The 120,687-nt window shown below is 47.5% G+C and overlaps 4 protein-coding genes and 1 long non-coding RNA gene across 6 annotated transcripts; 4 read left to right on the top strand and 1 right to left on the bottom strand.

Moving 5' to 3' along the window:
• The first annotated feature begins 3,663 nt into the window (after positions 1–3,663).
• GABBR1 (gamma-aminobutyric acid type B receptor subunit 1) lies at positions 3,664–30,624 on the top strand. 2 transcript variants are annotated; one of them, XM_023253567.2, is made up of 23 exons: positions 3,665–3,900; positions 4,230–4,323; positions 4,912–5,115; positions 5,802–5,987; positions 7,252–7,272; positions 8,382–8,542; positions 11,607–11,741; positions 12,016–12,186; positions 13,121–13,222; positions 13,875–13,940; positions 14,361–14,552; positions 21,866–22,108; positions 22,697–22,760; positions 24,119–24,196; positions 25,705–25,855; positions 26,282–26,414; positions 27,487–27,603; positions 27,694–27,801; positions 28,133–28,226; positions 28,806–28,933; positions 29,364–29,492; positions 29,642–29,785; positions 29,986–30,624. In XM_023253567.2, exons 2-23 carry the CDS (start codon positions 4,230–4,232, stop codon positions 30,157–30,159), a joined length of 2,895 nt encoding a protein of 964 aa, XP_023109335.1. In that variant the 5' UTR covers positions 3,665–3,900; the 3' UTR covers positions 30,160–30,624. The 2 variants fall into 2 exon arrangements, with proteins under 2 accessions (XP_044912953.1, XP_023109335.1); XM_045057018.1 differs by lacking the exon at positions 27,487–27,603 and having other exon boundaries at positions 3,664–3,900.
• Positions 30,625–41,106: 10,482 nt separating this feature from the next.
• On the bottom strand, positions 41,107–45,234 carry LOC109500078 (olfactory receptor 2H1). Its single transcript, XM_023254636.2, is given in 6 exon segments — positions 41,107–41,302; positions 41,304–41,482; positions 41,484–41,602; positions 41,605–41,764; positions 41,940–42,115; positions 45,099–45,234. Coding segments are annotated over 6 exon segments (966 nt in total).
• An 11,339-nt stretch (positions 45,235–56,573) lies between these two features.
• On the top strand, positions 56,574–57,500 carry LOC109500121. The gene is made up of 2 exons (XR_002157753.2): positions 56,574–56,806; positions 57,084–57,500. It is a non-coding gene; the product is annotated as an uncharacterized LOC109500121 (long non-coding RNA).
• Positions 57,501–59,611: 2,111 nt separating this feature from the next.
• Positions 59,612–61,032, top strand: UBD (ubiquitin D). Its single transcript, XM_045058422.1, is given in 3 exon segments — positions 59,612–60,046; positions 60,048–60,140; positions 61,024–61,032. Coding segments are annotated over 3 exon segments (483 nt in total). The 5' UTR covers positions 59,612–59,665.
• A 46,953-nt stretch (positions 61,033–107,985) lies between these two features.
• LOC101100389 (olfactory receptor 11A1) lies at positions 107,986–113,288 on the top strand. Its single transcript, XM_045057028.1, has one exon. The coding sequence runs from the start codon at positions 111,305–111,307 to the stop codon at positions 112,250–112,252; it is 948 nt and encodes a 315-aa protein (XP_044912963.1). The 5' UTR covers positions 107,986–111,304; the 3' UTR covers positions 112,253–113,288.
• The last annotated feature ends 7,399 nt before the right edge of the window (positions 113,289–120,687 follow it).

The following is a 120,687-nucleotide window of genomic DNA, read 5'->3' on the forward strand; positions in this document are numbered from 1 at the left end:
TTCAAGCCGTCACTGAAACACCAGGGTGAAGCCTGGCAATGTAAATGTTTGAATTTTAAGCCTTTGCCCCATACGCTTTTCTAAATCACAAGAGCTGCGTAGGACAGAAGGGCTTCCCTGAGGCCAGGACTTTCACCCCAATGCAAGAGGAGGGGCAGGTGGACGTGAACACCCCCCTCGCATACCCACCACCCTCTGCTAATTCGGATGGGAAACAGATGCTCCCTGACGTCTGATAAGGAATGCCCTGCGGTGGACGTTGGCTAAGAGGAGGGCCTTGAAACCAAATCTCCTGACGCTGTGGAAAGAATTTGGAACCGCACTAAGTGTTTCCACTATTGGCTCTGTCAACTGCATAGCCGGTGACCTCTGATTCGTACTTACTGTCCTCAAATTGCAGCTTACTGGGTTCCAAAAGAAGGACGTTATACCTACTTTGCATGGCTGGGTGAGAATTAAGTTAGATGCCCACTGAGGGCACGTAGAGCCCAGCAGACCTTGAGTGAATTGGGTTACTTGGGCTAATATGTTTGTGGGGTGTGTGGGGTGTTAAGTTCTGGGCTCTATGCTCTCCATGCCAGGCAGAAATTGAGGCGGAAGACAGGAAAGGAGCTGGGAGCATGAGAAATAACATGAACAGGAAGACTGGCACCGTTCTCAGGAGTCAGAGACGGTCAGAAACTGTAAAAGGAGGACATGTCAGCAAGGGCGCAAAGCAGAGGGGACGGGATTGAGTGTGTCCTCCCTGGAGGAGTTTGGTGCTTGGTGGAAGGGAGAGGAGTGGATGGGCGTTGGGTACTGGTGGGGGGTGGACTTTGGTAAGTGTCCTGGGGAATCTGGGCAGTGACACCGGAGGCTGCAGTTGTAGGTGCTGGTGGAAAAAGGTGAGCAGTTTCAGAGTCCCGAGGGCAGTTAAAAAGAAAGCTTAAAAAAAGGATTATAAAGGTAACACTTGCAAAACATTGGAACTAAAATTTAATAACAAACGTCAAGAAAAAAAGGTGCCCAATTATTCATGGCCCCAGAGGCAATTACTGCTAACATTTTGATGTATTTTTTTAAAGTTTTATTTATTTAAGTCACCTCCACACCCAACGTGGAGCTCAAACTCATGACCCCAAGATCAAGAGTCACTTGCTTTTCTGACTGAGCCAGCCTGGTGCCCCTTGATGTATTTTCTTCCAGCTTTTAAACACATATATACCACAACTGTACAAATTTTGTATTCTGTCTCCCCGCCTCAAATTCTCATATTTTCCCAAGTTAATATCATTGGCTGCTGTTTTAAACATGGAATGAATACATTCCAATGTACTAAACCAATACTCTGTGATATGGACATTAAAGGTGTTTCCTTTTCTGATTTAGCACCAGCAGCGTGGCGATAAATAACACCAAAATAATGTTCAATTTCACGGAATCACAGACTGCTTTTTTCCAGGGGGGCACTCCACCCTTCTGTCCCCCTCAACTCAGACCAGCAAAGGGGTCAGGACTTCAGGGAAGCCAGAGAGAAGCCGCCAGAGTGAAGGTTTAGATGAGGGCTTTGAGAACTCCTTTGGGGGCTCCTGAGAGGGTGCCTATGCAGATTCACCCCTCCAGAGAGGCCATGCTGGGTCTGGGAGGGGTGTCCTCCTGGGCATCAGCTTTGCTAGGACCACACAGAAGCACAGAGAGAGGGTGCTCTGCTGGCCAGACAGCTGAGCTAGCCTTCAGACCAGGCAGACAGGAAACTCTTTTCAAAGCAGTCTAGGAAATTCCTCATCCACATGTTGTCCTGGGGTCAGTAACTTTATTTCAGTCGACACCCACATTTTTTGGTTCCACCCTGCTGAGAGGACATCAGGCCACGCTGAGCAGGGTGTCTATTGCTTTGAGTGGTTAGAAATGCTGCCCCACTCTCTTCCTCCCTTCTGCCCAACTTCTAGCTCAAAGGGTCTCAAACACTCCCTAGAGAACATCAAAAAACAATCTGTGGTGTTTTCTTCTGTGCTTACAGTGATGAGGGGCCATTGTTGGCAGTTATGAGCAGGGCAGGGAAATAAGATATTCTTCCAAACATAGCGGGCACAATAAATTGTCCCTCATCCAGATTCCCAAGTGTCCCCTAGGACATTCATGTAGGTGAAAACCTGTGTTTAATTATCTGAGCCTGGAAATTAATAGTGTTTAAAAAAATGGTATTAATATACAATGAACTTTCTAGGAACACAATTACAGTTCTGTGTAAATCTAGGGAAGGTTCACTTTGGTACCAAGAGTTGTCCAACATTTCCTTAAGTCACTTCATCGATGGCAACATGCTGGAGGTAGGTGAGTCACTGCCTCAGCACCTGCATCGGCGTGTGCTTGTGTGGACAGGTGTGGCCAGTGTGGTGGGGCCTCAACAGTCACACGTTAACATGTTTATGTTATTTTATCACAAATTATTCTTTGTCATTTCTCCTCTATGGTATGGACAGGGAAGCACGTTGATTTTTAAGTTCTGTGTGTAGGTAGGTTGTATCATCTATGAATTTCAATTCTGCACAGTAAAAGATTCCTTGGAAGATACCTGCTATAAAAAGGGCTGAAGGATGAGACCCTCAGGTCAGATCAGTTACATACTGTTTGCCTGTCCCCCATTAGGAATCCCGTCTCCTCCAGCAGCCCACACTCACTCCCACGCGCACACACGCACATGTGCACACATAAACACACGTGCAGGCACACGAACACACGCATACGAACACAACCACATGCGCACATGCGAGCGCACACACGAACACGCACATTCATACGACCATGAACACATGCTCACACACACACATGCACACACGTACACACACACACACACACACACACACACACACACACACACAGCCTTCACCACTGCACAAAGGCCACGGCCACGGGCTGGTCCCTAGGCCTGTGCCTCTCCATCATTCAGGAAACACTGGGCCTGGGGCCCCTCTGGAGTAGACAGGGTGCCGCTGAGCCCCGCTGGAGTAGACAGGGTGCCGCTGGGCCCCGCTGGAGTAGACAGGCCGCTGGGCCCGGCTCCGCTGGAGGCCCCCCTATATCCCTTGTTTGCTCCCGCCGCCTCAGCTTCTCTCAGGGTGCTCCTCTCCCCGGCTCTAGCTTCCAGCCCTTTCTCCGAGGGTCCTTCCCAGGACAGCCAGGCTAAGCTGCTGAGCCTCGGGGGCCGCTCAGGTCGCCCGGTCTTCACCCCCCCGCCCCCCTTCTCCTCCGCCCTTCCCGCTCTGACCTCAGCTCTCCTTCCCTCCCACCTGCCTGGCTCTCCTCCTCCCCTCGCGGCCCCCGCCTCCCTCCTCTCACCGCGATCCGGGGCCGCCTCCTCCACCTGCAACCCTGCATCCCTGCGTCCCCGCCTGCGGCTCGCGGCCCCTCGGCCCCCCACCCCCACCCCCCAGCCCGCTCCGGCGCCCCAAGGCCCGCCCGCCGGCCCCCCGCCCGGGGTGCGTGCGCGCCCAAACCCCCTACCCCCCGGCGCCGGGGGCGGTCCAGGGCGGGGCCGGGATCCGGGGCGGCTCCCGGGGCTCTGCTTGTGGGAGGCGCCCGCTCCTCGGGCTCCCCCGCCCTCCCCCCCCGCCCTGCCGGCTCCGCACCCTCCTTCTTCCCTCCGCCCGGAGCCTCCCCCGGTCCCCGGCGCCGCCTCCTTCGCTCCCGGCTCCCGCTCCCGCGGCCGCCGCCGCCCCGGGAAGCAGAGACCGGGGTGGGGTTTGGGGGAGCGCGAGGGCAGGGCGACCCGGGCCGGAGCGCGGATTCGCCGGGAGGAGGGCCGGGCGGAGGGGACGGTCGGGGAGACCGGAGGGGAGCGGGAGGAGCGGCCGGGCCTGGGGCCTGCAGGCCCGGGGAGCCGGGGAGCCGCGGAGCCGGGGAGCCCGGCCGGGCGCAGAGGTAAGAGCCGGGCCGGCAGCCGGGCTCCGCGAGGGGCGCGCGGGGGAGGGCCGGGCCGGGGCGCGGGGGCCGAGAGGTGGAGTCCCGGGAGGGTGGGGGGCCGAGGGAGGCAGGAGGAGGGTGGGGACCGGCGCTCTCTCCTCCCCCCCACCCCACCCCGCGCGGGGCTCCGCCCCCGCCTCCTCCGCCGGGCGCGCGTCTCGTCGGCGGGAGGAGCCGGGTCGGGGCCGGGTCCGGGCCCCGGGAGGCCGGGCGGGCGAGGCCGGGCGGGCCTCCCGGGTTGGGCCAGGCCGGCGGGGGTCCGGCCCTCACGGCCTCCTGTCACTCAGATGCTGCTGCTGCTGCTGCTGCTGCCGCTGGCGCCGCTCTTCCTCCGCCCCCCGGGCGCGGGCGGGGCGCAGACCCCCAACGCCACCTCCGAAGGTGCACCTTCGCCGGCGACCTCGGGCACCCCCATCCCCTTCCCCCTCTCCCTGCCCCTCCCCCTCCCTTTTTCTGGTCCCCATTCCTGTCCCGTCCGCCGGACCCACTGTGACATCCCTGACCTCCTTTCCATCACCCCCGCCTGTGACCCAGCGCCCCCTCTTGTCTGCCCCACACTGCTGCATAGGCCACCTTTCGGGGACCCTGCATGATGGGCCCAACCCCACCCCTCTTTCCTTGCCTACACTGCTGCCCAGGGAGTCTAAGCCCCCCCCCCCCCCCCCCCCCCGCCCTCTCAGCCTAATTCGCTCAAAAATCCTCCTCCAGTCTGTTTTACCAAGCTCGCCGGCACAGTGTACCCCTTCACCATTTCTTAATTCTGCCCATCACCCCCAACCTGCACCCTTCCTTCCTCACTGGCGAGCTCGCAGAGCTCTCTCTCCTTTCGTCCCGGGTTCTGTACCCGTCCTGACCCCCACCCTCTGGCACCGCAGCTGCTCCCCTGGGCCCGCCACCTGCCCGCTGACCACGCCCTCTGTCCCTCCCCTCCCCGCCATTCCTCTCTGACGCCTTCCACTCACCCCTCAGGGTGCCAGATCATACACCCGCCCTGGGAAGGGGGCATCAGGTACAGGGGCCTGACTCGGGACCAGGTGAAGGCGATCAACTTCCTGCCCGTGGACTATGAGATCGAGTACGTGTGCCGGGGGGAGCGCGAGGTGGTGGGGCCCAAGGTCCGCAAGTGCCTGGCCAACGGCTCCTGGACAGACATGGACACTCCCAGCCGCTGCGGTGAGTAGCATCCCCAAGCCCCTCTTCTCTTCTAGATCATTCCTTGGCCGCCTCACACTTAGCATTATTGCTTAGGTCAGCACTTTCAACCACTGTCACAATTCACAAGGACACTTACAGAGCTCACACCATGTAAGAGGGACTTCCCTACCGCACTTGGAGGCAGTAAAGTCAGCAGCCCACACATCACCTCATCTCATCCTCCCTGCATTAGGCCACTGACCACTTGACAAAATAGCTTGATTATTCATCTTGCTTGTGAGTTCTTCTGTTTGAGGACTAGTGGCAGATTGTGCAAAAACCCTCGTAAAATGGTTTCACTGCAGTCTTGAATACCTCTGTCTCCAACGCAGAGGCCATATACCCACGAAGGAAACCCAGTCTGACATTACTGTAAGCCGACTATAATAAGAAAGGTAAATCCAATTGTGCATCTAAAGTTACACATCCGCACTCTCAAAGCCAGGGAACCGCCCACTGCCGCTGACTTTGAAAAGAGTCCCTTCTGTGCACCTACAGCTCCACCTCAGGTTCCTACCATGGAAACGCCTTTTCCCTTTCCTTGGGTGGTGTGTGGATGCTTCCAGGGTTAAGGGAGGAGAGGACGCCAGATTTCCTGAAGAGTGGGGTGCTTGAGGCCCCCTTCCCCAACTTGCCTCTCTTTTCCTTTTCGTGTCTCTCCACAGTCCGAATCTGCTCCAAGTCATACTTGGCCCTGGAAAACGGGAAGGTTTTCCTGACGGGTGGGGACCTCCCCGCTCTGGACGGAGCCCGGGTGGATTTCCGGTGTGACCCTGACTTCCATCTGGTGGGCAGCTCCCGCAGCATCTGTAGTCAGGGCCAGTGGAGTGCTCCCAAGCCCCACTGCCAGGGTGAGGGGACCGGCTGCCTGCATGCAGCTGAGGACGCGTGCCAGAGGTTGGGAGCGGGGTGGAAGGGATGGCGGGAAGGGAAGGGGTGCCATGCAAAATGGGGGGGGCTTTGGGGAAGTGGAGGTGAAAACCCAACTCTTGCCCTCGCCTGCCTCTCTCCAGCCCCCTTCCTTCTGCAGCATCAGTGTCCACTTCGCCTACGCTGGGGCCCCCTTCCTCTACCTTCCTCTTTAGAGATCTCCTCCCTGCTCCCAGTTCTACATGTTCTCTTTTCCGTTATGAATCTCACCCTCCATCACCTTTCTTAAGGTTTAAATACTGCAGTTTCCCCTAGCCTATCTCTAAACTTAGAACTTTCTAGGCATAACCCTCTTCTACAATTGATTCCTTTCCATTTGTTATATAACTGGATTATTGTAAAGACTCAGAAATAAATCATATCATACTTAGAAAAAACATTAAGATTGGAAAGAATATCTGGGGTGGAGAGTTATCAGGGTGAAATTTAAAAAGACTTAAAATTGGGGGCAGAACTGTCAGAGCACTGAAGGATGACCCGGGGATGGGGGAGGGGAAAAGGAGGGTCTCGGACAACCTCCGTCCTTCCCCAGGGCACTCAGTCTTGTGTCCAACACCTATTCTGTCATTTCATTCAGCAGAATGCCTCCTGTCCGGGGCACCCAGATTCTGCCCCTGCACTCTTGTCCCCGGGATTCAGGCCGGCCTCATGCGTCCCCCGCTTCTGCAGACTCTCTGGAGGTCCTGGCCTGGCTTCGTCCCCTAATGTCATTGCTCTGCTTATACCTCACCACCCCATTCTGGAAACTGGGAGTCCCACCCAGGGTCTCTTCCTGTGCTCTAGTAATGTGTTCACACGGTCATAGCTTTTTGTAAAAAATGCAAAAGTAAGATTTTAACAGCAACAGTTTAAAATCAATTGTATTTGTAAGCTGCAGTTGTTTCTTCTTAAAGAGAGACCCCTGCATTTTATAATATGTAGGCTCCACAAAGCCAGAATCTGCCCATCTCCTGTCTCAAATTCTGTTGTCCTATGAACAATGAAAGAAGAAAACCAACAGGTCCTGACCCACAGCCCCACCTTGCTCTTATCCCCAGGCACCCTTCCCCCCACCCTCAGAGACGCAGGCTTCTGCTGCACGCGGGCCTCCCGGCATGGACAGGTGTGGGAGGGGGCTGGGCTCAGGCCGGGGAAGCCGGGCGCCGGTGGTAACTCTTCTCTGATCCCCGTCTTTCCTGCTGCCAGTGAATCGAACGCCGCACTCAGGTGAGATGACAGCCCTCCTCTCGCGCACTGCACCCCCGAGCCCCCACTCGCGCCCCTGCACCCCAGGCGGTGGGGGCCCGTCCTTCTCGCCCCCCGCCCCCGTCTGCGGCCGGCCCCTCCTTCCTACCTGGTTTCTGCCTCCAGTCCCGGTTTTCTGCGAGGCTGCGGTCCCTCCCGACTCCCCGCTCGGCGCCCCGCGCTCGGCTCCGCCTCCTCCCCACACCGCTCCTCCCGGAGGGCAGAGCCCGGCGGGGCCCCCCAATTCCTCCCCGCGGGGCTCCCCCCGACCTCCCCGGGCTTTCTCCAGGCGCCCCCGCCAGCCACGCTCACGCGTCTCAGGGCCAGGCCTTGCCCCCCTCCCCCCAGACCCCGCACCCCCGCCCCTGCCCTCCCCACCCCTCCTTCTCCCTCCTCGGATCCCGGGTCCTTCGCGTCCTGTCTCCCCCCCCCCCCCCCAGCCGCCCCCGCCCCATCCATCCGCCCGTCCGTCCACACCCCCGTTCTCTCCCCGGTTCTCCACCCCCCCCTCCCCCCTCCCGGCACGCCCCCTCCCCTCCCCTCCCCTCTACGCCCCTCCCCGGTGTCCCGCGGGGGTCGCGTCCGCCGCCCCTCCCCTCCCCGCCCCTCCCCCGGCGTTCCCACGCGCGCGCGCCTCCCTCCGCCCCTCCCCCAGCCGCCGCGCGCCGCCCGTGACGTCAGGGCCCCCTCCCAGCCGTCCGTCTCCTCCTCCCCTCGGTCGGTCGGTCAGTCCGCGAGGAGAGTCCGCGGTGGCCACGGCAGCGGCGGTGGCGGGAGCCGCGGGGGCCACGGGGAGCCAGCCCTCCGCGCGTCCTGGGGGCTCCGGCCCCCTGCGCCCTCCGAAACCCGGGATGGAGGCGCCGCCTCGACACCCCCTCAGCAGCCCTCCCCGGGAAAAGTGTCCCCCCTGAGCTCCTCCCCACCAAGCAGCACCCCCCCCCACGCCATGGGCCCGGGGGTCCCCTCTCCCCGGGCGGGGTGGCCGCTGCCGCTCCTGGTGGTGATGGCGGCGGGGGTGGCCCCGGCGTGGGCCTCCCACTCCCCTCACCTCCCGCGGCCTCACCCGCGGGTCCCCCCGCACCCCTCCTCAGAGCGGCGCGCAGTGTACATCGGGGCGCTGTTCCCCATGAGCGGGGGCTGGCCGGGGGGCCAGGCCTGCCAGCCCGCGGTGGAGATGGCGCTGGAGGACGTCAACAGCCGCAGGGACATCCTGCCGGACTACGAGCTCAAGCTCATCCACCACGACAGCAAGGTAGTCCTGGCGGGGGCGGGGAGGGGGCAGGGGCAGGGGTAGGGGGGGCAGGGGCAGGGGACACGGGGCAGGGGGACAGGGGACAGGGGGACAGGGGGCAGGGGGACAGGGGCAGGGGACACGAGGCAGGGGGCAGGGGGACAGGGATAGGGGGACAGGGGGCAAGGGGACAGCGGGGCAGGAGGCCAGCCGTGCGCCTTGGCCTGGGTGACCGCTGGGATGGCGAAGTGGACCCCTCCCACGTGTGACTGGAGGGAGGTGGGCTGGGGTGTGGGAGCCTGGGGAGAGTCAGAGGGGCTGGAGGTTCAAGATGAGGGTCAGGGGGTTAGGAGGTGGGTCGTGCTGGGAGCGTGACCCATCCGCTCCTCAGGACCCCTGGACGTGGGGGCGGGGGTGGGGGAACTGGGGATGGGTGTAGGGCACCGGCTGACCCTGACCCTCTGGGGAGTCCGTTACCTCCCGGGGTGGGTGGAGGGGTGGAGGAGGTGTCCGAGGCAGGAGCTGAGGCCGGCTCACGTTTTCCATGGTAACGAGGTAAATCTTGACAGCAGGTTGGAGCTGGGAGGAATGGGGACTGAATAAGGGAAATTTTGAGGGACTTGCGTGCTCTCGTGTATGTATCACAACCAAACAGCCAGGTAGTGGTGAGCTCCACCAGGTTTCTGCTCATTCTCCACCAGAACCGGGTTGAGGGTTCCTGGGTTGTGGGTTACACTGCGTGTTGTGCTTGGGGAGGGGCTAACGGTTGGGAGATGGGCAACGAACTGGGTTAGCGGTCTGCAGGGAGCCCGCACAAGAGCCTAGGGATAGAGGGAGTCTGGGAACCGGCAGAAGAGAGAACCAGCAAGAAGGGCAGTGGGGGAGGGGGCAAGCAGGAGGGCTGGGGTGAGGATCAGTCCTTGGGCTCCTGTGGAACTTGGGTCTGGAGTGGCTCCTCTGTTCAGCACTGTGGCCTCTAAGATGTGAGAAAGGACCAGCACGAAGGGTTAGGGAGGCGGGGACCAGAGGAAGGCCGAAGGTGAGAAAATCTGGGTCGGCCATGAGTTTCCTTCCCCACCCTATGTCCCATTTGAGTAATTGGGAACGTGGGGAAGGATGTGGCTTCCGGCCTCAGATTTATCCTGTCTGACGTGTGGCCCCGGAAACGCGAGGGACTGGGAGACCGTGGAGTGCAGAGGTGATGAAACGGTCATCTTACACCTGGCTGGACTCAGGGTTTATTGTCACTCTTTCCAACAGCCATCTGCACCTAGAAATGGTTTGTGTGGGAAGAGGGGGCAGGAATGGGGTTGAAGGTGGGGTGCATGGGGACTGTTAGCTTGGGGAGGGGACTCAGATCCCTCCTGACACTTGGGGAGGGGCTCTTAAACTTCTCCATGCTAGAGGAGTTTGTTTCAAACACATATTCTAACTGGTCCGGAAGGAGCACGAAATCCTGTCGTGCAGGAGGCCTAGGTAGATGACCCCAGGACGCCTGTGGAGGCACAGCGGGGAGCTGGAAAAGAATTAGGAGTTAGGGCAGAGGGTCAGGGCTGCTGGAGGCGGGAGTCTGGGGCGGGAGCCTGGGAGGGCTGGGTGCAGGTGTCATGACTGGGGTCACCAGGAGCTCTGGATGTGGGCTCAGACTCTTCCACCATGAGAGGTGACTCCCCAGAGGTGCTGGGAAGCAGGTGGGGGGAGCCCTGAGAGAAGGCACAAGGAAAGCAGACTAACAGGAATGTGTGCTTTCCTGTGGTTTCCTGCCTGCAAATCCGGATCCTTTGCAGAAGAGAGCGGAGGGGAGGCCGAGAGGAAGTCTATGGGGGAGGGGGTGGGCATCACACGGAGGGAATCTGCAGTGAGGAGCAGGGTGTGGAGGGAAAGGGTTTGAGAGGAGGTAGGGGAGGAAGGAGAAACGGAGGAAGAGATGTGGGGCAGGCTAGTGGCCCTGTGTGTATGCTCTGGTATGTCCGTGTTCCTGTCTACCCTTCCTTCAAGCCAGGAGGGGGGCACCCAGGGGCCTTGCGATGGGCTGGGGTAGGATCTGCAGTGGCCCCCTGGGACAGTTCAGGATGGTGGGGCCTGCCGGAGAAGCCCCTCCTAGCGGGGGTGGGGGGAAGTGTTGTTCTTCCTGCCCCACCTGGCTCCCTGCTCCAGCTTCCTACAGGGTCTCAAATGTCAGGCCTCAGTGGGAAGCGAGCAGCTCTAGGGGGCCTTCCTTATTTGCTCACTGCCGGCCCCCCCTTTTCCATCCCCCCCCCCCCCCAGTCCCCTGTGCCTCCTGTTTCTCCTCTGCCCTGGCTTCCCACTGGCTTCCATTTCTTCTCTGCTTCCTTTGGGGCTCCAGCGGCTTCTGAAATGTCAAACTTCAGCAGGAGGGGAACAGGCAGGGGGAGACCATGGGGCTCTTCCTCCCCACGTGCCATCCTCCCAGCACCCCTGCCCTCCCAGGCTCTCTGCCTCCCCTTCACGCACCCCTAAAAACACCCGGTTTGTTAAGAGTCCTTTTCTATTTATTCTCCCAGTTCTTTCCTCACCTGTTTCTCCCTCCACCGCCCGCCCCCCCCCCCACAGGCTTCTTTTTCTAATGGACCCGTCAAATGTCAGAGCCCAGCAGGAGGGGAGGGATCGCCCAGCAGGACCCCCTAGTGGTCCTGTTCCCTGTTCTCTCTTGTTTGTTTATCTCTAGCCTTGGAAAAAGGGAAGAGCCAGGGGAAAATGGACGGTGGGGAGAGGCGAGGGAGGAATTTTCACGCCATGTTTGAGGAGCCTGTCTGCGGACTTGGGGAGAGTTTATTCACATTCCTGCAGACTCACAGAGATTTGGAGCAGAGACACGGGAAAAGGGACAGGGGTGCTAGAGGAAGTGAGGCTGGGGCTGTCTGAGCAGGGGCTGAAGGGAGGGAAGATTGTGTCTGCATGAACACGGATGGAGGTGCGTGCAGGAGAGGGTAGACAGGAGAAAATGGTGAAAGCACACAAGGGTCCAGCGGTGGGATGGGTCCTCGAGGAGTGACTAGATTGTTGGAGATGCGGGGGGAGGGGGGGGCACCGGGAGAACCCACGCTTACCCCCTCCCATCCAGTGTGACCCAGGCCAAGCCACCAAGTACCTGTACGAGCTGCTCTACAATGACCCCATCAAGATCATCCTCATGCCTGGCTGCAGTTCTGTCTCCACACTTGTGGCCGAGGCTGCCAGGATGTGGAACCTCATTGTGGTAGGTGGGGGTGGGGGGGGTTTCAGAAGGTGGGGGCTGAACAGGGGTGGACAGCATGTAAGAGGGCTGTGGAGGGACCCAGGTGCAGGACTCCTGGTCCTTTGGGGCCTCCTGGCAGCAGGGGGCTGATAGCTGCAGCTGACTTAGCTTCTTATCAGACGGAAGTGAAGTCAGATCAGGGAACAGGCACCTGTGCCAGGCGGTGGGTCTGTGAGGGTCCCCTCTCCTGGGAGCCTGGAGCGTGAGCGTGCCCCGCGCTGTGTCTGTCCCTCAGCTTTCCTACGGCTCCAGCTCACCGGCCCTGTCCAACCGGCAGCGTTTCCCTACGTTCTTTCGAACTCATCCGTCGGCCACACTCCACAATCCCACCCGGGTGAAGCTCTTTGAGAAGTGGGGCTGGAGGAAGATCGCCACCATCCAGCAGACCACTGAGGTCTTCACCTCGGTGAGAGCGCATTTTCCACATGCCAGTGGAGACATGTGGCCAGGATCCCTTATTGGGGAGAAGATCCTGTTTCTTTATCAAAAGCAGATACATTCCGACTGGGTTAAGTGCATGTTCTTTCTGTAGCCAGAGGAATAAGCAGAGCTGAGTTTTCAAGATTCTTTCCAACTTCTTAGTTTTAGAACATTTTTCCCCTTTGATATTCTCTTCCCCAGACAGACCCAAATGACCCACTTCTAATAAAGTAGGTTCACTCCACAGTTCAGATGAGATGAGAGAGAGAATGTGAGAGAAGAACCCAGAAAGGCAGCAAATCCAGAGACACTCGGGGTGGCAAGTGTGAGTGGGAACGGAGAAGGAGGGACAGGAGAGGCAGAAGACGTCTCTGGAACAGCACGGGTGGAAAAGAGGAAGCTCAGGGCTCTGAACCTGACGGAGGCAGCCCCTCCTTTTATTCTGGTCTTTGGATCCTCCACCCGCCCTCATGTTCAGCAGCCCTTCAATCCTCCCCTGACTTTCTCTCAGTGACCAGGACATTCTTCTGTGATCCTTTTGTCTGCCCACTTGCCTCTTGAGGTTGAGACCATCGTGTGCACACCAGGCCCTGTCTCATCTTTCCCCGATTCCTCTGTTCTGCTCTCCCCCATGTTTGCTGCTTGGTAGGGATTGGCGGGGGGTGGGGGTGGGGGGATAGGGTGACCTCCCAGGACACAGATCCTTGCGAGGGGCTCATAAGTACCTTCCCACATAGGACCATCCCTGAGACCCCAGCTGCTTTCCTTTGAGCTCTTCCCACCCTGGGGCAGATCCCATTGAAGGAAGGGTCAGAACTGCGGTTCCTCCACTTCAGAGTGTACGATCCCCAGGTAGCATCTCCGGTCTTTATGCCACTGTGCACCTGTGCTTTCTCCATTTTTTCTTATTCCCACCCAAGACTCTGGACGACCTAGAGGAACGAGTGAAGGAGGCTGGAATCGAGATTACTTTCCGCCAGAGTTTCTTCTCAGATCCAGCTGTGCCTGTCAAAAACCTTAAGGTGGGGTGGTTGGGAGTGGTGGGCTCAGCCTACAGAGGGACCGGGTTGGGGGGACAGTGGTGGGCTGGAGAGGAGAACCAGACAGGCAGGTTGTTGGGATATAATTAGTGTATAACATTGTGTAAGCTTGCAGCCTGCAACGAGTTGATCTGATACATATATATATATATATGTAGCATGCAGTTATATATTGCATGTTACATATTATAGGTTGCATATAATTGATGTGTAATATTATATAAGCTATGATGATACATTGATGTGTTGCAATACGATTACAACCCATGCTAGCTAACGTCTCTTTTTTTTATGAATATAATTTATTGTCAAATTGGTTTCCATATAACACCCACTGCTCATCCCAACAAGTGCCCTCCTCAATGCCCATCACCCACTTTCCCCTCTCCTCTACCCCCAGCTAACATCTCTATCGCATCACAGAATTTTGATTCTGCGAGACAGTAGCATCTCCTGGGGAGGTTCGTTTCCATTGTCCAGTGACATTTCTATGCTACCCCTCCAGCAGAACCCTGCATTAAGCACTCTGGGGCAGGGGATGAATGCCGTGGCAGCAGCTGGCTGTTTCCAGGCCTCCCTCAGCAGCTGGCTGTTTCCAGGCCTCCCTCAGCAGCTGTTTCTGTCCACTCTGCAGCGCCAGGATGCCCGGATCATCGTGGGACTGTTCTATGAGACCGAAGCCCGGAAAGTTTTTTGTGAGGTAGAGTTGGAATCAGAGGAGGCGGGGGTCTGGGTGGGCTCTGTACGTTGGGTGTGTTGTGGGGTCTCCTGTTTGCATCTCTGATCAGGTTGATAGCAGATGCTGTGAGATGACGAGTAATATGATGCTCCTGTCTGTTGACTCTGCCTCCCATCTTGGCTTCTCACACACAGCACTTTCTCCAGATCTCAGTTTTGTACCCTCTGTGCTTCTGCAGGAGCCCGAGTCCCATCTTTCCTGACTAGCTGGGGAGGAGCTTAGAAGGAGGAGTTGCCGAGTCTTTCCCACTCCCTCCGAGACTTGTAGATTCCTCTTTTCAATTCTCTGCTCTTCTCTGATTCCCAAGAGGCTGGAGAGTGTCAAGGGAAATAAAAGAAAAAGGGAAAGAAGGGCCCAGCCTCCCTCCTCCTCTGCATTCAGGTGTACAAGGAGCGGCTTTTCGGGAAGAAGTACGTCTGGTTCCTCATCGGCTGGTATGCTGACAATTGGTTCAAGATCTACGACCCGTCCATCAACTGCACAGTGGACGAAATGACGGAGGCTGTGGAAGGCCACATCACCACTGAGATCGTCATGCTGAACCCGGCCAATACCCGCAGCATCTCCAACATGGTGAGAGTGGGGACCTAGAAGCCAGCCCCTGGGCAGGGGCGAGGACTGAGGGAGCCTGGCAGGGCAGGGGAGCGGGAAGCAGAGATGCGAGGGGCAAGTTCACTAGGCCCACCTGAGTGGAAGGGCTGTTACCATGGCAACAAGGAGCCGTTGGCAAGAAGTCAAGTGAAGGAGAGGCGTTAATGATAATATAGATGCTGTATACGCAGGCGCCTCGGCAGAGCTGTTCCTGAGCTGAAACGCCTTTTATTCTCTTAGTGACTTCCGGGCCCTTTGCACTTGCTTAATATTCACTCCTGATTGATACTCAGTTAGCTTGGTTTCTGATGTTGTTTCAATGATTCCCTTTTAGAATTTCAGATATAAAAGGGACTTTTGAAATCAGTTACTTCCGGATAACGGATAGTGGCGGACCTGGAGCTGGGAGGCGCATGCTCTGGTTGGGAAGGCTAGGGGGGCCCCGCGGGAGGGGCACCCACTCCTTTCCTCTCAGTGCTATACCCCGAGGACCATGGGCGTCTTGAGCCAGCTTACAGGGCAATCTGCATGCCTGCTTATTACTCCCAGGGGTAGCTCCAGGTCTGGGGTACCTGTTTTGGAAAGCATGCCAGGGGCAAATTCATGGTTGTAAAGTCCCAAATATCTCATCAAAACAAAGGTTCAGTGAAAATGCTTTTGTGTAGTAAACCAGGAGCTTAGGTACGTGATTTCAGTGATCCTCCCACCAATGCTCTGATAAGGGTTTTCATTCTGTTCTATCGACCAGGAAACTGATGCAAAGAGGTTAAGTGACTTGGCCTAGGGGCCCTGTCCCTTCTGAGCTGTGAGGCCAGATTTGGCCCCTGTTGGAGTCTGACCCCAGACCCCTCTGCCCCATCACCCTCCGGCCCTGTCCCTGCTGAGTCGTGAGGCCAGAGTTGGCCCCTGTTGGAGTCTGACCCCAGACCCTCTGTGCCATCACCCTCCATGGAAAACCATGAATTCTGACTAAAGACTCTGTGCCTTTATTGGCTAACACCTGAGCTGGTGAGAGTTTTGGAGCAGGGGAGGAAGAAGGTCCAGTCAGTCTGTTCTAGCAGAGGGTTGTGTTGTGTGGACTCCAGTTGTGGATTCTGTCTGGGGAAGTTCCCAGGGATCACTTTCCTGCAGAGCACCTGAGCAGTGAGCCATCCTGGGGAACCTGGAGAGAACCTGGGGAGTACTGGAGCTGGTGCCTAGAGCCCAGGCCCTGCCCGTCCCAGCTTCTGCCCCACAGCAGGCAACAGTAGAGTCCCTGGCAGAGAATAGGGACATCTGGGCTCTGGAACTCAATGAGCGAGAGGGTCCCTTTCTGGCTCTTGGTCTCTAGAGAGAGGTAGTGCCTGCCTTTGAGGCCATAGCCTTTGTTCTGGTGACGGGAGGTCTGCTTCATAGCTTGAAACACCAAGTGGACCAGCCGAGATTTTCCAGGGGTAGAAGCAGCCTGAACCACTGATGGGAAGACATGGTGGATGAATCAAGCAGGGACCAGGAGGGTGGACCAGAAGCACAGGCTGGACCCAGGGGCCAGAGCCATGCTGACTGAGAAAAGCAGAACTGCCTCTGGCCCATAAGGATGGCTGTCGCTTAAGGGCACTGGCTCTCAAGCTTCACCTTCCTGGAGGGTTATTAGGACACACATTACTGGGCTCTTCCTTTGGAAGTTCAGATTCAGCGGGTCTGAGGTGGACCTGGGAACCTACATCTCTAACCAGTGCCCTGGGGATGTTGGTGCTGTTGGTTGGAGACCACATCTTGAGGACTGTTGGCTCGAGCAGTAGTTTTCCAAAGGTTGCAATATCTAAGGATAAGTTTGGTTGTCATGACTGGCTTCTGATGGGTAAGCCAGGGATGCTTCTAAACATCCGATGAGGCACAGATCAGTCCCCACAGCAAAGAATTATCCTGATCCAAATGTCAATAGTGCAGAGATTGCGAAACCCTGGTTTATTTATTTTTATTTTTATTTTTCTTAATGCCAAGGGATTTTACTGTGAATGGATATCCTTTTTATTGAATCCTTTTTCTGCATATGTTGAGAAACATAGTTTAGGACAGTAGGTTGGAGTAGTTTTGGAGAAATATTGCAGTTCTGGGGCTAGAGGGGCAGTGGGGAGGGGGCTGTACCTGGGGATAAGATTCTGTCTCTTGGGGTAGAGGTCTCATCAGATCCTGGTACAATACAAAATCAAAAGCTGCCCCAGGACACACCCTTTAGGTCAGTGTGAAGTTCCAGAAAGGGCTGTAACAGAAGGGCTGGTGAAAATTAGGGTCATAAAGTTATACTTGATTATTAATTTCTATGGGTTGTAGAAGTTTTGCTGTTTGCCTCTCCTTGAGCTGCCTAGTAATGTTTCTACTTGAACATTTGCAACTGTATCTCTGTTGACCCAAGGGGAAACATTTTTTTTGGTAACTTTAGTCAGGGGGGGCCGATGCCCCCCGTGGTCAAGTGTGTTTGTCAAGTGACCTGGAGCTAGCAGAAATTGTGAAGATGTGGTCAGGGGGGACCCCATTCCTAGCAGATGAATCCCTTTCCATCTGGGTATTTTCCTGATCCAGTGTTTACCTTGAACTGGAGATTGGATAGACTTTGAGGCTGAGGATGACTCAGAAAGTCTCAGCTTAGCGGCTGTCTGCTGGGCAGGTGCTCTCGGAGGGGGCATGTCCACATGCAGAGTGATGCAAGGTGGTTAGGAGGACTATGGACTTTGTTTCTTTGTGTTTTTTTAAGATTTTATTTTTTAATGTTTATTTATTTTTGATAGAGGGAGATAGAGAGCAAGATGGGGAGGTGGGGAGGGGCAGAGAGAGAAGGAGACACAGAATCCAAATCAAGCTCCAGGCTCCAGGCTCCAAGCGTCAGCACAGAGACCGATGCGGGGCTTGAACTCACGAACCGTGAGATCATGACATGAGCCGAAGTCGGACGCTTAACCAACTGAGCCACCCAGGCGCCCCTAAATTATTTCTTTTAAACTAACATTGTATAATGTATCATGGTGGGTCTGGACACTCCCCACTGATGAACACTGAGATTGTTTCCAGGTTTGTTATCAGCTTTTCCCTACTTAAAAAATTTTTTTTTAATGTTTTGTTTTGAGAGAGAGACAGAGACAGAGTGTGAGCAGGGGAAGGGGCAGAGAGAGAGGGAGACACAGAGTCTGAAGCAGGCTCCAGACTCTGAGCTGTCAGCACAGAGAACGACGCGGGGCTCGAACTCACAAACTGTGAGATCGTGACCTGAGCCAAAGTCGGACGCTCAACCGACTGCGCCACCCAGGCGCCCCTCCATCACATTTGTTTTTTGTTTAAGTTTTTATTTATTTATTTTGAAAGAGAGAGAAAGAGAGAGAGAGCGGAGGAGGAGCAGAGACGGAGACACAGAATCCAAAGCAGGTGCCAGGCTCTGAGCTGACAGCACAGAGACCGATGCGAGGCTCGAACCCACGAACCGTGAGATCTTGACCTGAGCCAAAGTCGGACGCTTAACTGACTGAGCCACCCAGTCACCCCAAGAGTAAGGACTTTGATGCCAGCCTGCCTGGCCTTGAATCCCAGCCCTGCTGTGCGGTATAACTTCTGAAAGTTTAACTTTTCTGTGCCTGTTTCTTTATCTCTAAAATGGGCAATAAACCTCATTAGATTATTTGAGGATTAAATAAATTTATATATACACCTTAGAAATACCTTATAAATATGTTAAAAAATACCTAGTACATTGTAAGGAAATAGAAATGTTAGCTATTATTATTAACATTTTTCAGTGTAGGGACTGATGGTTATTATTTTTTTTTTTACATTTTTTTTAACGTTTATTTATCTTTGAGACAGAGAGAGACAGAGCATGAACGGGGGAGGGTCAGAGAGAGGGGGACACAGAATCTGAAACAGGCTCCAGGCTCTGAGCTGTCAGCACAGAGCCCGATGCGGGGTTCGAACTCATGGACTGCGAGATCATGACCCGAGCCGAAGTCGGCCACTTAACCGACTGAGCCACCCAGGCGCCCCTTTTTAATTTTTTTTAACGTTTTTTAATTTATTTTTGAGACAGAGAGAGACAGAGGATGAACAGGGGAGGGGCAGAGAGAGAGAGGGAGACACAGAATCTGAAACGGGCTCCAGGCTCTGAGCTATCAGCACAGAGCCCGACATGGGCCTCGAACTCACGGACCGCGAGATCGTGACCTGAGCCGAAGTCGGCCGCTTAACCGACTGAGCCACCCAGGTGCCCCATAGGGGCTGATGGTTATTAATGAAATATTTCAATAGAAGAATTGAGAGGACTTCATGATTTGAAAGAGCCCAAGGTGGTTGTAAAGCTTCAGTCTCATGTATTGGGAAGTGTTGGGAGTGAAGAAAAATTGAGCTTAGTCTTAGATATTTTTAATTTTGGATTACTGATCGTATAGTTACAAATGCCTCAGAGACAGTTGGGGATACAGGTCCTGAAATGCTGAGCCTGATTATAGATCTGAGTATCAGTGACAACAGTGAGATTAAGAGACAAGGAGATTCACAAAGAGAAACTGCAACTTACTTTATACCCTGTATTTTATATATATTGTTATTTTATATAACAATAACAACCCTTCGAGATAGTATTATGCCCATTTTAAAGTTGAATAACCAGGGGGCGCCTGTGTGGCTCAGTGGGTTAAGTGTTTAACTCTTGATCTCAGCTCAGGTCTTGATCATGAGGTCAAGTCCCATGTTGGGCTCTTCAGTGAGCTTGAAGATCACTTAAAAAAAGTTGAATAACCAACTAGTGGGGTTTAATAAGTCATTTCAGGTTACACAGCAGGTAGATGGGTCAGTTGGAATTGAGATCTATCTAATGGACATTTTTTTAAAAGTTTACTTATTTATTTATTTTGACAGACAAGAGAGAGGGTGTGAGCAGGGGAGGGGCAGAGAGAGAGAGAGGGAGGGAGGGAGAGAGAATCTCGACGTGGGGTTCAAACTCACAAACCCTGAGATCATGACCTGAGCTGAAACCAGAGTCGGATGCTTAACCGACTGAGCCACCCAGGTCCCCCACCAGTGGACATTTTTAGTTTTATTTTTTATTTTTTCAAGTTGTTTTTATTATTTTGTTTTCTTCCAAAATTGTACTTACATTCTAGTTAGTTAACATACAGTGAAATATTGGTTTCAGGAGGAGAACTCTGTGATTCATCACTTACATACAACACCTGGTGCTCATCCCAACAAGTGCCCTCCTTAATGCCCATCCCCCTAACCCTCCCTCCATCAACCTCAGTTTGTTCTCTGTCATTAGGAGTCTCTTGAGGTTTGTTTCCCTCTCTCGTCTTGTTCCCCCCACCATACATTTATCTGTTTTGTTTCTTATATCCCACATCTGAGTGAAATCATATGATATTTGCCTTTCTCAGACTTATTTCATTTATCATAATACTCTCTAGCTCCATCCACATTATGCAAATGGCAAGATTTCTTCTTTTAGATGGCTGAGTGATATTCCATTATATATATACCACATCTTCTTTATCCATTCATCCATCGATGGACATTTGGGCTCTTTCCATACTTTGGCTATTGTCAATAGGGCTGCTATAAACATTGGGGTGCATGTGTCCCTTCAAAACAACACACCTGTATCCCTTGGATAAATACCTAGTAGTGCAATTGCTGGGTCGTAGGGCAGTTCTATTTTTCATTTTTTGAGAAATCTCCACACTGTTTTCCAGAGTGGCTGCGCCAGTTTGCATTCCCACCAGCGGTGCAAGAGGGTTCCCCTTTCTCCACACCCTTGCCAACATCTGTTGTTGCCTGAGTTGTTAATGTTAGCCATTCTGACAGGTGTGAGGTGGTACCTCATTGTGTTTTGATTTGTATTTCCCTGATGATGAGTGATGTTGAGTATCTTTTCATGTGTCTGTTGGCCATCTGGATGTCTTCTTTGGAAAAGTGCCAATGGACATTTTTAAAAATACTTTATTTTTTTTAGAGTAATTCAAGTTCACAGCAGAATTGAGAAGAATATACTTCCTGAATCCATATGTGCACATCTTCCCCCGTTATCAACATTCCCACCAGAGTGCCTATAGTTGATGAATCTACATTGATACATTATCGCCCAAAGCCCATAGTTTACACAAGGGCTTGCTTTTGGGGTGTATATTCTGTGGGTTTGGGAAAATGTACAATGACATGTATCTCCCATTAGAATTACATGTGGGGTATTTTTTGCTGCCCTAATCCAGGATACATTTACTGCTTGTTCATGGTGTGCTGGGCACAGGGCTGGGTGCTGAGGGTGTGCAGACGGATGGAACTTGGTCCTGGCCTGTTTTTAGAGGCAGTTTCCCCTGTACCACACTGCCTGCCCCTTGCACCTCCCACTGCTGTATCTTCAGAAAGTTGAATAGAAAGAAAAGCGGCAGGGCATGGGAAACAGATTTTTATTTATACTTCATCATTCATTTCTTCCTTAGAGTCTGAGGATGTTAGTACATTCCAGATCTAACAGAGTTCTGAGGTGCCCTGTGTATTACTTGTGCTTTGCCAAGAGGTAGCCTCTGGGTATTTCCTCGTGTGGCCTCTGGGAGGTAACAGAGGACAGATGTGATTTTTCTCCATTACGTGGTAGACATTTCCAAAAACTTGAGCAACTGACCTATGGTTATTTAGCCAAATGAGGTCATTGCCAGGTACAGAAATTTAGGGCTTTTTATTCATCTCCTGACAGTTACAGGAGCTATCTCATTCTCTTTAGCTTCTGGAGGAAAGAGGTTGAGGGTGGGGAGGGTGTGGGTAGGGGCTGAGTATTGGACCTCAAACACATGAAGGTTGCTTCTGGGCTCTCAGTCTCTCGAACACCCTTCAGGGGGCTGTGAGCTGAAGGCCCGTGAGGACGGTAAGGCAGGTAGCACACTGAAGAGTCCCCTTCCTGCCTGGTGAGTCCAGTGAGGAGGGCTCTGCAGGAACCTCAACTAGGGTGTTTCCGAACTGGAGGAGGTGTCAGGTGCTGGGTCTGAGCACGAGAGAAGGTCGTCCACGTCTCCTTTCTCTTGCCATTCGTTCTGCAGAGTGACTGTTCCTTAGACGTTCTGTTCCCATTCTGAGCTAGTGGCTGGGCACGCTGAGCCCCTGGACCCAGCTCACCAGCTGATCTAAGAGATACAGGGCCATGGTTAGATTTCGAAGGGCCGTGCGCTCCATCTGTCATGAGCACAAACCATCCGTTCAACAGAAGTTCTGGAGCCAGAATAAGAAGCCGTGCCCCCCACCCCCTCCTGCGCCAACCCTTTCTCCCCTCCTTCCCTCCGCAGACATCCCAGGAGTTTGTGGAGAAGCTGACCAAGCGACTCAAGAGACACCCCGAGGAGACTGGTGGGTTCCAGGAGGCGCCGCTGGCCTATGACGCCATCTGGGCCTTGGCGCTGGCTCTGAACAAGACGTCTGGAGGGGGTGGCCGTTCGGGGGTGCGTCTGGAGGACTTCAACTATAACAACCAGACCATTACTGACCAAATCTACCGGGCGATGAACTCCTCGTCCTTCGAGGGCGTCTCTGTGAGTTACAGTGACCTCCTTCACACTCCCCATCCTCCCACAGACACAGTATCCTCCTCCTGGATGTGCACGTCAGTCTCTGCAATAACGGGTCTTGGGTTGGGGGGTAGGGACCCCCAAACCAGAAGAACCCATAAGAGACTAGAAGGAAAAGTGGTGTATTCCTTTTCTGTCCACCTCTCCCTCATTTCTTTCCAGTGTAGGAATTAATAGATGAGAATTGTAGAACGTTAGAGGAGGAAATAGTCGGATAAGTTGTCTCCTGTTCCTTTCAGAGTGGGGAAATTAGTGTCCAGAAGGATTTCGTGACTACCCAGGTCACACAGCCAGGGGCCGGGTCTCCGGTGCTCTACCTGGGGTTCTTTCTCACTCAAATCCCATGGGTGAAGCTTCTTTTCAACAGAATAATGTGTCTGAAATCTAGGGTATGGGCATCTGGGGTACGTCCTATATGCAGGCAAATGCCAGAAATAGACTTCATTCAGAGGCTCAGTTACATCAAAGCATAAGGATCCAGAGAGTCCCTGAGTCTCTTTTCGCTCCTGCTTTTATCACCTCTGTCTGCCTCCGCCTGTTTCCCTCCCTCAGGGCCATGTGGTCTTCGATGCCAGCGGCTCCCGGATGGCCTGGACTCTCATCGAGCAGCTGCAGGGTGAGCGCAGGGGGCAGGGGCCAGCTGTTCGGGGTCACCGCCTGGGGCAAGACTCAATGACCTAGGGGCCTCCCACCTCTGGCTGCTCTCCTCTCACTGCTCGTCAAGCTCTTATAGTATGAGAGCAGTGAAAAGCTGAGGGACGGTGGGTTTTCAGGAGTTGGAGAGGGGCAGGCAAAGTGAAAGCCCGTCTTTCCCCAGTGGCTTCCCATTTAATTTCAGGAATTTCCCTTGGCTGGCTTGCCAACGAGGGGCTAACGCCTTGTTGGTCACTTGCCCACAACTCAAGGAAAGCCACATCTGGCAGAGACCATTTGTAAAGGAACCAACCTGTTGAATTTCCCTGCTATATAAACAAGCATCCTAATTTTTGTGTGGTGTACATAGCTTGGTTTTTCTAGATTGCATTTTCTTATAATTTACCACATGTATGTGTGTATTTGCCAGGTTTCTGTGAGCTGAACTGTTCACACCCCAACCAGCTTCCTAGAGCCCCTGCAAGAGAGCCATTGTGTGGCCTTCGGAGGGAAGTTTCTTTCTCTCCTGCCCCCCCACCCCCCTCCTCCCATCTCCCACCCCCCTTTCCTCCTCCACACCCTATCCTCACCCCCCTCCTCCTCCCCGCGTCCCACCCCATCCCCCAAAACCCGCCTTTCCCCACCCCATCCCCCCCAAACACCCTCCATCCCCTTCTTCCCCTCCCCCCACCTCCCATCCTCCTCCTTCGCACCACCTCCCCCCCTCTACCTCCCATCCCCCATCCTCCTCCCCTCCCCCACTTTCCCTCCCCTCGCCCCATCCTCCTCCCCCTGTCCTCCCCCCTCCTCCCACCCCTGCTGGAGGGCGGTGCGCTGGCTTCTGAAGGAAGCTGTTCATAACCAGATGTGGAACAGGAATCTTAGGAGCTGCATGCTGCATTCCGTCTTGTCTTGTGGGTCTTTAAAGAGGCAGATGCAACTTTCCAAGGAATTAGAACCCAAGCCAACAGAAGAGAAATGTCTAAAATTAAAATGAAAGCCACTGGGAAAATAGATCCTGTGATTCTGTCTGTCATGAGAGGGAGAATGAGCAGGGATGTTGAAAGCTTTAGAAGCCAGAATCGACGTGCGAGACATCCGCAGTGAGAGGTGTGAGGCTGCCGCACGGCGGCGGACAATTTAGACGTAGAAGATGTTCTTCTGTATTTACTTGCGTTGGGGCCCATCCTGTGCTGCCTTTCAGTCAGATTTGCTGGTTCAGATGGCCCCCAGGTCCTCCCAGGTGCCCTTGAGGGGCTCAGGGTGAAGTAGAACCCTGGGAAGCTGGTGCCCGGGCTGGGCCCTCGACCCCCACCCCCCACTCCCCTTGTCCCCATCCAGGTGGAAGCTACAAGAAGATTGGCTACTATGACAGCACCAAGGATGACCTTTCCTGGTCCAAAACAGACAAGTGGATTGGTAAGCAGGGCCCTGCTGATGTTTTCCTTCAGTGCCTCTGAGCAGTTGAGGGAGAGCTTTGTGCATGTGAACGGGGGTGAGGGGGTGGCAGGTGCCTGAGGCTAGAACGCGGGGTACATGGTCTGGGGGCGGGGGCCCAGGTTAGGACACGGCTAGGGGAGCTGTGTATTTGGGGAGGGGCAGGTGGTTGGTAGCAATGCACTGGTATGGATAGGACATTGCTTAGGTTTGAGGGTTAGGGGTGGGGGTGCACAGGGGGCAGCCAGGAAACCCCATCTGGGTTTACCAGCTGTTCTGGTGCCTTGCTGTCTCTGAACCAGCTACTTGAGGCCGACAATGGCCTCTTCATCTCTGTCAGGAAAACTTAAACTATAGGAGAGGCTTTGAAACCTCATGTAATTCTCTTCCAATGAAACGTGCTTTTTAAAGGGAAAAAGGAAACAATTACTCTTTGTGTGCTTTGTGGGCTAAATGATCAGAAATAGGAAAGACACTCAAGGTGGACAAAAGGAGGGACCGAGGTGGGGACAGCTGCCCTACCCAGCTGGGATCTAGAGATTCCCAGCACTGCTGGTGAGCTGACATTTCTTCATAATTTGAATTTAGGACAGTGTTCTGTGCTGCTATAAATGCTGCACGGCCTAAATTACACTTTTCTTTTTAAAGCGAAACAAATTGAAATTGGTTTTTTTTTTCTTTTTCGTTTTTTCCCCTGTGAACTCGATGACACATTTGAGCTTCCCCTATTAATAACCAGAAAACACCTTTGGGTATATCACCCTATGAGGGGTAAAAATCACAGACCAATGTTTTCCTAAGGTGAGGAGACCAGCCTGGATACTTTGAAGTTTCTGGATTTATGATTCTACAGCTGTCTTTTGCAGCTTTTGATTTGAGTCATAAGAGACCTCGTGAGGTTTATCTCTGTCAACCCTTTCCCACCCACTTTCCTTTGCTGCAAAACAGACAGAAAAACACACGGAACAGACAATGACAGAAACAGACTAAGGCTTTGGTGATACATCTGGGTCTGCAGCTCCACCCCTCACTTCTGACTGCTTCCTGACCCCCTGTGGCAGGGAGTGGGCACCGGAGGGGCCCCGATCCAGGGCAGCGAGGGTCCCCATGTCCTCACGGCTAGGATGGTGTCACCTGCCCCATCTTCATTCCTTGTCCCCCGTGCCCCCCCCAGTGCCATGCAGGAGGGACCCCCACCTGACCAGACCCCCCATTTCCATGCAGGAGGGACCCCCCCCCCCGACCTGACCAGAACCCCCCAGTGCCATGCAGGAGGGGTCCTCAGCTGGCCAGACCCCTCCCCTAGTTCCATGCAGGAGGGACCAGACCCTTCTCACCCTTCATGCCATGCAGAAGGGGCCCCCCACCTGGCCAGAACCCCCCAGTTTCATGCAGGAGGGGTCCTCAGCTGACCAGATCCCCCCACCTGCAGTTCCATGCAGGAGGGACCCCTAGCTGACCAGACCCCTCTTACCACCCATGCCATGCAGGAGGGGCCCCCCCGGCTGACCAGACCCTGGTCATCAAGACATTTCGCTTCATGTCCCAGAAACTCTTCATCTCCGTCTCTGTTCTGTCCAGCCTGGGCATTGTCCTGGCTGTGGTCTGTCTGTCTTTTAACATCTACAACTCTCATGTCCGGTAAGTCTCTTTCCTGACACTTTCCTTGTTCTGTCTGCCCCTCCCAGACAGCGGGCATGCCCTCCCCTCCCGAGGAACCAAGGATAAGACCCTCTGGAGGCCTTGGGCGGTGGATGCTTTCATTCTAATGCATTCCCAGTAGCCACTGGGCTGGAAACCCCCCATCCCAGCCCCAAAGCAGCTGTCTGGACACCAAGAGCCTCTGGGGCCAGGGGACACAGTGTGTGCAGGTGGTGTCCTGGGCTGGGGAGCTCCCCGCAGCTCTGTGCCAGCCCCCGCCCCCGCGGCCTTGTCTCCCAGGCTGCACCATGCACCCTTGCCCGTGGCTGAGCTTGGGTCAGGCCCTGGCGGCACTGAGGAGCTGACCCCCCCAGGAGAAGAGGTTAATTCTACTCTCTCCCCCCCCCCCCCCGCCTCTGCCCCTAGCTACATCCAGAACTCCCAGCCCCACCTGAACAATCTGACTGCTGTGGGCTGTGCCCTGGCACTGGCTGCCGTCTTCCCCCTCGGGCTGGACGGCTACCACATTGGCAGAAGCCAGTTCCCCTTTGTCTGTCAGGTAAGGAGGATGTGGGGCGGACACCCTGCAGGAGGAAGCTGTCCTCCCCCCCCCCCCCCCCCCCCGCCCAGGAGCCCGGCCCGGAAGGCCGTGGTCCCTGCTGTTCCTCGACTGTCCCTGTCCCCCTAATGCCACCCCTGTGGTCCCTGCCTGGCCCCATTCCTTCTTTCTGTCCTCCAGACCTTCTCACTGTGTGGCTCTCTTGTCGGTTCCAAGGTTGCCATGGCCTCATGGACAAGAGGGGAGGTGTTGAGGGTGAAGGAGGGTCTGCGCAAAGAGCCCTTGAACAATGGCAGCTTGTGTGGGGCTGAGAGAAGGAACTGGGTTCCCAGGGTGGCCTTGGTTGTGGTTCGGAGACCTGAACTAACAGCAGGGAGTGGGGGCAGGGAGGACGTTCTTGGTATTCGGGGCATGGCAGGTCCTGGGCTGTGGGGAAAGCTGGCTTCTGTAGTTCTGTTATGCTGGTGGGAAATAGTCCTTCTTTCCCTGCCCTCCTCACGCCTCCTCACGCCTCCTTGTGTGCCTGTCCCGACCCTGCAGCTGTGCACGTGCACCCCGCCAGAGGCCGTATGTCCCCAGTAAAACCAGAAAGCAGTGGGAGAGGTAGACAGAGGGGGCTCTAGGAGGAGTGTCTGCACAGAGTGCTGTGGAAGCAGAGAGGAAGCAGCTCAGGACATGGCTGGACCCCAGCAGGGGTGGCATTTGAATATCGAAGGACACGTGGGCTTTATCAGCTGGAGAGATAAAGGTGGTCACTCACGTGGTTTGCAGGGTTAGAAGAGCCAGCATCTCAGGCGGGCACGTCAGTGTGGCTGGAGCAGGGGGAGCAAAGGCCCCGTAGATGGGCCTGCAGAGGTGGGTGGGGCTGTGTTGTGGAGGGTCTGGGGCTGTAACCTGCCCGATTGGCCAGTAACCCCAGGAGATTGTGGCCGGTCACCCTGCTGGATGGGAGGACGTTGCTGAAGGCAGGGACTCCCTTGCTGGCCCTCCACACCCTGATCCCCACCGGCTGTACCCCTGTTCCCTCCCGAGGCTCTGCCCCACACTGCCCTGCTCTCTCGTCCTGTGCCAGGCCCGCCTCTGGCTCCTGGGTCTGGGGTTCAGTCTGGGCTACGGCTCCATGTTCACTAAGATCTGGTGGGTGCATACGGTCTTCACGAAGAAGGAGGAGAAGAAGGAGTGGAGGAAGGTGAGCTGCTTGTTGTTCCTCGGCCCTCAGGTCCTTGGCTCCCGGGGCCTAGAGGGCTTCTTCCAACTGGCCTGTGCTCTGTTTGTGCAGACGCTGGAGCCCTGGAAGTTGTATGCCACGGTGGGCTTGCTGGTGGGCATGGATGTGGTCACTCTCGCCATCTGGCAGATTGTGGACCCCCTGCATCGAACCATTGAGGTACAGGTTGGGAGGAGGTACTGAGGCCTGGGCCGAGTGGGGCTTGCTGGTGTGTGGGCTGAGTACGGTCTGGAGGCGTGCAGCCCCTCGTGGGAGAGCGTTGTCCAGCATCATGCTCCGGTGCCCCGAGGTTCCTTGATGAAAGCGAGTAGTGGGGAGCCAGGAGGGATGTGTAGACCTTCCAGGCATGTGGAAAGCTGGGGTTCATGAAAACACCCTTGGGCCTAGCACGGGGCCTGGCATCAGTATCCAGGGTCTCCTAGAAAAGGGGGGGCAGGGGTGGGCGGGGAGGGTGACTGCCATCTTTCTGGTGGCCCAATTTCTCCACTAGACTTTTGCCAAGGAGGAGCCGAAGGAAGACATTGATGTGTCCATCCTGCCCCAGCTGGAGCACTGCAGCTCCAAGAAGATGAATACGTGGCTCGGTGTGTGAGCTGTGGGGGAGGGGGTGGGGCAGGGACAGCCGGCTGGTGGGGACAAGGGTCTTTGGAATAAGAGTGTCCTCCTCTGTGTCATTGCACTGACCCTTTCTGGGGATGGGGGAGAGTTGGACTGTTTCCAGGAGGAGCGGGGGCTAAAGCAGGGGTGTGGTGGAGGGACCAGGGGGGATGGCCTGACCCCTTCTCTCTGGTCTGCTCCCTATAGGAAGACCAGAGCTGTGAGGGCCTGGGGCAGGCCCCTTTTGGCCTCCTGAACATTGCTCTGGTCTTGTGGTTTTACCACAAAGGGTAAAACATACCCTCAGCCTGGAGGGTGAGGGGGTGAGACATTGTGTGGCCCCGGGGCTGGTGGATAGCTGCTGTCAGCAGTCATCCACTTGTGTCCCAGGAGGAGGTGGTCAGGTGGTCAGGTTGGGGGATGCACAGAGATGGCTGTGCTAGGTCAGAGGGGCCGACGGGAGGGGAGCCCTGTTTGCAGTAGGTGGGGGGTGTGGGCGGAGAGTGGACGCAGGGGTGGACGCTTGGAGGGCTTGTTGCCCATGTGACCGATTCCTGCCGTTCTAGGCATTTTCTATGGTTACAAGGGGCTGCTACTGCTGCTGGGCATCTTTCTTGCCTATGAGACTAAGAGCGTGTCCACCGAGAAGATCAACGACCACAGGGCCGTGGGCATGGCCATCTACAATGTGGCGGTGAGCCGCAGCACCTGGCCCTGACCCCAGGGGCTGCCTGGGGTCAGTGGGTGCAAGTCTTAAATAGTTTTTAATGCCCCAGGTTTGCCAAGCACTTTACAGTTGGTAAAGCACGCTGCAGACACTGTCTCATTAATCTTCCTGTGACTGCCCATGAGGCACATGGTACTGTCCCCACTACATGGGCGAGGAAGCAGAAACGTTAGATGGCTTGTGTGTGGTTCCCTGGCCAGGTCGGCTTGCCACCAGGTGTGGAACACTTGGGGACTGAATGTGTGTTCTGGTAGCAGGAGAGGCAGGGGCTGACCTAGAGCCCAAGAGGGTGGCCTCACGTTTGGGCCCCTATGGCAAGGCAGCTGTGCCAGCATGTGTCCTCATGGGCCGTCCTGGGGGAGGAGAGCCCGGAGGTCCCAAGCTCGTTTGCCCGCAGGTCCTGTGCCTCATCACCGCCCCCGTCACCATGATCTTGTCCAGCCAGCAGGACGCCGCCTTTGCCTTTGCGTCCCTCGCCATAGTGTTCTCCTCCTACATCACTCTGGTGGTACTGTTTGTGCCCAAGGTCAGGCTTCCCCCGGCCCCCGCCCCCCGCGGTCTGGCCCGAACCCGGCCTTCATCCTGGGCCTCTGCTCCCTGCCCCCCTGCCCCCCTCCTGGCCTCCCCCCCTCCGCCCTGCTCCAGCACCCCCCACCCCCCACACTGGCCTCCCAGGTGCGCCGGCTGGTCACCCGCGGCGAGTGGCAGTCAGAGGCTCAGGACACCATGAAGACGGGGTCCTCCACCAACAACAACGACGAGGAGAAGTCCCGGCTGCTGGAGAAGGAGAACCGGGAGCTGGAGAAGATCATTGCCGAGGTGCGCGGTGGGGGCGCACGGACCGTCCCTCCCGTCCCTGGTCCTCACTTCTCTGGTCCCTTCTCGTCCCCCACCCCCCTCACCCTTGTGCACTCTTTCCTGACTCTCCATTCCTCTGTCCACTGTTGCCTCTACGGCCCTGCCCACCCCCAACCCCGACTTCGCTCCTCACTTCCCCTTCTCCCGTCCTCTTCCCACAGAAGGAGGAGCGCGTCTCTGAGCTGCGCCACCAGCTCCGGTCCCGGCAGCAGCTCCGCCCGCGGCGCCACCCCCCGACGCCCCCAGACCCCTCTGGGGGCCTGCCCAGGGGGCCCCATGAGCCCCCTGACCGGCTCAGCTGTGACGGGAGCCGGGTTCATTTGCTGTACAAGTGAGGCTGGGAGGGGGGAGGGAAGGGGAGGGCCGGGACGAAGTCCCCCCTCTGTGAGGCCGGGTGGCCTCTCGGACTCTCCGACTCTGGGAACTGGCGGTGTCTCTTGTGTCCCCACCAAATTGCGTCCGCTGGACTCCGCTGTCCCCTCTGTGCCTCGCCGCTGCGCCCCCCACCCGGTCCACCCTGCCTGCCCGCCCACCTCCGCCCTGCCCCCGCCCACTTCTCCATGCTCCCTCCCCCTGCTCCCGCCCACCTCTGCCCTGCCCCCACCCACCTCTGCCTGGCCTGCCTGGGCCCACCTCCTGGTGCTCCCTCCCCTTCTCGCCTTCCTGCTCCCCCCCCCACCTCAGCCCTGTCCCCGCCCACCTCCTGATACTCTCTCCCTTCCGCCCCGCCCACCTCTGCACTCCTCTCCTGCCACACCCTCACCTACTACCACTCTCGCCTAATCTTACCCGGGTCCACCCCTCACCCCTCACCCCTCACCCCTCACCCCTCACCCCTCACCCCTCACCCCTCACACCAGGTTTGTCCTTCTTGAATTTTGCCTCCTCCTGGCGCTCATTCTTCCCTCCTCAACCTGCGCGTGCTCATGCTGGCCCACACCTGCTCCGCACAGGTGCTGTCTCCTCCCCCCTGGGGTCACGTGTCCTTGTACCCCCCCCCCCCCCCCCCAAGCTCTCCTGGCCCGTGTGCATGTGTAGCTGAGGCGGGTCTTTCCCATTGGGGCGCATCCGTGTGTATCCAGATGCATTCCCTGCGTGCTCGTGGTACCTGGGTACCTCCCCTCTGCACCTGGAAATCATGGCACCCTCCCAGCAGAGCTATAGGTGCCCACCCTGCACAAGGTGATGCCCTTGTCCCCAGTTCCCACTCACTTGGTTTCTGCCCGAACTTCCCCCCCATCCCCAGCTCATGTACACTCCTTTCCCCATCCCCCCTCATGTCTCCGCTTCTCTTTCCCACCCCCTGCTTATGTCCCCTCCTCCCTGTCCCCCTTCTACCCCTCTTCCCTCCCTTAACTCCCCCTCCCCCCGCCCCCCTGCTCATGTCCCCTCCTCTTCTGCCCCCCACCCCTCTCCTCCTCCCCTCAACTCTCCCCTCCCCTTGCCCCCCCATGTCCCCCCTCCCCTGCCCCCTCCTCCCCCCTCCTCCTTCCCTCAACTGCCCCCCTCATGTCCCCCCTCTCTTGTCCCCTCCTCCCCCCTCCTCCTTCCTTCAACTGCCCCCTCTCATGTCCCCCTCCTCTTCCCCTCAACTCCCCCCTCCCCCTGCCCCCCTCCCCCACTCATGTCTCCCCTCCTCCCCCATGCTCATGTCCCCCCTCCCCTGCCCTCCTGCTCATTTCCCCTCCTCTGCCCCCCTCCTTCCCCCTCCTCCTCCCCTCAACTCTCCCCCCCCACCCATTCATGTCCCCCCTTCCCTTCCCCCTCTGCTCATGTCACCCCTTCCCCTTGTCCCCCTGCTTATGTTCACCCTCCCCAGGCCTTACAGTCTTTCTTTCCAGAACTGCTCCCTCTGGTCGTGCGTTTTTCTGGGGGGATTTAAGGGAGAAGAAGTGAGGGCAGGTTGGGAGGCTGTGTCCTGTCGGTGATGGTTGAGAATCCCAACCAAAGGAAGGCTCCCCGGGTGGACAGACAGAACTCCGGGCAGGAGGTGACATCCCCTTCACACTGTGGTGTCTCTTGGGGAGGGATCTCCCCCAATCTCAATAAACCAGTGCACAGTGTGACTCATCAGCTCATCCCTTACTGAGAACACACTGGGCTTCAGTCCCAGGAGGGGAACTCGGGGGGCTCCATGCTGGTGAAAAGGCCCCACAGCAGAGGGGTGGGAGGAAGGTTTTGTTGGTCCACTGAGGGCCTCTCAAAGCAGAACAGGATTGGGCCGCGACCAGTCAGTGATACTTTAGCGCGTAACTGGGGGGGCTCTGGAGTCGCGGCAGAGCATCCGTTACCACCACTTGCGGAAAGGTGCCTGGAGCCCCTTGCCTTGTCCTGCTCACCATCATCGCTCGGCCCTTTGTCCAGTGGTGCCAGGACCGTGGCCTGGAGTGGTCCTTGGCCCGCGGAGGATGCTGGTGAGTGCCAGGCGCTGTCGCTGCTGTTCAAGGACGTGTGTGACAGTGCTGGGTGCTCACTGGAGCCTGGGGCACACGCCTGAAAAGACGCAAGGACCCTCCCTCCTAGGGATCAAGCACCACAGAAGAATGGCGGGTGCTGGTGACCTTGGGCCTAGCGGCCCCTGAGCACCCCCTGCCTTCAGTCTCTGAGAACCCTGAGCAGCTGGCAAGGAAACTGCGTCAGAGAACAGAAAGTACTGAGTGGTCCATTAGGGCAAGGAAACCTGGGGACTCCTGACTCCTCGAGTTCTCTGAGAGGAGGGAATGATTCCTCGAGTTCTCTGAGAGGAGTGGATAATTTCGCTCTGAGGTCTCTGAGATCTCTGAGAGCAGTGGATGATTTCTGGAGTTCTCTGAGAGGAGCGGGTGATTCCCTGAGTTCTCTGAGAGGAGCGGGTGATTTCTCGAGTTTTCTGAGAGGAGGGAATGATTCCCCGAGTTGTCTGAGTGAAGTGATTCTTTGCAGCTCAGCTTTTGTGTTTCCCTTTGGTACTGTTTGTTTAAAGCAATGCTCACATTTTTGTGGAAGATTGGAGGCCTGGTGGTCCTCTCACTTCATCGTCCTGTTCGGAAGGCCTTTCTGAAGTCCCAGGAGAGCTCCTGTGGGTTAAGTCCCAGAGCAATGGTTGAACACCAGTCCACTGTGATTATTCACTGCAGGCCATTTGCACGCACTGCAAGTTCCCCTGCTCCCACAGCGGCTCCTTCTCAGGGAAAGGCAAGAAGCCTGTGCAGTAGGCAAGCCTGTGGTGTGGAAAATGTGCTGTTCCAGCCCCAGGGTAGACCCTAAAAGACCATTATTGCTGCCTCAGATGTCTTTTGCACAGCTCTGCAGAGGTCGAGGGTGAGCTAAACGCTGTGGGAATCAGGAAACCAGCTGAGCAGATGCCCTGCTGGAAGGAAGTTGGAAGAGCCAGGTGCTTCCAGCCCTGCCTCTGTGGGGATGGATTCTCCCACAGGCGTGTGACCTTGGAGCTGAGCTTGGAGCGCCCTGGGCTTTGGACTGCCCACCTGGCTGCACTGTGCTTCCCGCCTGGGCACCCACTATCAGAGAATTTTGGGAGAGCTCTATGCCATGTTGATGGTGTTTCTACAAACAAGTTCTGACTGGGAACACGTGGGCAGGAGCTCCTCTGGGCGCAGCGAGCAACACAGGCTTCCTGGGTGCACGTTCTCTAATGAGTGAGGGTGTAGGTGGAGGCAGAAAGGAGGTAGGCATGTCTGTAGGTGACAGCTCTGAGGCTCAGGACAGACCGTAAGGAAGGCGTTGTGTTTTCGAGACCCTCATCTGGCGAGGACACTGCGGCTCGGGCAGAGTGTGGCCCTGGTCTGGGGTCTGGGGTCACTCTGTTAATGAGTAGAGCCAGCAGCCAGACTCTTCGTACTGGTGTTCGTTGCTGCACAACCTGTTGCCCTAAAACAGCAGCTTAAAATACGAGTAATTGTTGATCTCCGGGCATCTGTGGGTCAGGAGCTCACGCAGGGGAGAGTGGGGAGATACTGGAGACAGCTGAAGGCTGGGGGCTGAGGTCGTCAGAAGGGCCCAAAGATGGGTGATGTCCATCAGTGGAGACCTCAGCTGGGTGGTCCGGTGGAGCCCTAGGCGTGGCCTCTCCATGTGGCCTGGGATTGCTCATGACATGGTGGCTGGGCTCCAAAGGTGTGCATCCTGGGAAACGCGGGAGCAGACAGCCGGCCAGGTTGAAGCTGTCTTTTCTGGCACAGCCTTGAAAGTCACATGGTGTCACTTCTGCCGCGTCCCATTGGTCCAGGCCATCCCAAGGCCTTGCACGTTCAAGTGCCAGAAACACAGGCCCCACGTCCTGGAATGAATGTCACAATGTAAAAACGCTCATGGACAGGATAAATGTGCTGTTGAAGCTGCCTTTGGAAAGAGTGACCCATCACCTGCTGTGTGTGGTCCGCGTCCTCCAGAGACGGTTCATGGTACCTCCTCATACTGCTTGTCTGCACCCCAAGCTGATGGATCGTGCAGCCTCTTGTTAGACCTTGACTTCTGGATGCTTCAGGGCCAGCCGGAGTCCCTCACTGGCTCTTTCTGTCAATGCTGGTTGCCGCCATGGTCCTTGTGACCTCGGGCCCCTCTGGACTGGTGCCTTTTGGTTTGTTCACTCAGGCTTTTGGAGCAGGGAATTCTTTGCACTTCATGGTCCATTAACATAAGGGAAAATCAGAGAAAGGGTCCCCCCCCAACTCATCCCCAAACAGCTGTGATGTTCAAAACCCGTCACCAATATGGCAGCCTGCTGTATGGCCTGTGGAGTAAGATAGCAGACACTAGAGACTCTCCTGGAAGATAAATTCGGGCTCCGGTGGCGGCAGCTGCTGCTGTGAACGTGCTGAGGCTTTGAGGGTGGGCTGGTGGAATGTTCCCTCCCAGTGTGTGGACAGCGGTGGGGACAGGGGGAAGAAAAATCCTCTTTTTCCTCTACCCATCTCCAGGTCTCCAGCTAGTGGGAGACAGGCTTACAGAGAATGACAAACGTTTTGCAACAGTGACTGCGTCATGCTCATAGTGACCTAGGAGCTCGCTAGTGCCCATTCTAGGCTGCACTAAGGGCAAGGGGCTTGGGCTTCTGAGCCCGTTAGGGGAGGAAGTCAGGGAAGGCATGAAAGCAGACTGCACAGACAGGCTTGTTTTGCAGATTTAAGTCAATGACCTCATTGATCAAAGTTGTGGAGTCCCCTTGGAATCCAGGGAGGGAGGCATCCTCACAGATGCAAAGGGACCTGTGCCTACCTTTGCTTAACACTTTTCCTGCACCGCTGGTCCTCAACGGCCTTGGCTCGAAATAATCCATATGCCAAAGAGGCCTATTTTGGCTGTGGGTTCTGGTGCCCTTCAGGACTGAGGGATTGATTCTGCATGGGAGAAACGGGAAGCCTGGCTCTGCGATGCAGTGGGAGCTGGACCCCATGCATGGTTTTGGGGTGATGGTGGGATTGGGAGCTGATGGCCAACAAAGAATTCTTGAAGGTGTCTTTGGTGCAAAAAGGTGATTATAAAATAATAAAAGCACGAGGACAGGACCCATGCGCAGGAAGAGCTGCACTGGGGTTGTGAAGAGTGACGAGTTACATGCTACAGAGCTGGGGGAGGTAAAGTAAAGACGAATTTTCTTAAAGAGATTTCCATATGCTAAAGAAGACTCCTTACTGGAGGCCTGGCTGTCTTCAGGCTAAGGTTGTTTTCCGCCTAGCAAAGCATCAACATAAGACAGTGGGAGTTCCTGGAGATTAGGCTACTGATAAGATTGCCCTTTTCCCCTGATATCACTAAAATGTTTATAAACTGATGGAGATGATATCAGTTTAACTATTTGTTTTCTGTTCTTTTCTTCCTCCTTGGGCAGCAGGAGAACCTGAGGAATAGCACACACATCCCACCTGAAGGGGGGGCGGTGCAAGCTGAGGAATGTTGCACGTATTCCATCGGTGGGGGGTGCATGTATCCCATCGGTGTGCGGGGGGGGGGGGGGGAGGGTGCTAGCTTGTGCCTGGCCCTCAGCTTGCCCCACCCCTGCCATCGTTAGTGTCTTAACTACCCAGTGGGTGCCTCAGAAGGGAACCAGTGGCCAGACTTGAATTTGCAACTAAAACCCAGAGGTTCTTGAATGACACCTGTAAATACTTCTGGCTCAAGCATTGTACCAGGTGGATGGCTAAGTGCCTGTCCCTGTGGGACCTAAGTCTTACAGCCTTCAAGCATTTGTAAGGGTCCCACTTCCCAGTTTTTCCCAATTCAGTAGCTTCCATGCATTCCTAAAATAATGTCCACCTTCCTCCTTAATCATTCAGGTCCCTGATGTAACTCCTCCACATCTTCCCACCATCATGCACAACATGCGTTAGCTCTTTGCACACAGTAAATCAGTGAATATCTCCTATTAATTTTGCTCCCTCTGCCGTGGTTCAAACCTCTCAGAAGAATCCTCTGCTTCCCCAGGCACCCAAGCACTCATACACTTTGTTCTTTTATTCTGGGTTCCTTGGATCTCTTGTTTGCCTTTGAAAATTAGTAACGGAAATCTCACCACAATGGAGTCCAGAGGCCGGCAAGGGGCGCTTCAGGCCCAGCGCTGCTGGTCAAATGCAGACCTGATAGGAAGAGGGGGGCTTGACCTTGCAGGTGGAAACCATTCAGCTACTCCAGCAGGAGCCCTCCTCCCCCAACAGCTCAGGCGCAGAAGCCACCACACTCCCAAGTTCCCAGTTTACTCCAGTGCACTGTTAGCTCATAACAGCTTTCTCAATGTGATGTGGGGAACAAAGACAAAAGAAAATAATTTTCTTTGCAACTTGCAGCCCATTGACAAGTCCTTGAGACACGCACAGTGACCTTCTTCTGGGAGCTCAGCTACCTTGATGTCAAAACTTTAATGTAACACTATCTCAATCCCCAGGATCCTTTAACAATCCCTTTGGGAACTTCCTTGATCTCAACTGCCCCAAGGTATATGCCGGCAATCATCCTCCAAGCTTATAGCCCCTGATACACATCTGGAGGGTCTCATAACTGAGATTTTACTACTCTGTAGTCAATGACCTTTTCCTAACAGGAGCTATCCCTTCAAAGTCCTGGGAACCTTGCTCCCAAGTCCCTTACAGACTTACTTATCCCCACTAAGACCATATAATCAGTCCCTCCTTACAACCCTAGTGCAGCTCTTCCTGCCCATGGGTCCTGTTCCTGTGCTTTAATAAAACCATGTTTTTACACTGAAGATGCCTCAAGAATCCTGGGGGCGCCTGGGTGACTCGGTTAAGCATCTGACTTCAGCTCAGGTCATGATCTCATGGTGCATGGGTCCAAGCCCCGTGTCAGTCTCTGTGCTGACAGCTCCTTCAGGTTCTGTCTCCCTCTCTCTCTGCCCTTCCCCCACTCATGCTCTGTTTCTCTCTCAAAAATAAACGTTAAAAAAAGTAAAAAAGAAAAAAGCCAACTACATTAAGTTCTAGGGAAGTTGTGCTTTAAAAAGAAAAGAAGTCTTTCTTGACCATTCGCTCTGAACCAACATTTTCTCATCCACCTCATCCCTTTTGTCCTTAAAATGTGTGCTCTCTCCTCTGTCCCCTGGACTTGCCTACCTGTTTGTCCCAGATTTTAATTCTCTTTTTTCCTTGTGCTGGTAAAATGACTGGCAGTTTTTACTAAGGCCAAGAGCCTCGAAGTCACTTGTGTGGTGCTTAATCAGGCTAGAAATACGCCTCTGAGCATCTGTATCTTCTCCGGACACTGAGGATTGTGGTTGACTAATCTTAGTAGAGATTTTCTCCTGAAGTTTCTAGTAGATAACTTTACACATAGAATTAATTCAGAATGAGATGCTAGTTTTAAGCCTGTGTTAAAGCATTTATTCAACAAATCAGGTTTCATTAAAAGTTTCTTAGACTGCTTCATTTAATTCTCTGTCATATTTCCACACCAGGGCCTCCGTGTGAACAGAGCTGATAAAGGGGCAGAAAGACTGGAGGTTTCCAGATGCCAGTGAGAGGAAGAGGGCAGACGTGGTCATGGGAAAAAGAAATTACCTAAGCGATTTGAAAAGTGGAATTAAGGTCAACATTACTTGTGGGGATGAGATTAGGATATTAATATAAGATGGGGGGATCTACATTAAGATCAGGACATAGTCTAACATGAGGCGGAGGAGACAATAAAATTACTCTGGAAGGATGGCTGGAAAGAGGAGGATGGAGAGAGTTAACACAGCTGTTCTGTGCATGTTCAGCCAAAGCCACTTTGTGTTGGGACTAGAATAAACATAGGATTTTTCTTTTTCTTATCAGCATGTACCAAAGAGAACTTGGAATTGCCATTGCCATGGAAAAGCTAAGAGACCACATCTGTGGGATTAGGACCTTCCAGAAAGCTTTACACATTTTTTGGTAGATATTTATTTATTTAATCCTTTGCTCATTTATAGAATTAATTGGGTGCCAATTTTCTGCAACATTTCAGTCCTTGCCTTCTGAGAGCCTGAAATCCAGGGGTGGAGGTGTGTGTGAGCCAGGAACACAAACCATGAGCTGTAACAAAACTTCCAGCAGCTTTGAGGCATGTGATAAACTCTCACTCCCAGGAGGAAACCTCCTTCACGTGGAAAATCAGATTTCTAGATTGGGATGATTTCCTCAAAGTTTGCTGAAAGGCTGAGACTTCCTACCTGGGCTAAAGAGGCACTGTTTGTACCAAAACACAGGGTTAAGAACACAGACTTGACTCCACCCATCTGGGTACCAATCACTGACCTTCTTCAGCTGCTACTTAAACTGTGCCTTACTTTTTTTTTTTTTAAGGCTTATTTTTATTTATTTTGAGAGGGAGAGAGAGAGAGTGAGCAGAGAGAGGGAGAGAGTGAGCAGGGGAGGGGCAGAGAGAGAGGGAGAGAATGAGCAGGGAGGGGCAGAGAGTAAGCAGGGAGGGGCAGAGAGAGGGAGAGTGAGCAGGGGAGAGGCAGAGAGGGGGAGAGAGAGAAAGAGAGAGCAGGGGAGGGGCACAGAGAGAGGGAGAGAGAGAATTCCAATCAGATTCTGCATCATCAGCGAAGAGCCTGATGGTGGACTCTAATGAACCCTGAGGGATCTAATGAACCCTGAGATCATGACCTGAGTGGAAATCAAGAGTTGGATGCTCAAATGACTGAGCCATCCAGGCGCCCCAAAATATCTTTCTTAGTTTGTGCATCTGAAAAAGCTAGTATCTGCTTCGTGGTGTTGTGACAGGGATTGATGCGTTAATATGTGTAAATTACTTTAAATGGTACCTGAAATGTGTACGGGTATGTGTATTGTACACACCTTTCCTCAGGTAGGTAGGTCCCTCCCCCAACATCAGGCGCAGTGCCGAGTGCAGCCGGCAGAGGGCGCCAGAGCCCGCGTTGTACAAACGGTCCCGTGCCTCCGCGCGGCCAGGGCTCTGGGGGTTCTGCAGGTTGGCCTGCGGATCCGGGCAGGGCCCTTGGGCACTGGGAGTGGCGGGGGTGGGGGTGTGGGTGTGGGGTGGGGAATGCAGGTACCCAGGTGACCCGTGGCCCCGGGCGGGGGTGGGGAGGAGAAGGGGGGCGGGGGGAGAAATGCTGGTGCCCAGGTAACCCATGGGCATTGGGGGCGGGATGCAGGTGCCCAGGTGACCCCTGGATGCTTGGGAAGAAACGCTGGTGCCCAGGCGACCTGTGGACTCCGGGAGGGAGCGGGGAGAAATGCTGGTGCCCAGGTAACACATGGGCATTGGGAGCGGGGTGCAGGTGCCCAGGTGACCACCCCCGCTTGGCATATGGGCTTCATCTGGCCCCAGGCCTAAGGAGGCTGTGACATTTGAGTGCCTTTGAGAGGTTGCCGGGCCTGGGTCTTAGGTGTCAGCTGCGTGTTCCTGGGCTGGTTTCAGAGCTTGAGGCTCCCCTGTTCTGCTGTCATCTGAGAGGGTGAAATGGATGGAAAATATCAAACACACATAAAGAAGTGGAAACAACTTGAGGGAGAAGCAAAATGATGTGGCAGGGATCAGACGTGGGGGTGAAGCAGTGATGTGACCGGTGATCCAGGCACATGGTGTGGAGATGGGGACAGTTCGGGACGGAAGAAAGGAAAGAGGACGGATACATGATGGTTCCTATAGTCTCACCTCGCATGGATGTGTGTGCCTTCTGAGCAGGTTTTCCATCTCTACCTTACACACATGGTGCACAGACGGACACGACAGACATGCACACAGACAGACACATGCACACAGATGGACACACACACAGACGGACACATGGACGGACACACACACAGAGATGGAGATGCACACACACAGACGGACACACAGACACACAGATGGACATGCACACACAGATACATTTATGGACACAGACACGCACACACAGATGGACACACACACAGATGGAGATGCACAGACACACACAGACACACAGATGGACATGCACACACAGACACATAGATGGACAGACACAAGACAGACACATAGATGGACATGCACACGCACACGATTACAAGCACACACAGATGGACACGCACACAGATGGAGACGCACACACAGACGGAGATGCACAGACACACACAGACACACAGATTGACATGCACACACAGATACATTTATGGACAGACACAGACACACACACACAGATGGACACGCACACAGATGTAGACGCACATACAGACGGAGACGCACACACACAGACACACAGATGGACAGACACAGACAGACACAAAGATGGACACGCACACGCACACGATTACAAGCACACACAGATGGACACACATACACACACGGAGATGCACACACAGACACACAGATGGACATGCACACACATGTAGATGGACAGACACAGACGGACACGCACACACAGACAGACACACGCACACAGACGGAGACGCACACACAGACACCCGCACACAGACACACAGATGGACAGACACATAGATGGACATGCACACACATACATGCACACACAGATGGACACACACAGACGGAGATGCACACATAGACATAGACGCACACACAGATGGACACGTACACACAGACACGCACACAGAGAGATGGACACACACAGATGCACACGCACACAGATGGACATGCACACAAAGACAGACACACGCACACAGACACATGCACACGGACTGACACGCACACACAGACGGACACACGCAGGGCACACACACAGGCACGCGTGTGTGCACGCACACACACACACACTGCCCAGCCCTGTGGCGCCCTGGGTGAGGAGGGTGTGGTGTGGGGCACAAGGCATCCCCACAGAAGCAGGTTGATTCCCTGGGGACTGGAAAGCACCCAGGCAGCTCTCAGCACTCCCTTGGGTCCCTGTGCCTCCCAAGCAGCATCCCAAGTGTCCCCTTTACCCCTCTGTTCCTCAGGGTGTGAACAAGAGGGTTGTTAAGTGCTGGAGTGCCTGCCGCATAGCAGAGACTGGACAACTTGCCCCTTTGCTGAACGTCGGGATTTGGGGGCTGCAGATAGACAGTAATGACTGAGTCGTAAGAGGGTGACCACCGCGAGGTGGGAGGGGTGCATCCGGAACGCCTTCTTCCACCCTGTGGCAGACTTGACCTGAGCACTGCTCGGGCAGGGGCCGTGAGGGACCACGACAGCCACCTGCATCTCACCGTAAGTGGCGTTTCCGCGGGACAGTGCAATCAGAGCCGGGACCTCACACAAAAATATCACCCACCTGCCGGTGGGGACACAAGAGCAGACGGAGAGGGGGTGGTGTCAGGACCGCTGACTCCACCAGGCCAGTGGCCCAGGTGGTGGCTGCCAGCTGCTGGCTCAGGCAGGGGTAGCATGGTGCAGGGGCCAGCGGACGGCCACGTAGCGGTCAAAGGCCATCAGTGTGAGGACGACGCACTCTGTGGTCCCCAGGAATGGGCAGCCCAGGAGGCTGGTGGTATTCGCCCCAGGTGGGCCGCATCTGGGCGGTGCAGCTTGCGCTGAAGCATAGATCTAAGGGGAGGTTCAGGGCGTGCAGCCTGGGGGCCTGCACTGACAGCAGGATGATCCGGGTGCTGCCCCCCTGGGTCTGCACAGGGGGTTCCTTTGGGCCCTGGGTGTGCAGAGAAGTCCCCCGGGGAGCTCTTGCTGGCACTGCCGGTTCCTGTCCCGACTGGACGGAACTCACCTGGTCTGGCAGGTGCACCAGGTCGGTGGGGCGTCCTGGAGGAGGGGCGCGCGGAGGTGGGGGAGGGGGCATCCTGGAGGAGAGTGCACGGTGGTGAGGCATCTCGGAGGAGGGGCACAGGGAGGGGGCGTCCCGAAGGAGGGGTGGAACTTCGAATGGGGCCTGGGGCTGGCGGGCTGCGGGTGAAGGAGGCTAGTGGAAATTTCCAGCACTGCGTGCCCTTGCCGCCCCTGTGCTCTGAGTGCTGCTGGGGGAGCTGTGTCCTCCCTGCGCATTTGCCAGAAGAACCAGCAAAGTCATGTGTGTTTTGAGTGGATTTTCGGGTTATAAGCTATGTCTGTGGAGTGGATCATTTCTCTATTTGTCAGAGGAATTTTGTGGGGCTGCTTATAATCCGTGCGTCCTCCTTGCAGGGGTTGGGGGGGGAGAGGGGGCTCTTCAGGGACAGAGGTTGTATCTAGGAGAGAGGTCTTCCCTTTGCGGCTAACGACCCGGTTCACAGACAGGTCTGTCACTGCCCTGAGACGCTCACAGGCAGGACGCAAGCCACAAGCACATTTAAATCGTCATTAATATCACAGAAACATTATCAAAGACTCCAAGCTTTTTAAAAATTATAGTTTATTGTCAAATTGGCTAACATACAGTGTGTAAAGTGTGCTCTTGGTTTTTGGCATAGATTACCGTGGTTCATGGCTTCCATACAATACCCAGTGCTCATCCCAACAGGTGCCCTCCTCCCTGCCCATCACCCACTTTGCCCTCTCTTCCCTCTCCCCCACCCCCATGAACCCTCAGTTTGTTCTCTGTATCCAAGAGTCTCTTATGGTTTGTCTCCCTCCCTCTCTGTTTGTAACTATTTTGCCCCCTCCCCCATGGTCTTCTGTTAAGTTTCTCAAGATCCACATATGAGTGAAAACATATGATATCTTTCTCTCACTGACTTGTTTCACTCAGCATAATACACTCCAGGTCCATCCACGTTGCTGCAAATGGCAGGATTTCATTCTTTCTCGTTGCCAAGTAGTATTCCATTGTATTTATAAACCACAATTTCTTTATCCATTTATCAGTTGATGGACATTTAGGTTTCCATAATTTGGCTATGGTTGAAAGTGCTGCTATAAACATTGGGGTACAAGTGCCCCTATGCATCAGCACTCCTGTATCCCTTGGGTAAATTCCTAGCAGTGCTATTGCTGGGTTATAGGGTAGATCTATTGTTAATTTTTTGAGGAACCTCCACACTGTTTTCCAGAGCAGCTGCACCAGTTTGCATTCCCACCAGCAGTGCAAGAGGGTTCTTCTTTCTCCGCATCCTCACCAACATCTGTTGTTGCCTGAGTTGTTAATTTTAGCCATTCTGACAGGTGTGAGGTGGTATCTCATTGTGGTCTTGATTTGTATTTCCCTGATGAGGAGTGATGTTGAGCATTTTCTTCATGTATTGGTTGGCCATCTGGATGTCTTCTTTAGAGAAATGTCTATTCATGTCTTTTGCCCACTTCTTCACTGAATTATTTGTTTCTTGGGTGTTAAGTTTGATAAGTTCTTTATAGATTTTGGATACCAACCCTTTATCTGATACGTCATTTGCAAATATCTTCTCCCATTCTGTTGGTTGCTTTTTATTTTGTTGATTGTTTCCTTCACTGTGCAGAAGCTTTTTATCTTGATGAGACCCCAAGCTCTAAAGGTCAGTAATACCAGGGCACTTGGGATTCTCTGTCTCCCTCTCTCTCTGCCTCTCACTCCCACTCCTCCCCTTACAAAAATAAATGAATAAACATTTTGAAAAATATAAAGGTCAGTAATTCCAACATACTGAGTGAATGAGGGAATAGGGTTTGTAATAAGGTGAAAGACCACTTTGGGTGGATATATCAGGGAAAGCTTCCTAGAGGAGGTGACTGTTTCTTCTATAGAAAAGAGGAGTATTGGGGCATAGAAGGCTGACTCAGAGATGGGGCAGGAGGCTGTAGCTAGGGGCAGTTGAGAGACAAGTACTCAGGGGTTCCTGGCCTTAGGTGACCTCCACACTCAGGGAAGCGGAGGGCAGGGCAGCCTCCACATCTCCTCACACTGGTTCCCAGCCTGCTGTACATCTTCTGGATGTTTCTGTTTCTGTATCATACTTGGTTTTCTTCTTTTTCTGTCATCATTCTTATACGACATATTTTAATTTTTTTCCATATTTTTATATATTCAAGAAAGTGTGAGTAAGCACATGTCTACAGTTCAATGAGTAAGAAAGTCAACCAGCAACTAGGTTACAGAGCTGAGCAAATGTTCCAAGTGTGCCCACGCCCCAGATGGAAACACCACGCTGAATCTCTAATGAACCATTCCTTTGTTTTCTTCTGTGGAGATATATTTATACATTTGCCCATTTAAAGCGTGCAACTTCATGGTTTATAATATGTTCACCAGGTGTGCAACCAATGTCCTCAACTCCAGAGCATCTCCTGGCAGAGAAGAACTTGACAATGGGCAGTCACACCCTTTACTTCTTTGTGACTCACAAGTCCTGTACCCTGAATGGTAGCCCTGCCTCTGTTGTCCCCCACCAGCCATTGTCTTAATCAACTCATTTTCATTTCTGAACTCCTCATCCTCATCCTCATCCTCTTGGCCTCTCCATGCTCCCCTTTCTTCTTCCTGAATCTCTTTAGGTGGCCTCTCCCTTAGGGACCTTGTCTTTCCTCCCCCAATCTTTGTCTTCTCCACTATCTCTCATCTACCATTTTGTTCCTGGCTCTTCTCCCCTCACATTCATCCAATGGTTTTTGCATTTCCTCATTTCTTTGGCCCCACGAGTGTGAGCACTGTGCTGGGAGCCAGGGCCTGGGCTGGGGAGCCCACTGAGAGGAGTGAGTAAGAGCCCAGAGATTCCTACTTGCTACCATATCTGCTGTGTGCTCAGTCCTTCCTTTGTGTCTCAAGTGGCCCACCCACCCAGTTCTCACAGAAACCCTGCAAAGAAGATCCTCTTATTCCACTTCTACCAAGAAGTAAATTGTTTCAGAGGTTAAGAAACTTGGCTGAGGTCACTAGGCCACAGGTGCCAGCGCAGTGGGATCTGGACTCTGCTATTGAGGGCGTGTCCAAACTACCCTCTCCCAGTAGAGCACACTTCCCACTTACCCACTTCCCACTTACCCTCAGGAACTCCCCTCTGCTGCGGTGACGACAAACTCTTAACCGGTGTCTCCACGTGGACGCCAAGGGTACTGGACCTTCCGGCACGGTGGTCTCTGGTCTTCGCAGGGTTGCTACAGCTTTCCACCAGGCTCATGTCGCGTGCCAGCGCTGGACTGTGCAGTGCAGGGAATTTGGTAAGAAGGGTGGGCCAGCCACAGCAGGAATGTCTACACCACAGAAATTGGCCAGCCCTTCAAACGGAGGCTCTGTCTCCCCCAACCTAGCTGGTGGCCAGACCTTCACCAGCTTGCCTGTAATCACCCTCCTACCCTACGTGCCCCTCTCTTTAACAGGAGGAAACCGAAGCAGGGGAAGTTTACATCGTTTGCCTCAGACAATGCAGTTGGTGAGCACAAGAGCTGGCATCTGAACCCAAGTGGGCTGGCTGCAGGGGCCACGTGTCACACCCCTAGAGGGAGGTGAGGCCACACAGGTCAGAGCCCCTTCTTGCCACCAGCCTTTGCTCTGAGGCTTGGGGAAGGTCGGCTGTTTCTGCATCACGGGAGGGAGAAGGGTTGATATGGTGCTGGAGCGAGAGATTGCGTGACTCCCATCCCATGGAGAGAAAGAGCTTATTAATTACGTTAGGACCCTGGGTCCCACAGCCCACAGACCACTAACCAGTCCCTAATTACCATGGAGGGAGGGACAGGAATATTAATTCTGTTAGGACCCTGGGTCCACAGTCCAGAGGGGTTCAACCAGTAGATGGACTGCTCCAGAGTCAAAGACAGCTTTACTCACATGATTAGCCCCTTTGTTCAACAATTGTCTGGATCCTTCTGGATCCCATTCCATCCACCTGTTATCTTAGGACCTCTCCCATGGTTCCTCAGATATGGTTGTCAAACTTCTTACATGGTGACTTGGGGCAGTAAGAGACCAGGGCAGGACAGCTGGTTCTCTTAAAACAGACAAACCTAGATTTGAGAGTGGGGGAAACAGACCCCCTGCATGGGAGGATTGTCCTGGAGTTTGTAACCACCTTTAATCTGCCTTGGAGGGAGGTGTACCTTATGACAAATGGTGGAGTGAGAAAAGCTGACCTCAGTTCATGATGCAGCCACTCAGTGAAGAGAGCTGCTAACTACCAGTCAGACCATAGAAACGTAAACCATATCCTAAGAGCAGTAGAGGTCAAAGGAGTCTAGCCCTGAGTGTTTTTGGAGAGAACTACCATACTGACTCTGAATCTTCTACCTACAGGTTTTGATGTGGAGTGAAATATACTTCCATCTGTTTTAAAGCCACATATTTTTAGGTGTTTGCTAATGATAGCACAGCCGGATCCTAAGTCAAATCCCCAATGTACAGAAGAAAGTACAAAGCTTCAGGGTGTGTAGGTAACTGGCACAGGAAGTAGGAGGTCAGACTGGGTTCACTTCTGCATGGCCACCAGCCCAATCCCATCCTGCACCCACGAGTGTGTAGCTCATTGGCGTTCACACACTGCCGCAGACCCAGCTACCAACACTAAAACATGTCCCGGGCCAAACAACCCAAATACCTTTCTGTCATACAGAACTAGACAAGTGACTAGTAGAATATCACCAGCAATGAGCACGGGAGGATTACACAAGCAAGCAAGAATATGATCACGTGCCAGACACCTACTGGGTGAGGAAAACAAGACCCAGGGACTATAAAGCGTGATGCTCTCTGTAAGTCTTAAAGGCAAGCAGCCAAGGCAATTAAATGAGGACAAGAGAGTAGTTTTAAAAATTGTTGTGAGACAATCAGATATTAATACCACACAAACACACACACAGCAAGTATTTTGATCGGACCTCCTTACCTCAAACCACACAAAAATACTAACTCAAAAGGGATCACAGACCTAACTGCTAAACTATTAAAATTCTAGAAGAGAGGGGAGCCAAGATGGCAGAACAGCATGGAAATTTTTTGTGTGTCTAGCATCCATGAAATACAGCCAGACCAACACTAAACCATCCTGCACACCTAGAAAACTGATCTGAGGATTAACACAATTGCACAACCTGAACCACAGAACTCACCAGATATGCAGCGTGGAGAGGTAAACTGGGGGAGAGAGAAGCCTTGGATGGCAGGGAGCCACTTTTGCGTTGGGAGAGAGGTCAGAGATTGTGGGGGTGGGGGGAGAATATGGGAAAAGCACCCCTCCCCAAAAGCAGCTGGAGAGAAAGTGGAAAGTTGGAAACAGCCACAGGGACTAAACTAAGAAGGGAGAAAGGAGAAAGGAGAGGGATTAAATTCCATTAAGACTCTATAAACAGGGTGGGGCGCAGAGTCTGCAACTCCACAGCTTGATACCTGGAGGTGCTCTGGTGGGAAGGGCAAATCCCCACTGCTGGAAAGACATTTGGTAGAGGCTGTGAGGCAACCTGGGCCCAGCAGACCCCAGAGAACAGCCACATTCGCTGGTGCTGGAACAAGGTCGTTAAGGGTAAAGCCTGGTGCCAGATGTGTGTTGGGATTTTCCATAATCCCTGAAAGGCTGCTGCTACACTATCTCACAAACTTTTTCTGGGGTGGGCTGGCACCTGGCTGCAGTCTCAGGACACTGGCAGCAGCAGGGATCAGCAAACGTGCCTGGATGCAGCCGGCCATTGCTCAGTGAGACCCTTCTGCAGAAGCACGGAACGGGTCAAAGCCACAGTCCCTCAGAAGTAAGGAGCTGGGAAAAACAGCCGCATCTGAAACAAAATTTGGGAGAGAAGTACTGTCTGGGGCTTGGTCACTGACAGTGAAAAAGCAGGTAGTGGACAAAAGTGGATGACAAAGGATGGTGCACAATTGCTGATTGGGAAGAACAGAGTTCTGATACTAGAGACTGGGTAGCTGGGAGACGCCATTTTCACCGCTCCTGCGCATACGTAACCACGAGCACCACAACAATCCACCCCAGTAGGCTAGCAGTGCCATCTAGTGGAGAACAGAGCCATTACACTAAGCCCCGCCCAACTGGGCCAACCTCACTCTTCAGGGACACAAGTCTCACTGCCTGCTTAGTTTATGGGCTATAAAGCAGTTCACAGTCTGACTTCTGGCGGAAAAATAATTTCAGTCGTATTTCAATCTGTTAGCAGGTCCATCTATTCAATTTTCTTTGTTTTTCTTTTTTTCACTTCTTTTCTTTTTCTTGAATATAGAAAGAGAAAAAATTCATTTTATTTTTGATTTTTATTAAATATATTTTTCTTAACTTTTTTACTATATTTTTTACTTTTATGGAAATTTTTTCAAATTATATTTTACTTCCATCATTTTATTTTATTTTACTGCAGTGTATTCACTTTTTCAAAGTTTCATTTTCCTTTTTCCCTCTTTTTCATTTTTCTTTCTCTTGAATACAGAAAAGGAAAACTTTATTTTTATTTTTAATTTTTATTAAAAATATTATTCTGATTTTTTTCTACTATACTTTTTACATTTACCAAATTTTTTTCAAATTCTATTTTACTCCCATCATTTACTTTTAGTCTACTTCAGTGTATTCATTTTTTCAAATTCTCAAATGATTTCCCTTTTATCCCCCTTTTTTTTCTCTAATCTATGAAACCACTTTCAACACACAGAACAAAACACACCTAGGACCTAGCATCATTTATTTGATTTTGTGTGTGTGTGTTTAAATTTTTAATTTTAATTTTTCTACCACATTAATTCCTTTTCTCCCTTCAAAATGACAAAACGAAGGCATTCACCCCATAAGAAAGAGCACAAAGAAATGACAGCCAGGAATTTAACCAACACAAAAACAAGCAAGATGTCTGAACCAGAATTTAGAATCACAATAATAAGAATAGTAGCTGGAGTCAAAAATATATTAGAATCCCTTTCTGCGGAGATAGAAGAAGTAAAAACTAGTCAGGATGAAATAAAAAATGCTATAAATGGGCTGCAATCACAGATGGATGCTGTGGTGGCAAGGATGGATGAGGCAGAACAGAGAATCAGTGATATAGAGGATAAACTTATGGAGACTAATGAAGCAGAAAAAAAAGAGGGAGATTAAGGCAAAAGAGCACGAGTTGAGAATTAGAGAAATCAGTGACTCATTAAAAAGGGAAAACATCAGAATCATAGGGGTCCCAGAAGAGGAAGAGAGAGAAATAGGGGTAGAAGGGTTATGTGAGCAAATCATAGCTGAAAGTTTTCTAGTCCGGGAAAAGACACAGACATCAAAATCCAGGAAGCACAGAGGACCCCCATTAGATTCAACAAAAACCGACCATCAACAAGGCATATCATAGTCAAATTCACAAAATACTTAGGCAAGGAGAGAATCATGAAAGCAGCAAAGGAAAAAAAGTCTGAAACCTACAAGGGAAGACAGATCAGGTTTGCAGCAGACATATCTACAGAAACTTGACAGGCCAGAAAGGAGTGGCAGGATACATTCAATGTGCTGTATCAGAAAAATATGCAGCAAAGAATTCTTTATCCAGCAAGGCTGTCATTCAGAATAGGAGAGATAAAAAGTTTCCCAAACAAAAATTAAAGGAGTTAGTGATCACTAAACCAGCACTGAAAGATTTTAAGGGGGACTCTCTGAGGGGAGAAAAGATAAAAAATTAAAATAAATAAATAAATACCAAAAGCAACAAAGATTATAAAGGCCCAGAGAACACCACCAGAAACTCCAACTCTACAAGCAACGTAATGGCAATGTATTCATATCTTTCAGTACCACTCTAAATGTCAATGGACTCAATGCTTCAATCAAAAGACATAGGGTAACAGAATGGAAAAGAAACAAGATACATCTATATGCTGTTTACAAGAGACCCACTTTAGACCTAAAGACACCTTCAGATTGAAGGTAAGGGGATGGAGAAGCATCTATCATGCTAATGGTCAATAAAAGAAAGCCAGGGTAGCCATACTTATATCAGACAATCTAGACTTTAAAATAAAGACTGTATCAAGAGATGCATAAGGGCATTATATCATAATCAAGGGGTCTATCCACCAAAAATCCCTAACAATTGTAAACATTTATGTGTCAAATGGGGTAGCACCCAAATGTATAAGTCAATCACAAACTTAAGGAACTCATTGATAGAAATACTAGTATAGTGGGAGACTTCAACACCCCACTCACAGCAATGGACAGATCATCTAATCAAAAAATCAACAAGGAAACAATGGCTTTGAATGACACACTGGACCAGATGGACTTCACATATATATTCAGAACATTTCATCCTAAAGCAGCAGAATATACATTTTTCTCCAGTGCACATGGAACGTTCTCCAGAATAGACCACGTAGTGGGACACAAATCAGCCCTAAGTAAATACAAAAAGATTGAGATCATACCATGCATATTTTCAGACCACAACGCTATGAAACTCGAAATTAACCACAAGAAAAATTTGGAAGGGTAACAAATACTTGGAGACTGGAAGAACATCCTACTACGAATGGGCTAACCAAGAAGTTACAGAGGAAATTAAAAAGTATATAGAAGTCAATGCAAATGATAACACCACAACCCAAAACCTCTGGGACACAGCAAAGGCGGTCATAAGAGGAAAGCATATAGCAATCCAGGCCTTCCTAAAGAAGGAAGAAAGATCTCATATACACAACCTAACCTTACACCTTAAGGAGCTGGAAAAAGAACAGCAAATAAAACCCAAAACCACCAGAAGACAGGAAATAATAAAGATTAAAGCAGAAATTAATGCTATCAAAACCAAAAAAAAAAAAAAAAACCCAATAGAACAGATCAATGAAACCAGAAGCTGGTTCTTTGAAAGAATTAAGAAAATTGATAAACCACTAGTCAGTTTGATCAAGAAGAAAAAGGAAAGGACCCAAATAAATAAAATCAAGAATGAAAAGGAGAGATCACAACCAACACAGCAGAAATAAAAACAGTAATAAGAGAATATTATGAGCAACTATATGCCAATAATATAGACAATCTGGAAGAAATGGACAAATTCCTAGAAACATGTACACTACCAAAACTGAAACAGAAAGAAATAGAAAATTCGAACAGACCCAAAACCAGTAAGGAAATCGAATTAGTAATAAAAAATCTGCCAAAAAACAAGAGTCCAGGGCCAGATGGCTTTCCAGGGGAATTCTACCAAACATTTAAGGAAGAGTTAACACCCATTCTCTTGAAGGTGTTCCAAAAAATAGAAATGGAAGGAAAACTTCCAAACTCTTTCTATGAAGCCAGCATTACCTTGATTCCAAAACCAGACAAAGACCCCACTAAAAAGGAGAACTATAGACCAATTTCCCTGATGAACATGGATGCAAAAATCCTCAACAAGATATTAGCCAACCAGATCCAACAATACATTAAAAAAATTATTCACCATAACCAAGTGGGATTTATACCTGGGATGCAGGGCTGGTTCAATATCCACAAAACAATTAATGTGATTCATCTCATCAATAAAAAAAGGACAAGAACCCTATGATCCTCTCAATAGATGCAGAGAAAGCATTTGACAAAATACAGCATCCTTTCTTGATAAAAACCCTGAATAAAGTCGGGATAGAAGGAGCATACCTCGAGATCATAAAAGCCATATATGAATGACCCAATGCTAATATCATCCTCAATGGGGAAAAACCGAGAGCTTTCCCCCTAACCCCCTAAGGTCAGGAATGAGACAGGGATGTCCACTCTCACCACTGTTATTCAACATAGTATTGGAAGTCTTAGCCTCTGCAATCAGACAACACAAGGAAATAAAAGGCACCCAAATCGGCCAGGAGGAAGTCAAATTCTCACTCTTCGCAGACGACATGATACTCTATATGGAAAACCATAAAGATTCCACCAAAAAACTGCTAGAACTGATTCATGAATTCAGCAAAATTTCAGGATATAAAATCAATGCACAGAAATTGGTTGCATTCCTATACAACGTCAATGAAGCAACAGAGAGATCAAGGAATTGATGCTATTTACAATTGCTCCAAAAACCTAGGAATAAATCTAACCCAAGAGGTGAAAAACCTATACACTGAAAACAGTAGAAAATTTATGGAAGAAACTGAATTGACACCAAAAAATGGGAAAAGATTCCATGCTCCTGGATAGGAAGAACAAATATTGTTAAAATGTCGATACTACCCAAAGCAATCTACATATTGAATGCAATCCCCATCAAAAGAACACCAGCATTTTTCACAGAGCTAGAACAAATAATCCTCAAATTTGTGTGGAACCAGAAAAGACCCCGAATAGCCAAAGCAATCTTGAAAAAGAAAACAAAAGCAGGAGGCATCACAATCCTGGATGTCAAGATATATTACAAAGCTGCAATCGTCAAGACAGTATGGTACTGGCACAAGAACAGACACTCAATCAATGTAACAGAATTGAGAACCCAGAAAAGGACCCACAATTATATGGGCAATGAATCTTTGACAAAGCAGGAAAAGATATCCAGTGGAATAAAGACAGTCTCTTCAGGAGATGGTGCTGTGACAACTGGACAGCGACATGCAGAAGAATGAACCTGGACCACTTTCTTACACCATACACAAAAATAAACTCAAAATGGATGAAAGACCTCAATGTAAGATGGGAAGCCATCAAAATCCTCGAGGAGAAAGTAGACAAAAACCTCTTTGATCTTGGCCGCAGCAACTTCTTACTCAACATGTCTCTGGAGGCAATGGAAACAAAAGCAAAAATGAACTACTGGGACCTCATCAAAATAAAAGCTTCTGCACAGCAAAGGAAACAATCAGCAAAACTAAAAGGCAACCGACGGAGTGGGAGAAGATATTTGCAAATGACATATCAGATAAAGGGTTAGTAGCCAAAATCTATAAAGAGCTTCTCAAACTCAACAGCCAAAAAACAAATAATCCAGTGAAGAAATGGGCAGAAGACATGAATAGACACTTCTCCAAAGAAGACATCCAGATGGCCAACTGACACATCAAAAACTGCTCAACTTCACTCGTCATCAGAGAAATATAAATCAAAACCGCAATGAGATAGCACCTTACACCTGTCAGAATGGCTAACAACAACTCGGGCAAGGACAGATATTGGCGAGGATGCGAAGAAAGAAGATATCTTTTGCACTGCTGGTGGGAATGCAAGCTGGTGAAGCCACTCTGGAAAACAGTATGGAGGTTCCTCAAAAAACTAAAAATAGAACTACTCTATGACCTAGCATTACACTATTAGGTATTTATCCAAGGGATACAGGTGTGCTGTTTCAAAGGGACACATGCACCCCAATGTTTATAGCAGCACTATCGACAATAGCCAAAGTGTGGAAGGAGCCCAAATGTCCATCGATGGATGAATGGATAAAGAAGATGTGGTATATATACATATATATGTGTGTATATGTATATATGTATATATATATATATACACACACATATATACATATACACATATATATGTATATATATATATGTGTATATATATATATATATATATATACACACACACACACACACAATGGAGTATTACTCGGCAATCAAAAAGAATGAAATCTTGCTATTTGCAAGTACGTGGATTGAACTGGAGGGTATTATGCTAAATGAAATTAGTCAGAGAAAGACAAATATCATATGACTTCACTCATTTAAGGACTTCATGGGACAAAACAGATGAACATAAGGGAAGGGAAATAAAAATAATATAAAAACAGGGAGGGGGACCAAACAGAAGAGACTCATAAACATGGAGAACAAACTGAGGGTTACTGGAGGGGTTGTGGGAGGGGGGATGGGCTAAATGGGTAAGGGGTAGTAAGGAATCTACTCCTGAAATCATTGTAGCACTCTATGCTAACTAATTTGGATGTAAATTTTAAAATAAATAAGAAAATTAAAAAAAATTCTAGAAGAAAATGTAAAAGTGGATATTCTCAAATTTCTCTATGGATACAATACCTATTAAAAAAGCAGGATTCTTTTCTTTCTTTTTTCTTTCTTTCTTTCTTTTTCTTTCTTTCTTTCTTTCTTTCTTTCTTTCTTTCTTTCTTTCTTTCTTTCTTTCTTCTTTCTTTCCTTTGAAACTGACAGGCTAATCTTAAAAGTTAGAATACAAAGGACTAAGAATAGCCAAAAACACTTTGTAAAAAATAAAAAGGTGGCAAAATTATACTTTGATTTTAAACTTATTATGAAGCTTGAGTAATAAAGACAGTGTAGTAGTGACATAAAGGGAGACATTCAAATCAATGGACTATGATGGAAAAATCCAGAAATAAAGACTTACATTTGTAAGTATTTCCACATTGTCCTTCATGAGAGTGGATGAATTGTTTTTCCAATCATAAATAAATGAAAATTCTCAGGAACTTTGTGATGGAGTTTGGTTGGCATTTCTGAAGTGGTATTCTAGCTCTCTGAGCCATTTTCCACATGCCCCCTGGGACACCAGAAAACACACAGGAGGGGCCTCTGCCCTGATGGCAGTGACCTGCCTAGTGACCCGCCCGGCGGCACCGACTGCCTGGTTTTTGAGGGAGTCACACTGGCCGGTTGTACCGGTTGTACGTGTATGTGTCTGACACCTTCGTTTTATGAGCTGGTAAGACCTCCGTCGCATGACATTTTACCTTGGCTGCTTTTCTGACTCTGTTTGAAGGGCTGTGGGGAATAAGTTTAGGAATTCCCCGAGCTTGCACCAATGGGTTAACAAGGCATAAAGAATTAGAAAGCCATAGGATGAACACACACAAGTTTGGGTAAACAAGATTTGGTAAACAAAATTAGGTAAACGGGGCAAAAGCCCCTATACAAAGGTGTAGGAATAGGAAATCTCAGGATCAAAATATACAAGATTAGGTAAACGAGATTAGGTATTCCAATTTAGTCCAATAGCAGAAAGCTGCTTTCACAGGAAGGAAGGACCAAATTAGGTAAACAGGAAAAACAGGACTTCAGACTGCTGTGGGGTGAAGTTGCCCAGAATGGAGCTAATTAGAAAGAGAAAGGTGCCTTGTTGACCCTGAGGTAGCTTGCTCTGTCTTTCTTGTCCCCAGGTCAGTTTAGGTAAACAGAGGTGGTGCCACCAGAATTTTGTTTTGTGTTGACCCAAACCCCTAACACATATATCTTCAAAACGCCCTTTCCCCCACGCCCATGAGTAAATGTTCACGGTTTCATTGTCTCTCTGTGCACACCCATCAGCCCATCATGCTTGTAAGCCTGATCCTGACAAAAATGGAGCAAGGACCCTGACTTGGGGCTCTTGTCTCCTCCAGGACAGGAGCCTCTCTCGCATTTCAACCCTGCGTACCGCTTTCTTGCTGGGCAAGAGAGAACTCCAGACCCAGAATCTATGACAAAGGGCAAATGAAAAGGAATCTTTCTGAGTCTAAAAAAAATTATTATGACAGAGGGAAAAAGCTTCAGATTTCTACTGTGCTAGGAAGCAAGGACAAGGTCAGGTCCTGGGAAGAAATCCTCCCTGTGGCCAGCAGAAGGGCACAGGGCACAGCCCGGGCCGTGGCATGGAAGGGAACTATGTGGAGAGAGATCAGAGTCCAGGTTTGTTATTTGGATTCCTAGAAAGCACAGTGCGTCTTGGAATCCAACCCTGTCTGGGTAGGGAATCCCCTGAATCAGTTTTTCTTAGGGAAATCCCAGGCTTGCCCTTGCAGTGGCTCTGAGCTGCAAATCCCCAGCTCCCCTGGGTGACTCCCCTATGGCTGAGGCGGGTGTGACAGCAACCCCTGTAAACTATCCCCACCCCCACCACCAATATTCAGGTGGGGGGCTGTCCTCCTCCAGGCTCTCACGTCTGCTCTCGCAGGCTCTCTGCTGACCGCTGCCTGGAGGTCCAGCCAGGTCCCACCACACAGGATGCTCCATCTGCATACAGACCCGAGCTCGAGCTCATTCCTCACCAGCCTCCTTCTCTGCCCTGTTCCTTCCCTGACTTGTGCCCTTCCTGTAATGCCAGGGCATGCACACCGCGCACTCCCCCTTTCCTTTGTTCTGGGAGAAGATTGGAAGGAAGGCAGTAGAGATTTGCATCTCCAGTCTTGGTTGCCAGCAGCTACTAGTAAGACTGTGGGTGAGTTCCCTTCTTATCAATGGAGCTGGAGGGGTACCAACATTTACCCCATAGAAAGTGGAAACAGGGAATGAGGTGCATTTACAAATGTCTCCTGGAGTTCCTGAAATCTTGTAAGTCCTCATGCCGTTGGTAAATATCAAGTATTTACTGCACCAGACAGATGCCCACAAAGTGCTGAAGATACAGGTCAGTCAAGACACAGTCATGGTCCCAAGATTCCTACTGTTTAGTGGGGGTGACAGACAAGTAAGCAGGTGGTCTTATTGCTGGAGAAGCTTGTTCCGAGGGGCTCAAGGAAGGCGTATGACTGGATAGAGGATGGGCCCATGGCCCAGCATAGGAAGGGAGTTAGCGCTTCCTGGAGGAGGTGCTGCGCACAGGTTGATCTGTGTAAATCCCTGAGGCCGAGGGGCGGGCCAGAAGGAAAGGCATGCTCCCTGACTTGGTGTCGGGGCATCTGCAGGGAACGCGGACGGTGCACGGGCGCAGTTAGACCGGCAGGTCCGCGGCTCGACAGACTCTGTTCCCAAGAAACCTCGTCTTGGGCCCCCCTGCAGGAGCTTTTCCGAGAAAGGAGACATGGGCCCCAACATGGTGTAGCCTGCCCAGGCGGTAAGGGCTGAGAGGGAAGCATGAGAAGCCGCGAATGGTAAGCAGCTTTCAACACCTGATCTCTGTCCGGGTGTGAGGTCCAGGTGTGAGGAGCGGAGGGGCTCAGACGAGGGGTCCGGTCCCGAGGCCAAGGTGGGAGGAAGGGAGCGGAGAGGCTCAGACCAGGGGTCCGGTCTGGAGGCCGAGGTGGGAGGAGGGGAGGGACTCAGACCAGGGGCCCGGTCCAGAGGCCAAAGTGGGAGGAGGGGAGGGGCTCAGATGCTTTGCGCAAACACGACGGAGATGGCTTCCGGGCTTCTAACCTCTTCTTGCAGCGCTGGCTCCAGCCTCCCGCAACCTGATCCGGTGTTTTCTGCTCGGCAACTGCTGACGCTTCAGGATGCCCGGATCCTATTGGACGCCGGATGCAGGTGCAGCCCTGCAGGCGGATGGTCTCAGTCCTCCTCCAATTTTATTGACCAGTAAGAGCTTCAAGGAGAACAACATGATTTACGTTGAGTTTTTAAAAATATTTGGTTGGTCTTGGATCCCATGACCCTACACAGGCGCTTCTGTAAATCCAAGTTCTGCAGGTTGGAGACTCCTGCGGTAAAATGGGACCATTTCGCATCTCTCCGTGAGTGAATGGCCACTAAAAGTACAGCAAAAAAGATGATAACTTGACAAATTTAGGGAATTTTTATTTGGAAAACATTGGGAGTACTTTTAATAAATGGTGTTTTGAGAACGGCTTTTGTGGCACTGTCCTGAGTTTGGGAGAGGGTAGTGGTTCCTTTGGGATGTTAGGAGGATCAGAGTAGTCAAGTCAATTCCCTGAGGGCACACAGCCTGTGCACGCCCTCTTTGTCTCAATCCAAATCCTCCCTGCAGAGCCAGGGAGGAAGCAACAGCTTCCTGGGAGATTCTGGGAGGTCACAGCGCATAGGGAGTAGGTAATGTCCAGCAGAAAGGTGGGGAAACAGTGCTGTGATGTGACAGTGGATGTGCGGTGTTCTGGTGTGTGGAAGGTGGGCTCAGCACTTGATTGTTGGTCTAGGATTGTTTTAAGTACTGGATTTGGCTTGCAGGTTCTGGGGCAGGATAGGAAGAAGGTTAGAGAGCTCACGACCCAGGAACCTAAAGTTATTTGTGAAGAACATTTTATGAACAGTTTTCTGAGCCTGGAAGAACTTAGAAATTCTGTCCAATCGTCTCCTGTTAAGGCTGGAAAACAAACATCTGAGGAGGCAAATGCACCTGCTGGAGCGCACGTAGCAGGTGGCGCCATGGGACTGCAGCCTTGTCTTCCATCCATGCAAGAGACTCATCCTGTGTCTTCTGGAGACCTGGTTCCCTCTGCCAGGCTGGTGTGAACAGGCTGTTCTGGTCACATCACTCCTCACCGACCCTGGCCAGCCTTTCCGGGTCCAGAGGTCAGGACCAGGGGTGTGGTTGTGAAGCAGGGAGAATTCTCAACAGAGAAGGACCATCCTGTGTTTGGAACACAGATGCTTTGGCAGACAACAAAGTGCTTGATCAGACAGTATTCTTTGTTTACCGACTCCACTGTAGCAAAAGTGAAAGAAAATTCATGAGATCATTTGAGAACAAAGGGTACAGACACAGTGGTTCAGGCAGCAGATTTCCAACCCAGCCTATGCATATAAGCTGGACACAAGGCTCTTTTTCCTCAGCCTCCTGCTTCTGGTCCCTTGACTGCAGACATGGCATCTGATGCTTCCTGCCTCTGTATGAGTTGGGGCTTGATGGTGGGGTTGGGGAGAGGTGGGGCTGGAGGGGGCTCAGGAGTGCAGGAGGGATGGAGCTGGGAGGAGCTGAGAAGCCATCTTGCAGGGATGCACCAGGCACCGATATCTACGGAGGTGAAGGAAGATTCTGGAAATAGAAGAGGTTCACTTGACTCCTGGGTTCTCTTCGGTGTCAGATCTGACAGGCTGCTTAGGGGAGGGTGGTGGGAGGTATGAGTGGGCCTTGTGCTCAACGGGGCTGCCAAGATTTGAAACCATGCAAGCCCTTTGACTCTTGTTGTGTTTAGGGGTCCTGGGCTTTTAAACTTCCTTCTCCTCCCAGAAGAGCAGTTCACAAAACTCATTTATCCCCAGCTGTTAAAGACCTGATACATTATCTTGTAAAGAGTATGTGCACCGTGAAGAGAGCTAGGATAAGAGCTTGGCACGGAGGGGCCCCAGTCCAGTGAAGAAATGTCTGTGGCATCCAGACTGGGAAGATGAGTTTGAGTGGAGCAGGAGGGAGGGCCTCCCAGGCTTGCTGATAATGACACAGGGTAAGCTTGCCCAGTTTTAGATTATTCACGTAGGACTCAGACCTGGCCCTACCTCCTGTGAGTGAGGCCCTAGTCTAATTACAGGAGGAGATTGTATTCTACAACAGGCATATATAAAAACACAGGAAACACAGATGAACAAGGCACATAACACACTGAGTTATTATTATAAGACCATGGGACATTTAAAAAATGAAACAATTGTACAGAGAATAGGCATCCTAGCCAGGGTTTCCTTGTAAGGTAGTCCTGGAGGGCAGTGCTGGGAGTAACCCCTGAGGCCACCAAGTCTTGGGAATTCTCTTGGGAGTTGTTTTTAGAGTCTGGTATATATCTTTGGATGCTTTGTAATTGTATTTAGTTGTAGTTGACAAACTACACGGATAGGAGGGAGGCAAGTAATGTGGGAAACCATCAATGACGTTGGGATGAAGAAGAGGTATGGCTATAAAGGAATATGATTGATTTTCTTGAGTTCTAAGCTAGAAATTCCAAACAAGAAGTTCCAAGACAGGGAGGGCCACAGCTTGTTGTGAAGGAGCTGGAGGGCCAGCCGGGTGGGTCAGAGAGGGGACAAGTGGTGCAAAGGCTGCAGGCATTCCAGTCACCTTGATGCCGGGTCGCTTGGCTTTCATTGTCCTGGTGGAGGTCTGTTCTGAGGAATGGGCATCAATGACCCTCACTGCTAACTTGGACAACAGAGTGAAGAAGATCACTGAATATGTCTGGGCTCAGACCAACGTTCCTGTGCAGGACCAGGTCCTTCTGCTGGGATCCAAGACTCTCAAGCCCCAGAGAAAGCTGTCATCTTATGGCATCGACAGGCAGACGACCATCCACCTCACTCTAAAGGTGGTGAAGCCCAGTGACGAGTAGCTGTCCCTGTTTCTGGTGGAGATTGGTGATGAGGGGCAGAGGCACCTCCTCCAGGTGCGAAGGTCCAGTTCGGTGGCCCAGGTGAGACAGATGATTGAGAGCAAGATGGCTGTAGTGCCTGCCTGAGAAACAGACTGTGGTTTGCACTGGCAAGAAGCTGGAAGACGGGAAGACCATGGGGGAGTATGGCATCAAAAGGGGCAGTTTAGGGGTGCCTGGGTGGCTCAGTCGGTTAAGCGTCTGACTTCGGCTCAGGTCATGATCTCGCGGTCCGTGGGTTCGAGCCCCGTGTCAGGCTCTGTGCTGACAGCTCGGAGCCTGGAGCCTGTTTCGGATTCTGTGTCTCCCTCTTTCTCTGACCCTCCCCTGTTCATGCTTTCTCTCTGTCTCAAAAATAAATAAAAATGTTAAAAAAAATTAAAAAAAAGGGGGCAGTTTACTCCTCATGATGACCTACTGTATCTGGTGGGGGGTGGGTGGGGTGACTGCATCATGGGTGGGTGATCCAGGAGCAGAAGAGCTACTGCTAGCCCTTACTCACCACCCACATCCTTTGATGATTTCCCCAAATTAATGGGAAAGATAGAGAAGATGTGGGGTTAAGTGGGGAGGAAGGGCTGCAGAAAAACTCTGCTTTCTAATTCCCACCTTCCTGGATCTCACATAATTGATTAGGTGGCAAGATTGTGCATGTGACTCCAGCAGAACATAAATCTTTAAGGCACTGTAGAGACAGCATCAAAGCCAGCTTGCAATTGAATCTTTCCCTGGCCCCCTCCGATTTATAGAGACACTGCTGTTTCCTCTTTTGTCCAGCAAGTTAGTGTAAGTTTTAGATTGGGATCCATGTTCTACTAATTTCTGTGTTTCCATCCATATGTTTCATCTGTAATATCACACCATATGCTGAACCAAACTGAATTTCTACTTACAGAGAACGCTGAAATGATTCATCATAAATGAAGTACTCTGATGTGATTACAATCTTGTTAATAAAGAATTTACAAATTCAAATTAAAGTATATCCTGTGTCCCTATTTAAAGCTGTTTGGTATGAAATGTCACCTGGCACTGTGTCCCTTCTTACTCTTTAGGTTCGGTAACCAAACTGTTCTCATTTCTGGGGAAGATGGTGAGCAAGGGAAAATATTTTCCCCAGGACCCAGAGGTTTTGTGTCTCCAGTGGGAGGTCCTTGGGGCAGGGGTTTCTGGAAGGTGTGGTCTGCCTCCATCACCGTCACCGTCACTGGGGCCTGGCCCTCTCCGGGGAGCGCGGGGCCCTTTCCTCCACCTCCTCCGCTCACTCACTCCCTGTCCCCCTGTCCCCCTGTCCCGCTGCTCGGTACACTTAGGGGCCCAATGCTCCTGGTGGGCATTAGGTTGGTCTGGTTTCCCAAGATGGGCAACCGGAGATCCTGTTTTCGGACGGGGTCTCCTGCAGGTAGAGTCTACGATTTCCCGGTCAATTTGGGGGCCTCCCTGACGCCAGACAGCGTGGGGTCTTTTCATGGTGTGCCGTCCGAGTGGGAGCGGGTGGACGTGACCCGTCCGGTGATACCTGACCCTGGCAAGGGCGGTCACAGTGGCCCGAGGATGGGGAATGTCCTCCCCCAATCCTGCCTTCTCTCTGCCTCCGCCCGAAGGCCACTCTCCCCTGCCTGAACCGTGAAAAGGAGGATGGAGGGACTGCCCCGAACACTCCCGGACCTCAGGGGCTCAGCACCGCCCCGCCCCGTCCGACCTTGGGCACTTGCAGGTTCGCACACGGAACCCGCAGACCGCCTTCCCGGTGGCCATCCCCACCCCCGGGCCCGCCCCCTCCCCAGACTCCCCAGGGCTTCCTCGCCGCCCCCTCACTTCCTCCTTCCCCAGCGTGGACGCTAGCAGGTTGAGGGCCGGCTGGACCGCCCGGTAGGAGCAAAGCGAAGCCGGTGGTAGAGGCGCGGGCGGCCTGCGGGTGGAGGGGGGCGGCGGGCGGGGCACACGCACCCACGAGGTTCCTGCCTGCGTGCGGTACGAGTGCGGGAAGGCGGGGAGGGGGGGGAGGGGGACGAGGGAGGCGGGGAGGGGGGGGAGTGGGGAGGAGCGGGAAGGGGCGGGGGCGCCGCGGGGAGGGGCGCGGGGAGGTGGGGAGGTGCAGCGGGCGGGTTCGGCGGCCTCGTGTCACGCCTGCCCCCGCCCCTCCCAGCGTCCCGCACCGTCGCCGCCAGCTGGGGGCACGCCGGCACAGTCGCGCAAAGCGGCCGCACAGGGGCGCCACGCTCGCCGTGAAGCCCGCATCCAGCAGCGCCGGTGACACCTGAGGTCGCACGCGTGCGCGTGCGTCTGCAGGTGCAGGTCGCGCACCGGCGGTTGCACGAGCGTCCGGTAGTCCTCCGGGGTCGGGACGACGCGGGGAGGGGGGGGCGACCCCGCAGGAGGAAGGGCTCCCGCGCTGTGGCTGCGCTGACAGGGGAGCCCCCGGGGTGTTGGGGGTGGGGACTCCACGCGCGAGGTGACGCCGTGGCTGCACGAGGACATCCCGGCGCGCGGAGCCCGGTGGTGAGCGCCATAGTGTGGGAGGCGAGCCTTGGTGCCCTTTAGCTGGTGTGTTTGCCACCTGCTTCCTGGAAGAAAGAACCTCACTGGACACAGACTCAGGGTCGGAAAGGTGACGTTGTCCTAGGGTCATAGCTAGTGAGTGACCCTGTGGGGTTGTGGCCTGTCTCATTTCCCAGTCGCTGCTTTTCAGCTGCTTCCCTGGGTTACCCCGCTTCTGAAAGGGCACCTAAGGGCCAGAGAGGAAATCCGACTTCCGACCAACAGTTCTCCAGGATTCTGTGAATCTGAACTCCCTCCTGTACAACAGTTCTCCAGGGTCATGTGGATCTGAACTCGCTCCCTTACGACTGTTTTCTAGGATCCTGTGGGTCTGATCTCCCTCTCGTACAACAGTTCTCTAGGGTGGTGTGGATCTGAACTCCCTCCCGTATGACAGTTCCCCAGGATCCTGTGGATCTGAACTCCCTCCTGTACCACAGTTCTCCAGGATTCTGTGGATCTGATCTCACTCCTGTACAACAGTTCTCCAGGGTCGTGTGGATCTGACCTCCCTCCCGTACGACAGTTCTCCGTGGTGTGGATCTGAACTCCCTCCCGTACGACAGTTCTTGAGGATGGTGTGGATCTGACCTCCTTCCCCTATGACAGTTCTCTAGGGAGGTGTGGATCTGAACTCCCTCCCGTAAGACAGTTCTCTAGGGGGGTGTGGATCTGAACTCCCTCCTGTACAACAGTTCTCCAGGGTCATGTGGATCTGAACTCCCTCCCGTATGACAGTTCCCCAGGATCCTGTGGATCTGAACTCCCTCCTGTACCACAGTTCTCCAGGATTCTGTGGATCTGATCTCACTCCTATACAACAGTTCTCCAGGGTCGTGTGGATCTGACCTCCCTCCCGTACGACAGTTCTCCGTGGTGTGGATCTGAACTCCCTCCCGTATGACAGTTCTCCAGGATCCTGTGGATCTGAACTCCCTCCCGTACGACAGTTCTTGAGGATGGTGTGGATCTGACCTCCTTCCTGTACGACAGTTCTCTAGGGGGGTGTGGATCTGAACTCCCTCCCGTAAGACAGTTCTCTAGGGGGGTGTGGATCTGAACTCCCTCCCGTATGACAGTTCTCCGTGGTGTGGATCTGAACTCCCTCCCGTAAGACAGTTCTCTAGGGGGGTGTGGATCTGAACTCCCTCCTGTACAACGGTTCTCCAGGGTCATGTGGATCTGAACTCCCTCTCATACAACAGTTCCCCAGGATCCTGTGGATCTGAACTCCCTCCCGTACGACAGTTCTCCGTGGTGTGGATCTGAACTCCCTCCCATATGACAGTTCTTGAGGATGGTGTGGATCTGACCTCCTTCCCGTACGACAGTTCTCTAGGGGGGTGTGGATCTGAACTCCCTCCCGTATGACAGTTCTCTAGGGGGGTGTGGATCTGAACTCCCTCCCGTACGACAGTTCTCCGTGGTGTGGATCTGAACTCCTTCCCATATGACAGTTCTTGAGGATGGTGTGGATCTGACCTCCTTCCCGTACGACAGTTCTCTAGGGGGGTGTGGATCTGAACTCCCTCCCGTATGACAGTTCTCTAGGGGGGGTGTGGATCTGAACTCCCTCCCGTATGACAGTTCTCTAGGGGGGTGTGGATCTGAACTCCCTCCCGTATGACAGTTCTCCGTGGTGTGGATCTGAACTCCCTCCCGTATGACAGTTCTCCAGGATCCTGTGGATCTGAACTCCCTCCCGTACGACAGTTCTTGAGGATGGTGTGGATCTGACCTCCTTCCCGTATGACAGTTCTCTAGGGAGGTGTGGATCTGAACTCCCTCCCGTAAGACAGTTCTCTAGGGGGGTGTGGATCTGAACTCCCTCCTGTACAACGGTTCTCCAGGGTCATGTGGATCTGAACTCCCTCCCGTATGACAGTTCTCTAGGGGGGTGTGGATCTGAACTCCCTCCCGTATGACAGTTCTCTAGGGGGGTGTGGATCTGAACTCCCTCCCGTATGACAGTTCTCTAGGGGGGTGTGGATCTGAACTCCCTCCCGTAAGACAGTTCTCTAGGGGGGTGTGGATCTGAACTCCCTCCTGTACAACAGTTCTCCAGGGTCATGTGGATCTGAACTCCATCCCATACGACAGTTCTCAAGGATCCCGTGGATCTGAACTCCCTCCCTTACGACCGTTTTCTAGGATCCTGTGGGTCTGATCTCCCTCTCGTACAACAGTTCTCTAGGGTGGTGTGGATCTGAACTCCCTCCCGTATGACAGTTCCCCAGGATCCTGTGGATCTGAACTCCCTCCTGTACCACAGTTCTCCAGGATTCTGTGGATCTGATCTCGCTCCTGTACAACAGTTCTCCAGGGTCGTGTGGATCTGACCTCCCTCCCGTACGACAGTTCTCCGTGGTGTGGATCTGAACTCCCTCCCGTATGACAGTTCTCCAGGATCCTGTGGATCTGAACTCCCTCCCGTACGACAGTTCCCCAGGGTCCTGTGGTTCTTCTCCTTTTTCAAATTGATTGATTTGCGGATATTGAGCTAGCCTGCATTCCAGGAATAAATCCCACTTGGTCGTGGTGAACAATTCTTTTAATGTATTGTGGATCTGGTTGGCTAGTATCTTGTTGAGGATTTTTACATCTGTGTTCATCAGGGAAATTGGTCTATAGTTCTCCTTTTTTAGTGGGGTCTTTATCTGGTTTTGTAACCAAGGTAATGCTGGCTTCATAGAAAGAGTTTGGAAGTTTTACTTCTATTTCTATTTTTTGTAACAGTTTCAAGACACTAGGTGTTGATTCTTCTTTAAATGTTTGGTAGAATTCCCCTGGAAAGCCATCCAGCCCTGGAGTCGTGTTTTTCTGGAAGATTTTTGATTACTAATTTGATTCCTTTACTGGTTATGGGTCTGTTCAAGTTTTCTATTTCCTCCTGTTTCGGTTTTGGTAGTTTATATGTTTACAGGAATGTGTCCATTTCTTCCAGATTGCCCAGTTTATTGGTGTATAATTCTCATAATATTCTCTTATTATTGTTTGTATTTCCACTGTGTTGGTTGTGATCTCTCCTGTTTCATTTCTGATTTTATTTGTATGGGTCCTTTCCTTTTTCTTTTTGATCAAACTTAATAGGGGTTAGAAAAGTTCTCCAGATATTTGAAGACAAATCCCCCCCCGCCCCAGTCTCTCTCTCCTTCTTGGAAAATCTGTAGTGCCTAAGAATAAGTGCAATACCCTAGACTTGGTATAACCAACACTCGGTAGATTAGACTTATTTATCACCATTTATCACCTTCTTTCTTTCAGGGGCTCTGCTTCTGTTAATACAGCCATTAACTGCTGACTCCTGAGTGCTAATCTGTGGTGAATCTCTCTTCTGGGCTCCAATGTTCATGCTCCTCCTGCTTCTATCTGGTGTGATTATCGTGCTTTACCAGTCTTTAAACCACAAGCCACGTGTCAGGATAACAACACCAAGCTAGAAGTCGGGAGACCCGGGTCCCACCAGACATAATAGCCTTTGGCCCATTTGACTGGTTGATGTGGAGAAGTCATACATTTCTCTTTGCCTGCCTCAGGGTTTTCATGTAGCTAGATGACCTCTGGGGCTCCTGGCTTATCCCCCTGGCTCTAACTGCAAGAAGTACTTTTCAAACAAATGAAAAGGGGACATAGAAGCCTTTCAATCCTGAAAACTGGTGCTGAATCACATTTCCTAATGGTGCAGAAACCACAGTGGTTGAGGTGATGGCTAAAAGGTGCACATAAATCTTTCTTTGGCATGTTTCCTGACAGGTATTGTTATATAGGTAACTCACTGCAAACTTCATATTGACTGTTCCTAATTTAAAAATCATAATCCCCTGATTTTTTAGTTTTTCATGAAAAGAAAAAACCTCCCCCCCCCCCGCCCCCAACAGAACATCATGTTTTTATCCTCATTAGGCAGAACAGGTATTCGTGTGATTAAGAACGAGGGTTGGTGTGTCAGACTGCCTGAGCTTCCGTCCAGGCTCTGCCATTTCCTAGCCCAGCAGTCTAATGTGTCTGTGGCCCAGTGTCCTCACTTGAGAGTAGAATTGGTGAAGCAGGTTAAACATGTAAAGCTCCTGGAACAGTGCATGGCACAGAATAGGTGTTTGGTAAATGCTCACTCTTACAGGCCCTATTTCCTAAGTTGGGAAGGTGTTCAGAGAGGTCCGCACCAGGTAGTGGGGAGAACTGCTATGTGAGTTTATGTCTCTGGGCTTCATTCTCCTGCCGGTTAGGCAATAGTCCTAACTGTAGACTAAGATAGGAGGGTGGTTGAGGTTAAATCACTGGCCCAAGGTCACACTGTTGGTAAATACTTATCAGGATTTCAACCCAAATCCCACCAATTCTGAGAACCTTGGTGTTTTTTTTTTTTTAATTTATTTAAACAAGCCAGGCTCTCATTTACTAGAGGCTGTGGCAGATAAAAGTGCACACGAATCCTTATCCTGATCTCAAGATAATTTTGTAGTGCTGGGGTCATATTGGAGATGTGTTCAGGTGGGAGATCACATTCAGGCTTATGGCCCAATGATGCTAGAGATGTTGTTCTAAAAAGTCAAATTTTTCTTAAACATCTTTTAAATGTTTACTTTTGAGAGAGAGACCAGGGAGGGGGAATTTAGTGGGGGAGGGGCAAAGAGAGAGGGAGACACAGAATCTGAAGCAGGCTCCAGGCTCTGTGCTGACGGCTCAGAACCTGATGTGGGGTCGAACTCACAAACCACAAGATCATGACCTGAACCAAAGTCGGATGGTCAACTGACTGAGCCACCCAGGCACCCCTAATATTCCAGTTTTTTTTTTAAATTAATGTTTATTGTGCTCTCTTGCAGCCACCTTACTTAGTATCATGCTTATGGGAGTCGTCCACACTGTGTAAGTCATTCCTCTTACTGCTGGTTATTCCACTGTATGGAAATCCTGCTTTTATAAAATCTGCTTTCCTATTGGAGGACTTTGGGAGAGTTTCCAGTTCTTGGCCGTTAGAATAGTTGCTGCTATATTTTGATTGACTTAGGAAGTAAGGATTAGCTGACGGATGAGAAGGTGGTGAGGGCTTGTCCTGCTCAATGAAGCTCTCAACCGTAGGAAGGTGGTGAAGGGTTGTGTGCAGTTGTGGGGTGAAGAAGAATATGGATATATGCCTACTTTTCTGGATCATCATGGAGAAATCAGCAGGCAGACAGTGATGTGCAGAGAAGCATTTACTTTTGCTATTACTGTTACTATATTTATTGGAGCATGGAGCATCCAAAGAAGCAAAACTGCCCTCATCCCTGTCCCTCCTGTCACACCTACTAGAACCACGTTCCTGATCCACGCAATTTGCATGGATTCCCCCTTCCCTTTGTGAAATTTAATAAGGGAAAACCTCACTAAGGTGGAGTGAGGCTGAGGCTGGCAGGGGACACTCCCATGCTGTACTGCTTGATGTTAATTATCGGGAGAATTACCAATCATGGACTCCAATAGGAGGATTACTTGACAGGAGGGAATCATCATTACAGGGAAACGTGTGTGGTGGGGTGTATGCGGGATAAGCGGTAAGAAAGAGGGTCATTTGTGTGTGTGTGCGTGTGTGTGTGTTGGAAAGGAACACTCAGTTGTGAGAAAATTAGGAGAAAATATTAAGTAATTGGTATTTTGAAATACTTCTTTGAGCATTTACATATGTAAAGATTAGAGAGTTTTGACAATAAGAAAAGGAAAGATTGCAAGATTGTCATTTAGAATAAATGGATTTAGGGCAAAATTTTTGACTTTTTTTCTCTTCCCCTTTAAATGGACTTTTTTTTTTTTTTTTTAGAGCAGGGCTAAGTTCACAGCAAAATTGAGCAGAAAGTACAAAGACTTCGCATATACCTCCTGCCCCCACACGCATTGCCTTCACGCATGATCAATACTACACCAGACCGTACGTTTGTTACCACTGATGGACCTGCACATCATAATCTCCAAAGTCCACAGTGCACAGCGGGGCTCACTTTGTGTCCATTCCGTGGGTTTGTCATAATCTGCCAAGTCCACGGTGCACTGCGGGGCTCACTTTGTGTCCATTCCGTGGGTTTTGACAAATGTGTAATGACTTGTAGCTACCACTATAGCATCATACAGATGAGTTTCACTGCCCTACACATCCTCTGTCTGCCTCTTCATCCCTCCCTCCTCCAGTCCCTGCCACCGCTGATCTTTTTCTTTCTCTTTTTTAAAAAAAGAGTTATTCCTCATAATGAGGTGGTAAGTATGCCCTGCTGAACCCCTGTGGTCTTCCAGGACCCCTCCAGAGACAAAGCAACCCTTTCTTCTTTTCTAACATTTGATGAAAGTTGATTGAGCCTCTGGAGGCACCCTCCCCCCCCCCCCCCCCAACTAGGTCCTTCTGGTTATCTTGTCTCTTGCCTCAACCAACCTTAAAATTCCTGTGTGAGTCTTATATTATGTAAATTACTGTGCTTTTACTTTTCTGCCATTATTCTGGTTTAACTCTCTTATGAATTTAATTGGTGACCACTTTAATGATTGTGTGATCTCTCTGCAAATGTAGGATGGAGTACAGAGACTAATTTTGGCTACGGTTGACATCAAGATTGATGTTCCTCCAAGAGGAAACCAAATGTTAATTTGCAGTCAAATTGCATGCAGACATGGGGTCATCAGAGTGATGGGGACAGTGCTGAGGGAGAGGAATCCAAAATAGAATCTGGTATTAATGGGACACCTGCAGAATCAGGGTAATGAGACTCCAGTCTCAGCTTGTCTTAACTTGGTCCGTTGGTGACCTCGTCTGTTAAGGGAACAGAATTTCCCTCCCTTGCCCATCTGAAGGAGTGGCTGAGGATAAATTAGATATTTGGATTGCCTTTCTCAAAAAGCACTATTGATGTTTAACAATTGGCCGTCCTTGTAGACACGAGTCACGGAAGAAGGGAGTTATTTGCAGTTCTGGGCAACAGGCAGCAGGACAGAGTGGCCGGTTTGCTGTGTGACCAGCTCCCGCGCCCCGCTGCTCTCAGTGCCCCCTCCTGCGCCCCGCCCTCTCCCCGCCCCCTCGTGCTGGTGTCCTGAGCTTCTGTCAGGTCGCTGCGCCCCGCCTGCTCGCAGCCCACCCGGTGTCACGCATGAGAAATTGCACGGGCGCAGGTGGCCCGGGGTGATACTCAGGGCCGTGGCCAGGCCCGGGACCCAAGCCCTAGGCTCCTGGTGGGAGCTGGCAGAGGCGCTCCCTCCTTTCTCGGTGGGGTTCGCCGAGGGAGGATCTGGAGGTGCATAGGGTTGAGCAGGATCCGCTCCTGCGGATTTTCCGTGGTCTCCGTTTCCGTTTCCGGGTACCTACCTGCTCACCGTCAGGGGTCACCGTTTCCGGGGGCTTGCTGGCTGTCAGAGTCACCGTTTCTGGGATCTGCTTCCCGTCGGGGGGTCACCGTGTCCAGGGACCTGCTGGCAGTCGGGGGTCACCATTTCCGGGGACCTGCTCGCCATTGGGCGTCACCGTCTCCGGGAACCTTCTGGCCGTCGGGGGTCACCGTGTCTGGGTACCTGCTGGCCGTCGAGGGCACCGTTTCTGAGGACCAGCTTGCTGTCAAGCACACACGGGGGGCGCAGGTAGGGTGTCTGGGAATCGGGCCTGTGCCCCCCTGTCCTTTCAGATGTGTTGCAGCCTCCGCAGGAGCGCGGGTGACCCCAGAGCAGGGACCTGGTCCCTGGCGCTGGGTCCCCAGCATTATGTGGGAGCAGACGTGCAGCTGGGGCGCCGGCGGGGCAGGGGGTGGGTGGGGTGGGGACACTTTCACAGTTTCCTCCTCCAACTTGCGCTGTTTCCTAGGGTTTCGTGCCCCCTCCCTAGTGGCTCACGGATCCCCTGCTCTGCCTCATGGGTGAGGTTAGGGAGGGGTCCAGGCATTAGGGATGGAACTTTCTCTGACTTTCTTCAGGGTGTGTCCTTAGGGCCAGAGGTGGTGGGAGTGCTGATTAGAAATTTAGCCAAGAAGGGGCAGTTTGGTCACACGCAGAGGAAGGGCAGGTGGTGGTGGCCCACCCACCTGTGGGCACCTGATGGCTCAGCTCAAGAGAGGCAGGAAGTGCTGAGCTGTGGGTTTGGTGGCCTCCTGCAAAGTCAGAGGTTCGGAGGCCACCGCCTGGTCCCTGGCCCGGGCCTGGTGCCCTTGCCTCCTTGTGCACCAGCTACAACGTTCTGTAAACTGCTTCAGGGGAAGAAGAAAGTTCGTTTTAAACTTGTGGCTATCGGAAGCCAGCATTTCTCCCTCAGGGCGAATGACCCCACAGGCTGTCTGTGGGACTTGTGTTAAAGCTACTGTTTACAAATACTTGTACTTCAGCGTTCTGACTCCTGACCCCTCAGGAGCACGCCAATTCCTGCCCAAGTGTCGGGATTTGGGGACCCTGTGCCAGCGTGTGGCCCAGACACAACAGCGTCTTCTCCAGTGTTGGAGGGCGGGTCTGGGGTCTGAAATCCTGTAGCAACTGTCCCTTGAGCTAAGGTCTAGCGAAGGGGTTTCAGAAAGTGAGCTGGGTTTTACCCACAGAATTCCTGGTTTAGTGGGTCTGCGGCAGCACCCGAGGGGTTAAAATTCTATGTTCCTGGGCGATGCTGTTGCTGCTGGTGCACACTGTATTTTTAGAACCACTGTCAGGTACCATGAAAGGCCAACAGGGTTGTGCTATAGCCCCCGGACTGCAGATTCCCACCCCATTAAGATAAACTGTGCTCAGGCTGCAGAACAGTGGGGTCTGTCACCTGCTCCCTGAGGGGGGGCTCAGGGAGGGGCTAGCAAATGAGGGGAGGCAGGTCTGTCCCCAGGAGGCATCCTATTCTTTTTACATTTATTTTTAATTTTTAAATTTTGGTTTCCAGTGTAGTTACCATACAGCGTAATGTTAGCGTCAGGTGTAAATATACTGATCCATCACATACACACAACAACCAGTGCTCATCACAACAGATGCCCTCCTTAATGCCCATCAATCACCCCACCCCCTCCCACCACCCCTCCAGCAGGCCTCAGTCTGTTCTGTCTAGAGTTTAGAGTTTGTTTCTTGGTTTTCCTCTTTCCCCACTTCCGTGTGTGATTTGTATCTCAAATTCCACATACGAGTGAAATGATATGGTATTTCTCTTTCTCTGCCTGACTTATTTCACGTAGCATAAAACCCTCCATTTCCACCCGTGTCGCTGCAAATGACACAATTTCATGCTTCTTGATTGCTGAGTAATACTCTATTGTATATATATACCAGATATTTACCTGTTCATCCGTTGTTGGGCACTGGGCTGTTTCCAGTGTTTGGCTACTGTTGATAGCCTGCTATAAACATTATGGTGCATGTGTCCCCTCAAATTAGTATTTTCATATCATTTGTTCTGCCCATTTTAAATTGGATTGTTTTTTGGGTGTTCGGTTTTATAAGCTTTTTAATGTATTTTGGAATCGCTCTATCAGATATGTCATTTGTGATGAGGGAGCTAAGGCAAGCTGACGCCCTGGACACCCCCCCCTGGCACCCCCCCCCCCCCCAAGTGGGATGTGTGGCATTCCTCAGGCTCTCCTGGCTGCCCAGGAACAAAGGGGAAAACAAATGGTAAGTAGAGATTGCAGTCCTGCAGGACAGGAGTCTCCATCAGTTTACAAATGCCTTAGTAACTAACAAGAAAAGGCAATCTTATCCATTGTCTAATCTCCAGAAACCTATAGACTCCATTTCCTGGAGCCCCAACATCACCCTCTCCTCCACAGTGATGTGGGAACAAAGGCAGAAGGAAATGGCAGGTAGAACTAAGTTTCCTTATAACCTGCAGCCCATTGGCAGATACTTGAGGCTGGCAGAGTAAACCATCCCTCCAGGAACCCCGTACTGTCTTAATGCTAATACTTTGCTAGAGAGAAAAACCACCCTACCTTGACAATAGCTAGGCCTCCAGTGTCTTGTGAGTCTTCTTCGGCTTATGAAAGTCTCACTGGAAACTTCCCCTAGACTTTACTGCCTATGGGTCCCATCCCCATGCTTTAATAAAACCACCTTTTTGCACCAAAGACATCTTAAAAATTCTTTCTTGGCCATCAGCTCCAAAACCCTGAACCCCACCATTACCCCCACACTGCATCATTTGCAAATATCTTCTCTCATTCTGTCAGTTGCCTTTTAGTTTTGCTGATTGTTTCCTTCGCTGTGCAGAAGCTTTTTATTTTGATGAGGTCCCAATAGTTCATTTTTACTTTTGTTTCCCTTGCCTCCAGAGACGTGTTGAGTAAGAAGTTGCTGAGGCTGAGGTCAAAGAGGTTTTTGCCTGCTTTCTCCTCAAGGATTTTGATGGCTTCCTGTCTTACACTGAGGCGCTTCATCCATTTTGAGTTTATTTTTGTGTCTGGTGTAAGAAAGTGGTCCAGGTTTATTCTTCTATATGTCGCTGTCCAGTTTCCCCAGTACTGTTTGCTGAAGAGAGTGTCTTTATTCCATTGGGTATTCTTTCCTGCTTTGTCAAAGATTAGTGGGTCATACGTTTGTGGGTCCATTTCTGGGCTCTCTATTCTGTCCCATTGATCTGAGTGTCTGTTTTTGTAGGTATCCTGTTGTTGACTGGGGCACAAGGTCGGACTTACACACCTTTCCACCTGTGAGACCCTTCCGTTTTGCATTTGGCCTGTCTGCCATCATTCCCTGGCCCTGTGTGGATTCCAAGTCCTGTGACGCCTTGCTGTTAGAACGCTCCCTCAAGCTGTAAATGATAAAGGACTCAGGTAATGTACTTTCTCGGAAACTCCTAAAGCAAGAAATCATCTGTGATCTGAAGGGAAGAGCTTTTATGAGTCTTTATGGGCACGTTTCAGGCATCTGGTCAGGCAGTTGTGTTACTGTTTTTGGTGCGCTAGTTTGCAAAGCTGTGTGTGGCTAGGGCTGGCTTCTAGCAGACAAGGAGCTGACGGTCCTGGGTGAGACAAGGTGCCTTGGCCGAGGCTTTCTGGGTCCCATGCTGGCTGCCTCCACACAGCTGGAGCACATGATGATCATGGACCAGACAGGCCAGGCGGAGAGCACACTGCATCCTGGGAGCCGCGATCATTTGCTCTCTTAGCGCCGCGGCATTGGAGGAAGGTAGATGTGGGTCACTAAAGGTCCCTTCATCCTCTCTGTTCCCTTTCTTCTGGTGAACCAGGCTTGTCTGCCCTCTTGCTGGAAATATCTTTGTAAATAAACAGAAACTTTTCCACTTGACTTGTTTTAGATCCAGCGTCATAGTTTTGAATTTAGAAACTTGCTACCTATTTTGACTGGTCTCCATGGCAACCAAGTGACCATGCTTATATTTGGCTGGGATTACCGTAGTTCAAGATCACTTGGTAGGGATGGTGGACAAGGAGCATTGAACATAATCTTTTTGGTTCTTTGTAAGAAAATCAGCCACAAGAAAGAGAAACTCCTGGGGTGTAGAAGAGTGGGTCTGAACCTGGCGCAAGGCCCATGTGGTTCATTGAGGAAGTTGAAAACCAGAGACATGATGGCAGCAGAACGTGGCAGGTCCTGAGAGTCATCTGTGGCACGGTGTGGGTGGCAGCCAGGTCTTCCGTCTTAATCCAGGGTTTTCCCCCCTCAGCAGGCTCTGTGCTGTGATTTGCATGCAGGCCTTGTTCCTGAAAGGCTTTAATGTGCCTTCCGTGAACTGCACAAAATAAGGCTGAGGTAGACCGAACAAAGAAAATAGTGGAATAGAAAATACTGTTACGGAACCAGGCTGTGACTCAGGTGGAAAAACCAAGCAGCACTCAGAGATCTTGGTGGATTGGAGATTTATTTAACATCGGCAGGCTCAGAGGAGACCATTTCTCCAAAGATCTGAGCTACGAATGAAGGGGGAAGGGTAATTTATAGTCGTCAGCTTCCATATCTGTGGGGGTTTTCGTGTGTGCAACAAACAGGACAAGAAGAACCTGGAAGAGGGGTCTCTAAGTCAGAGACCAGAGCTTGTTTTAGTCTCATCGGCCATCTTGTGGTGTAAGACTTTATTCATTTCTCCAACATTACCCACTTTGATGCCTTAAAAAAAACTTTCACTAGGCATCACCTTTCAGTTTTACAGGTTGGTACTCTTGGAAAGCTAAGATACGGGCTGTAGTTTGGCGAGCAACAGTGTTTTCAATAAAATGTACCAGGGTATTTAGTATACAGGGGCCGATGGTCACAAGGAAAATTATGGAAAGAAGGGGCCCTGCCAGCAAAGGGAGCCAGGATGCCCAGTCTGTGAGATCCCATCCTCTCCATTGACTGATGTTTTCCTGTTGTCTACGTTGAATTCTTTCCTTGAGTTCCTTAACCTTAGTCCTGACTCTTCCTGATTGGTTTACAAAATAGCAACATTCCTCCCCCAGAAAGATGCAAGTCCCTCCTTTTTCTGAAGTGAGGAGGTTGAGGGCTTGCCTATTTTGGAGGGACACTGCTGCCAGGGAGTTGATTTGGCTTTGTTAGGTTACCAGGGAGTCTGCCATCTGTTCCGTGGCCAGTTTGTTGGTGCAGTCTCTATTAGCCCAACAGCAAGAAGCAAGATCAGGGCGATGACACCAGTAAGGGGCAAGGGCTGGCAGAGTTGCATCCGAACCCCTGGACTCAGTCCACACATTGATTCCTCAAGCTTCTGCCATGTGCAGGCCAGCCAGCTTCTGGGGTGTGGCTGGAGCAGGGGTGGAGGTCTCAGGGGCCAGTGTCTTTTTGAGGGTCAGTTTAAGCGGTTGACTGGATCTTGATCACTGCCAGGTTGAGGGTTCCTCTGAGTTGGCCTTCTTAACTCTGGGCTTCTCAGCCCCTGCTCTGATGCCCCGGAGGAGAGCCTCTTGGTACCGGCAGATCTGGACTGACATCTGGAGAGTGCCTGTGCCTGGCCAAGGGTGCAATCTGGCCGCTGGTCCTTGTCAGGGAGGGTTCTCTGGGTCCAGGAGGGGAGGAGAGACAGATGGGGGAGGAGTTTCAAGCTCAGGGGCAGTGGGGAGGGAGCCCGGTGAGTCATAAGATGGCGGAAAGAGGGGATCTTCCTCTGGGTTTCTTGCAAACACTAGGGGAGCAGTGGGTTGCTTCTTTGGCTTCTTGGGTGAGCCTCCACATAAAGTGGCTAAAACCTTTGCCTGGCTCTGTTTGCTAATGATGAATCACACCCAAGGCGGGGGATTTTGGGCAATTTCAAGCCAGGAGTCAATGTATGGAAATTGATCAGGGTGGCCTGGATTCCCAGTGACTATTAGCCAAACCCACAGCACTATTTGAGTATCTAATGTCCCTTCTAGGAGCCATCCTACATTGAATAGGGGCCATTCTAGTTCACAAAAGATCCTTAACTTCCTGGGTATCATTTTCACCCTGTAATTGTCTGAAAATCCCTTTTTAAAATTTTTGAGTATGACCTCTAAAATCGTAGGCTTACTCTGGTTTGATCCCATTATTAATTCCTTTCTTGTGTTTGGTGTTGCAAAGACAGACAAAGGGAGGGTATCCTCTCAGATGAGAGGACCAATCAGATACTCTTCTGGTCGCATTCCCGAGGGAAACTTTAGGTGAGGTTTGGCCTTAGCAGACTCAGCTTTGTGACTTGTGGTCGGAATCTGACCTGATACCACCTTAGACCTTATACTCTTACCATGACACAGGAGAGCCCATTCAGACTCTGTAAATTTTTGGGGACTTTAAGGGTGCCCGTCCGTGGAGCTACAGACTCGAATTCGACTGGCAAGCCTGGCCGAGCCGCACATTCAACACACACACACACCAGAGGTTACTATATTTCCTTCCACAGAATTCCTACCTGTGAGACTTCTGAAGTCTCGGGGAGTGATCAGGTCCCCCTTTCACTCTTGTGAGTGGGCCTGACTAGATTGGGCTCCAGCCTTACCAATTCTGATGTCGGGTCCAGGTCCTCACCTGCCAAGTCTCCTTGAGTCCGGTGGGAGTGGCGGAGCAGGGGCCGGCCCGAGGCAACCGAGAAGGAGACTGCCGAAATTCAGGCAAGGTGGGCCCTCTCCCTTGTGATCCTTCATTCCGTCACTGCCTCGCTGTTCTCCCAAGCCAGTGGCAACAATAGACCAGCACAATTGGGTTTCCCAGTCAGGGAACCAAGTATGTTTTGCAACCAGACTGGAACGCTGGTGGAAAAACCAAGCAGCACTTGGAGAACTTGGTGGATCGGAGATTTATTTAACACCGACGGGCTCAGAGGAGACCGTTTCTCCAAAGATCTGAGCGCTGAATGCAAGTGGGAAGGGTAATTTATAGTTGTCATCTTCCATATCTGTGGTGGGTTTTTGCACCTGGCAAACAGGGCAAGAAGAACTCGGAAGTGTAGGCTGGCGTCAGGGCTGCAGAAGGGCAGGGAGAAGATGAAGGAGGTGTGGCTCAGGCCCAGCATCGCTCCACAGGCCCACACGGCCCGTCGGCTGGAGGCACACCCTGTGGCTCAGCAGGAGTGGGTAGCCAAGGGGTTTGCAGATGGCTGCATAGCAGTCATAGGCTGTGGCCACCAGGAGACAGCACTCCGTGGCCCTGAGGAAGAGGAAGACCATGTGGAGAGTGCAGCCCACGTGGGGCACGTGGCGCTGGCCTGTGAGGAGGCGGCAGGGCAGGGTGACCGATGTGGCGCCAATCTCCAGGGCTGACAGCACGCGCAGGAAGCAGTACATGGGGGACTGCAGGGTGGCATCGGCCGACACCACGACCACTATGAATAGGTCGTTGGCCACGGTGAGCAGGTAGATGCCGAGGAAGAGGAAGAAGAGCCAGCCCTGCAGGTGGGCCAGGTGGGAGAATCCCACGGGATGAACTTGGCCACCAGGGAGGCGTTCGTGCCCATCCTGCTCACAGCTCAGGGCAGGGGCAGCCACGGAATCATGACGTGGACACAGGTGGCCTCTGGATGCCCATTCTCCCAGTGTCCCCGGCCTTTGGGGCAGCACTCCCTTGCCCATGTCAGCCTTGCTCCCTTTGGAGGGCTCAGTGCTGCCAGCCTGGCTGGCTAAACTCATCTCTGCAGGTGCCTGTGTTTGGTGGGACCCACGCGGTCCTGCCTCAGCTTCCCCAGGGCTGAGTGCTGAGCCTGCCACCCAGCCCTTCCTCCTGTTCCGTGGGGTTTGCGGGCAGGCGTCCTCCTCCTCAAAGCCAGAATTTGTTCTATCGGGACCTTCCCCTGTGTTCTTCTCCCACTCGGATCCTTCTCTTTCTTTTTCTTTCCTTCTTTCACATGGTTTCTCTTTACTTTCCTCTCAGTGTGTATCGTCTCTGACCCAATTTTCACCTCTTCTAGAAATTTTTCCAGCTCTCTTTTCAGTTACCAGATCCATTCACCTCCTCTTTCTCTCTCTCTTATTTTTCCTTTATCATTTTGCCTTTAAACAAATTTCATGCTTTGCAAGGAGAGGAAGGGAATTTGAGAGGCCATCTCCTTCAAACTCCTGGAGGCAGGTAAATGGCTATCCCAACAAGTGAGGGGCTCCCTAGTTTATTTTTTTTTTATTAAAAAAAATTTTTTTTAACGTTTATTTATTTTTGAGACAGAGAGAGAGACAGAGCATGAACGGGGGAGGGTCAGAGAGAGGGAGACACAGAATCTGAAACAGGCTCCAGGCTCTGAGCTGTCAGCACAGAGCCCAACGTGGGGCTCGAACTCACGGACCGTGAGATCATGACCCGAGCTGAAGTCGGTCGCTTAACCAACTGAGCCACCCAGGCGCCCCTGTGGCTCCCTAGTTTAAAAAGGTGCCCAGGAAGGAGATAAGAAGGTCTTCTTGGTTGTTTATTTCTGCATTTGACAGCCTCTAAAACTCACCCCGTTATACCATAGCACATCCTCAGGTCCCTAAACCACACACATAAAGTCCACAAACTCACACACTAACATTAAATTTCTAAATACAGCACAGAAAAATAAATAGCCCAATATTTTCATGCTCTAGGTGCATCTAAGGTCAAAAATAAATCATGTTTACACAATGCAAATATCACTACAAATAACAATGAAAGTGAAAACACATTTAACATAAAAATATAAACACCAGAGATAGTCAAATAGATGCATAAATCCAAAGAAGTGCAAGAAGATAACCACATTCAAGATCGAATATTAAAAATGCAAGTTCACATGCTGTTATTCTGCAGGTATGGAGTCCTTGGCTCATTCCACCTTACTGGCCTCCAGGAGACATTATCTAAATGTTGTCTTTCTATTTGGAGAAATAGGCAGTGATAAAGGCAGATGGTATTCGATGACTTATTTCCTTCTTTCTTCGCACTGTGGATCCCTCAGTGCTGTCTTTTAAGAGTCTCTGAGGACCTGAGTCTCCAAGCATTTGACTTTCCAATGGGGAGAACTCTTCACATAAACAATTAAATCTGTTGTTTTGGAGTCTGTCTCTTAGATTGGGAAGAGTAGAATGTGACCTGTCCAGAACATTTCAGAGATATTCTGGTTCAACCAGAGATATTTTCTTCTCTTTCTTCATGATTTTCTTCTTTCTGTTACTATAGATGTCCTAATACACTTATGAAAATAATGCATTTCTATCAATCTTGTTTCTATAGCTATAATTCAGTAATCAACTCATTTGATAACCCAGTCAGAGTCCCTTGTATATTTCAGTCATTGTAGAGAGCACTAAGAATGTAAAAGAGAAATAAACACTTTTGACCTTAGTGAGCTGATAAATGCCATTTTCTTGAAAAACTATCCCTAATTTTTCTTGTTTTGCTCTTTTAATTTATTATACAAGAACATTATTTACACTATTATTTCAGTATATTGTTTGGTTCTATATTCTTACACATTTTCAGAGATATGATAAAGCGTGTGTGTCAGATAAGATGTTTTCAAGACATGTAACAATCATTACATAAGCACCAAACTCAAACTGGCTTAGACAAGCAGTTCATTTATTGGCTCATGTAACTAGAAGTTCAAAGTTTACTTATACCAGATCCCCTACTTAGTTTCCTTCCAAATCCATAGTATCTGCCCCCTTTATTCGGTTTGTCTAAAGTGATAAAAATATCAGTCGCTCCAGAGGATGAAAATCTATTTGCCTTTCACTTGAAGGTCTGAAGTGTTGTATTCAGAGTGGTGTGGTTTCTCTGACTCGACAAGTGCTCAGGGATCCAGTTTCCTTTCTGTCCATTAGTCTTCTGTCCCTGGTGCGTGGCCCTCTAAGTAGGGTGGTGGCATGCATGCCCCAAGGAGCAGAGTGGAAAATACTCCACGTGGACACATGCCCACGTGAACGCTCTCTCAGTGAGACCCATGTAGTATTCTTTGCAAAGATGTTTAACTTGAGTATAATTATAAGGAAACAATCAGACTGTGACCCAGACTGTGGCACCTTCTATAAGACAGCTGACATGTGCTTCAAAAATACCAATGTCTGTAAAGGACAAGACAAAGGCCCAGGGGATGCTCTTCTAAATTGAAGACTAAAAAACATGACCATAAAATATAATTCAGGATCCTTGTTGGATCGTGGGTAACAAAACAACAACAACAAAAAAACCCACAACAAAATAGCTTTAAAAGACTTTGGAACAACTGGGATAATTGAATGCGGATTTTATATTGTCGTATCAATGTTAAATTCCCTCAGTGTGATACTTAACCATAGCAACGTATTTAAAAGGGCAAAGTGTCATGCTTACTGAAGCTTTGAGCGGCTCATCCAAACAGGCGAATGCATGTGTGTGTGTAGGCCGTCACTTGCTCCACGGATTTCTGTCCCTTTCCCCCTGCCCCCCAGCTCTTATCCGATGAGGATGTGCGCAATGTTCTGCTGGTTTGGTTTTGGAGAATGTGCCACTGTGATTGCAGGCAATCCGACACCCCCGTTGCTTAGTAGGGGCAATTTACTGTCAGTCACAGGGACTCTGCTGTGGGCGCAGATGACCCACCGTCTTCTCCAAGCTGACTTGACATCCCACACAGTTGTCTACACTTTCCTCCTTTCTTTCCCTGTCCTTTGCTCCCTCTCTGTCTTTCCAACTGAGAGTTGTCTGTGTGATGTAACCTGTGTGATGTAACACGGTCCTTGGGTGCCAGTGTCTCGTGGACACCCACACAGAAGAAAACAGAGCTCTGTATCAAATATATATTTTCTCAACAGCTCTACTACTATTATTAATTACATACATAGATTCTATTATGGCTTTTCCACAGCCTTAGAAGACTTGGAAACTTAATCTATATTTACTGCTTGTGTTTCCTGTGCTTTTTGCTTTATGAACATTGATACTTATTATTTGGGACATAAATATTTATCTTTGCTATATCTTCATTGTAAATTTTATCTACTAGCATTATGAATGCCATTTAATATTTTTCTGCCATTTACTATTTTTTATATATATGAAGTAATGTCATCTGACAATGGAAGCGATTCCTGTGATTTTTGTTATTTCATGTGCCTAGTGTACATTTGAACATTTAAAAATTTCCAGTCTTGATGAATCACTTTGTTTTAGATCTGTCTCTTTTAAACAGAACTGACATTTGTTTAGTGATCCTGTCTAAAATCTTTTTCCTCCAATGTGTGAGTGCAGCCCATTTATACCTATTTATGTAATATACATTTGATCTTAGTTGTGTTATTATTTTATGTTATAGTTTCTGTTTTTATAGACTAAAATGTTACAATCTTTTTAAACCATTTAGTTTTCATTTTGATATATAAATGTGTACATACAGATCTTTGACACATAAAGGCAAACACACACCCATCCACATACATCTTTAAATGCTGTGTTTTCATTTCCTTCTACTTTTTGATGACTCCTCCCTTCTCCAAGCCTTCCTCTAAGGAAGCTGTCTTTGCAGCTGAAGCAATTCCCATGAGCAGTCTTGAATCCTTTTATTCATCTTCTCTGCTCTCTCCCATTGCACAAATGTTTTGGTATTTTTTTAAACAAAAATATGAAGTTGTTATATATACTTTTTGTATTTCGATTTTCTTCCTTAGCAACACCCTGTAGGAATCTTTTGGAGTTCCTTGGACTATTGTGTATGTATGTATGTATTTATCTGTTTTGTATTATTTCATTTCCCTATTGATCATTCACCGTGATTGGTCATTACCAGTTATAAATAATGCTTCAGCAAATATCCTTATACATACTGATTTTTATGTATGAATATATATATTTAAAAAGTTTATTTATTTATTTTGAGAGGGAGAAATGGGAGAGAGAATATTTCGTTGGCTCCACACCCAGTGTGGAGGTTGACACCGGACTCAATCTTAAGACTGTCAGATTGTCACTGTGAGGTCATCACCTGAGCAGAAGCCAAGAGTCAAATGCTTAACCAACTGAATCATCACCCAGGTGCCCCAAAGAATATGTGTATTTTTTTTAGCTTAAGTAGATATTTATATACTTTTTCAAAGTGGTGACAATTTACATTTTCTTTTTTTTTAATTGTTCTCTATTTTATTTATTATTTATTTACTTATTTATTTTTATTTTAAATTTTTAAAAATTTACATCCAAATTAGTTAGCATATAGTGAAACAATGATTTCAGGAGTAGATTCCTTAATGCCCCTTACCCATTTAGCCCATCCCCCCTCCCACAAACCCTACAGCAACACTCAGTTTGTTCTCCATATTTATGAGTCTCTACCGTTTTGTCTCCCTCCCTGTTTTTATATTATTTTTGTTTCCCTTCCCTTATGTTCATCTGTTTTGTCTCTTAAAGTCCTCATATGAGTGAAGTCATATGATTTTTGTCTTTCTCTGACTGACTAATTTCACTTAGCATAATACCCTCCAGTTCCATGCATGTAGTTGCAAATGGCAAGATTTCATTCTTTTTGATTGCCGAGTAATACTCCATTGTGTGTGTGTGTGTGTGTGTGTGTGTGTGTGTGTGTGTGTGTGTGTGAGATACTACATTTTCTTTATCCATTCATCCATCGAGGAACATTTGGATTCTTTTCATACTTTGGCTATTGTTGATAGTGCTGCTATGAATATGAGGGTGCATGTGTCCCTTCGAAACAGCACACCTGTCTCCCTTGGATAAATACCTACTAGTGCAATTGCTGGGTCGTAGGGTAGTTCTGTTTTTAGTTTTTTGAGGAACCTCCATACTGTTTTCCAGAGTGGCTGCACCAGCTTGCATTGCCACCAACAATGCAAAAGAGATCCTCTTTCTCCGCATCCTCACCAACATCTGTTGTTGCCTGAGTTGTTAATGTTAGCCATTCTGACAGGTGTGAGGTGGTATCTCATTGTGGTTTTGATGTGTATTTCCCTGATGAGTGATGTTGAGCATTTTTTCCTGTGTCGGTTGGCCATCTGGATGTCTTCCTTGGAGAAGTGTCTATTCATGTCTTTTGCCCATTTCTTCACTGGATTATTTGTTTTTTCAGTGTTGAGTTTGGTAAGTTCTTTATAGACTTTGGCTACTAACCTTTTATCTGATATGTCATTTGCAAATATCTTCTCCCATTCTGTCGGTTGCCTTTTAGTTTTGCTGATTGTTTCCTTCACTGTGCAGAAGCTTTTTATTTTGATGAGGTCCCAGTAGTTCATTTTTGCTTTTGTTTCCCTTGCCTCCAGAGATGTGTTGAGTAAGAAATTACTGCGGGCAAGATCAAAGAGGTTTTTGCCTGCTTTCTCCTCAAGGATTTTGATGGCTTCCTGTCTTACATTGAGGCGTTGCATCCATTTTGAGTGTATTTTTGTGTATGGTGTAAGAAAGTGGTCCAAGTTCATTCTTTTGCATGGCTTTGTCCAGTTTTCCCAGCACCACTTGCTGAAGAGACTGTCTTTATTCCATTGGATATTCTTTCCTGCTTTGTCAAAGATTAGTTGGCCATACGTTTGTGGGTCCATTTCTGGGTTCTCTATTCTGTTCCATTGATCTGAATGTCTGTTCTTGAGCCAGTACCATATTGTCTTGATGGTTACTATGAAAATTTGACCTCCTCCTGGTCGGTTTGGATGCCTTTCATTTCTTTGTGTTGTCTGATTGCAGAGGCTAAGACTTCCAATACTATGTTGAGTAACAGTGGCGAGAGTGGACATCCCTGTCTTGTCCCTGACCTTAGGGGGAAAGCTCTCAGTTTTTCCCCATTGAGGATGATATTAGCGTTGGGTCATTCATATATGGCTTTTATGATCTCGGGGTATGATCCTTCTATCCCTACTTTCTTGAGGGTTTTTATCAAGAAAGGGTGCTGTATTTTGTGAAATGCTTTCTCTGCATCTATTGAGAGGATCATATCGTTCTTGTCCTTTCTTTTATTGATGTGATGAATCCTGTTAATTGTTTTGTGGATATTGAACCAGCCCTGCATCCCAGGTATAAATCCCGCTTGGTCCTGGTGAATAATGCTTTTAACGTATTGTTGGATCCAGTTGGTTAGTAACTTGTTGAGGATTCTTACATCCATGTTCATCAGGGAAATTGGTCTGTAGTTCTCCTTTTTAGTGGGGTCTCTGTCTGGTTTTGGAATCAAGATAATCCTGGCTTCATAGAAAGAGTTTGGAAGTTTTCCTTCCATTTCTATTTTTTGGAACAGTTTCAAGAGAATAGGTGTTAACTCTTAAACGTTTAGTAGAATTTCCCTGGAAAGCCATCTGCCCTGGACTCTGGTTTTTTGAGAGACTTTTGATAACTAATTAGATTTCCTTACTGGTTATGGGTCTGTTCAAATTTTCTATTTCTTTCTGTTTCAGTTTTGGTAGTGTGTATGTTTCTAGGAATTTGTCCATTTCTTCCAGATTGCCCATTTTATTGGCATATAATTGCTCATAATATTCTCTTATTATTGTTTTTATTTCTGTTGTGTTGGTTTTGATCTCTCCTCTTTCATTCTTGATTTTATTTATTTGGGTCCTTTCCTTTTTCTTCTTGATCAAACTGGCTAGTGGTTTATCAATTTTGTTAATTCTTTCAAAGAACCAGCTTCTGGTTTCATTGATCTGTTCTATGGTTTTTTGTTTTTGTTTTTGTTTTTGTTTTGGTTTCGATAGCATTAATTTCTGCTTTAATCTTTATTATTTCCTGTCTTCTGCTGTTTTTGGGTTTTATTTGCTGTTCTTTTTCCAGCTCCTTAAGGCATAAGATTAGGTTGTGTATCTGAGATCTTTCTTCCTTCTTTAGGAAGGCTTGGATTGCTATATACTTTCCTCTTATGACGGCCTTTGCTCTGTCCCGGAGTTTGGGTTGGGGTGGTATCATTTTCATTTACTTCCATGTACTTTTTAATTTCTTCTAACTGCTTGGTTAGCCCATTCATTTTTTAGTAGGATATTCTTCAGTCTCCAAGTATTTGTTACCTTTCCAAATTTTTTCTTGTGGTCGATTTCAAGTTTCATAGCATAGTGGTCTGAAAATATGCACGGTATGATCTTGATCTTTTTGTACTTACTTAGGGCTGATTTGTGTCCCACTACATGGTCTATTCTGGAGAACGTTCCATGTACACTGGAGAAAAATGTATATTCTGCTGCTTTAGGATGAAATGTTCTGAATATATCTGTCAAGTCCATCTGGTCCAGTGTGTCATTCAAAGCCATTGTTTCCTTGTTGATTTTTTGATTAGATGATCTGTCCATTGCTGTGAGTGGGGTGTTGAAGTCTCCAAAATTATGCTATTACTATCGATGATTTTCTTTATGTTTGTGATTAATTGATTTATATATTTGGGGCTTTCACATTTGGCGCATAAGTGTTTACAATTGTTAGGTCTTCTTGGTGGATAGACCCCTTGATTATGATATAATGCCCTTCTGCATCTCTTGATACAGTCTTTATTTTAAAGTCTAGATTGTCTGATACAAGTATGGCTACTCTGGCTTTCTTTTATTGACTATTAGCATGATAGATGTTTCTCCATCCCCTTACTCTCAATCTGAAGGTGTCTTTAGGTCTAAAGTGGGTCTCTTGTAAACAGCATATAGATGGGTCTTGTTTTCTTATCCATTCTGTTACCCTGTGTCTTTTGATTGGAGCATTGAGTCCATTTACATTTAGATTGAGTACTGAAAGATAAGAATTTATTGCCATTATGATGCTTGTAGAGTTGGAGTTTATGGTGGTGTTCTCTGGTCGTTCTAATGTTTTGTTGCTTTTGGTGTGTGTGTGTGTGTGTGTGTGTGTGTGTGTGTGTGTGTGTGTTTGTGTGTATTTATCTTTTCTCCCCTCAGAAATCCCCCTTAAATTTTTTTCTTTCTTTTTATAAAAAAAATTATGTTATTTATTTTTGAGAGAGACAGAGACAGAATGCGAGTGGGTTGGGGCAGAGAGAGAGGGAGACACAGAAGCAGAAGCAGGCTCCAGGTTCTGAGCTGTCAGCACAGAGCCCAATGTGGGGCTTGAACCCACAAGTCGTGAGATCATGACCTGAGCCCAAGTTGGACGCTTAGCTGACTGAGCCACCCAGGCACCTCACCCCCTTAAAATGTCTTGCAGGGCTGGTTTAGTTGTCACAAACTCCTTTAATTTTGTTCGGGAAACTTTTTATCTCTCCTTCTGTTTTTAATGACAACCTTGGTGGATAAAGAATTCTTGGCTGCATATTTTTCTGATTCAACCTATTGAATATATCCTGCCACTCCTTTCTGGCCTGCCACGTTTCTGTGGATAGGTCTGCTGCAAATCTGATCTGTCTTCCCTTGTAGGTAGGGACTTTTTTTTTTCCCTTGCTGCTTTCATGATTCTCTCCTTGCGTGAGTATTTTGTGAATTTGACTATGATATGCCTTATTGATGGTTGGTTTTTGTTGAATCTAATGGGGGTCCTCTGTGCTTCCTGGATTTTAATCTGTGTCTTTACCCAGCTTAGGAAAGTTTTCTGCTATGATTTGCTCCCATAACCCTTCTACCCCTATTTCTTTCTCTTTATCTTCTGGGACCCCTATGATTCTGATGTTGTTCCTTTTTTTTTTTTTTTTTAATTTTTTTCAACGTTTTTTATTTATTTTTGGGACAGAGAGAGACAGAGCATGAATGGGGGAGGGGCTGAGAGAGAGAGAGACACAGAATCGGAAACAGGCTCCAGGCTCTGAGCCATCAGCCCAGAGCCCGACGCAGGGCTCGAACTCACGGACCGCGAGATCGTGACCTGGCTGAAGTCGGACGCTTAACCGACTGTGCCACCCAGGCGCCCCTGATGTTGTTCCTTTTTAATGAGTCACTGATTTCTCTAATTCTCAACTCGTGCTCTTTTGCCTTAATCTCCCTCTTTTTTTTCTGCTTCATTAGTCTCTATAAGTTTGTCCTCTATATCACTGATTCTCTCTTCTGCCTCATCCATCCTTGCCGCCGCTGTATCCATCCATGATTGCAGGTCACTTATAGCATTTTAAAATTTCATTTTGACTATTTTTTTACTTCTTTTATCTCTGTAGAAAGGGATTCTAATCTATTTTTGACTCCAGCTAGTATTCTTATTATCGTGATTCTAAATTCTGGTTCAGACATCTTGCTTGTATTTGTGTTGGTTAAATCCCTGGCTGTCGTTTCTTCGTGCTCTTTCTTATGGGGTGAATTCCTTCGTTTTGTCATTTTGAAGGGAGAAAAGGAATTCATGAGGTATAAAAATTGTAATTAAAAAATTAAAATTAAAAGAAAATTAAAATTAAAAATTAACACCCCCCCCCCCCACACACACATCGAATAGATGGTGTTAGATCCTAGGTGTGTTTTGGTCTGGGTGTTAAAAGTGGTTTGACAGATTAGAGAAAAAAAAAAAAAAGGAAATCGTTTGAGAACTTGTGAAAATGAATACACTGAAGTAGACTAAAATGAGTAATGGGGGTAAAACAGCATTTGAAAAATATACACAAAATTAAAGAATATAGTGGAAAAATTAAAAATATTTTTAATAAGAATTAAAAATAAATATGCATTTTTTCATTTTCTACATTTAAGAAAAAAGAAAAGAAATGAAAAAGAGAAAAAAGATAAAAAAGAAAAGAAAAAAGAAATCATTTGAAAATTTGAAAAAGTGAATACACTGTAGTAGAGTAAAATAAAATGATGGGACTAGATAGAATTTGAAAAAAAATACATAAAAGCAAAAAAATAGAGTAATAAAAATTAAATAAAATATTTTGAAAAGATATTGAAAGTGAAAATGAAGTTTTTTTCTTTCTGCATTCAAGAAAAAGAAAAGAAAATGAAAAAAAAAATGGAAACTATTTGAAAATTTGAAAGGTGAGTACACCGACGTAGACTAAAATAAAATGATGGAATTAAAGTAGAATTTGAAAAAATTTACACAAAAGTGAAAAATATAGTAATAAAAATTGAAGATAGATATTTTAATAAAAATTGAAAATATAAATGAATTTTTTCTCTTTAAGTATTCAAGAATAAGAAAAGAATTGTAAAAGGGAAAAAGGAAAAAGAAAAAAGAAAAAAAGAAAAAAAATGAATAGATGAACCTGCTCTCAGATTGAAGTATGACTGAAATTGCTTTCTTTTCCCCTAGAAGTCAGTCTATGTAACTCTTCATAGTCCATAAATTAAGCTGGCAGTGAGACTTGTGTTCTTGAAGAGTGAAGTTGGCCCAGTCGGGCAGGGCTCAGTGTAACAGCTCTGCTCTCCACTAGATGGCACTGTTAGCCTACTGGGGTGGATTGTTGCAGTGCTCGTTGGTGCGTATGCGCATGCGTGCGAGCGGTGAAAATGGTGCCACCCAGCTACCCAGTCTGTTCTCCCAGATCAGCAATCGCATACTTGTCCTCTGTCTTCAGCTCTTGTCACTCCCCGCTTTTTCCTTCTCGTGACCAGGCTCCAGGCAGTACTTCTCTCCCAAGTTTTGTCTCAGATGTGGCTGTTTTCCCCGGCCCCTTACTTCTGAAGGACTTTGGCTTTGACCCATTCTGCCCGTCTGTGGGAGGGTCTCACCAAGCAATGGCTGAGTGAGCAATGGCCGAATGTCAGCTGCACCCAGGAACGCCTGCTGGACCCTGCTGTTCCTGGTGCCCCAAGACTGTGGCCAGGTGCCAGTCCACCCCAGAAAAAGTTCGCGAGACAGTGTAGCAGCAGCATTTCAGGGATTATGGAAAATCACAACACACATCAGGCACCAGGCTTCACCCTTAACTACCTTGACCCAGGACCAGCGAATGTGGCTGCCTTCCAGGGTCGCTGGGACCAGGTGGCTTCAACAGTCTCTACCAAATGTCCTTCCAGCAGTGGAACTGCTTTTCCCTGTGTGGCCTGAGAACCTCCTGGACCCCACTCTGTTCCTGGGGATTCACCCTTCCCACTAGAGCACCACCAGGTATCGAGCTGCAGAGTTGCAGCCTTTGCACTCCCCTTGTTTACAGTCTTAATGGAATATAAATCCTCTCCTTTCTGCTCTGCCCCTTTTTAGTTTAGTCCCTGCCGCTGTTTCCAATTTTCCCCCTTCTCTCTAGCTGCTTTTGGGGAGGGGTGCTATTCCTGTATTCTCCCCCCCTCCCCAGTCTCCATCCTCTTTCTGCCTGCGAAAGGGGTTCCCTACCTTTCACGGCTTCTTGCTCCCCACCTTCAGCTCTCCGTGCTGCGTACCTGCTGAATTCTGTGGTTTAGGTTGTGCAGATTGTTGTGTTAATCCTCCAATCAGTTTTCTAGGAGTGTAGGATGGTTCAGTGTTGGTCTGGCTGTATTTCATGGATGCAAGACACACAAAAACTTCCATGCTGTTCTGCCATCTTGGCTCCTCCCCAATAGTTCTCTATTTTAAAATAGTCCTTTTTAAAAATTGTTCTTTTTTAATAGTTCTTTTTTAAATAGTTTCTATTTTTTAAAAATAGTTCTGTAGAATTTTGAGATATAATTGACCCATAAAAATTATATGTATTTAAGGGATATAAGTTGATGATTTCATATACGTGTAAATTATGAAATAATCACCCAAATCAAGCTAATTAATATATCCTTTACCTCACATTAATTAGCATCTTTTCTTTGTTGCCATAAGAATACTTAACATCTGCTCTCTCCCCGGTATCTCACCGCTGCGTCAGTGCAGTTAGGCATCAGCAAATTAATGAGAGGAGAGAGGAGGCCCCTGTTCTTGGGCACCCGCAGGAACTTACTCCAGCTCCAGACACACCGTAAACACTTTCATCTAACGGAAGATAAGCTGTGAAATCGGATTTCTGAACCACAAGACACTGGTGTAAAAACTGCATTCCATGCCAGGCCTGAAATGTTCCAAAGCTCAGTTTGCTATCAGCATCCCAGGTGGTACAATTAATAAAGAGCTAGCGTGGGGCCACTGGCACAAACAAGGCAGCTCCTTAGAACCTGAACTTCCTATTTGTTCCATTCCTTGGGTAGATAACGCCTGTTAATTACTCTGGAGTATTTTAGAAATTATTTTGGAGAGGAGAGAGGGAAGATGGTGGCGTAGGAGGACGCTGGGCTCACCGCGCGTCCTGCTGATCACTTAGATTCCACCTACACCTGCCTAAATAACCCAGAAAACTGCCAGAAGATTAGCAGAACGGAGTCTCCGGAGCCAAGCGCAGACGAGAGGCCCACGGAAGAGGGACCCCTCCTGAAGTGGATCACCTAAGGAGAAGCGAGCTAAGCCTACCCCTCCTGCCCCCGTGCACCTTGCCTACCCACCCCAGCTAATACGCCAGATCCCCAGCATCACAAGCCTGGCAGTGTGCAAGTAGCCCAGACGGGCCACGCCACCCCACAGTGAATCCCGCCCCTAGGAGAGGGGAAGAGAAGGCACACACCAGTCTGACTGTGGCCCCAGCGGTGGGCTGGGGGCAGACATCAGGTCGGACTGCAGCCCCGCCCACCAACTCCAGTTATACACCACAGCACAGGGGAAGTACCCTGCAGGTCCTCACCACGCCAGGGACTATCCAAAATGACCAAGCAGAAGAATTCCCCTCAGAAGAATCTCCAGGAAATAACAGCAGCTAATGAACTGATCAAAAAGGATTTAAATAATATAACAGAAAGTGAATTTAGAATAATAGTCATAAAATTAATCGCTGGGCTTGAAAACAGTATACAGGACAGCAGAGAATCTCTTGCTACAGAGATCAAGGGACTAAGGAACAGTCATGAGGAGCTGAAAAACGCTTTAAACGAAATGCATAACAAAATGGAAACCACCACAGCTCGGCTTGAAGAGGCAGAGGAGAGAATAGGTGAACTAGAAGATAAAGTTATGGAAAAAGAGGAAGCTGAGAAAAAGAGAGAGAAAAAAATCCAGGAGTATGAGGGGAAAATTAGAGAACTAAGTGATACACTAAAAAGAAATAATATACGCATAATTGGTATCCCAGAGGAGGAAGAGAGAGGGAAAGGTGCTGAAGGGGTACTTGAAGAAATAATAGCTGAGAACTTCCCTGAACTGGGGAAGGAAAAAGGCATTGAAATCCAAGAGGCACAGAGAACTCCCTTCAGACGTAACTTGAATCGATCTTCTGCACAACATATCATAGTGAAACTGGCAAAATACAAGGATAAAGAGAAAATTCTGAAAGCAGCAAGGGGTAAACGTGCCCTCACATATAAAGGGAGACCTATAAGACTCGTGACTGATCTCTCTTTTGAAACTTGGCAGGCCAGAAAGAATTGGCACGAGATTTTCAGGGTGCTAGACAGAAAAAATATGCAGCCGAGAATCCTTTATCCTGCAAGTCTGCCATTTAGAATAGAAGGAGAGATAAAGGTCTTCCCAAACAAACAAAAACTGAAGGAATTCATCACCACTAAACCAGCCCTACAAGAGATCCTAAGGGGGACCCTGTGAGACAAAGTCCCAGAGACATCACTACAAGCATAAAACATACAGACATCACAATGACTCTAAACCCGTATCTTTCTATAATAACACTGGATGTAAATGGATTAAATGCGCCAACCAAAAGACATAGGGTATCGGAATGGATAAAAAAACAAGACCCATCTATATGCTGTCTACAAGAGACTCATTTTAGACCTGAGGACACCTTTAGATTGAGAGTGAGGGGATGGAGAACTATTTATCATGCGACTGGAAGCCAAAAGAAAGCTGGAGTAGCCATACTTATATCAGACAAACTAGACTTTAAATTAAAGGCTGTAACAAGAGATGAAGAAGGATATTATATAATAGTTACAGGGTCTATCCATCAGGAAGAGCTAACAATTATAAATGTCTATGCGCCGAATACCGGAGCCCCCAAATATATAAAACAATTACTCATAAACATAAGCAACCTTATTGATAAGAATGTGGTAATTGCAGGGGACTTTAACACCCCACTTACAGAAATGGATAGATCATCTAGACACACGGTCAATAAAGAAACAAGGGCCCTGAATGATACACTGGATCAGATGGACTTGACAGATATATTTAGAACTCTGCATCCCAAAGCAACAGAATATACTTTCTTCTCAAGTGCACATGGAACATTCTCCAAGATAGATCATATACTGGGTCACAAAACAGCCCTTCATAAGTTTACAAGAATTGAAATTATACCATGCATACTTTCAGACCACAATGCTATGAAGCTTGAAATCAACCACAGAAAAAAGTCTGGAAAACCTCCAAAGGCATGGAGGTTAAAGAACACCCTACTAAGGAATGAGTGGGTCAACCAGGCAATTAGAGAATAAATTAAAAAATATATGGAAACAAACGAAAATGAAAATACAACAATCCAAACGCTTTGGGACGCAGCGAAGGCAGTCCTGAGAGGAAAATACATTGCAATCCAGGCCTATCTCAAGAAACAAGAAAAATCCCCAATACAAAATCTAACAGCACACCTAAAGGAAATAGAAGCAGAACAGCAAAGGCAGCCTAAACCCAGCAGAAGAAGAGAAATAATAAAGAACAGAGCAGAAATAAACAATATAGAATCTAAAAAAACTGTAGAGCAGATCAACAAAACCAAGAGTTGGTTTTTTGAAAAAATAAACAAAATTGACAAACCTCTAGCCAGGCTTCTCAAAAAGAAAAGGGAGATGACCCAAATAGATACAATCATGAATTAAAATGGAATTATTACAACCAATCCCTCAGGGATACAAACAATTATCAGGGAATACTATGAAAAATTATATGGCAACAAATTGGACAACCTGGAAGAAATGGACAAATTCCTAAACACCCACACTCTTCCAAAACTCAATCAGGAGGAAATAGAAAGCTTGAACAGACCCATAACCAGCGAAGAAATTGAATCAGTTATCAAAAATCTCCCAAGAAATAAGAGTCCAGGACCAGATGGCTTCCCAGGGGAGTTCTACCAGACGTTTAAAGCAGACATAATACCTATCCTTCTCAAGCTATTCCAAGAAATAGAAGGGGAAGGAAAACTTCCAGACTCATTCTATGAAGCCAGTATTACTTTGATTCCTAAACCAGACAGAGACCCAGTAAAAAAAGAGAACTACAGGCCAATATCCCTGATGAATATGGATGCAAAAATTCTCAATAAGATACTAGCAAATCGAATTCAACGGCATATAAAAAGAATTATTCACCATGACCAAGTGGGATTCATTCCTGGGATGCAGGGCTGGTTCAACATTCGCAAATCAATCAACGTGATACATCACATTAACAAAAAAAAAAAAAAGAGAAGAACCATATGATCCTGTCAATCAATGCAGAAAAGGCCTTTGACAAAATCCAGCACCCTTTCTTAATAAAAACCCTTGACAAATTCGGGATAGAAGGAACATACTTAAAGATCATAAAAGCCATTTATGAAAAGCCCACAGCTAACATCATCCTCAACGGGGAAAAACTGAAAGCTTTTTCCCTGAGATCAGGAACACGACAGGGATGCCCACTCTCACCGCTGTTGTTTAACATACTGCTGGAAGTTCTAGCATCAGCAGTCAGACACCAAAAGGAAATCAAAGGCATCAAAATTGGCAAAGATGAAGTCAAGCTTTCGCTTTTTGCAGATGACATGATAGTATACATGGAAAATCCGATAGACTCCACCAAAAGTCTGCTAGAACTGATACAGGAATTCAGCAAAGTTGCAGGATACAAAATCAATGTACAGAAATCAGTTGCATTCTTATACACTAACAATGAAGCAACAGAAAGACAAATAAAGAAACTGATCCCATTCACAATTGCACCAAGAAGCATAAAATACCTAGGAATAAATCTAACCAAAGATGTAAAAGATCTGTATGCTGAAAACTATAGAAAACTTATGAAGGTAATTGAAGAAGATTTAAAGAAATGGAAAGACATTCCCTGCTCATGGATTGGAAGAATAAATATTGTCAAAATGTCAATACTACCCAAAGCTATCTACACATTCAATGCAATCCCAATCAAAATTGCACCAGCATTCTTCTCGAAACTAGAACAAGCAATCCTAAAATTCATATGGAACCACAAAAGGCCCCGAATAGCCAAAGGAATTTTGAAGAAGAAGACCAAAGCAGGAGGCATCACAATCCCAGACTTTAGCCTCTACTACAAAGCTGTCATCATCAAGACAGCATGGTATTGGCACAAAAACAGACACATAGACCAATGGAATAGAATAGAAACCCCAGAACTAGACCCACAAATGTACGGCCAACTCATGTTTGACAAAGCAGGAAAGAACATCCAATGGAAAAAAGACAGTCTCTTTAACAAATGGTGCTGGGAGAACTGGACAGCAACATGCAGAAGGTTGAAACTAGACCACTTTCTCACACCATTCACAAAAATAAACTCAAAATGGATAAAGGACCTGAATGTGAGACAGGAAACCATCAAAACCTTAGAGGAGAAAGCAGGAAAAGACCTCTCTGACTTCAGCCGTAGCAATCTCTTACCCGACACATCCCCAAAGGCAAGGGAATTAAAAGCAAAAGTGAATTACTGGGACCTTATGAAGATAAAAAGCTTCTGCACAGCAAAGGAAACAATCAACAAAACTAAAAGGCAACCAACAGAATGGGAAAAGATCTTTGCAAATGACATATTGGACAAAGGGCTAGTTTCCAAAATCTATAAAGAGCTCACCAAACTCCACACCCAAAAAACAAATAACCCAGTGAAGAAATGGGCAGAAAACATGAATAGACACTTCTCTAAAGAAGACATCCGGATGGCCAACAGGCACATGAAAAGATGTTCAACGTCGCACCTTATCAGGGAAATACAAATCAAAACCACACTCAGGTATCACCTCACGCCAGTCAGAGTGGCCAAAATGAACACATCAGGAGACTATAGATGCTGGAGAGGATGTGGAGAAACGGGAACCCTCTTGCACTGTTGGTGGGAATGCAAATTGGTGCAGCCACTCTGGAAAGCAGTGTGGAGGTTCCTCAGAAAATTAAAAATAGACCTACCCTATGACCCAGCAATAGCACTGCTAGGAATTTATCCAAGGGATACAGGAGTACTGATGCATAGGGGCACTTGTACCCCAATGTTTATAGCAGCACTCTCAACAATAGCCAAATTATGGAAAGAGCCTAAATGTCCATCAACTGATGAATGGATAAAGAAATTGTGGTTTATATACACAATGGAATACTACGTGGCAATGAGAAAAAATGAAATATGGCCTTTTGTAGCAATGTGGATGGAACTGGAGAGTGTGATGCTAAGTGAAATAAGCCATACAGAGAAAGACAGATACCATATGGTTTCGCTCTTATGTGGATCCTGAGAAACGTAACGGTAACCCATGGGGAGGGGAAGGAAAAAAAAAAAAGAGGTTAGAGTGGGAGAGAGCCAAAGCATAAGAGACTGTTAAAAACTGAGAACAAACTGAGGGTTGATGGAGGGTGGGAGGGAGGGGAGGGTGGGTGATGGGTATTGAGGAGGGCACCATTTGGGATGAGCACTGGGTGTTGTATGGAAATCAATTTGACAATAAATTTCATATATTAAAAAAAAAAAGAAAAAAAAAGAATACTTAACATCTACCCCTTAGAAAATTTCAAGGTAGAATACAATATTTTAGCCATAGTTACAGTGCTGTGCCCTGGAGCTCCCAAACATACTCACCTTGTGTAAACTAGAACTTCATAGCCGTTGGCCAACATCTCCCCATGTCTCCCGCCCCCAGCCCCTAGAAACCTCTACTCTACTTTCTGCTTTTATGAGTTTGACTGCTACTGGCTGCATATAACATAAATCGTGCAGTGTTTGTCTTTCTGTGTTTGGCTTATTTCACTTAGCATAAAGTACTCCAGGTTTATCCATATTGTGACAAATGGCAGGAAATGCTTCTTTTTTAAGGCTGAACAATATTCCATTATGTATGTATTTATATAAATACATCTGCACATATGCACTACGTATAGACATATATACACACATATATAAATGCACATATGCACATATGCAGTATGTATAGACATATGTACACACATATAATATATACATGCACATATGTACATATGTACTATGTATAGACATATATACACACATATATATAAATGCACATATGCACATATGCAGTATGTATAGACATATCTACACACATATAAATGCACATTTGCACATATGCACTATGTATAGACATTTATACACACATAAATTAATGCACATTTGCACATACACACTATGTATAGACATTTGCACACACATAGAATATATAAATGCACATATGTACATATGTACTATGTATAGACATATATACACACATATATATAAATGCACATTTGCACATATGCACTATGTATAGACATATATACACACATATGTACTATATACACACACATATACAGTATACACATAAACAATATAAAAGTATATATATATTCAGCTGTTCACACATAGGCTGTTCCCATATGTTAGCAACTATGAATATACTGCAGTGAGCGTGGGAATGCAGATATCTCTTTGAGATCCTGTTTTCATTTTGTTTGGATGTAGATCCAGAAGTGGGATTGCTCGATCATGTTAGTTCTATTGTTAATTTTTGAGAAACCTTCATACCATTTTCCAGTTGACATTCCCACTGACAATCTACAACAATTTTCTTTGCTCCACATCCTCTCCAACACTTGTTACTTTTGTCTTTTTGATAATAGCATCTTAGCAGGTGTGAGCTGACATCTCATTGTAGTTTTGATTTGCATTTCCCTATGATTTGTTATGTTGACCACCTTTTCATATACCTCTTGGCCATCTGTATGTCTTCTCTGGAAAAAAATATCTGTTCAGATCCTATGCTTGTTTTTAAAATCAGGTTGTTTGTTTTATTGCTGTTGTATGGGTTCCTTACATATCTTGGAAACTAACTCCTTATCTGATATATTGTTTGCAAATATTTTCTCCCACTCCATAGGTTGCCTTTCACTTTAATTGCTTATTTTGTGTGCAAAAACTTGTCAGTTTGATGTAGTCCCATTTGTGAATTTTTACTTTTGTTGCCTGTGCTTTTGATTGTTAAATCAAAAAAAATCATTGTCAAGACTAACACCAAGGAGTGTTCCTTTTGTTTACTTCTACTAGCTTTATGGTTTCAGGATGTACATTTAAATCTTTAATCATTTTGAGGAATTTTTTTGTGTTGTATAAGGGTCCAATTTCTTTTTCCTTTCTTCTTTCTTTCTCTTTTTTTCTCTTTCCCTCTTTCTCTCTTCCTTCCTCCCTCCCTTCCTTTCTTCCCTCTTTCCTTCCATGTATATGCATATCCAAGTTTTCAACAATCTTTATTATAGAGACTGTCTTTTCCTCATCATATGTTCTTAGTGCCTTTGTCAAAAATTAGTTGACCACATAGGTGTGGGTTTATTTTTAGGCTCTCTACTCCGTTCCATTGGTCTGTGTCTGTTTCTATGCCAATACCATACTGTTTAGATTACGGTAGCTTTGAAATATATTTCAAAATCAGAATGTGTTATGTCTCCAGTTTTGTTCTTCTTGCTCAAGATTGCTTTAGCTCTTCAGGGTCTTTTGTGGTTCTATATGGAATTTGGGATTGTTTTTTCTATGTCTGTGACAAAAGCCCTTGGAATTTTGATAGGAATTGCACTGAATTTGTATATTACCTTGGGTTGTATGCACATGTTGATAATATTAATCATTCCAGTCCATGGAATCAGCATATCTTTCCATTTATTAATGTCTTTTTAAAATTTCTTTCAGTGTTTTATAGTTTTAATTGTACAGATCTTTCACTTCCTGGGTTAAATTTATTCCTGAGTATTTTTGTTTTTGATGTTATTTTAAGTGGGATTATATTCTTATTTCCTTTCAGATAGTCACTGTGTATAAAAATACTACTGATTTTTGTATGTTGGTTTTGTGCCCTGCACCTTCGTTCCTTTGTTAGTTCTTACAGGTTACCTTTAGGGTTTTATACACATATAATCACGTTATCTGCAGACATAATTGTACTTTCTTATGGATTTGGATGACTTCTACCTCTTTTTCTTGTTTAATTGCTCTGGCCATGACTTCCATTTCTGTGTTTAATGAGGTGGTGAGAATGGGCATCCTTGCCTTGTTCCAGATCTTAGTGGAAAAGTTTTCAGTTTTTCACAATTGATTACAATACCAGCCAGGGATTTTTCATATAAAGCCTTTATTACTATTATTGTCATCTTAATTGTGTTGAAGTATGTTCCTTCTAATTCTATTTTGTTGAATTTTTTAAAGTTTTTATTTTTTGTGGCACCTGGGTGGCTCAGTTGGTTAAGTATTCAACTTTGGCTTAGGTTGTAATCTCGTGGTTCATGGGTTTGAGCCCCACGTCTGGCTCTATGCTGACAGCTCAGATTCTGTGTCTCCTTCTCTCTCTGCCACTCCCATGCTTGCGCTCTGTCTCTGTCTCTCAAAAATAAATAAACATTAAAAAAATAAAGTTTTTATTTTTTTAGAGATGGTGGGAGAGGGGCAGAGAGAGAGACAGACAGACAGACAGACTCCTCAGCAGGCTCCACACTCAGTGCAGAGCCTGACAAGGGGCTTGATCTTATGACGCTGGGATCATGACCTGAGCTGAAATCAAGGGTCGGATGCTCAACCGACCAAGCCACCCAGGCACTCCTATATTGTCAGTTTTAGTCACAACCGGATGCTGAATTTTTTTTCAAAAATGTTCTCTGCATCTATTGAGATGATCATGTGGTTTCTTTTTCTTTCATTTTGTTAATGGGGTGAATCACTTTGATTAATTTGTGTGTGTTGAAACTTCCTTGCATCTCAGGTATAAATCTTGCCTTGTTATGGTGTAAGATCCTTTTAGTGTGCTGTTGAGCTTGGTTTGCTAGTGTTTTGTTGAGGATTTTTGCACTTATGTTCACCAGTGATGTTGGCCTATGCTTTTCCTGTAGTGTCTTTCTGGTTTTGGTATCATGGTAAAGCTGGTCTCATAAAATAAGTTTGAAATTATTCTCCCTTCTATTTTTTGAAAGAGTTTAAACAGGATTGGTTTAATTCTTCTTCGAATGGTAGAATTTACCCATGAGTCCAATTAGTCCTGAGCTTTTTCTCTTTTGGGATGTTTTGATTACTGATCCAATCTTCTTATTGGTTATTGGTCTTTTCAGGTTTTCTGGTTTTTCTTGATTCAGTTTTGGCAGGCTAGATATTTCTAGGAATTTATTCATGTCTTCTAGATTATCCAGTTTGTTGGCATATAATTATCCATAATATTTCCTTATGATTCTTTTTTTTCCCTGAGACATTCATTTTAATGTCTCTTCTTTCATTTCTGATTTTGAGTCTTCCCTCTTTTCTTTTTTAGTTTGTCTAGGTAAAGGCTTGTTGATTTTATATTTTGAAAACACCACTTATTAGTTTTATTGAATTTTTCTATTGCTAAAAATTCTTAATTTGATTTATTTGTGTTCTAATCTTTATTATTTCCTGCCTTCTGCTAAATTTGTGCTTTGTTCTTTTTCTAGTTTAAGGTTTGGTTGTTTGAGCTCTTCCCTTTTTTATTTTATTTATTTTTTACTAAATTTTTTTTACATTTATTTATTTTTGAGAGACAGAGACAGCACAAGTCAGGGAGGGGCAGAGAAAGAAGGAGACAGAGAGTCCAAAGCAGGCTCCAGGCTCTGAGCTGTCAGCACAGAGCCCCACACGGGGATCCAACTCACAAACCATGAGATCATGACCTGAGCTGAAGTCGGACGCCTAACTGACTGAGCCACCCAGGTGCCCCTGAGCTCTTTCTTTTTTAATGTAGATGTTTATTGCTATAATTTTCCCTCCTAGTATGGATTTTGCTGCATCAGTTATGTTTTGGCGTGTTGTGTTTCTTTTTTCATTTGTCTTAAGATACTTTTTAAGTTCCCTTTTGATTTCCTGTTTGACCTAATGTTGTTAAAGATTATGTTTTTTAGGGGTGCCCACTGGCTCAGTTGGTGGAGTGTGTGACTCTTGATCTGGGGGTTGTTAGTTCAAGTCCTGCACTGGGTGTAGGGCCTACTTTAAAAAAAATTTTTTTTTTAGCTTCTGTGTATTTGTAATTTTTTCCATTTTCTTGCTCTTTTTGATGTCCAGTTTCATTATATTGGGGTGAGAAAAACCCTTGAAATTATTTAAATCTTATTAAATTTAGGGGCACCTGGGTGGCTCAGTCAGTTCAGTGTACAACTTCAGCTCTGGTCATGATCTCATGGTTCGTGAGTTCAAGCCCTGCATTGGGCTCTGTGCTGGACAGCTCAGAGCCTGGAGCCTGCTTCTGATTCTGTGTCTCCCTCTCTCTCTGCCCCTTTCCTGCTTGCACTCTGTCTCTCTCTCAAAAACAAATAAACATTAAAAAAATTCTAAATCTTCTTAAATTTGTTAACACTTGTTTTGTGTTATCTATAGTGGAATCTATACTGGAGAATGTTTCATGTGCATTTGGGATGAATGCATATTCTTCTGCTATTGGATGGAATGATCTGTATGTGTTTGTTTGTGTGATCTAAAGTATAGTTCAAGTCTAGTGTTTCTTTACTGATTTCCTATCTGGATGACTTATCCATTGTTTTCTTTTTTAAAAATTTTAAATGTTTATTTATTTTTGAGAGAGAGACAGAGCATGAGTGGGGGAGGGGCAGAGAGAGAGAAACACAGGATCAGAAGCAGTCTCCAGGCTCTGAGCTGTCAGCACAGAGCCCAACGTGGGGCTCGAACTCCTGAACTGTGAGATCATGACCTAACCCAAAGTTGGACACGTAACTGAGTCACCCAGGTGCCCCAACTTATTCATTGTTGAAAGTAGGGTAATAAAGTCCCCCATAATATTGTATTGTTGTCTATTTCTCCCTTCAGATCTGTAAATATTTGCTTTACATATTTAGGTGCTCTGATGTTGGGTGTAAGTATATTTATAATTGTTATGTTTTCCTGTTGAATTGACCCTTTCATCATTATATAACGGCCTTCTTTGTCTATTGCGAGAGTTTTTGACTTAAAGTCTATTTTGTCTGATGTAGGTGTAGCTACATTTATTTTCTTTTGATTACCATTTTCATGAAATATCTTTCTCATTCCTTTACTTTCAGCTTCTATGCATCTTTAAATCTAAAGTGAGTCTCTTCTATGACCCAGCAATAGCACTGCTAGGAATTTACCCAAGGGATACAGGAGTGCTGATGCATAGGGGCACTTGTACCCCAATGTTTATAGCAGCACTTTCAACAATAGCCAAATTGTGGAAAGAGCCTAAATGTCCATCAACTGATGAATGGATAAAGAAGTTGTGGTTTATATATACAATGGAATACTAATTGGCAATGAGAAAGAATGAAATATGGCCTTTTGTAGCAACATGGATGGAACTGGAGTGTTATGCTAAGTGAAATAAGTCATACAGAGAAAGACAGATACCATATGTTTTCACTCTTATGTGGATCCTGAGAAACTTAACAGAAGGCCATGGGGGAGGGGAAGGGAAAAAAAGAGTTAGAGAGGGAGGGAGCCAAACCATAAGAGACTCTTAAAAACTGACAGTAAACTGAGAGTTGATGGGGGGTGGGAGGGAGGGGAAAGTGGGTGATGGGCATTGAGGAGGGCACCTGTTGGGATGAGCACTGGGTGTTCTATGGAAACCAATTTGACAATAAATTTCATATTAAAAAAATAAAGTGAGTCTCTTGTAGACTATGTAAATGTATAGTATACTCTATTATCTGTTATGTCAAGCTCTCCTCTCCCTCTGTTTTCTTTTGTACAATTCTCTTGAATTTCCTGAGAACATTACTCTAGACATATTTTACTATTATTTTGTCCAATTTTAAAGTATCTGACTTGGGATTTTTTTTTGTATTAAATATATGTTAACTTTGGAGAACTTATATTTCTGTTGTATTAAGTGTTCTCCTCAGGAACATAGTATATCTTTTAATTTGTCCAAATGGGCTTTAGTAATTTCACAGTATTTTTTAGATAGGTGTTTCACTTTTCCTTAAATTTCCAGTGTTTTCACTTGAAATTTGAGTGGTATCCTCTCTCATTTCGCTTCTGACTGGTTCCGAGGAAAAACACAGAGCAATTAGTTTGTATATTTATCTTATATCCAAACATCTGCCAAAGGCACTTAATTCTAGTATTTCCAATAAACCTTTAAGCTTTCTAATTATAAAATCCAGTGAAAAATAATAGTATCAGACTACAATTAAGTTTATATTTTCTCCAAATATCATACTGATTATCTTTTTCTTACTGCATTTGTTAAACTTCTATAGCAATATTGGTAATATTGGCAGTAGTTGTAGGCAAGAAGTCCAATTGTAATGGACATATCTTTTAGCATTTTACCATTGAGATTCACATTTTTAGGTCAATAACATTTTCATCATTAAGTAGGCTACTCTCATTGCTATTGTATTTCAAGGTTTTATTGGATAAGTGACCTGTGAATTTTGTCTAATGACAAACATTTTGTCTAATTTTTTGCATCCATTGATATCATATGGCACTCTTCTTTGTTGATGTAATTCTTATGTTGAAAGAGTTTTTGATATCCTGAATTCATTTGGTCATGATGCATTCTTTTGATACCCTGCTAGTTTTTTCAATAAAAATTTTATTTTATAAATATTTAACTTCTAAACTTACAAACATTTTATATGTTCATAAGTGAAACTTATGTACATTAAAAAAATCTTAGGGGCCTGGGTGGCTTAGTCGGTTAAGTGTCGCACTTTGGCTCAGGTCATGATCTCATGGTTCATGAGTTTGAGCCCTGCGTTGGGCTCTGTGCTGACAGCTCAGAGCCTGAAATCTGCTTCAGATTCTGTGTCTCCCTTTCTCTCTGCCCCTCTCCTGTTGTGTCTCTGTCTCTCTCTCAAATGTAAATAAACATTAAAAAATTAAAAAATTCTTTATCAGGTTTGCACATGTAGGTTATATTGACTTTATAGAATCAATTATGGAATTTTCTTTTTCTATGCCTTAAATTAATTTAAATAATTTGAGTCATCTATTTTTAATGCTTAGCTAACTCTGTGAAGCTTTCTGTTATTAGTGCTTTATTATTATTATTATTATTATTATTATTATTATTGGTGATAGATCTTCATCTTCCCAGTTGAGATTGATTTAACTTTTCCAGGATCCTTGTTCAAATTTTCTAGTTATATTTCACAGAAATTGTACTATTATACAGATTATACAGATATAATAATACAGAAAGTTATCCATCGCATCTATATTTTCAAAATTACTTTTAGAGTTTTACCAAGTGTAATAAATAATAATAATAAAAATAAATCTTTTCTACATATGTGGTTTATGACTTCTTTCTCATTTATGAACTTGCATTTTTTTTCACTATTCCATGTTAATCAAATTTATGATTAATATAGTGGGTTTTTTTTTTGATGTTTACTTATTTTTGAGAGACAGAGACATGGCATGAGTGGGGGAGGGGCAGAGAGAGAGTTCATGAGTTTGAGCTCTACATTGGGCTCTGTACTGACAGTGTGGAGCCTACTTGGGCTTCTCTCTGTCCTCTCCCTCATCAAAATAAAGAAATAAACTTAAGGAAATAAAGAAAATGAATTGCTAATCTCAAGAAGCTGTGGAAGGTATGGGATAAGACAGTATTTCTAGTTAGGTCCAAGAGACACTGTTGTTAAAAGCTTCTTGGATAGAAGTTGTGTAAGGTGCCATGCACGGGGCCAGGGGACTACTGCTCAGGCAATGGTACTGAGCTCTGGCTTGTGAGATATCCTAGGGACATGGGGCCCTTTGGGAATGTGCACTTCTTTTCCAAGTGGAATTACTGATGCAAAGTGGGGTTTATATCTGACCAAAACAGCAATGATGTAAGTTGTCAGGCTTGAGCCTGATATTAACCCCACCTTGAACTGCCCCATAGTCCATTCTGAGAGTTGGCAAGATGTGTTCAGGACCGGGCTTCTCTGGTCCTTCCTGCCCAGTCCCTCCCCGTGCCTTCACAATCCTGCTCTGTGATGGTGCTGACTGCCTCCCTCTGCTTAGACATTCTCTGCATGGTTGGTCTCTCCTTCCCCACCCTGGCTGTGGGGAAAGTGACTGCTGGCCCCAAACAAGGGAACAGGCCATTTTGGAATCGTCCTTTGTGCAGCTCAGATCAAGTTGAAGCTATAGGAGAATCTGCTGTAGCTGTAGTTTAATGGGAGCTAAATATGATGCAGGTAACTATTTGCTATCATACTGTCCCCCATGTACCTGAATGTCCTTGTCCGTGGTAATTCTTCTGGCCAAGAGTATAGATACCACATCTCTGACTGCTCATGACCTTTTCACATCTCCCAGGCTGGGCCAAGCTGACCCCAGCACACCAAAGAAGGGACAAATATATTTTTCTTGCTAATATCACACCCAATTTTTGGGGCCTCATTTTCTGGCCCAGGATAAATATCTTACTAGGATGATACCCACGTCTACTGCCGCAAATGATCTTTGCTTCCCACCATGGGATTATAGTCTGGACAATAGAAAGTATTTTGACAAAAACGTTTGTGAAAAACCTCTCAGAGTAAGATGATTCAGACTCTCCATGGTAAACTTGACTCCTGTCTGAAGTGATGTTTGCCCATCAACTTCATCATTGGAGCAGACTTGTTGGAAGTCAGGGTCATGAAATGACTGTCAGCAGTTGTGAACTTCCTTCAGTTTGGATTATGTACAAATTGTTTTGTTCACGATGATTAGTGTCCCTTAAGTCAACCACGAAAACAGCATGAAAAACATACAGCATATAGGCACTGATGGGAGAGTATAAAATGCCCAAGACATGATGTGTTCCCGAATCTGGACCTTGACAACGAGACCCTTTAAGTCTGTGCTTTGTGGGGGTAGAGGTTGGGAGTCCTGACTGAATTCAGGTTTGTCTGGGTTCACATGCCAGGTTCTCGGGTGTGGAGAACTCTCCTAGGTGTTGAGATTTCAAAATGTGGTGACTTTTATGTCCTGAATCGCAATTCTCCACTCATCCCAAATAAACCTGTTTTAGCTGGTAATGTTTAAGGTCAATAACCTTTATGTACCTTATGGGTGTGTACTGCTTATAAAACAGTAGATATATAGGGCAGGCATTCCGCACAGAGGTTATTGAAAGGCCATATAACCTTTGTGTTACTGAGAATTGGTTCCCTGCTCAGATTGGCTGCTCGCTGCTCAAAAATCAATACTTGGAGACAAGAGATGGTGGGAAAGGAAAGATCTCTTTACTCAGAGGGCCAGCAGCCTGGGAAGATGGTGGACTAATGTCTCAAAGGTCATCTTCCCTGTCCTGGGGAAGCTGGAGACATTAAAGGGGAAGACATGGGGGAAAGGGAGGGGGCTGCATTTGGGAGGAGCAGGTGGCTGGGTGGGTAGTCACGGGTGGACATGACCCTGAACAGACTCTCTGGCACCCGCTGCAGCTGTTTTCCGGTGCGGTCAGGCCATATCCTCTGTGAAGGTGTGGCCCTTCACTCCCCAAGGCCAGTGGTCTGCAAACCTCAAGGGAAGTAGGTTATTTCTGCTACAGACTGAGGGAAGTGGGTCAGCAAGCAAGGGGTGCATAATTTTGAAGCAAGGCCACCCTTTGACAGATTGCAGGACTGTTGTATTTGGACGTTACTTTGTAGCAACATGAGAGATTCCCTCCTTGAAAGCAAGCCCAGCCTTGGCTTTGATCCACACAAAACACTCTTAAGGGTTGTCTCTACTAAAACACAGTTGACTCTTGAACAACATGGGCACTTATATGCAGATTTTTTTTTTTTACTAAACAAAGCACAGACCTGTATATGTATTTTTTCTTCCTTATGATTTTAATAGCATTTTCTTACTGTAAGAACACCATATATAATACACATAACATACAGAATATGTGCTAATAGTGTATGTTGTTGGTGAGGCTTCTGGTCAGCAGTAGGCTATTAGTAACTAAATTTTGGGGGAGTCAAAGTTATATGTGGGTTTTGGGCTCCCTGGGGGGTCAGTGACTCTGACCCCCACATCTGTTCAAGGGTCAGCTGTCTGGGATGATCGGCCTGGAGGTGGCATGGGAGGGAGGACCCCTTTGGGAGCTGTTGGGAACTTGTGGAGGGATGAGTGGAGAACTCAGGGGAACTTCGCGAGTTCTGTGTAACAGCCTGAGCTGCTGTGGGGAGACCATCAGTCCCCGCGGGGATTCCTGGTTTCCACTCCATGTCTGGTCAAGCCAACAGCTCAGGAGATTCCTCTGGAAAGAAACTAGTGTCTCAGGAGGCTGGTCTTTGGTGTTCATTTAGGGCTGCTCTCCAGGAAATCTGTAATTGGCTCTCAGGGGCTCTCCCCTCAGGCAATTGTCAGCTTTCCAGTGGTAAGACCAGGACTAGGATCTGGCAGAGGCGATGGAGGGGGGAGAGGGCACTACCCGGGAGCTGGTCCTAATCAGAGCCCTTCTTGGCTTCAGCGTGAGCTCCAGGAGGGAGAGTGGGAGGGAGAATGCCCGGGGCGGGAGGCGCCAGGGTTCCCAGGCCCTCCGCACATCTTAGGCTTCCTTCTCTTCACGGCTTTCCTGTGGGATTGCTATTCAGGTGAGCTCCCTGTTTTTGTAGAATTCTTTGCAGCTTGGTTCACAGATGCTTTTAGAAAGCTAAAGAATTGGTGTTTGCAGTTTTCTCCACTAACCAATAAGACCTTTCCATTAACTCAGAGTCAAAAACTCTTTTTCAAAGGCCTTTAAGGAAATCCCATGGTCTTCCTTCAGAATCGTGTTGTTGCAGCTTCTGTCGTTGGGATCTTAAAACGCAGGTTTTCAGTCTTCCCTGTGCACCCAGCTCATCTCCTTGTCTCCTGGAGGTGGACTGGGGTCTTTACCCCAATTTTGCTCATGATGGAAATTTATCCTCTTTCTTGTGGGATAACTGAGATATGCCCAAAGTCACGCTGTCTTCTTAAAAAAAATTTAGTATATTTTCTGCTTTATTATGGAGTAAATGCCGAAGAGAATTAAAGAGTTAACAAATTGGGGGCGCCTGGGTGGCGCAGTCGGTTAAGCGTCCGACTTCAGCCAGGTCACGATCTCGCGGTCCGTGAGTTCGAGCCCCGCATCGGGCTCTGGGCTGATGGCTCAGAGCCTGGAGCCTGTTTCCGATTCTGTGTCTCCCTCTCTCTCTGCCCCTCCCCCGTTCGTGCTCTGTCTCTCTCTGTCTCAAAAATAAATAAAAAACGTTAAAAAAAATTAAAAAAAGTTAACAAATTAAAAATTCAAACTAAATTAAAATTTAATTAACTTGTTTTATGTTTATAAAAATAACAAGGTCAGCACACACTGTAAAATATATGAGGATAAATTTTCCTCATTTTCTAAAGATAAATTAAAACCCACAGTTTGCATTTCCATAAATGGTGATAGTTTTTTTTTTTTTTTTAACGTGTATTTTATTTTTGGGACAGAGAGAGACAGAGCATGAACGGGGGAGGGGCAGAGAGAGAGGGAGACACAGAATCGGAAGCAGGCTCCAGGCTCTAAGCCATCAGCCCAGAGCCTGACGCGGGGCTCGAACTCACGGACCGTGAGATCATGACCTGAGCCGAAGTCGGAAGCTCAACCGACTGAGCCACCCAGGCGCCCCATAAATGGTGATAGTTTTAACTGAGAACTCCCGGTTATGACTTGTATCTGTACAGGGTTGAGTCTGTGATTGCGTGTTTTTCAGAGAAACAGTAGATATTTTACACTATATTCATTTCCGTCCCAGTTAGAAAGCAGTCTTGGAGCACGAAATTGAGCTCCTTCCCTACTCAGCGGCCCCTCTCTGCTTCTGAGGGGCTGTGGCCTCTCCTGCAGGTGGCCTTGTGCACAACCCACACTCCTTGGCTTTCCTCTTGCACCCCCAATCCCCTAACCCCTTGAAAAACAGGGCTAGAATGTGGTGGTCTGAAAAGCCAGGGTTCTCTTATGATATAAAACTCATTTTCACATGAAAGAACTTTATTTATTTATTTTTAAATTTATTTTTATTTATTTACTAAATTTTTTTTTAACATTTACTTATCTTTGAGAGACAGAGAGTGAGCAGGGGAGGGACAGAGAGAGAGGGAGACTACAGGATCTGAAGCAGGCTCCAGGCTCTGAGCTGTCAGCACAGAGCCTGACGTGGGGCTTGAACCCATGAACTGTGGGATCATAACCTGAGCTGCAGTCAGTTGCTTAACTGACTGAGCCACCCAGGCACCCCTGTGAATGAGCTTTTAAAACAGTACTGAGAACAATCTGGTTTGGGAGATAGTATAAGTGTTAAATTGTAGAGTAGGGCTAACCTATAGCTTGAGAGAGAACAGCTTTGTTTTGACACTGAAGGTTAAGAGATAACAGCTTTGCTTTACTCATGTAAATTACACTTCATACTCTTGTAAATTAGGCTTCACCAATTAAGGGAAAAAAAGTTCAAAGAAAAGTGGCGCCAGAGGTAGGGTCAAGGAGATCAACTGGTTGCAACTTAATGGCAGAAAGTCTAAAATAATCACCCCATCGAGGAACTGTTTCCACCTCATCTGGGAACTGTTTTTTTGTTCTGTTCCCAGGTGATGATAAGACGATGTGGTCGGCTATAAAAACTCTGTACCCCGGCTGTTCGAGGCTGCACTCTGATAAAAAATGTTGGCCCCAATCGGTTGGCCTTGCCTCTCATTGCAATAAACTTTGCTGTGACTGTCACTGGTGCCCATAGCATTCTGTTTCAGGAGTCATGTGGATGCAACAATAGGATACATACATGTTTCCAGGAATGCTTCCAGCAGATTCTGTGACCACACACACATTTATTTAAATTAGGTGTTCCTCTGGGGATGGAAAGTGGAAATTTTCTTTGGCTCCAGGCTGACTAGCTCATGGGTGCTGAGTCACAGCACCTTGGCTTCTTTTGAAAATGGCTTATCCCCTGAGTTTCCCTTAATATTCATATCTCACCCTTTGTTTTCACCCTCTAACCACATCCCTGGGTAAGTCAGCATTGTTTAGCATTTGTTCCCTGGTATAATGAAGGTAAGTGGTGCCCCAGGACATTGTAACATGTTTGCTGTCTTCTCATATTGTGGGTGTGGGGGGCTTGATTTTGCCAAGACTGAGGTCTTGATGGTGCCCTAGAGGTTGCCACCCGGGGACATGTGCTCTGAGTGCTGCAGCTGCTGTACTCTCTTGTACTTGCTCCCACCCTCAGCTGCCGTGCTCTCTGACTTGCTCCCGCCCTCAGTCTGCCTTTCCTGAAGTAGCCTCTCCCACATAGTTGGAGTGAGGAAAATAATACCTTGTTCCTTTGGACAAAGTCATGAAATAGATTGTAATAGGTACATGTTGGTTTCACAGCAAGATCGTTAACCTTATGTTTGTCCGCGACATGCTAGCCTCCACTACACCTCTCTCTGGTTTCAGCTGGCTCAGTGCCGCCCTAGGAGAGAAGGATTGCGTTTCATTTACGATCTGGAGAGTGAATGAGTGGAATCTGTAGGAATGCAAATCTTGTCGCTGTAGGGATAAATGGCTGAGTCAGTATGATCAAGTTCTGGTGCTGATTTCTGGGGTGGTGATAGTGGGAAGCTATTTATTACTGGAGGTCCTGGCCTGCTTCTCCTTCTGAGAGACCAGTGTGTAGAAAGAACCCCAGCCTCAGAGTGGGTTTGGGATGCATAAATAATCTAGGGGCTACAGGAGGTCCAGAGGAAGGTCAAATTTGGACCTCAAGGAAGAGCACTGACACGGAGGGTAGGGAATAGACATTAACAGAATCTCTGGGGTTCCTAGGTCCATGGAGCACAAAACCCTCCTAATCACTTCACGTGGGCTTTGGTTGTGGGACAGGTGGTTTTAAACATCAGGGTTTACTGAACCTTCATCTTTGTTGAGAACTTTGTTGAGTGTGGATATAAATACTAATATCTGTGATAGATGAGCTGGCAGTCTTTGCACAGAGGAGAGATTTCCATGGAGGAGAGAGTGCAGATAACAGAGCAATGAGTGGTCACCTCAAGGCAGTGCACCTGCTCCCCAGGATGCAGCTGGGATGTGGAATCGCCTGTCCCCCACTCCAGCTACCTTGGGCCCAGCTTCCTCAGTACCAGCCAGGTGCAGGTGGACCGTGTCACCTCTGTGTTCCCTCCTGCTTACAGGACAAAGCCCCAGCTCTCCTCACAACAGGACAGGACCCCCATGCTCTGGTCTGGGCCCACATCTGCATCCCTACCTTCCACACTCTTTGCCTCAATCCTAACGCTTCTTCAGAAGTGAATTTCTTTTAATTGCCCTTGGTTGCTTTCTCCCTGACACCCTCTCCCCCTCCTCACACTGTGTGCTGTTTCTTGCCTCAGTTTCTACTCTTCATTTTCCTTTTACCTGAAATGCCCTCACTCCACACCTTCCTTTCTCCTTAGCAATCCCATCAGTCCAGGGTTGTTTCCACCCAGGAGGGTTTCTTGCAGGTTGGATTCATGAGCTCTCTTTTAGCGTATTGCGATTATTTGTTGATGTGTCCATTTTCTCCACAAGATGGTAAGCTGTTGAGTGTATGGAATGGTTTTATTTGACCTAGAATCTTCAGCACCTGTTGCCTGACCAGCTCTTCCCTGTACTTCAAGACTGAGCCTACAACCACCTTCTCTGGCTGCACTGTCATGCCCCCTCCACTCCCTCTGCATTTGGTCCCTCTGTTCCCACATTGATCACATTTCCCCTATAAAATCTTGAATGACTTGATAAAACCAGGATCTAAAGAAGATTGTTTCGATACATGAGAGGGGACAAGGAGTCCACACAGTTGTAACTGCTAAGATCACACAGAGGTGACTGCTAAGAGAGTCATGAAGAGGCTGTGAAGTTGGTGTGTGGGGAGGAGGGAATGTGTAAGAACTTTCCAAGGAACAACCAGTGGGATTTTACTGACTGGAGGTTGGGAATGGGAGAGGGCATTCAGCTGAAATGGCAATGATATGGTAAGCTTGGGATCAAAGCAGAATTTCACACTACCTGCCCAGTTGGTTGTGGCTGGGAAAGATATGAGGATTTGTGTTTGATCCTGCTGATTTTGAGCTGAGGGTAGGGAGTGTCTCGCAGGCATTTGGAGGGTATTAGTCTGCTCTTCAGGAGGACGACTGTGTGGCTGGCTCTACACATGAGGCTGGTGGATTCATTGTGTCACAGAAACACTGGGTTGAATTAATAGGGTAAAGGGTCCTGAAGACTACGCTTGTGTTTGGACGAATTCTCCTGAGCCATGAAGAACATACACAGTTAAGGACGGTCGGGGGAACAGAGTTGCAGGAGGAAGCCACTATAGGGGGACAGATCAGGATGTGCAAGGGACATTTGTGCAGGAGACTCACCCTCGTCTTTTCGCTTTAGCCTTCTTTGTCTTGGAGTTGGCGTTGGAGACAGAGATGCACTAAAATCTCTCCCTTAATCTCTGTTGGGCAGGAACTTGGACGATCCCCATGGAAATGGTTGCTCTGGAAAACCAAACTATCACTGAATTTGTCCTCCTTGGTTTCCATGATGTAGCTGAGCTGCATCTCGTTTTCTTTGTTGTGCTCACCATTGTCTACGTGTCCATCGTCATGGGGAATGTGCTGATCGTCGTGGCGGTGGTTAGCTCACGGAGTCTCCACACACCCATGTATTTCTTCCTGGCTAACCTGTCCTTCCTGGAGATCCTCTACACCTCCACAGTGGTGCCCAAAATGCTAGAGGGCTTCTTGCAGGAAGCGGCCATCTCTGTGGCTGGTTGCTTGCTGCAGTTCTTTATCTTCGGTTCTCTAGCCACGGCTGAGTGCTTCATGCTGGCTGTCATGGCCTATGATCGCTACCTGGCAATCTGCTATCCTCTCCGCTACCCACTCCTGATGGGACCCAGGGGGTGCTTGGGGCTGGTGGTCATAGCTTGGCTCTCTGGCTTCATGGTAGATGGACTGGTTGTGGCCCTAATGGGCCAGCTGAGGTTCTGTGGCCCCAACCACATTGACCACTTTTACTGTGACTTCATGCCCTTGATGGGCCTGGCCTGCTCGGATCCCAGTGTGGCCCAGATGACAACATTCATTCTGTCTGTGGTCTGCCTCACTGTCCCCTTTGGGCTGATTCTGACATCTTATGCCCGGATCGTGGTAACTGTGCTCAAAGTCCCTGCTGGGGCCCAGAGGCTAAAGGTTTTCTCCACCTGCTCCTCCCACCTGGTGGTGGTGTCCACCTTCTATGGAACTCTCATGGTCTTGTACATTGCACCCTCTGCTGTCCATTCCCAACTTGTCTCCAAGGTCTTCGCCCTGCTCTACACTGTGGTCACCCCTCTTCTCAATCCTGTGATCTACACCCTGAGGAACAAGGAGGTTCATCATGCATTGCGGAGACTTCTGTACATTAAGCTCACCAAAACACTCAGTTGAGGGAGAATGGTGGTGAGGATTTTATTTGGACTTTGCATGTCTCCATTGGGGTGTCCTTCAGGACTGGTTGGGAAGAACTTTGTTCTATTTTGACCTTTCTCTCTGTAAAACATTCTGTAGTTACTCTAAAAATGAGCACCAATTTCAAGTGTTAACTTAAAATTTACATTTATCTTTTATTATTCTTTTTAAAATAGGCTATGAATATTTGATATAGAAAGTAGATACACAGAAACAGAAACAGAAAGCAAAAATATTGGCTACTTGTAATAGGTGTGTACGTGTGTGTGTGTGTGTGCGCGCGCATGTGTGTATACAAACACATATGTATAAAACAACTTGGATTGTGAAACTGTAATCTGGTTTTTCACTAGACACTATGTCTTAAACATCTTTCTTTTTCAATGAGTATGGAGTTATTCATTCTTCTGGGCTTTTAGGATGGTTAAACATGGCTTGTTTAATCTTCGCTTATGGGATTTTTTAGTTGTATGCAATTCTTTCACCATGCAAACATAGTGTACATCCAGATTTTCCTATAATAAATCCTTAGGACTTAAACTGCCCAGTCTAAGGGTATACAATATTTTTTAACATTTAAAGGTAATGCATTTGCTTTTCTTAAAGTTTTTTTTATTGTAGAAAATTTTAAACATATATGAAAGCAGTGAGAAAATTCTAATAACCCCATGTAGCCATCATCCAGCTTCATTATCTACATTTGTCAACCCTATTTCAATGACTCCTTTTTGGAGTCAATGGCTCCTTTTTTTCTGCAGGATTTTCGAGCGACTTTCAGTTGTGTGCATTGTATAAGTACATATTCCACATACAAATATTCTGTGTGCTCTTTGGTAAAGGCATTTTTAAATTGTTTTAACTTCAATTACATATAGTTACCATACCATGTAATATTAGTTTTAGGAGTACACTAAAGTGATTCAGTACTTCCATATAACACCCGGTGCTCATCACAACATGTGCACTCCTTGATACCCATCACCTGTTTCCCCCATCCCACCACCCACCTCCTTTCTGGTGACCATCAGTTTGTTTTCTGTAGTTGAGCATCTGTTTCGTGGTTTGCCTCTCTCTTTTTCCTGGTGCTCATTTGTTTTGTTTCTTAAATTCCACATATGGGTGAAATCATAGGGTATTTGTCTTTCTCTGACTGACTTATTTTGCTTAGCATTACACTCTCTAGTTTCTTCCTTGTCATTACAAATGGAAAATTTTCATACTTTTTATGGTGGAGTAATATTCCATTGTGTATGTGTACCACATCTTCTTTATCCATTAATCAGTTGATGGACACTTGGGCCCTTTGCATAATTTGGCTATTATAAACAATGCTGCAATAAAAATAGGGGTGCACGTATTCTTTGAATTAGTGTTTTCACATTCTTTTGGTAAATACGTAGTAGTGCAATTGCTGGGTCACAGGGTAGTTCTATTTTTAACTTTTTGGGGAATCTCCATACTGTTTCCCACAGTGGCTTCGTCAGTTTGCATTCCTGCCAGTAGTGTAAGAGAGTTCCCCTTTCTCCATGTCCTCACCAACATCTGTTGTTTCCTGAGTTGTTCATTTTAGCCATTCTGACAGGCGTGAATTGGTATCTCATTGTGGTTTTGATTTGTATTTCTCTGATGATGGGTGATAGCAGTAACTCTTCTTTAAATGTTTGGTAGAATTTTTTGTGAAGCTATCTGGTACCGGACTTTTGTTTGTTAGGAGTTTTAAAAATACTGATTCAATTTCCTTACTAGTAATTGATCTGTTCAAATTTTCTATTTCTTCTTTTCAGTTTTGGTAGTTTATATGTTTCTAGGAATTTAGCTATTTTTTTTTCTGGGTTTTCCGATTTGTTGGCATATAATTTTTCATAATACAATCTTACAATTGTTTGTATTTCTGTGGTGATGGTTGTTAATTTCCTCTCATTTGTGATTTTACTTATTTAAGTCCCTTCTCTTTTTTCCTTGATGAGTGTAGCTAGAGGCTTATCAATTTTGCTATTTTTTCGGTGAACCAGCTCCTGGTTTTATTGATCTGTTCTATTGTTTTTTTCAGGGCCTATATCATTTATTTCTGCTCCAATCTTTATTATTTCCTTCCTTCTGCAGGTTTGGGGTTTTGTTTTATTTTGTTTTATTTTGTTTTATTTATTTATTTATTTATTTATTTATTTATTTATTTATTTAACATTTATTTATTTTTGAGACAGAGAGAGACAGAGCATCAATGAGGGAGAGTCAGAGAGAGAGGGAGACACAGAATCTGAAGCAGGCTCCAGGCTCCAAGCTGTCAGCACAGAGCCCAACACGGGGCTCAAACTCATGGACCATGAGATCATGACCTAACCGCGGAAGTCGGACACTCAACTGACTGAGCCACCCAGGCGCCCCTATCTATCTATTATCTATCTATCTATCTATCTATCTATCTATCTATCTATCTATCTATCTATGTATTTATTTCTCCTTTAGGTGTAAGATGAGGTTGTTTATTTGAACTTTTTCTTGCTTCTTGAGGTAGACCTGTGTTGGTCTAAACTTCCCTCTTAGAACCACTTTTTGCTGCATCCCAAAAGTATTGGAGCATTGTGTTTTCATTTCTATTTGTTTCCATGTACTTTTGATTTCTTCTTTGATTTCTTGGTTGACCCATTCACTGTTTAGTAGCATGTTATTTGGCCTCAATGTATTCATGGTCTTTCCAGAATTTTTCTTGCGGTTGATTTCTAGTTTCAGAGTGTTGTGATCAGAAAAGATGCATGGTATGACTGATCTTTTTGAATTTGTTGAGACTTCTCTTGTGGCCTAATATGTGATCTGTTCTAGAGAGTGTTCATTTCATGTGCATGTGGTAAGAATGTATATTCTGCTGTGTTACAATGGAATGTTTCGAATAAATTTGTTAAATCCATCTGGTCTAGTATGTCTTTCAAAGCCATTGTTCTCATGTTGATTTTTCATTTGGATAATCTGTCCATTGATGTGTTAAAGTCCCCTACTATTACTGTGTTACTATCGACTCTTTCCTTTATGCTTGTTATTAATTGTATGTGTTTGAGTGCCCTCATGTTGGGTTCATAAATATTTATAATTATTTTATCTTCTTGTTGGATTGTAATAATCCAATTATTATTATATATTATCCTTCTTTGTCTCTTGTTACAGTCTTTGGTTTAAAGTCTGTTTTTTCTGGTATAAGTATTGCTACCCCAGCTTTCTTTTGAGACCCATTTGGATGATAAATGTTTCCCCATCCCCTCACTTTCAGTCTTCAGGTGTGTTTAATTCTGAAATGCATCTCTTGTAGGAAGCATATAGATAAGTTAAAAAAAATCAATTCTGTTAACCTATGTCCTTTGATTGGTGTGTTTAGTTCATTTACATTCAAAGTAATTATTGATAGATGTCTATTTATTGCCATTTTGTTCCTTGTTTTGTGGTTGTTTCTATAGTTTTTCTCTGGCCTTTTCTTCTCTTTCTCTCTTTCATGGTTTACTGGTTTTCTTTAGTGATATTCTTGAATTCTTTTCTGTTTATTCGTTGCTTATCTTTAAGTGCCTTTTGATTTGTCATTACTATTAGGTTTGTATATAACATCTTCTGCATATAATAGTCTGTATTAAACTGATGGTTGCTTGAGTTTGAATGCATTCTTTACTCCACCCCACCCCCATTTTAGGTATATGGTGTCATATGTTAACATCCTTTTATTTTGTGAATGTTTTGACTGATTTTTATAGATATATTTATTTTTCATACTCTCATTTATGATGTTTCCACTCAAAGATTCCTCTTTAATATTTCTTGCAGGGCTGGTTTAGTGGTCACAAACTTCTTTTGTTTTTGTTTGTCTGAGAAAGTTTTTATCTCTCCTTCCATATCTGAATGATAGCCTTGCTTGATAGAGTATATTTGGCTGCAGATTTTTACCATTCAGCACTTTGAATATGCCATGCTAATCCATTCTGGTTTGCAGAATTTCTGCTGAAAAATCCTCTGATAACCTTACGGGGTTTCCTTTGTATATAACAGCAGCTCCTGCTGCTTTTAAAATTCTCTCTTTTAACTACTTTTTGCCATTTTAATTACTGTGTGTCTTGGCATGGACATCGTTGGGTCAATTTTTTGGATCTGGATTTCTGTTTCTTACCCCCAGAAGGAAGTTTTAAGCTATTATTTCTAAAAAAAAATTCCTTTTCTGTCTCTTCTTCTTCTGGGATCCTTATAATATTAACGTTATTATGCTTGATGGAGTCACTGAGTTCCCTAAGTCTATTTGCATAATTGTTTTCTCTCATTTCTTTCGCTTGATTACTATCCATTACTCCGTCTTCCAGATCATTAATTCATTCCTCTGCTTCATCTAGGCTGTTATTTATTCCCTCAAGAGTATTTTTATTTCATTTATTGTGTTTTTCACCTCTGTTTTTTTTTTATCTCCTTGTTAAGGACTCACTTGTTAAGGGACTCACTGATGTCCTCAGCTTCTTTCTCAAGTCCAATGAGTATCTTTATGATCGTTACTTAAATTTTATATCAGGCATATTACTTAAGTCTGTTTTGCTCTTGTTGAGGTCTCAATAATTCATTTTTATTTTTATTTCCCTTGCCTCCAGAGACATGTCTAGTAAGAAGTTGCTGTGGCTGAGGCTACAGAGGTATTGCCTGTTTTCTCCCATAGGATTTTGATGGTTTCCTGTCTTACATTTGTCTTTCATCCATTTTGAATTTATTTTTTGTGTATGGTGTAAGAAAGTGGTGTAGTTTCATTCTTTTGCATGTCGCTGTCCAGTTCTCCCAGCACCATTTCTGAAAGATATTGTTTTGTTTTTGTTTTTTCCATTGGATATTCTTTTCGTCTTTGTCAAGGTTAGTTGGCCATATATTTGTTGGTCCATTTCTGGGTTCTCTATTCTATTACACTGATCTGTGTGTCTATTTTTGCCAATACCATACTGTCTTGATGATTACAGCTTTGTAATAGAGTTTGAAGTCTGGAATGGTGATGTCTCCAGCTTTGGTTTTCTTTTTCAACATTATTTTGTCTATTAGGGGTCTTTTGTGTCCCCATAAAAATTTTAGATTGTTTGTTCTAGCTCTGTGAAGAATGCTGGTATTGTTTTGATAGGGCTTGCATTGAATGTGTAGATTGCTTTGGGTAGCAGCAACATTTTAACAATATTTGTTCTTCCAATCCATGAGCATGGAATGTTTTTCCGTGTCTTCTTCCATTTTGTTCATGAACTGTCTATAGTTTTCAGCATATACATCTTTTACCTCCTTGGTTAGGTTTATTCCTAGGCATCTTATAGTTTTTAGTGCAATTATAAATGGGATCAATTCTCTGATATGTCTTTCTGCTGCTTCATTGTATAGAAATGCAACTGATCTCTGTACATTGATTTTATATCCTGTGACTTTGCTGAATTCATGTATCAGTTCTAGCAGTTCTTTTGTAGAGTCTTTGGGTTTCCCAGGTAGAGTATCAGGTTATTTGTGAAGAGTGTAAGTTTGACTTCTTCCTTGCTGATTTGTATGCCTCTTATTTCTTTTTGTTGCCTGATTGCTGAGAATAGCACTTCCAGTACTATGTTGCACAACACTGGTGAGAGTGGACATCCCTGTCATATTCCTGATCTTAGGGGGGAAGCTCTCAGTTTTTCCCCATTGAGGATGATATTAGCTGTGGGTCTTTCATATACTACTTCTGTGATCTTGAGGCATGTTCCTTCTATCCCTACTTTCTTGAGGGTTTTTATCAAGAAAGACTCTGTATTTTGTCAAATGCTTTTTCTGCATCTATTGAAAGGATCATGTTTCCTATCCCTTCTTTTATTAATATGGTGTATCATGTTGATTGATTTGCAAATCTTCAACCAGCCCTGCAGCCCAGAAACGAATCCCACTTGATCGTGGTGAATAATTCTTTTAATGTACTGTTAGATTCAATTTGATAATATCTTGTTGAGAATTTTTGCATCCATATTCATCAAAAATTGGCCTGTAATTCTCCTTTTAGTGAGATCTTTGTCTGGTTTAGGAATCAAGGTAATGCTGGTTTCATAGAATGAGTTTGGAAGCTTTCCTTCCATTTCTATTCTTTGGAACAGTTTGAGGACAATAGGTATTAACTCTTCTTTAAATGTCTAGAAGCATTCCCCTGGGAAACCATCTGGCCCAGGACTTTTACTTATGGGGATACTTTTAAAAACTGAGTCGATTTTGGGGCACATGTGTGGCTCAGTCGGTTGAGCATCTGGCTTCGGCTCAGGTCATGATCTCGCAGTTTGTGGGTTCAAGCCCCATGTCAGGCTCTGTGCTGACAGCTCAGAGCCTGGAGCCTGCTTCAGATCGTGTGTCTCCCTCTCTCTCTGCCCCTCCCCTGCTTGCACTCTCTCTTGCCTATTCTCTCTCTCAAAAATAAATGAATGTTAAAAAAATTAAAAAAAAAACTAAGTTAATTTTTTTTTGCTTGTTATGGGCGTGTTCAAATTTTCTATTTTTTCCTGTTTGATTTTTGGTACTGTGTTAGTGCCTGGGTGTTTGTCCATTTCTTCCAGATTGTCCATTTTGTTGGCGTATAATTTTTTATGCTATTCTCTTATAATTGTATTTCTGTGGTGTTGGTTGTGATCTCTCCTCTTTTATTCATGATTTTATTTATTTGGGTCCTCTCTCTTTTCTTTTTAAGAAATCTGGCTAGGGGGTTATCAATTTTGTTTATTCTTTCAAAAAAACAGCTCTTAGGGGCGCTTGGGTGGCTCAGTCATTTAAGCATCCAACTTTGGCTCAGCTCATGATCTCATGGTCTGTGAGTTCAAGCCCCATGTTGGGCTCTGTGCTGACAGCTTATAGCCTGGAGCCTGCTTCAGATTCCGTGTCTTCCTCTGTCTCTCTCTGCCCCTCCCCTGCTTGCACTCTGTCTCTGTCTCTCCCTCAAAAGTAAATAAACATGAAAAAACAAACAAATAAACAAAAAACCAGCTCTTCGATTCATTGATCTGTTCTGTTGCCTTTTTTGGATTCTATACCATTTATTTCCACTGTAATCTTTAGTATTTCCCTTATTCTGCTGGCTTTGGGCTTTATTTGCTGCTCCTTTTCTAGCTCCTTTAGGTGCAAGATTAGGTTGCGTCTTTGGGGCCTTTCTTGCTCCTTCGGATAGGCCTGAATGTTTTTTTTTTTTTAATTTTTTTAATGTTTATTAATTTTTGAGAGAGAGAGAGAGAGAGAGACAGAGCATGAGCAGTGGAGTGGCGGAGAGAGAGAGAGAGTGGGAGATGCAGAATCAGAGGCTGGCTCCAGGTCCCGACATGGGGCTCGAACTCACAAACTGCGAGATCATGACCTGAGCTGAAGTCAGATGCTTGACCAACTGAATCACTCAGGCACCCGTGGCCTGAATGTTTTTTAAAATGTCTTTATGTGGCACAAAAACAGACACATAGACCAATGGAATAGAATAGAAACCCCAGAACTAGACCCACAAACGTATGGCCAACTCATCTTTGACAAAGCAGGAAAGAACATCCAATGGAAAAAGGACAGCCTCTTTAACAAATGGTGCTGGGAGAACTGGACAGCAACATGCAGAAGGTTGAAACTAGACCACTTTCTCACACCATTCACAAAAATAAACTCAAAATGGATAAAGGACCTAAATGTGAGACAGGAAACCATCAAAACCTTAGAGGAGAAAGCAGGAAAAGACCTCTCTGACCTCAGCCGTTGCAATCTCTTACTTGACACATCCCCAAAGGCAAGGGAATTAAAAGCAAAAGTGAATTACTGGGACCTTATGAAGATAAAAAGCTTCTGCACAGCAAAGGAAACAACCAACAAAACTAAAAGGCAACCAACGGAATGGGAAAAGATATTCGCAAATGACATATCAGACAAAGGGCTAGTTTCCAAAATCTATAAAGAGCTCACCAAACTCCACACCCGAAAAACAAATAACCCAGTGAAGAAATGGGCAGAAAACATGAATAGACACTTTTCTAAAGAAGACATCCGGATGGCCAACAGGCACATGAAAAGATGTTCAGCGTCGCTCCTTATCAGGGAAATACAAATCAAAACCACACTCAGGTATCACCTCACGCCAGTCAGAGTGGCCAAAATGAACAAATCAGGAGACTATAGATGCTGGAGAGGATGTGGAGAAACGGGAACACTCTTGCACTGTTGGTGGGAATGCAAATTGGTGCAGCCACTCTGGAAAGCAGTGTGGAGGTTCCTCAGAAAATTAAAAATAGACCTACCCTATGACCCAGCAATAGCACTGCTAGGAATTTATCCAAGGGATACAGGAGTACTGATGCGTAGGGCCACTTGTACCCCAATGTTCATAGCAGCACTCTCAACAATAGCCAAATTATGGAAAGAGCCTAAATGTCCACCAACTGATGAATGGATAA

Source organism: Felis catus, chromosome B2 (assembly GCF_018350175.1).
Source record: "Felis catus isolate Fca126 chromosome B2, F.catus_Fca126_mat1.0, whole genome shotgun sequence".
Classification (NCBI taxonomy): domain Eukaryota; kingdom Metazoa; phylum Chordata; class Mammalia; order Carnivora; family Felidae; genus Felis; species Felis catus.

What these genes read in the sequence shown, in the direction of transcription:
- GABBR1 (XM_023253567.2), top strand. Translation starts at nt 4,230, where the DNA reads ATGCTGCTGCTGCTGCTGCTGCTGCCGCTGGCGCCGCTCTTCCTCCGC. An exon ending in TCTCATCGAGCAGCTGCAGG is followed by an intron (nt 22,761 to 24,118) that starts GTGAGCGCAGGG and finishes GTCCCCATCCAG; the next exon opens with GTGGAAGCTACAAGAAGATT. An exon ending in ATCTACAACTCTCATGTCCG is followed by an intron (nt 25,856 to 26,281) that starts GTAAGTCTCTTT and finishes CTCTGCCCCTAG; the next exon opens with CTACATCCAGAACTCCCAGC.
- LOC101100389 (XM_045057028.1), top strand. Translation starts at nt 111,305, where the DNA reads ATGGAAATGGTTGCTCTGGAAAACCAAACTATCACTGAATTTGTCCTC.